The sequence below is a fragment of the Microtus pennsylvanicus genome, chromosome 13 (genome assembly GCF_037038515.1).
Source record: "Microtus pennsylvanicus isolate mMicPen1 chromosome 13, mMicPen1.hap1, whole genome shotgun sequence".
NCBI classification, from domain to species: Eukaryota; Metazoa; Chordata; class Mammalia; order Rodentia; family Cricetidae; genus Microtus; species Microtus pennsylvanicus.
Window position 1 is genome coordinate 26,991,141 of NC_134591.1, and position 144,179 is coordinate 27,135,319.

Consider the following 144,179-nt stretch of genomic DNA (forward strand, 5'->3'; position numbering starts at 1 on the left):
GTTGTGGATTCCTGGGGATTTCCTCGGCACCAGGTTTCTCCCTGATCCCAAAATGCCCCCACCTTCATTACTCCCTCCTCTGTCCCACCCCCAGCTGGCTTCCTGTGGCCAGACTACCCAACTCTGATCCCTCATGTTCCCATCTCCTCATCCCACCCCTGTCCCCAGTTTTCCCAGGAATTTCTTCTATTTCCCCTTTCCAGGTAAATCCATGCGTATCTCTTTGGGCCTTCCTTGTTAACTAGCTTCTCTGGGGCTGTGGGTTGTAGGCTGGTTATCCTATATTTTACTCCCAATATCCACTTATAAGTGAGTACATGTGTGTCTTTCTGGGTCTGAGTTACCTCACTCAGAATAATTTTTCTAGTTCCATCCATTTGCCTGCAAATTTCATGAGGTCATTTTTTTTCCAGCTGAGTAATACTCTCCATTGTATAAATGTACCACTAGGTTGTTTCCAGGTTCTGATTATTGCTTATAAGGCTGCTATGAACACAGTCGAGCAGGTGTCCTTGTGGTATGATCAAGCATCTTTTGGGTATTGATTTAACAATTGTAAATTCTTCATTTTATATGCAACTTTGATTCCTGCCAATGGAAGAGGTGCTCAGTTCTCTCCCCCTCTCTTTAAAACCCCTTTCTAGCTCTACTTTTCGCTTCTTTTCTCTCATGAAGACTAACAACAGGTGAGAGCAGACCTGATAGCAGGCAGGCAGCCCATTTAATCTCATAAGTTGGCTCCAAATGAACTTTTCTATGTTTCAATTTAAAGTATACTGTACACATGCTAATTAAATGGAAATTTTCAGTATGAAGGTAGTGCTTGTGAAAATGGGCAGTGAGAAAAGGTCTCAAACAACCAATAGGATGGAGAGCCAATAATAAAAATCTTCACACGTTGTATATTTGTATATAATAAGAAAATTAGTAGCTAAAATAAATAATTCAAATATTAACAGAAGAAAAATTGTAAAAGCTTAATTTAGGCCAATATAATTCTGGAAGTATGGTGAGATGGTATTTCAGTTGCAACAGAAACAGGGTTAGTCTAACTGGTTTTGTGCTGGCTACTTTGTTTACTGCTATAAGTGTGCAGATATTCCAGTCTTTCAAAATTATCATTATTCTATAATTCATTTGTTAATGATTATTTAGGAGATTTCTTAGTTTACTTGTAGTTGATTCTTCATATGGGACTCACACATTTGCTTCATGGATAGTGTTTCTTCTGACTTCATCATAGATACTCATATCTACCTGAAGCCAATTTCCACGGCCTAATGGCTTAGAGATCCAATCAGGTGGTTAAATTGAAAATTCAGAAGAAGGCAACACCGTGTCCTGATTCTGCGAGGTCAAAATGATCCAAGTGTGAGGGACTTGACAGCAGGCAGCCCTTCAGCAATCTAAAAATCCAGTGCAGCAGTTCGGCGCTCTCTCTTTCTGCTGTTTTTGTTCAATCATTTGTGTATGTATTTGGCTTCCTCACTTGTCTGTAAGGGGAGGGGGACCATGCCTTATCCGTCTTTGTGCCGTTCATGACTTCTAGTACAAGGCCTGGTCCTGAGTGATTGCTCAATGTGTATTAGAGAAATATTTATAGATGCACTAGAAGTCTTAATTAGAGTCCTGAACCCGAGCAGTCAGCTTACTGGGTGGGATCAAGAAGAACTACAGGGTTTAAATGCACTCTGGAAGGTGGAATAGCTGGTAATAGCTGCCATGCCAGTTCAGCGCTTACTCTGCCAGTCCTTTCCCATGCTCGGTGACTCTTAGCCTGGCATGTTTGGGCAGGACTCTTTACCTGCTTTGTATCATCTGCATTGGTTTCCAGTTCCAACAAGAGCTGTCTGCACACAGTGTAGTTGTCGGACCATAGTATGTCACCGTTCTTTTTACATGTGGCCTCCTCTTTTAGAAACAGGATAGGCATCTTCAATTCACGTCGTTCCTGTTCCGTGTGCTTTGTAGATTAATTTTAGCCTGCTCCCTCTTTAGCTCTCACGACATTCAAGATATTTTCCAGCTCTACTTCCTGTATCAGAAAATACAGACTGATTTACCACAAAGGGAAGCAGAGATTGGGGGATAGTATTTAAATCAGGCAGAGAATCATATCCTGGTTTGGAAGGAAATAAAAACAAAGTGTTGAATGAGTTTTTTTTTATATCTCACACATTATTATTCTATATTCCACTTGCAGGATAGCACATTAAGGTCTTGTTCAGCTTTACTCTTTGATTTCGGAGTGAGTCTGGGAAAAAGACAACAATATATATTTGGGGCTTGATTTAAAATAAGAGGCTTAGTAAAACTCGGTTCTACAGTTAGGAAGAAATGCACAGGCAGGTAACCGGGATCAACTCTGAGCACTGTTCTGCTAGGAGCAGGGCATAACAGCTGAAAGCACTAAAAACGTTCTTGCCTAAGTGCTGTGCGAAATCTCGTCACAGTTCTGCCCCTCATGGTGCTTACATAGTCATAGTTCTTAGCTGATAGGTAAGCTTAAAGGTGTAAAAAATAAGATAGCTTTTGGGGAGCACTTTTGTTGGTGCTTAGTCTAGTTTCCTTGTCACTTCTGGAGGGCACAGGAAATGCAGTCCTGCGTAGGAGGTCTGAGTTTGCCACCTAGAGGAGAGTTGGGAAATTTAAGTTTTCTCTAAGTTACTAAAATTCATTAAATTCACTAATGTTTCTTCATTTACTTACTTACTTATATAATTATTCAAAGCATGGAATATCTATGAGACTTAATTATAATGTTTTTCCAGGATAAACTTGATAAACCTATTCAGGATAGAGCTCAAATTATCTGCGATGGGTGTTTTACATTGTCTTTAAAATCTTATTTGGAAGAACATGTAGCCTAATCTTTAGATGTGTCTAAATATCTCTGTTGGGGATGAATATTACATTTAGTTTGGGGGGCTATAGCAAAACTATGTATTTTTTGATAATATTGTTTCTTTACTTTTTCCTTTTATGTCTCTGACAAGTTTGAGACAGACAGGCAAATGTCATGTCTTCTTGTTTGATGTGGATAAGACATAATTTCTTCTTTAAAGAAATCAGAGGAACACAGGACATGGTATCACACCCCTTTAATCCCAGCACTGGGAGACAGAGTCAGATGGATCTCTATAAGTTCCAGGCCAGCCTGGTCTACAGAGAGAGTTCCAGGACAGCCAGGGCTATGCACAGACATCCTGTCTCAAAACAAAAACAAAATAAAACCTAAATCAAAACAAAACAAAAAGAAATCACAAGAGAATAGTTTAGTGAGAAAGGCCAGTAATTCTGATATACTTCATTTTTTATTTCTTTACCAGTCTATATTCATTTTACATAGTATTAAGGTTCACAAGGACACTTTTTAAATATTTATTTATTTATTTATTTATTTATTATATATACAATATTCTGTCTACTTGTATGCCTGAAGGCCAGAAGAGGGCAACAGATCTTATTACAGATGGTTGTGAGTCACCATGTGGTTGCTGGGAATTGAACTCAGGACCTTTGGAAGAGCAGGCAGTGCTCTTAACCGTTGAGCCATCTCTCCAGCCCAAGGACAATTTTTCTTTTACATTTGTATTTTCCCACATTCATGTTTTCTTAGTCTTCCTTTCGCTTCCTCTTTCTGCTTCCTGTGAGTCCCTGGCGTTCTCCTAGTCTCCCTTCCATTCTCGTGTTACAGTAGTTCCTGAATGGTTTTATTCTGGTATATTTTATTTATATATTTGTTATTTGTTAGGGTTTAATCCTATGGTCTTGTGCATGCCAAGTCAGCATTCTACAGCTAGCCTGCATCTGAAGTTCTGTTCTAATATGTTTGAAGTGACAGGGTGTTTAGAATAAAGTCATCATTTTGCAAAGTTAGCATACATGTATGCTTACGCCACTTATGGTATTTTTATTACTTTTAGAGCTAACAAAAGATTTTTTTTCTTCTTTAGCACACCAGTACTGCCCAACATAGTGAATGCATGTTAAGTACTCGAGAAATAGTGATCCCATTGCTAGCTTCATTATTTTGGACTAGAGCTTGATCTGAAAGCAATCTAGACATTGATTTATCTGAGAAAATTCATAGCAAGAATATCTTCCTTGTCAACATTTCTTGTCAGTATAATTTATAATTCCTTTGCTAAATAGAAACAACATACGAAAATACTTTAACAAAAACTTAAAACTGCATCTAATTTGTAGAGGCCCAGATCCATTGAAAGTAGATTAAAAGACTAGACCTTGTTACTGAATAGAGAGGGTAATCACTAATGACTGGCCTAGAGCTGAGCATTTTGTCTTTAACAGCTTACCTGAACACACCATCTCATCTGTCTGTCCGTCTGTCTGTCTGCCTGTCTGTCTCTCTCTACAAGGACCTGCTCAGTCAGTCCCCTTCAGTACAACTCTCATATATCTCCCATTGAGATTTTTCTCTCTGTCTTTGCCCTTCTCGCCTTTATGTGGGAATAAGATTCAGCCCTCCACACACAAGCAGCAACCTGTCACTGTGTTGGCAGTTGTTTCAAGTGTACAAGACCTTTCTGGTCTGAACCTTAATGTTGGTACGTGTAGCAGTATTGTTCTGAGTTGTCAATCATAAGGTTCCGAGAGATGGGAGGCCCAATATTTTCTGGAATTTTTTAGTAAGGAAATGCAGGTGACTGAACTAAGAACGGAATGGTCGGTTACAATGGATATCCGGAGAACTCATATACTTCCTCTACAGTCAGCTTAGAGATGTGGCTGAGCCGTTTAGACATGGTCCACTGTCTGGTTTCTTTGAGGCCTCGGCTCTTTTATGAATTTCATCAAATCTTTAGACTCTCAGAGTTTTCTCACTCTAATTGTTGAGATGAACTGTGATTCTGATTTCCCCATTCGGCGTTTTGAAACCCCCTGATCCTAAGTTTTTAATCAGTACAGATGTAATTACTTAAGATGAGGTCATACTGCAGTAGCGTAAGCCCTAATTCAGTATGACCAGTGTCCTATGAGAGGAATTTTAGCCATAGAGACCAAGCAGGCCAAGTAGAAAATACTATCTGAAGATTAAAATTTTGCCACAAGCCAAGACATTACCACAAACTAGGAGGGTGGTCTGGAGGAGAGCCTTCCTTCCCAAAAACCTAGAGAGGGAATTTGGGCTGCTGGCTCCCTGACGCTGGTGTTTAGCTTTCAGAGCTGTGATACAATGAATCTCTCTTTCCTAAGCCACCCAGTTCGTTGCCCTTTGTTACTGGAGCACTAGAAAAATTCTGTTATTTTAACAGGGATGATAGCGGTGGAATTGTATAACCATGCAATCATGTTTTTTAACTCTTGTGATAATCTTTCAGTGTAGATAATAATGTCTTATCTGTACAAATTAGTAAACTGGCTCTCAGAATAATCAAATGACAAGCTTAGATATCGCGGCTGTTTTATTATTGTGCCAAGTGACTCCAGTCTTGCCATCATCCTATTCCAAACTGCAGATGGAGGTGTGGGTGGTATCCATGTGCTGAGGAGCAAAATCAGACCATCGAAGGAGTAGGGCGAGCTAGGCCTCTGAAGCCAAGCAGTCACACAGCGTGCACTAAATGTAGTGGCGTTGCGCATGGACATGGATTCTCTGTACCCTTGGTTCCGAAATTTGCTTAGTAGTCCAGTTAGCCTCATTATGTAAGAGGAAGCAGGCCACGAGAGACAGTGGCATGTCTGTTGGGCCTCCTTGTACCTACCTGGGTATTTAATATCCGCAAATCCACATGCGCCTGAATGTCGAAATGTAAACTAAATTATGGTGACACAAAGCTCTCCTGGAATCTGGCTTGATTTTGAGGAAGTTTTTGTCAGACTGGCAGGAATAATATTGCCACTTTACAGCTGAAATGGTCAAGAGGTTCTCTGCCCTCCCCACCCACAGATCAGTCCTGGGTGCAGTAGGGATCCCCCAGGGTTTCCCATTTCAATCCAGTGGCAGCAGCTTGACTTCCTGTGCCCTCTCTTTGTCCATGCTGTGTGTTTCCAGAGCTCCCCCACCCTTTCCCAGGACATGACTGTCTAGCAAGGAAGACCCCCAATGTGAGAACAGAAAACAAAATGGACCAGAGAGGAGGATGGCAGACAGGAGGGAACACGGATGTCCTGTAATTTATTCACAGGGAAGTCTTTGTCACACTGTATCCAGAAAGTTCTTGTCAATGTCTCACAGGCATCTTAGTCCCAGGACACTTTTTCTCTACCAGGAAGAGTTGCTTAGGAAAGAACAAAAATTTTTGTTTGGTTCCACTCCAGGGCCTAGGATAATGCACAGGGAAAATCATTCTAATTCTGCTGTTGAAGGCCGACAGATAATGCGTTCTCTGAGCTTTGAACATCTTCGGTAGAAATATGGCTGAAAAGAAAATACCAGATGCCAATCTTATTTATGTTCTGTGTTTTCTGCCCCTAACGTTATTATTATTATTTTTTTTTGGTGATTAACAGATGGAACTTTATTCAGATACTAGATTCCATTAGTCAATGCCCTTGTCTTTTTCTTTGTAGGAAAAAGGGTTACCTATGTAGCATTACCTAGGTAGAATTATAATGTAGAACACCAAAAAGTCACATGGGGCCACCAGAGACGTTTTGCTTCTTTCCTAGTAGGAGAAGGAAGCTATATGGGATGGTTTTTCCTTTCTTCCCATCCCTCTCCACTCTTCTAAACCCCACACTGAGAGCAGGTTATACTCCTAGGCCCATGCCATGCTAACAGAACACCGTGGCACTCTCCTCCAGCCTTAGACACAAAGTCTCCTGCATGGCACACTGACTGAGCACAGCAGCCTGCTGTTCTTAGGAGGAGCACGGGCCTCCAGTGCTGTACTCAGTTGTGTGGTCTTTTTCTGCTGCTCTTTGAACCACACGGAAGCATGTGTTCAGAGAGCAAGCTGCTACACAATCCGCTCTTTACTGAGAAGAATGAAAAACATTAAAAAAAAAAGTGCCATGATGAAATCCATGACTTTGTTTGCTAAGCTAAAAATAAAACAAAGGCCAAACGTCTAAAGACTCGTTAAAAACAAAACAAAACAAAAAAACTAGCCACAGCTTCCTCCTAAAAGAGATTATCCCCTCCTTAAATCCCCAATGTGTGGGCTTTATACATGTGAAAGTGCACACAGAAACTGCAACGGTTTGTTCATGTGTGCGATGAACACGCCACCTTGTCTTTGTGCTCCCCTGTCACCACCCAATGGTTTAGCTGAAAAACTGGACCTTTGTTCTCGGCCGGTGGATCTGTGTCACAGGGGGAGTCAGGTCTTCAGCAGTGGCGACCTCTAACATCTCTCTGTGTAAAACTATAGCACATGTTTGAATTTACTGTTTGGTTTCAACTGTGCCTTCCTTAATAGCAGCTGGGACAGGAAGAAGCTGGGAGAAGCCCCAAGTCATTTAATCTTGGCAGTTAGTGATTTTCATTTATAATAAAGCAAAATAATTTGTAGATGCTACAACCCAAGTAACTGTCTCAAATCCAACATTACCCTTCAGCTTAAAAATACTTCGTTATAATCTAGGAAGCTGAAGAAGTCCTCTTTTTTTCTTGGGGAGTTAGCAGGACAACCACACCCCTGGGGTTTCTTTCTGCGTTTGGGCTGGGAAGGTGCGGAGGGAAAGCTGTCCTCAGAATCATAGAGCTAACATGCAGAAAGACACCTACCTTTTCATAGGGAGAGGGAGGGGCTGGATAAAGAGGGCACTGTCTCTAGAAAAGTCTCCCAAGTTTTGAACCAGGATTTTGTTGAGAGATGAATATAAAAACACCCTGATCTGGAAGTTCTCCGTGCATCTTACAATACATGCTCACTCCAAGAAGATCAAAACCTTCCAAATAATGATGTTTCATGACTGCTTGCCATAAAAAGCTGAATCCATTTGACTTATGTTTGTTTTTTTTTTTCTACTGAAGACAATTTGCAGATCCAAAAGCAGCTTTTTCATTTCGAGAGGGGGAAAAAACTATGTCACCCAGAAGCAGTAGGGAGTAGCCCTGCTCCTGAGCTTTAATTTATGTGTGGCTAAAGTTCAACTTTCTCAATATGCCATGATCTCAGTACAACTGGCCAGACTCCACAGTGGGCGATCAACTCTATCTTAGCAGGGCAGATTTTGCTCTGGGAATCTGTGAGCCTGGTTTGCTGTGTTGTACAGAGAAGTTGCCAGACCTGCCTGGCTTGCAAGAGGACTTGTCAAGCAGGTTCTGCGGTGAGATCACCGCCAGCTCAGTTTTATTGGGCTTGGCTGGGAGAAGTCAAGAAATAAATGGCCTGACTTTGAGTATCTGAAGTTATTTTTCCTATTTTCTCTTTCAAATTCCGTTTACCGTCTCTCTGGGGGATGAAACCTTCATTCACAAGTTTATTGACCACTTCACGAAATATTTGCTGAATACTGGCAAACCTTCAGGAACTGACCTGACACTAGATACCTTGATGGGCATATAACAAATATTTATGAGTATTCATGAAAATGTTATAATTCACTGATATCAGCAATTCACACCATTACTTCCTGTCTTTAAAAAGCAGAAACTGCATAACTGCTCTTGGAAGGGGCTGGCAGAGAATGGCCTTTGAGCTGCCAGCATATCACTCCCCACTGCACCCAAGCTCCACATGGCCCACTCGGGCCACCAGTGCAGGACTACCAGGGCATGAGTCCAGCAGGCCAGTCTTTGTTCAAGTGCTCAGACTCAGCAAGGTGACCGTGATGTAAACTGTGGCCTTGTTCCACTGGAGAAGGTTCAGCAGAGGTCTTTGAATCTTTTCCACCAAAGCTCTGATGTTTCTGCAAGAGTGACTTGAATTCTGACTTTTTCTTTTACGTAAGCATACAAGAATGATGTTTAAACTCTTCCAGTTCTGTCCATAAAATGCATGATTTGGTAACATAGTGCCACAGCTATGTGCACATGACTTGGGAATCTGTTTACAATGGTGTTTTATGGTACTCCTTGGAATATGCTGTTATTCTGATGCGATTGCAATGCTTTTTAAATAAGAATTGTAATGCTGTTTTTTTTAATTAAGGGCTTTAATTTTTCATTAGAATTGTAAAGGACTATAAAGTTTATATTTAGGTTTTTAAACTTTAAATTACTTTTTAAAAGTTATTATAGCTTTGTCTATGCTGTGCAAGGCAATTTGTTAAACTTTGTTTTTATTTTTTAAAGCAATTGAGAGTTTGTGTTCTCCATGAATTTTAAGCACCAGGACAGTCTGTCTCCTATTCTGTCCCCCCACCCCAAACAGTAAGAAAGCATTGATATTGATAGAGTATGAATTACTTTAAAGCTTTTCCACGTTTACTGTCTTTATGTGTTTTTCTTTAGCAAGAACTGTCTGAATAAGGGAACTGTTCTGTTTGGAGAATTATGTTTACCGCCTGTGTGGTTCTTGATTGTCTACAGATCTGTTGGTGTTCAGATGTTGGGCATATACTAGTGTACTGATCCAGGTGTTTTTGCCTTCAGAAATGTATAGTCTGGTGAGCGAGAGATGTGCCCATTTGAAGATGTGGTCCTGTTTCCCCTCTCCCTGGATGGTAGAAACTGCTGTTTATGCTTCCTTTCCCTGTCTCAGACATCAGTGATGCATGTCTTATCCTCAGGCCCTTTGTGCTGTTTGCAGCTGCCTGTATCGCTGTGATTCTGGAAAGGTGCTATTGTTTTGAACTTAGTTGAGCTTGTTTGATAACAGTAATAATATTGAATCTCTGGATTGCTGTGCTGGTTAACAGTATTTCCAAATCAAAGACTTTACTCTAAGTATTTGACTGCTAAGTAAGTACCGCTGTCCATATCCACGTCCAGTCCGGCGCTCAGTCTTTCCCACAGCGGAGGGGACCTCTGCCTGTAACATCAGTCCCGGGGATGAGTCTGGCAGACGGAAAACATACAGCAGTGGGAGCCACAGCAGTGGGGACAAGAGCAGTTTATGGAGGACGTCACACTGGCCATTTCACTTCTCATTTCTACAACTTCTTTCACGCATGGACATTTCAGAGGCACGGGGCAGAGGGCAGGGAAAGGGGGGCGGGGGCGGGGCTGGGTAGCTGTAAGCCACACATGATGTGATACTTTCCTGCTACTTCTCTTCCTTAGTGAGTCAATATTTCATACCCGATTAGCACATGCAAATTATACCTGGTGGTGGAAGGGAGAGTACCGGCTCTCAGCCTTTGCCGTCTGTGAAGCAAAGGAACAATCCCAGAATGAAGACATTGGTGCCAGTTGCACTGGACGAACTGACGGCAGAAAACATTGTTTTCTTTCCCGCTTCCAGCTGTTTTTATTTTTTTAGCCTCCCTGGATGCTAGTCAGCAAGAATATTTTTTCTTTTTTTCTCATTTTTTTAAATTTTATTTTAGAAATGAAAACTATCTTTTTCATTTTACATACCAATCCCCGTTCCCACTCCCTCCCTTCCTCCCATTCCCTCCACCTTTCCCGCCACCTCACCCCATCATCTGCAAGAATATTTTTTCATGATGAACCCTGAAGGCATTGCTCAGAAGTCTTTGTATTCAGAGTCAGTAATGCCAACTTATTCTTGTTATTTTTGCTGTTCTTTAATGGCCTCACTCGTGGCCCAGGCTTACCTAGAATTCACCATGGAGGGCAGGCTGACTTTGAATGTCGGGCGATCTTCCCCCGTCTTAGCTTCCTAAGGATTGCAGGTGTGTGTCATCACGTCCAGCACCTACCTGCCTGGTTAGACTCTGGAGGAGTCATCTTAGAGGCTATAAAAATAAACACTTTAATAAACATTGTCAGAAGACAATGGAAGTATTAGCATCGAACTTCCGCATATTACCAAGGAAAAATCTGAACCTCAAGGAAATATGGCGGCACCCTCCCTCGGGTTCTGTAGTTAGTGTCACCAACATAGGAGCGGCACCACAAATCGCTTCTTGGCCATTTGGCTAAAATCATCTAGAGAGTTGTGGGGGGGGGGTTGTTTTTAGAGATATATCCGTTTTTCTTCCAGTGTTTGGTGAGTTTTAGGTGTTTTTCACTCTGCACTCTTTCTTAGCAGTGTGTCTTACACGTGGCTGATGGGGCCTGATTGCTTTATAACTTAATAAATGCTACAACGGACTCCATAAACTTGTGTAATTTTTTTTTTTTAAAGACAAAGTCACACGAGCCCAAGCTGTCAGTGAGTTCACTTTGTAATTGAAGCTGGTTTTAAGCTCCAGATCCCCTAATTCATCTTCTAAGTGCTGGGATTACCAGTGTGCACTACCATATCCATATCTGGACTCCAAACCCAGTTTTTCATTGTTCTTTGTCATGGACTTTCCAGACCTGTGCCTTAGTTTATTTTCCTGTTGCTGCGATGGGGTGCTCCGGCAAGAGGAACTTAAGGGAGGCTGGCTGTATTTGGCTCTCGATTGCAGGTGGTCAGTCCATCATATCAGGGAAAGCCGAGATGGCAGGGACTTGAACTGGGCAATTGCGTTACGTCCGCAGCAGAGCAGAGAGCAGTGATTGCTGCATATACGCCTGTGCTCAACCACCTTTAGTTCTGGCTCCAGAGGATCTGACATCTCTGGTCCCTGCAAGCATCGGCAGGCGCATATACAGACCCCCTCCACAACTAAAAATAATAAAACAATTCTTTGAAAAGAGGAAGATGAAAAATCTAGAGTTGTATTGACTAGGTTGATTAAATACTATAATTTGCATAAATGGTAGGAGTCACAGGACATAGTGAGTTATCATTAGCAATTGTGAAACATTAGCTGCTGTGGTAGTTTGAATGTAGTTGGCCCCCATAAGCTCATAGGGAGTGACTCTATTAGGGGCGTGGCTTTGTTGGTGTGAGTATGGTCTTGTTAGAGGAAGTGTGCCACTGTGGGGCGGGCTTTGAAGTTTCCTATGCTCAGGATACTGCCAAGTGTCGCAGTTGACTTCCTGTTGCCTGAAGATATAGGACTCTCAGCTACTTCGACAGCACCATGGGTTTGCACCAGAGCAAACAGAAGTGGACACACACACCCACCCCTAACTCGGAAGCAATCTCTAATTAATAACCACTTGCAAGTGTAAATTTAGTTTCCTCCAAGGGAGCTTCACTGGGAAACAAACCACTCTTAAGGTTAGGGTGCATGCCCATCAGTAGATGATGAACAGACAATGAACTCAAAGGTGTCTTTGGAGGTTCCTTCTCTCACAATGTCATTTCAGAGCTCTTCCTATTTTTTTTTAAAATTATCTTTTAGTCTTACTATATACATATATGTGCACACCATACCTATATATTTACCTCTTTATACCTTCTAGGTCCCTTGCATGTAAATTTAATGTTTTATGTGATTCCTGAGTGTGTGAAATGAAATGAAAGTGTTTCTGTGTTTATCATATCTATTTCCTATGCCTTTTCTAGGGCTCTTTTCTTTCTGCTTGTTTATTTTGTCCTATTCCAAAGTATTATCTTTTGTTTTATCTTATTTTATTATTATCCCACAGTAGCCTGCTTGTTTTGTAATAAGAGACAGAAAGGGTGGTTCTGGATGGTAAGGGAGGTGGAAAGGGGCTGTGAGAAGAGGGGGCTGAAACTGTGATCAGAATACATTCTGTGAGGAAAAAAAATATTTTCAACAAAAGGAAAACACCAACAAAATTATTATCCTGTATCTAACTGAAGTATTAGTAATTCTATAGGCGTGTCATTAGATTTGGTACTGCTTTAAGAGTGTATTTTGGAGGCTGAATTCACTGGTGAAGGTCAGTGTGCATCCTCCACTTTTGTCCTCTTTTTAAAAAACAACTTAATGAAAAAAACAAAACAGCCTGCTTCTCTCACCACACCCCCTTCCTGTGTCTCCTATCATTTTTTCCTTGCTTCTTTCTGTTCTTCTTGGCATCTGGGCTTCTTCTTCTGCCAAGTGAGTCATCAGAGAGGAAACATTTAACCCACATTTCTACCCTGGCTGGGAGAAAAGGCTTGAAGGCAAACGTTGCCCGCATAAGCTTCTTTAGGACCCTGATGTGACTTTCCTGGTTCTTCTCAGGACATCACTGGGAATTCAAATTAAAAAGTACTAAATTGCCCAATTTCACATATACATCTTCAAAGATCAAGTCCCATTTTAAACTTTTTTTCTAAAATTGTGAGGAAGTTTCCCTGCATCAACATATATTTTCTTACTATTTAGTCTCCTGCAAAGGATTTGTTTTAAAAGCACAAGTAATAATAATGAAGAGAAATTATTTAAATTTAAAAATTTATTTTTATTTTGTGTTTATGGATATTTTGCCTCCATGTATGTCCGTGCAATGTGTGTGCATGGTGCCCACAGAGGTCAAAACAGGACGTCAGATCCTGCAGAACTAGAGTTACATATGGTTGCAAGTCACCTTGTGGGTGCTGGGAATCCAACCCATGTCCTCTGGAAGAGCAACACATGCTTTTAACCACTGAGCTGTCTTTCTAGTCCTAAACAGTTGTTTTGGAAATGAGAAGAATAATAAGTAGAACCATAAAGCAAACATGGTGTGCATTCTGGCACAGAATAACTACTGTCTGTTGAATGCTGCACCCCAGACATAACACCCCACACCCCCTCAAAACTTCAAAACTTCTCTTCTTCGCAAGAAAAACTGCTTTGAGTCACTTAGGCTTTGTGGAAGTTAGTTAATGTAATTCCGTGTTGATAGTTTTTGGTGCAAGTGGAATTTGCATTCTCTGGTAGTCTCCAAACCATACATAACCCCTGCCCTGAAGCTTGTTTTACAGCATAGAACTTTCCTGGTATTGTCATCAGATACACACATCCCATTGTCTAAGGAGTCAGCACCAGTATGTGATGCAGGCTGATGCTCATGTGGTGTGCTCTACTGGAGCAGACTTCAGGGCAGGGGGGCGGGGGGGAGAGAGAGAGAGAGAGAAAACACAGAGAGAAAACAGAGAGAGAGAGGGAAGAGGGAGGAGAGAGGGGGAAGAGGGAGGAGAGAAGGAGAGAGGGAGAGAGGGGACAGAGAGGACAGAGAGAGGGGGAAGAGGGAGGAGAGAAGGAGAGGGGGGACAGGGGGAGAGGGAGGAGAGAGGGAGAGAGGGGGGTGGTAGAGAGAGAGAGGACGGGGGCAGAGAGAGATAGGGGACAGAGAGAGAGAAAGAGAGAGAGAGAGAGAGAAAGAGAGAGAGAGAGAGAGAGAACAGAGGGGGGACAGAGGAAGGGACAGAGAGAGGACAGAGGGGGCAGAGAGAGAGGGGACAAAGAGAAAGGGAGAGAGAGAGAGGACAGAAGGGGACAGAAATAGAGGAGAGAGAGAAAGAGAGAGAAAGAGGACGGGGACAGAGAGAGGACACAGAGAGAGGACAGAGGGGGACAGAAATAGAGGAGAGAGAGAGAGAGAAAGAGGACGGGGACAGAGAGAGGACACAGAGAGAGGACAGAGGGGGACAGAAATAGAGGAGAGAGAGAGAGAGAAAGAGAGAGAAAGAGAAAGGACGGGGACAGAGAGAGGACACAGAGAGAGGACAGAGGGGGGCAGAGAGAAAGGGAGAGAGAGAAGAGAGGGGACATAGAGAGGAGAGGGGAGAGAGGAGAGAGAGATAGAAAGGAGGGAGGAGGAGAGAGGGGACACAGAGAGGGAGAGAGGGAGGAGAGAGAGGACAGAGAGAGAAAGGGAGAGATAGAGAGACACAAACACAGAGACAAAGGTATTCACACCCACTGAAGCTCCTGCTCCCGTTAGCTACCTCTCCTGACCCCGCATTTCTCCAAAAATTTCCCCTCCTCCTGCCCAGTGCAATAATCTCTTCTGAGTTACAGTGTGTGCTCTTGAGTTACAGTTACAGCTCCTCATGGCATGTCTGAGTTTGCATCCAGTGTCATCATCTGAATATGTGCTTTTCTTAGAGTTGGGTCATTTTAAAGCTCTTTGAGTTAAATCGCATTCTTAGATATTTTTGTTTGTTTTTCGAGTCAGCGTTTCTCTGTAGCTTTGGGGCCTGTCCTGGAACTAACTCTTGTAGAACTGCTGGCTTCAATCTCACAGAGATCCGCCTGCCTCTGCCTCCCGAGTGCTGGGATTAAAGGCGTGCTCCACCACCACCTGGCTCGAGATCTTCCTTTTTTCCCCTCAGTGATTTCTTCAGTCACCAACAATGTTAGGCAGCAACAGGAGAAATGAATGGAGTTTGTAAACGCCCTAAGTGGTGGGCTGAGACACGAGAGAGGAGGTGGGGGAGGCATGGGCGTATAAGAATGTTCCATTACTCTAACCTCGAGTGTTGCCTCTGTTGCCATTTTGCTGGCTGTTTTGCCAGTGAATACTTGTTCCTAAAGATGCTATAGGATCCCAGGGGAGTCATTCTGGCAAGAGGCATAGTAGTATCCTGGCTATTCTGCCACGACTCAACAAATGTCTATCCATTGACTGTTATTAAAGTCTTAGTTCTCCCAATCTGTGATTCAGATCCCTCCTGATAGCATCTCTAAATGTTTTCTAATGTCTGGGCTAATGAGTTATGTGCTTCTTTCCAGGGTCAAGCGGTGTGATTAAATAGATCCGAGGGCTTTCCCGAGTCACAATTGGGGTACCTGTCTGACTGCTTGGAAACCACATGTGGTAGCTGGGGGAGGCAGAAAACTACAACCTTAACTGCAGGAAGTTCTCACACAGCTTATTGCCACATAGGAAATGTTCTTGCATCCTCAGTGGAAAGGCTGGAGCCTTAGGGAAAGTTCCTTTCTCTTCTGTACAAATACAAACCTGCCTGTGGCACTAACCGAAGAAACCCAGCCCTTCCTACTCAGTGTATGGCCCAAAGGTGCTTTCCCCATCACCATCCTCCCTTTGTCCTCTGCACTTGGACTCTTCCCCGTGCGTCCCTCTGGAGGCCACCATCCAGTCACCATCTGCTCTTACCCAAGACGCCACACAGAGACTGGCTCTCACAACAGCCAGAGCTGTGGGCCAACTGTTACTGATAAGGCAAAAGCGCTCCAGCCTGGAGCAGGGGCAGAAGAGAAACAGGGACTCCTAACCTGTAAAATAACACATGTCCATACGATTGTGAGGAAAGGGAACCAAAATAATGCCTGGAGCGCGTTAAAGATTGCATGGATGGCACAGTGTGTGACGAGTGCTAATAACCATGTAACTCGTTATTAATTTTTCCTCAGAATACTTTCTTTAGCCTTGCAGGAATTTAAAAGCCAGTCTTCAGTAGATTCCACAACTAGGACTTGGAGAGGAAAAATATGAACAACTCAGACCCCACCTACCCACCCCAACCCCCCTCTTTTTTTTTTTGCTTGAAATCCTCACATTGGTTCTGGAGGGATGACTCAGAGGTTAAGGTTGCTTGCCGCTCTTGCAGAGAACCTGAGTTTGCTTCCCAACACCCACATGCCAAACACTCAGGAGGCTCACAGCTACCTGTAAGTCCAGTTTCAGGGCTTCAGTGCCCCTCTTCTGGCTTCTGTGGGAACCCACACACCTGTAATACACACACACACACACACACACACACACACACACACACACACACACGAGAGAGAGAGAGAGAGAGACAGAGACAGAGACAGAGAGAGACATACCACCACACACAGAAAAACATTTAAAAAAATAAAATATTCAGATTATACAAAGTACTTAGCAAGATGATTACCAAGTCTGGGTCTTTTATGCCATTCAAAAATGTATTTAAAGTTGCACATAAACCACAGTTACAATGTGCACACATACACATTTAAGCATGTGTGTATATGTAAGCCTTCTATAGCATTTTGCCCATCTCCTGTGATTCTTTCTACAGCCTTGTCATAGTTTAGAGCATCCCATTTTATGGGTCAGAGGGTAAACCGAAAAGCATCCTGATTGGCTAATGGCCTTGCCGTTCATTAGAGACAGAGTTGGAGCAATTAAACCCCTTTCCGGTTTTCCTCCTTTGTATAATTCTCTGGTAGGAGAGGGACATGCACTAGAACTTGGCTACCAAAGTCGTCCTGATTGGTAGGTAACCAAAGAAGAGATGTTTGTGGATGCAGTGTGACTTAAGTGCAGTTAAAAGTGAAAACCCTGTAGGGAAATTTCTCTTAGCTGACAATAGGTGTTGCCAGCAGTGCCCTGTATAGCCGCTTAGCAAACAGCAGGCTATCAGCGAGAGCCTCCTGGACTTTTCCTTAGGGAGCAGCGATTGCTTTGGCTGAATTCTGCTGCAGCGGTTTTCCTGGCAGCACAGCGTCTGTAGTCCGACAATTGGAGGAGGTAACCATTTTCTAATAACCACTCCAGGCTGTTGGCACCTAACTACCTGGCACTGTCTGTTCCGTGCAACTTGTAAAGTCAATCTGCTTGTCTGACTTTGCTGGGAAACCTGGTACTGCCAATGAAGCACTTTGCAACAGCTGGATCCAGCGTCTGCCCTGCAGGTGTTCAAGGCGGGAGGTGAGATCCGCTCAGACAACTGAAGAGCAGAGAGAGGATTGAGAGTGTTTCGCCTTTTGCAGCTTTTCTCTCTGTGTTTCCACAGTGCTTGAAATCCGGATGTGGTCCTGAGTGAAGGACTCCAGGAAACACTTGGATGTTCATTCTGTCTCATTCGTCTTCTTGAACCTCTCATAGATTGACTTCATCCTGTTTCGGAGTCTATAGCACCGTGTTCCACCCCACCCCCCCTTCCTGTGCACTCCTTCCTCTGGTTTGTGGGCTCTGCAATTGCTTCATCTTCCCCCTTTGAGGGACTCGCTGAGCTGAGGGTGACTGAGACTTTCTGTGCTTCAGCCCAGGCTTTCCTCTCCCAAAGGAACTCTTCCCAGTTTGTCTATAGCTCTCTCTTTTTACTCCTCTAGATAAGTGAGAGTCAGCTCCCTTTTCAAACTTGAGTTCCTAATGTTTCCATCCCCAAAGAGTTGTGCTTATAAAACGAACACAGAAATGTGTTAAACTTGGGATTGACTTGGTGACTTTTGCAAACCCCAGATAACTTCACCGTGTCGCTGTTGTGAAAGAACTTGCTTAACAATCTGTTAATTTGTCTGAACTTTCTCTAAGAACAATTATGTACAAAGCCTCTTAAAATTAATGCTCTGAATTTGAAGTTGGCAGCTGCCTACTAGGGCTCTGGAAGGCTCCTATATCCTGGAGATTATGTCTTCTTATGGCAAGCCTAGGTGTATATTATTTAAGGAGCCCATAATTCATGAGAGCCTGTGTTTGATCCCCAGCATAGACAAACAACACCCCACACCACATACATTTCCAGGAAGTTTTAGGGCGGCAGTTCTCTCCCTGTGGGTCACAACCTTGGAAAACACATATTTCCAATGGTCTTAGCAACTGAGACACCTCTAAGTAGCAAAATTGTGGTTTGAAGTAGTAACAAAGATAGGTTTATGGTTGGGGGTTCCTAAGACCATCAGAAAAATGTATTTTGATCACAGGTCGAGATCTTGCTGTTTGAGGAAGTTTTAAAGGAGAGCCTTAAAAATACTCTATTACTGTTAGTGGCCAGCAAGCCCTTCCCCCACTGAGGACAGTTTATAATAGTACCCACATTGAAACCTCCCAGGGATTTTATGTTTAGCTCATACATGACATCTGTCATCACCAGCCTTATGTAAGAGAGAGCATCGACCACTGTCGGAACCTTGTCTTGAATTAATTAAGATACTATGATTAGCCATTGACATTTCACTAGCCGTGTTTTGAAATAAGATCTGCTTTAGTCTGGGCTTAAGTGATGACTGTGGTTCTCCAAGCAAGGCAGGTTTTGGTAGCCGGAGACACAGAATCGCCTTACTCTTATTTCTGAATTTCTAATAAATTTGTACTTGTGACTTTAATAGGCTTACTGTTTCTTTCACTAAAACTTGAAGATTTTAATAGTTTCTCCTCCACACACAAAAAAACCCACAAACTTCAGAGTTACCTTATCAAGCACTCTTGAAATTATGAAGGCACAGACCATGTCTGACTCCCTGAGTCACTTCCTGTTTTGTTTTCAGAGCCCTCCATGTTCTCTAGAGCAGAATACCCATTTAGTGAGTGAAACAAAGGCATGGCATTAGAGACAGCCGCGTTTTCATGGCACTATAGGATGAACAAACACTAGTGATGCATCTGGGAGACTGAGGTAGGAGGATCATGGGAGATTAAGAGCAGCCTGGGCTACACAATGAATTCCTGAGCAGCCTCAACTATGTGTAAGGAAAAAAATCCATTAAAAACATATTTAACACTTCCTGAGAAGAGATTTGGTCTAGATTTTCAATTACTGAAGTATTGAGACCCCCCACCCCCACCCCGTGGGTGGATAGAGCTGAATCTTACAGGCAAGTTGAAGGCCCAGGCAGCCCGTCTAGACATCAGTCATGGTGCATGCTCTATGAAGAAGGCTGTCCTTTCATCCGAACACCTAGAATCTGGCCAATTTCCTGCTTTGTCTTTGGACATTAGTCAGCCTGCAAATCTCTCATTTGTTTATTTAGTCCAGTGCAGTGCCATGGAAACAATAACCATTGCGTTGGCCTGTGTTGGTGCTCGTGACAAGCAGTTATCTGCATTGGTTCCCCTCGCTGTGATTTTGTGAGTTAGGATTGCCACCCTTTCTTTCTTTCTTTCTTTCTTTCTTTCTTTCTTTCTTTCTTTCTTTCTTTCTTTCTTTCTTTCTCTCTCTCTCTCTCTCTCTCTCTCTCCCTCCCTCCCTCCCTCCCTCCCTCCCTCCTTCCTTCCTTCCTTCTTTCCTTCCTTTCTTTCTCACAGATGAGGAAACCGGGCTTAAGGAAATAAGTTCTCCAAGCTCACGCAGCTGCTACACGATGATCTTCCCCACGTAGATAACTGATGCCTCTCTGTGAATTTAGAGCACATGGCATCCAAGAGAGGCTTACTATGCACTAAAACAGATGTAGACGATCAACAGGCAGTGCCAAGCAGGTCACAGTCTCTCAGAGCTTGTCACAGTGTTAATGGTCTCTTCTGATTATAAACCTACTTGATGCTGGAAATTTCTTTTTATGATAACTCTGAGTTATTTTAAAAGAGGTATTCTTGCCTTTGTTTTATATGAAAAAAACCCCAAATTCAGAGAGGCTGAGATCCTGGTTTGGGATGATGTAAACAGCACGCAATGCAGCTGACGATGAAATCAAGGTTGGACCTTACTGAAAGCTTAACTCTTTACGCTCCCTGACTTCTTGCTGTGATTAAACTCAGATTTGTTATTTATCATATGCCGGCCACTTTTTCTTAAAAATATTTACTTGTTTTTATTGAGGCATAGTTGACAAAAATTCTAAATGTTTATTGATCCCAGTATGATGCTCTGGTATATGTATAACACTGTAAAATGGTTATATCAGGCTAATTTTTAGTCCATCACCTTACATATATATCAGTATTTTTTCGGGGGGGGCGGTCATGAGAACATTCCCATTCCACTCTTTTCAGTCTTCTCTAGTTCTGCTAACTGACTCCTGGGATCCAAGGTTCAGACTGGTGCAGTCTTTGTATTATAGGTTTATCGTTTAAAGTTCATTGATTACTGTTGCTGCTCCACCCACAAGACTCTTGCAACTTGCTTTCCTCATACCCAAGATCTTGGGAAAAGATTAGTTCAACGAGTCTTTAAATGGTTATTAGTTCATCTTCAGCTAAGGTATGTGGCAGTAAAGTTGCTCATGTCTCCCTGCTTTTGCTTCTTTTTTTTTTTTATTCCTCCTCCTATAGTTGTAAAGTGAGAGGGGCTCGAGAAAACACTATTTCCTGAGAATTCTCACCCTCTTACATTTCTAGAGGGCTAGGGAAATAGATGAGTAGTTTCTGAGAATTTGATGTGGCCTATCCCATGCTGATCATTAGAACTCTGAAATGATGAAAGATGTTGCCCTTTGAAGAAATCTTTGGATATTTGAGAATTATATGTTTTAGTTTGAGCCATTTAAAATCTGTACTGAACACTTACTGCATCCCATATACTTGAGCTCAGCACTGTAAAACAGTGTGACTGGGACACAAAGAATGAAGAGTATGTATACGTATATATGTACATATATCTCTATCCCAGATGACCTGATACATATGTATCATTATGGAATAAAACAATATAGTTTGGCACGCAGTGTTCTGTAGGATGTTATGAAGTGTGAGATCATTTTTCTTCGTGGAGTTGGGAGCTGCAATGTAGAATGGTAGACTTCTTGCTCTGTCTTGAAGGATGGATAGTATGGATGGGGAGATGAAGCTCCCAGGCAAAAGCATAGCAGGAGCAAACTGAGCAGTGAGATAATGGGGGACAGGCCTGGTGTCTCCAATCAAAGTCCAGGTAAAGAAATGGAGGGCTGAGGTTCTATGGTGAACAAGGAGACACATTAGTTCAGTTGACTAAACTTCCTGTCACCACCCCCTTCTGGCCCTCTGTCCTCGGTCTCTTTCTTGGCTTGTTTTTATTACCCTGATCTCCCTACCTGTGGGCTGATGCCAGCAACTCTGTTTTCCCAAGATGCTAGTCTTTCAAGACCTTTGAATAAATGCCCTCTGCACTCTAGTGACTGCCAAACCTTGAAGTAAATTTCTCCATGGTTTAATACGCGGAGAATGCACAACAAAGTCTCTGCTCAGTATCTTCCCTTTGAAGTTTAATTATCTGTGCCCAAATTGCCACTCCAGATGCTTCATTTCTCCATCTGTTGATGCCTGTTCTCCAACAACGCTCACCATCAAAGGTAGTCCTGTGGCTTATTTTCCCCAAACTAGGAGTTATTCTAAATTTTTGTATTTGTTCACATCCGTCTCAAATGATAAATTATTTTAATTCTACAACTACCTAACCCCAAATAGGTGGGTGCCTTTTTTATTATGAGGTTGTAATGGTTTCATGGATTATTTTGATAAAGATGGGAGTTCAACCAAAAGTATCTACTCAATTGAGAAATACTTTCAACTCTTCTCTAGAAGTTAACTTATACGTTGTCTAGAAGAGTCATGTATTCTTCTGGTTTCAGGTACGTGAGAGTTTGTTTTCTGCTACATTCCCAAATAGCCATTGCAGTCTCTTGCCTGTAGACAGCCAGGTACAGTATGTTAATTTTACAAGTACATATATATATATATTATTCAGTGGAAATTGCATTTTAAAAGTGCACACTTTTATCAAGATAATTTAAAGTCTTGAAACATGAGATAAAGATTGATACAAACTCTAGTACAAATGGCACTTTGGCTAGGCACACAAGACAAGACAAGAAGATATAGTTCTGGAAAGATGATGTCTTAGAGTTTCTATCGCTGTGCGGAAACACCATGACCAAAAGCAACTCGCGGAGGAAAGGGTTTATTTGGCTTATGCTTCCACACTGCTGGGCACCATCAACAACAGCACAGGGCAGGAACTCACACAGTGGTAACCTGGAGTCAGGGCTGACACAGTGACGTAGTGGAGGGCGCTGCGTACTGGTTTGCTCTCCGTGGCTTGCTCAGTCTGCTTTCTCATAGCAGCCAGGACCACCAACTCAAGGGCAGCACCACCCACAACCAGCTGAGCTTTTCTACACCCATCACTAGATAAGATGATGCCCTACAGACTTGCTTACAGCTGGATTTAGATTATGGAGGCAATTTCTCAAACGAGGTTCCTTCCTCCCAGAGAATTTAAACTTGTGCCAACTTGATGTAAAACTAGCCAGTGTAGGTGATTTAGTATATAAAATAGTTTAAATTTGTTTCGCCTCTCTGTAGGCCTCAAAATTTATACTAGGACTGGAGTTAGTGGGCTGAGCACTCAGTAGCAGCATGCTATTCCAGAGGACCTGGGTTTGGTTCCCAGCACCCACATCATGGCTCACCATCTCTAACTGCAGTTACAGAGGACTGGGGTCCTCTTCTGGCCTACGGGGGCACCATAGGGTACCATATGTGGTAGGTACACAGACACACATGCAGGTAAAACATCCATAAACATAAAACCATTTTAAAATAGTTATTTCTTATGTAATTCTCATGCAAGTTTCAAGGTATCTTTATTTTGATTGATGATGATAGAATTGTCACCCCTTGCGTTCACTTGTCCTTAGTACTCCCAGTGAACATCACCAATACAGAAGTGTCATCATTAAATTGATGTGAGTTCTAGGCCAGGCTGGGATACTTAGCAAAGCTGAGCGTGAGGAGAAGTGGGTAGGGAGTGCCCAGAGGGAGGCGGAGGAGAAGGAAGAGCGGGGAGAAAGATGCTTCAGAGAGAAATGTGAACTTAACAAGAAGACAGACGGAACCATTTCTGAAAATGACGCTCAGAAGGACTGTGTGTCTGTATTTCCTGATGGACTTTTCAGTGAGGCTGCTACATAAGCTAAGCTATAAACAGAGTGGTTGAGTTAGTCGGGATAAATCATGGTATGCTGTGGTTACAAACAGCCTCAGAAACCTAGTGCATAAAAACCAGAATCGCTCTTACTCAGGCACGTGTTCACACAGCATCCACACGGGCTCTGCTTGTTGAACTTCCTCCAGAACACAAGCTAATGAAACAGCTGTCTTTTGGTCACTCTAGCAACTTCGAAAACCAAAAGCTTTGAAGAGACTTGTATTATAATTTATATCTGATATGGAAGTTGTGGTAGTTTGAATGTAATTGGCCCCATAAGTTCGTAGGGAGTGGCACTATTAGGGGGTGTGGCCTTATTGGAGGAAGTGTGTCCCTGTGGGGATGGACTTTGAGGTCTCATATATGCTCAAGCCATGCCCAGTGTCTCAGACCACTTCCTGTTGCCTGCAGGTCAATATGTAGGATTGCCAGGTCCTTCTCCAGCACCATGTCTGCCTGGTTTCTCCTTATAGCAACAGAAATCCTAACTAAGACAGAGTGAAACACATTTCCTTATTTGTCTGATTTTATTCTTATTTTATGTATATGGATGTTTTATCTGCATGTATGTTTATCTGTGCACCACATGTGTGCAGTGCCTATAGAGGCCAGAGCCTTGAATTCTCACCCCTACAGTGTGGGTGCTGAGAACTGAACCCAGGTCCCATAGAAGTTCAGTAACTGCTTTTCACTGCAGAGCAATCTCTCTAGATCCTGAAACATGTTTTCATGTTACTGGTTAGTCAGAACTAGACTCAGCCCCAAACAAGGGTGGGTAAGATGAAAAGCCTTGGCAGTCAGCATGAATAAAGGCCAGCGAGAGATTGTGACTTCGAGTTCGCGGTTCCCTTCCAAGCTTCCCATTTCTAGAGCTCTGGAAAAACAACCCACTTGTCAATAAAGAACTGAATGAATTGGATTCAGTTTTCTTTAATTTTATGCTGTTTACAAGGAAGTGAGGGCTCATCACCATGAGTGCAAAAGTAAAGATCTTAGGGCTCTAATTCCAGGGATCTGACACTGTCTTCTGACTCAGGCACTAGGCACACACATGGTGTACATGCAAACACGCAGGCAAAACACTTCTTATACACATATAATACGTATGGGCGGGGGAGAGCTGGCCCTGAGATCATAAGGGCAGGAGAGCGGACCCTGTCCCCCACCAGCTGCAATACTCAGGAGAGCAGGTCCTGCCATCTCAAATGGGCAGCACAACAGAGCCAACCCCATTGGCATGGGTGAACCAGCCCTGGAGTTGTGAACATGGGAGAGCTGTCTGTATTGCCCATCTGTCATGTGGTGGCGTGTGTGGGGAGAGGTGCCTTCCCCTCTTGCCCATCAATGCCTGAGGCAGGTGGGAGAGCTGGCTCTGAGGTTGTAAGAGCAGGAGAGTTGTAGCACTCAGGAGAGTGCCACTTGTACCATGCCTGGGCAGCACAGGAGAGCTGATGCTGAAGGTGCAGGCATGAGAGATCCGAAGCTGAGGACATGAAAGCAGGACAACTGGCCTTGTCCCTTGCTCCTTGTTGCAAAGGGTTAACTTTTCAGGAAAATGCCGGGGAGCTCTGAGTTGGCCCACCCCAACACCTACCCCATCCGTGATCTGCCTGAGCATGTGAAGGGACCAGCCGTGGAGACCAAAATTGCTGGATCTCCACAACACAGGGCAACAGCAGGATAACCAAGAGGAGTTCTAGTGAGGGCCCTGCATCAACAGTGTAGCAAAACCCAGAGGCCTCGAGCCAGACCAATGACTCTCTGCAATGAACACTTGCAAATAAAGATGTATGGTTAATACAGGGTTTTCTGCATGACTCTGTGTGTGTTACCCTACAGCTTCGATGATGAGATTGAGTTGTTCCTTCTGTCTGTCTGTCTCTCTCTTTTACTTTTTTCTCTTAAATTTTATTTTATTTTAGGCAGGAGGTTGCAAGAGCAGAGGGTGTATACAAAGGGGGTGGGAAATGAATTGGATGGAGATGCATGACGTGAAAGACAAAGAATAAACAAAAAGAAAAAAATTGAGACTTGGTCTCACGTTGTCTAAGCTGAAAAAAATACATTGATAAAATGAAGATCTTTCAAAAGTTTATAGACTTTCTGGCCACTAACATGGATTATTTTTTCAAACTCATCTGGAATTACATTTATAGTGTTTAATCAAGTCTGTCAGTTCCAAAGATTTGTCTGTTAATACCATTCTGTCACTGGGTAAAGAGCAGTCCTGTGTTAAAAGGGTACTTGGAATAAAAATTTGTACAATGATATTTTTTGACGTTTTTTTCAAGGTTAGGTATGCCTATCTATTTAAATATGCACAAAATGTGTGACCGTGGTCATATCCCTCTAATGTCTTAGTTTTCTCTGTAAAAATGGGAAATAGTAACACCCACTTTTACTGTTGTGAAGACTGAGTTTGCTCAAGTATGTAAGACATTTAGTCCTCTGTAGACCTTTAGCAACTGCTCAAAAATGTTAGCTATTCTTAGGGCATCATTCGCATTATTTTGATCCTAGTATACTCAGCCTTCAAAGCGAAGCTCTTTGTTATGATCTGAATGTGAGACACCCCCCACGGACTCATGAATTTGGGCTCGGCCAACAGTGCTATTTTGGGAAATGGCAGCACTTTGGCAATCATTACTTCTGCTCCCTAGCACACTAAATTGTGAGAAGTGACCAACTCACATCCCCATTGGCACTGGCTAAGTTGTTAACTGTGCCTTTCCTGCCAGAATGGGTTGTATTCTGCAATAAACTGCTCCTCTCTTGAATTGTTTCTGTTAGGTATTTTTTTTTGTCACAGTGCTAACTAAAAAATAATTAATATACCGTACAAAAAGACTTTTGAAATAAGTGAAGATCAGCTCTTTACTAGGCAATGAATTTCAGAAGGATTCTTTGGGTCTTTGTATAAATTTTTAATCATATTGATTTGCTTTGTGTGTGTGCATGGTACATGAATGTGGGTACATCCATGTGAAGGCCAGAGGACAATTTTCAGGAGTCCATTTTCTCCCACCACCATGAGGTTGCTGGGCTCAAACTCAGATAGACGGGTTTGGGAGCACACACTTTTACCTACTAAGCAATCTCACCAGCTCTCTCTGCAGTCTTCAGCCTACATAAGTATTGAGTTAAACAGGCCTATGAAGGATTGTCTCTGGAAGGCCTGGTGTTTTTGTGTCCACTCTCTTCAGTTCTAAAGCCAGTCAAGTCACTGTCTCTATCATTCTCATACAATAAAATGCCTGGATCCTTATTCTCATAGAGGGTGAGTCTCTTTGTTTCTGGTGATTGAAAAGGAGGATCCTTAGGATGCCACTGAAGACATCATGTTCTTAAACATATCTTTGCTACCTGCAAGGGCCAGATTCTAACACCTCATTTCTGGTCACAGTTCATGTGGAAAGGAGTCAGTGATCTGTTTGAGTTAAATTTAGGCTGTTGTCATGTCTGGGTCTGCATGTGATGTCATCCTTTTTTTTTTTTTTTAAACACCTGGGCTGTGGGGCTGTAGCACATGGGACTGGGCACTAGATGAGAATGACATGTCCTTACATGGCTGTAGGGAGCCTTCCTGCCCACCTTTCCATGGCCATATTCTCATTTGTGTTTCTTAGTGGTGTCCTTGACCTAAAAAAACCTCCTGCAAATGAGGCAAAATTCTTTTTTTTTAAAATATAGGTTTGGAAGCAGATGGGACTCTAAATTGGCTTGGCCACTTACTAGTTGTACATTATGCAATCTCTTGACCTCTTTCAGCCTAGCTTCCTTATTTGAGCAGGTTGTTGTTCATTATTTGAACAGGGAAAAGGGATTGGACTTTAGAGAAGATTAGGAGATAATGTGGGTAGATATTGTTGGTGAATTGGGTGGGGCAAAGGGAGGGAGCAAGGATGACTACCAAGTTCCAGGTTTCTATCTCAAGGACTTGAACTTGGGTGGTGTTTTAGTGCAGGGGAGATAAGAGAAGGGGTGTGTGTGTGTGTGTGTGTGTGTGTGTGTGTGTGTGTGTGTGTGATACAGAGAGACAGAGGTGGAAAGGGGAAGACTAATTGTGGTTTGAGTTTTAAAAAGTTGCACGTATATACATGTGTGTTTTCATTTGTGTATGGGTACAAGTGAGTCATGGCATGTGTGTAACCAGAGGACAACCCTGAATACTGGTCCTTGCCTTCCTCCATGTTTGAGACAGAGCCTCTGCTGTTCACTGCTGTATAGACCGGCTTCCTGGCTGGTGATCTTTCAGAGATTTTTCTGTCTTTACCTTCTGACTCACTGTAGGAACATTGAAATTACAGATACCTTTCACCACGCCAGAGTTCTCATGCCTTCTGGGGATTTGAACTCAGGTCCTCATGGTTGTGTCCCAAGCACTCTCATTTCCCGAGCCTGATATGTGATTTTTGAGGTACTTTTTAGACAATGTGGAAATGTTGACTTGAAATTTTTATGATGCTTAGAGGTTTTCAGACCTTTCAAAGTCCTTTTATAAACAGAGTAATATAAGTGAGGCAAACCTCTGCAAATAAGGGAGCATTGGATGAGCCTTGAGAACATCTTTATTTACTGGTTTCAGGGGAATGGGGAAATTTGGAAAAAACATTTTTTTTTTTCGAGACAGGGTTTCTCTGTAGCTTTGGTGCCGGTCCCGGAACTAGCTCTTGTAGACCAGGCTGGCCTCGAACTCCTAGAGATCCGCCTACCTCTGCCTCCCGAGTGCTGGGGTTAAAGGCGTGCGCCACCACCGCCCGGCTGGAAAAAACATTTTTGTGTTATCATGAGCCTCTGACTTTCCTCTTCTTGAAACATCAGCTTTTGAAATGAAGAAGAAATTATGTTGTCTATGTAAAATAAGGTGACAAACCTTAGTAAGGTTCCTCGGTAGAGACAGCAGTGCATTTTTAGCCTACGGAAACCAACACTTACCCAGGGGAATAGAGAATAGAGTTAGCTAAGTAAAAAGATCGAGGGGAGTTCTTGAGGTCCCACAGTCAGACAGTGAATGTTTGTTCTGACAATTATCTGAATGGTTAATGTTGACTCCGGGTTCATCCATCTAGATTCCAAAATAGCATTGATCTTGCGGTGAGAGTTTGCTGTGTAAATGCCATATTGAGAAACATGAGTGGACTCGAGGGTGCTGGGGAGTGACTAGCTCAGATGTCCAGTGACTTGTAGTCTTGTTTAGGAGGTTGATAGACTCCAGAAATGAAACAGGACTCCATGAGTTTGGAGAGTGGGTGTGGTCATTCACAGTCAAGAGCACCGAAGAGAAGGGCTAGAGGATGGATAATTTGTACTTGTGATTTTGGGTGGAGAGTTATTCTTTATCATATTTGTCAATAATATTTTTTGAGATTATGAATATAATTACATCATTCCTCTCTTTCCCCTTTCTCCTGCCCAACCTTCCCACATATCCTGCCTTGCTTTCTTTGAAATTGATGGCCTCTGTTTTTAAAATTGTTGTTAGACAACCATGTTGAGACTTCATGGCTGTAGCTTTTGACTTTCCAGAAGACAAACTCTTACAGCAAATTTCCTATTCTTCTGGTTCTTAGAATATTTCTACTCTGTCTTTTGAAATTATCACCTGAGCCTTAGGCGTAGGAGTTGTAGATCTATCAGTTGGGACGGGTGACGCTACTTTCGGTAAGGAAAAACTCTGTGCTCTCTCCCTGACTGTGTGAGGGCACATAAATACCAAAGACTCAAGCTGCTACACCCAGGTGCAGCTATTTCAAGAGAGCAATCAAAGTGGAAGGATAGAGTTGAGGACAGGGGAAGTAACTTGGCTTTCTTCTGGTGAATGAACATTCCAGAAATGTGAGATTTAATTGGGTTAGATGACCACAAATATCGCTAAGATGGAATGAGTCATTTGGTGATACAAACACCCGAGGATTGGAGGCGGCAGCCTTCCAAACAAACCTGTATGGGCTCCTTGTGATGCAGACCTCCGTGCAGAGCAGAGGGGCCAGCTCAGCTGTTCCTGGAGTGGAAAGGTATTTTCATTTATCATCTCATAATAAGCCTGGAAGGTGGGCACAGCAGTAATAATAGGATATCTACTATGCTTCTACCCTTGGAGCTATAGAGACTCAATACAGTCATTTGTGCAAAAGTTCTTTTAACAAGCTTAAGTGGCTACACATGCAGGCTCTATTGTTACTCATGCCTTTGAAGCACTTCTCTTTGAGTTTTTCAGGGTATCGAAATATGTTCTCCAAAGCAATTAGGGCTTCCCTTTAACAAAGCCAAGGCTGGCACCTGGGTAGATGATCTATGTGGATTTTGAAGTTTGATGTGGACTGGCATTTTTCCCTGGAGTTGAACACCTCGTTCTGAAGCTTCTCGGGGTCAAAACTTCATGTCTTTGCCTGTCTGCTACAAAGTCCACACTGGCATCCAGGACACCCACCAGGTTCCCCTTTCCAGCCCCAAGGACACCTGTAGTTGTTGTTTGCTTTATAGAGTGAGCTGAACGGCAGCCCCAAGCAGTTTGCCAGCGTGGCCGCGTTTTCCGGGTTTCCCTGGTGCGTCAAGAGGAAAGTATCCACTGGACTCTGGGAATGGAATTCTACATCGTCGAAAGTGTTTTCAGATTTTCCTAAAGCGAGGCAAATTTGACCCTATCGAAGGAATGTCCCTTTACCAGTGCCCCCGACCATGCTTAAGCCTTAGATGTTAAATGTTCTTGGGAAGGGAATAGAAGCTTCAGTGGTGGGGTGAATGGTGACTTCCCCTTCCCCCTTCTCCAGCAATTTCACTAGCTCCATCAATTTTTCTGTTGTCGCCTGTTGCTCGTGTTTTCCTTTCAAGGCTTGGGACATATGTAGAGAACATATTCGTTGGATTCATTGGGCATACACCATATGAATTGTTTAGTACAGCACACCTCATCAGCTGTTACTACGAGAACATTTTTATTTAATGGAGAGATTAAAACCTATGTGGTATGCTCACTTATTTCACTAGATTTATAACATTTCATGGTGCATATACCTTCTCCTCAGTGTTTTTACTCCCCGTGTCTTTATTCTGGACATAAGGAACACTTTTTGGCTCCAGGTAGAAACTCTGCCCCAGGAGGATGCCACGGGCACAGAAGTTCTTTGACCTCTCAGCGACTTTGTTTGAGGCTCTTCTCGTGGTGCCCTCCACCCCTCTGGCTCCTACAAAGCTAGCTTTGTATCAAGGAGTTATGAACCGCAACATTTTGAGTGATAAGAGCGCTGAATAAAAAAAATAAAAAGACTGTGATTTGGAAAGCGAGCACAGGGAGGTACCTGGAAGGGTTGGAGAGAGAAAAAGGAAGGGGTTCATGATGTAATAAGATTTAATCTCAAAAAAAAAAAATTCTTAAAAGTGCCCAAAGTAAACATATTTCAACAATCATTCTTAGCTCAACTGTGGGTGTTGCTTGCAGTTACTCTCGCAGTCAGAGACTAGCATTTTTTTTTTTTAGTCAAACAAAACAAATCTAGATTGTTTCATTTCTTATCCAGGGGCCTGGGCTTAATCATTTTCATCTTGGGACTCAGTGCTGTGGCCAAGGTGATGTGGTTAGAAGGAGGGTGTCATAGCAAACAGTGAAGCTTCAGAACGTGCGAGCAAAAGTGAGTCATAGAAACAGCCATCTCAGTTTCCCCCTCCTAATCAAGCTCCAAAGTGTGTTGCTGATCTAAAAGGAAAACAAAAGAGATGAGCGCTGACAAGCAATGGAGAGAGCTTGAGATGTGAAGGTAACGGAGACGATCTCTCCTAATGGATGCAGCTCACAGCCAACTCAGTAGGTCTATCGGGACCTATTGACTGCATCCCTCTTGGAAGGGACAGAAAGAGTCCCAATTATCTCAGTATTTCCAAAACATACATATTTCTTTAGAATTGGTAACGGACCTGAGAAAGGAAACACTGAACAAAGGACTCCTGCAGGAATAAGAAAGACGCCATAATGGGAGGCGATGTAACTACTATCAGGAGCTGTATCTGTAGGGGAGCTGTGATCGGAAAGAGAAACAACATTTGACTAGGTCTCCAGCTGGGGTACCAACAAGGCGGTGGGAGACTTTGCTTGGCAGACAAGACAACGCAGACTGTGATGGTGAGTCTTGACTGCCGATTTGAGTGGACCGAGGAAGGCCTGCCTAGGAGGTTATAAAAGCACACTTCCGGGTGTGCCAGGAAAGGCATTTCCAGAGACAGCTAAGGTAGAAGGGAAGCCGGAAGAGAACAAAAGGAAGAGAAAGAGGAAGCCAGCAAGCATTTGGAGGCTTGATTTTTCCGGAGCACTCTTTTGGTACTGCCTCCACCCCCCACGGACAGCCGATATTAGTTTCCTCAGCTTTTCAATGAAGATCCACGATGATGACTTCCCAGGATTTCCAGGTCTCCGGTTTTGATCAGACAGTGGCTTCATCCCTGATCCCTCCTTCCAAGGCTTCCATCTTGGAGTGAACTACTATGGGTCCTTGGTATGCTAGTGGTCATTGTGCGAGTATTTAGCAATGGGACTATTAAAGCCAAGCTAATCAATCCTATTTCACACGCATATGTATATTCTTTCTAGAGAACTCTGAGTAATACATGTACAAAGCTTTGGTTTGAGAGCACACAGCCACTAAAGCATTCTAAGAGTGTACTTCTTCCATAGCTGCAAAGTAAGCGCATTATTCTTTAGAGACCCGTGCTGAGCTTTCCTCTAGAGGCATAACCACTAGTTTCTTTGTGGTTTTGCAATGGTAATAACAGAGTTACAGTACTGGATGGGATCTTATAGTAAGTGAGGACACATTATTTCTGAATTTGTTTCCTCAAATCATAAATAATCAATCAAATAAAATACCATCAGACTTGGAATTTTTATTACTTTAATTTAACAAAATACCTGTGGGTGGGCAACATAATAATGAAAAGAGATTTACTTTGACTCCTAGCTCTGAAGGTCCAAGATCAGGAGGCTTCCTCTGAAATGGCCTTCCTGCTGCAAGAGTTCTAAGGTGGGCCAAGGCATTGTTTGACAAGAGTCAGGGAATGTGTGTGTGTGTGTGTGTGTGTGTGTGTGTGTGTGTGTGTGTGTGTGAGAGAGAGAGAGAGATTGTGTGTGTGACTGTGTGGCTGTGTGTGTGAGAGTGTGTATTTGAGTGTGTGTGAGTCTGTGTGTGTGTGTGTGTGTGTGTGAGAGAGAGAGAGAGAGAGAGAGAGAGAGAGAGAGAGAGAGAGAGAGAGAGAGATTGTATGTGTGACTGTGTGGCTGTGTGTGTGAGAGTGTGTATTTGAGTTTGTGTGTGAGTGTGAGTCTGTGTGTGTATGTGTGTGTGTGAAAGTGTGAGTGAGTATATGTGTGTGTGAGAGTGTGTGTGTGTGTGATTGTGTATGTGAGTGTGTGTGATTATTTTCTCTAGTCTCTCTCCCTTCTATAAAGCCATCAGGTTTTACTCATGAAGGCTTTACCCAAAGACCTTATTTAGTCCTGTCCTGTTCCAAAGTTTCTACCCTCTAAGTATGCCACAATAGGGATTAAGTTTTAATACATGCACCTTTGGGGGCACATTCAAACCACCTCCGAACCACAGTAGGAAGTGTCTTCTACTGAGGCTGATGGTCCTAGTCAAGATTGGCAGTGACATGGTGGACAGGTCACTAAATGGCCTGTAAGGTGGACTCTAGTATGGAGTGGCCACAGCCAGGTCAGAAGCACAGCTGGTTAGGATACAGTGACTTCATTCCAGGAGCCCGTGTTTTAGGAGATCCTGTGGGTAAGTTGATGTCATCAGACGCCCACCACTGAAACCAAAGCAAGGGCAGTGAAGTGTTCTTTCTCCTCGTTACTCATTACCTTTCTTTTCCATTTTGGGCCATTTAGACTCTACAATGAAGTAAGAGACACGTGGGGTGTGTGAAGTGGTAACCCCCACCTTGGCCCCTGTCCTGCAGCGCCGTTTCTCCCCCTGCTCTCCCTGGCAGAATAGCCTCTGAGAAATCTCTGGGGAGTGGAGGAATAAGAAGGAATATTATGATTACATATATATTTCTTGAAGCACACAGCATTTTCTTTTCAGCCAAATTGCCCCTTCTGGGTAGGGAATACCTTTTAGTGGGACAAATTACACGCTCAACAAAACCCCATTGACTGTATAAAATCCACCCTGGTTTTCTCATCAGAGACCTCCTAGGACAGTGATTGTCTGAGATACATATTGTCATATGTAATATGTGGATAATCGGAAACACTGCTGTGGTGTTCTCGTGCCTCAGGTTCAATGCTGATGGATTCTTAATTACTTTATGAAAACCAAATAAACAGTCTTTATTTTTTTGAGAATTCCATATATGAATACTACATTGGCCTCATTTCCCTTTCCCTTCTCACTCTTTCTTAACTTCATGGCCTCATGTTATTTATTAATTTTACACACATACATGTATATTTATAAATATAACTAGCTGAATACATTTAATGTTGCTCACTAGCCTATGTGTTTAGTTAGGGCTCTCCACCTTGGGATTGGATAATCTACCCAGGGGCCTTGTCCCTTGGGGAGACTACTTCTCCCTCTTTAAGCATTCACAATTAATTGCCTGTAGCTCTTGATCTAGGAATGGCACCTTGTGAGATTTCCCATGTCACTGTTGGTATTTCAGTGTTGCTGCTTCTGGGTAGGGGGTACCTTTTAGTGGGACAAATTACGCGCTCAACAAAACCCCATTCACTGTATAAAATCCACCCTAGTTTTCTCATCAGAGAGAATATCACTTGTCATTTTCAAGTCCTCTTTGGACAGGAGTACTGTTGAGATTTCACAGGTGCAGCTTTTCGGTCTTACGTATCCCACAGCAGATGTCCTGATATTCTGGCCCTTCCAGTCCTTCCACCCCCTCTGCCACAATGTTGTAGATGTACCAGCTGGGAACGGGAACCACTCAGTCAGTTGTTCTCTGTGTTTTGACCAGTTGTTGCTCTACGTCTACTGCTAAAAGAGGCGTCTTTGGTGATGTGTGAGAAATGCACTCTTATCTGCAGGTATAAGAATGAGTACTTCAAACACAGAAATGGTGCTGGCTGAGGAAGGTGGCAGTCATAGGTTTTTCTGTGGCTCCAAGGCCTCACCAGCCATCCACAGTTGTGTCGGTTACAGTGCCAGGCATGAGGTCCTTCTATGGAGATGGCCATTTGTCGTCCCCAGTGTTTAAGTGCTACCATTGCACTTTTTGGGATAGCTTGTCATTGTGGCCATTGTTTTGGTTTGTAACTGTTACAGCTGGATAGGAGTATTGATTGCTTTTTTTTTTTTAAACCAGAAAGTACAGTGAAAGCTAGTGGTCAGTGGGGCAGCTTCCAGGTCATGTCTCGCTCTGTTTCTTCAAGCCCTGTGCCTGAAACATGAGGTGCCTTCAGCAGTAGGCTTTACTTCCATTGTGTGGAATGCAACCTAGGGAAGTGACAGTAGCCTATATGACTTTGGGAGTTCCTTACATGCCCTGACCAACAACTGTAAAGGAGGATTCCCATGCCTGGTGCTGGGACTTTTGTTAGGAAGTCTATGCTTGTTTTTGTGGGGCGTGTCATCCCAACTGGTATAACTTCAATTAAATTTTATATGTACATGTATGCACATACTCATATATATTGTAGGTTATTTCCATTACACATAAAGTAATATAACTCCATGTGGCTGTAAAAAAACATCCTTAGGGTTACCTATCCCTGTTCCTTACCCCACCCTTCTCCAGAGTTCCTGTACTTCCTCCAATATGATCCTTTTTACTTTCTTTGTATTCGTGGTTATTGTAGGTTATATACTCACATATAGCCAGAGCTAGGATGGAATTGTCCTGACAATGGTTTAGAAAGCTTGGTCATTTCTTTATAGAAATATAAGAAAGTAAATATATTCTTGTCAGGCACTTAGAGTTGGATATAAGAAGGAGATACATTATTTTTAGTTGTGTTTTAGGCTAAAGATTAGGAGAATAATGTTGTTAGGAGGAATTGGAATTCATGGGTTGGCTGATTGTTCGAGTCATTGGAATTTATGGAATGGTTTTCATTCCAGATGCTGTATTCGGCCATGGAGACAAAAAGATGCAAGGTTCTTGCTCTGCAAATGCCGCCAGTCTTTAGGAGAAGGCATGGAAGCATATTAATGCTGCATTATGATAAGACATCCAGTCAAGACAGGTGGGAAGGTCTAAATCATTTGGTTAGAGAGGAAAACTGTAATCAAGAAAATTTCCAAGGGGGAACAATACTTGGGTCAATAGGCCAGCATTTTCTACAGCAGCAAGGAAGGATATAGAGCTCCCACGCAAAGGCAAGAGTCATGTGACACACAACATGTGAATGGAACTCTAATCTGACAGAGGTGAAGCAATGAGTTGGTGTCAGACTTTCAGTATGGGAGTCGTAGAGCAACAAAACTCGCCCCTGGAGAATAGAGAGGTGTTAGACTTCCTGAGAACACCTCATGGATTCTCACTGGGAGACAGCATCTTGTTAAGGAGTCCCAGGCTTGGCTGAAACACTTTATAGGAGTCAGGCTGGCCCTCGGCTTACAAATTTCCTGCTCTTGTGTCCCCTGTTTTATGTTCTGGAGTTTTAAGTGTTCCCTACCACACCTAACAGCTCAGTCACTGTATAAACTAAGATAGACATAGCAGGGGAGTTCAGAATGGGCTGTGGAACATGTAACTGTCCTAAGAGGCATTTTATCCCTCGTAGTTACTGATTTTGTCTTATAAAAGAGATTGTAAGCATTTAATTAATTTTCATGAACAAGGTAATCCTCTGCTTGTGTGGAGAGCAGCTCTGGTCTACTACTTATTCTGTTGATCTACAAGTTGTTTTGTTGCTTGAAAGTTGAGATTTTGTTGCAATCTTTGAAAAGTCCTAGGAAAGTTTAGTTTAGATGTGAACTCAGCAGTTAGAGAGCCAAGGCTCCACTTCCTTTCTGATCATTGTTACCTAGGTGATTTTTTTTTATTTATTTTTCGAGACAGGGTTTCTCCGTAGCTTTTGGTTCCTGTCCTGGAACTAGCTCTTGTAGACCAGGCTGGCCTCGAACTCACAGAGATCCGCCTGCCTCTGCCTCCCGATTGCTGGGATTAAAGGCGTGCGCCACCACCGCCCGGCTACCTAGGTGATTTTTCACAGACAACTTCAGTTCTCCACACCTTAATATTTTTCTATTAGTAACACGAGAACAGTGGTATCTCCATCCAAGGACTGCCCCATACAGGGATTGCTTCTAGCACAACCTAAGTCAATACTATTAGACAACAGATTCTCAGTAAGTTTCCCTTTGTACTGTGGTCAAATGATATGTTAGGTACCAAAGAACCAAAGCAGCAAGACCGTAGGACATTCTAACTTGCAAAGTTGATAGCCAGCAGAAAGAGGTACCATGGATTTACAATCTTGCTTGTACAGAAGGTAATGTGACAGGGTTTGTCACACATTTGTGGAATTGGAGACATCATTTAACTCTCCAGACTTGTTATTTCCTTATGGCAAAGTTAGGGATAACACCATTATCTTAGTTCATTGAGAGTGATAGGATGTATCAAGCGTGAAAATCTTCAAGAGTTAAGAACTTAGGTATAGAAGCCAATGCCCATAGGGTACAATTGGCACTGAAAGGTAGTGTCACAGGTCATTCTTTTTTACACAGTATAAATTACTTTGTATATCTCTCTTAAAGTCTTATTTTTTTCTTCTTAATAGTTTCTGTGAAACTAAGCCTGTTTTTAAACTCTGTACAGGAGACAAGGACACAGTATCTGTCTGATAGTCAGATAATGAAATAAGAAAAAAAATAACTTTACTATTAAAAACAGAGAGTCGGCCTCAGTTTTTTTGTTTTTGTTTTTTTTTTTAACCAAGGAAATGATCCTTTCCCTATAAAGCATTGTTAATTTTTAGAACCGTGTTTTTACAATTCAAAAAATTATATGCGACTTTGTGGGTATAACTCTTGACATTCACAGGAGACACAATCTCACAGCAACTCCCTATCTTTCTGGCTCTTAATAATCTTTCCAAAATGTTCCTTGAGCCTTAGGTGCAGGAGTTGTACTATATCTTTATCCACTGAGACTCTACAACCCTGCATTTTGATTGGTTGTAGTTTTTTTGTAATGGTCTATAACATGAGGGCCGACTTGCTTGGGGTTTCTGTCCCACCCGGTACCCCACAGCCAGCAAACCCCAAAGAAAATCACACAGAGATCTCCATAAGTTATAAAACTGATTGGCCTATTAGCTCAGGCTACTTATTAGCTCTTGTAGCTTATATGAACCCATTAATCTTATCTATGTTAGGCACATGGCTCAGTGCCTTTCAGCCAGGCAGGTTACATCTTGCTTCTCGGTGATCTAGGCTGGAATGGGAGCGGGAGCTTCCTGCTTCCCAGAATACTCCTGTTCTCTTTTTTCCACCTCTACTTCCTGTCTGGTTTTCTCGCCTATACTTCCTGCCTGGCCAATCAGCATTTTATTAAAATACATGATTGACAGAATACAGATAATTCTCCCACACCAATGGTCTATTGCAAAGAGAACTTTTCTTCATGAGGGGTGAGGAGCACACTTACCTGTGAGTATAAGGACATGTATTAGGTTGTAGTTAGGAATTACACTGGTTTAATAAAACGGTGATTGTAGCTTCTTCTCCAAGATCCATGACTTCACTAGCCTCAGGTGGTTGACTAGGTTTCTAGTACCAGGAATGGTTTTCTTCTTGTTGGGCATGTCTGAAATCTTGCTAGAGAACTGTTGGTTGCTGCCAACATATGTGTGCCACTTCACCCTTAGGGTTATTGCTCCATGCTGGTCATTGATGTGGTTCGTAAGCATCATAGCTGGGGAAGACAGTTGGTTGCTTCCCTTCTTTAGAAGCTTGCATAGTGACTTCTGGTTCATGAAAGTTAATCTTCAAGGTGGAGATCAGCCCTGGAAACATACAGGCAAGTAACACTATAATTAATATGATACAAACTGAGCAGATTACACTTGTGTATTTAGTTTTGTATATGTGTATATGTGTATATATGTATATGTGTGTAATAGAAATTAACGAAAAAGGAGACCATGAATTTGAAAAAGGGTAAGGAGGACAAATGGGACAGCTTGGGAAGGAAAAGGAAGGAGGAAATTATATAATCTTGTTCTAATCTCAAGCAATAAATAATTTATACAAAAATTATCTGGGCATTGTAAATCGGTTACATACCTCTTCAAAATATTTCCAAGAGAATTTGTGTGCCTTTTCTGAGAAATTATGTATAGTAGTAAAAATCCCCCACGTTTTCACACCAAATCATGTGTATTTGATATTCACCACCTCAAAGAGCAATACCCCCTCCCAGCCCCGTGCAGCAAGGAAAGAACATAGGGATTTCTAAGAAGACACTGGTGTAATTTCTGTTAACTGGAAGTGAGTGGCAGTTCTTGGAAAGCCTCCAGAATGACCTGTTTGTAACATCATTAGTTTTTTTTTTATGTGAAAAAAAACTTGTTATCCCATTTAGCTACCAGAAACTTTTTATTTACCTCATAAATCCATAAACATCAAGGGGTGTATTAAACAAAAATCTATGTCTACTTTAAATTGTTTTGAAAACCTATATTCATGTGGCTGAAATGAGACCATGCAAGTGAAAATGCATCGTAGGATAGGTGTACATTCACTGAGTGCAGCAGGGGAATTTTAATATTGGATTCTTAGAATTTGAATACCATACTTCAAATTGAAGAGAGATGTTTTGCTTCACTTTGCATGCATGGTCAATGAACACCTATATATATATCATACTGGTAAATGCAGTCTCAAATAAAACAAATTTAGAAGAAAAAAGACAAGCTGGACTGGTATTATGTGAAAAAGCTGACTTAAAAGGAATCTAAGAACTATTCCTAGCCTAAGCCCTGAGGAGGGGTGGGTACAGGGGAGCCTTTCGGAGGCACGTGGTCCCCCGCGATGGTAGCACACTATCCGCAGGTTTCCAATTTTACTTTGTTTCCTTCTGCTCCAAGTTCTCCATGTCCTTTCTTTCCGTCTTCCTCTCCTTTTCTTTTTCCTCTCCACTTGCCCTCTTTTCTCCCTCTCCTTTTCCTCCTCCTCTCTTCCACCCCTCTGCTTTCAAGGTCCCCTCTTGTAGCCCAGGCTAGCCTCCAACCTGAGATCTCTCTGTCTCAGCTTCTCAGAACTGAGATGACTGGTGTGCACCCCCTGCTGAAGATGTAGGTGTACTTTTATTACAGATGCCATTGTGGTGAGGTGGGAGTTGGCAGAACACTGGTGATGACATTTACTGGATAGGACAATGGTAGAGAAGATGATTCTGAGCGTCAGCTGTTGGTCTTGAGGAAGGTTTCCTGTAAGGAGGAATTCTTAGCAGCATTTGGGAGAATGAGCAGGAACTGCTCCAAGCTTGTTTCTTAAAACCAGAAACCCAGGCTGTGAGCTTCGGGTCTTCATTTGGTAGGGAGAGGGTGAGAACCAGCCATAATGTTGTTACTGGAACAGGCTTGCCAGTGCATGTAGCTTCTGGAGGACAGGCATGGAGGAACAGGCTGAGGGGGTTCTTCTATGACCAGCCCTTTCCACAGACAGCAGCAGCAGCAAAGGAGGAAGGCCAGCTGAGGATGCACTACTCACCTGAGACAGAGGAGCAGAAGGAGATGGGACTTCCTCTTTGTAGAATACATTCCTGAAATGCTTCCACTGTAGAGCTGGGAAGTGATGGAGAACAGGGTATTTATGTGTCTGCATGAACAAGGCTCCGCTCCATCTTGTACAGTACCCGGGGAATGGGCAAGGTAGGGAGAAGTGGCAGTCTTGCTATTTTTGGAGAGTTTGTGTCTTTATTAAGCTAGGTTTGCTTGATAGAAAAGCCAAATACTAATACTCTCAAAATGAACAATCTTCTTTTCCTTTGTTGAACATAAATAAACAAATAAAATAATAGATTCTTTCAGAATAGCACAGAGTAGGGCTATCTGCAGGAAATATAAGCCACCTGTATAAGTATAGACATGCTGCAAAGTTAAGAAGAATAGATAAGCTCATTTAATTAAAAATGTTGTGAATTTTCCTAGTTGCCTGGTTTCCTGATAACCCCATAATGGCCCCCTCTTTCCTTGCTCTCCCTCTCTGTCCTTCACCCAACTAATCTTCCTGATCCCTCATGTTCTCCTCCCCTCCTTCCTCCTCCCCCAACCCACACTGCCAATTTACTAAGGAGATCTTTTCTATTTCCTCTTTCCAGGGGGATGCATGTATATTCCTCTCAGGGTTCTCCTTGTTTCCTGTCTTCTCTGTGGACTATATTCAGGTTATCTTTTGCTTTATGTCTAATATCCACTTATAAGTAAGTACACACTCTGTTTGTCTTTCTGTGTATGGGTTACCTCCCTCAGGATAGTTTTTTCTAGTTCCATCCATTTGACTGCAAATTTCAAGATGTCATTGTTTTTTATTTTAACCACTAAATAGTACTCCATTGTCTAAATGTACCACATTTTCTTTATCCATTCTTCTATTGAGGGGCATCTAGGTTGTTTCCAGGTTCTGGTTATTATGAATAGTGCAACTATGAACATAGTTGAGAAAATGTTCTTGTAGTATGAGAATCTCCAGAAATCCACAAGAATGATCTCAGCTAAGAATCTAGGCAATAGTGGAGAGGGTACCTTAACTGTCCTTTCCCTGTAATCAGATTGATGACTACCTTAATTGTCATCATAGAACCTTCATCCAACAACTGATGGAAGCAGATGCAGAGATCCACAGCTAAGCACTGGGCTGACCTCCTGGAGTCCAGTCATAGAGAAGGAGGAGCTATGTTATGAACAAAAGGACCAAGACCATGACGGGGAAACCCACAGAAACAACTGACCTGAACAAGTGGGTACTCACTGACTCTGGACTGACAGTTGGGGAACCTGCATAAGACTGAACTAGGCCCACTGAATGTGGGTGACAGTTGTGTGGCTTGGGTAGTTTGTGGGGCCCTAGCGCATGAACTGGCTCTTTGGAGCCCATTCCCTGTGGAAGGATACCTTGCTCAACCTAAATACAGTGGGAAAGGCCTTGGTCCTGCCTCAAGTGATGTGTGACAGACTTTGTTGACTCTCCATGGGAGGCTTCACCCTCTCTGAGGAGTGAATGGGGGTTGGATGGGGAGAAAGTGAGGGTAGCAGAAGGACCAGAGGGAGAGGGAAATGGGATTAGTATGTAAATTAAGATTGTTAAAAAATGTTATTGTGATTGAGTGGAGCATATCTTTAATCCCAGCACTCAAGAGGCAGAGGCAGAGGCAGGTGGATCTCTGTCAGTTTGAGGCCAGCCTGGTCTACAACCAGGACAGCCAGAGCTACACAAAGAGACCCTGTCTTGAAAAAAAAACAAAGAACAACGAAAAATATTATTGTGAGCATAAAGGGGTGGCTTAGTTGGTACATACTTGCCTTGCAAGTGGTGGGGTCTGAGTTTGGTCCTGGTACCCACATTACATAGCTGTTAGTATTCAGGCATCTGTACTGGCCTGCCCTTGGGTTTTTGACAGGATATGTTCTCAGCTGCAGCCACTAAGAGCACCTCCTGTGCACATTCACTATGTTCCCTTTTAAAATGGCCCTGCCCACCTCCCATCTCTCTCTGTCTGTTCCTTTCTCTCTCTGCCTGTCTCTCTGTCTCCCGCATCTTTCTCTGCCTCTCTCTTCTCTTCTACTGCTCCTGTTCCCAGAGGCCAGTCTCCCCCTCCCCCCTTTTATGTTCCCTTTTCCCTTAATAAAAACTCCTCCATGTGAGTTCTGTCTCACAGTGTCTTTCTCTCTCGAGCTGCTTTTTAAGTTACAGCAATAGCCGTGCGTGGTGGTACACACTTGTATGTAGCCCCAGCGCTGGGTAGGCAGAGACAGGGGGTCCTGGGGTTCACTGGCCGGGCAGTCTAGCCAATGCGAGACCCTGTCAAGAAGGCTGATGACATTCCTGAAGATGACCCCTAAGGCTGCCCCTTGGCTTCCTTACACACAGAAACACTCATGTCCATATAAAGCTGTTGTGCATATTGAAGATATACACCACGAGAGTACGAGATTACCACGAGAGTACGAGATTCAAGGATGCAGTAAAATAGTTAGCAGAGTGAAACAAACTAACATTTCACATAGCTGCCCCCCTTTTCTCCCCGTGGTGAGAACAATAATTAGCTCATTTAACAGAAATCCTGACTACGGTGCATTGCCGGTGGCAGTGGTCCTCACACTGTATGTCAGACTTTAGCGCTGTTGCTTTTAGATAGACTGATTTGTTTCTTCTTGACCCCTGTTTCTCCATTTCTGTCTCTCACCTTGCCTGCAACCATTTTTCTATCTATAAAAATATTTCTCCTTTTGCAGAGAGAAATCAAAATAAAATTTTTAGATTCCCCATATGAATGAAATTAGGCAATACTCCTTTTAGTTAGACTGATTTAATTTTAGCATACTTTTAATATATTTCACTTATATCAATATCTTTAAATTATCTATTTAACATATAGCAAATATAAAAATATTGAAATGTTTTGCATTCTTCTCACATGCATATTTAATATCTGGGCTATTATTGTCCACTTACAGTTTGTGTCAGAACATTGGATTGCTACTAGAAATAGCTTCACACCTGGAAAACGGAATTCATGCATTCTGATTGTTTTCAACATACCTAAAGGTTTTACAATAACTGAACGTCAGTTTAATATAAGTAATTAGGTAAAATGAAAACGAAATTTTAATCTCTCACTTCTCTTAGTCATGATTCCAGAGAAAGGCCTTCGTTGAAACTGTATTTGACTACAAAAATGGAAGAAAAATAGTCAAAATCATATTTTGTTCATTCTTAGCGCTTTTTTTCTGAGGTGTTTATGAGGCAGGGATTTCATAGGTAGTTGTGTTGTGAAGTTCTGGGCATAGCTACGGAGTGCTTTAGCCTATCACATGCTCCACTGCTAAGTAGCTATCTGTTATTTTGTTTCTAAGAAGAATGAGACATGTTTCTCTGGCCTGTTGGGTCTTGCAGAGGATGCTTTGGGGAAACCAATGGACCCTCTAAATAATGTATTTCTAGAACTTGAATGGGTCTGGTCCTTCTTTATGTTCTTATTTCTACCTGTTTTTCTTAATTGTTGTATCTTAGACAGGTTGTTATTAGACACAGCACTTAACTGTCTTGATGCTTCTCTTGATGTCGTTGCTAACTTGGGATATTTTCTTACTTTTAGGTTTTGCATTTTTCTTCCTGCCAGGTTTGGTAGCTGTTAGTCATTTCACTTATATCAAACCTATCAGTAATTGAAATACCCATTTCTCCTTTTCCTGTACAAGTGTGAGTAGTTTCATAATGCTCTCTGAAACACCTCAGTTTAAAAAAAGCAATCAAAAGCTCTTTACCCACTGTCCTCCACCCCCCAGATACTTTTTGAAGCAGTTAGGCCTGTCTTTACCTGATATGGCAGTTAAAGCTCTGTCACAGTCATTTGGGGCAGGAGAGATAAAGGGACTTAAAGAATCTGGGGGTGTGTCTCAAAATCCAGTAAACGGCAGATCTTATTAAAACTCGGCCAGATCAGAAGAAAGTTCAGGGCTTTTCATTTCTATTAAATTCTTGTAGGCTATATATGTATTTAAAATTATTTTATTATTGTATTTTTTTGTGTGTAGTATGAGTGTTTTGCCTATGTGTCTGTGTGTATATCACATCTGTGCCTGGTAGCAGGAAAGGACACTGGACCTTCTAAAACTCAAGTTACAGACAACCGTGTGTTCGTTGCAAAGAGTCTTTTGTCTGGCTCAAAGTCCCTGATCTCCACTACATGCTGGATGCTGGGTCCCCACTAGGACTCTTCCTGGATATCCCACTGGCTCCCTGTGTTGTAAAGATCCCGCAGCTTTGGGTGTGTGGGTCAGATCCCTCCCTTCACGTGCTCCAGCAGATCATAGATGGGGGTGGATGTTTGGACAGGCCAACTCATAACTCTGGATCTGGGCCTGGGAAGCTGTAGGGTTGGTCTGCCAGATGGGAGATGGGGATAGTTCTCCCATCCTTACAATTTCATGGCTGGCTCACCTACACCTTTGCTAACAGGGTTGGCTCTATTGTGTTGCCCTGGTGAGGTGCAGGGCCTGCTCTCCCAAGGGTTGCTGCTGGTGGGAATCAGGGATGGGTCTGCCACTCTTATGACCACAAGACCAGCTCTCCCACCTGCCTCTATTGTTGATGAGAGGATGAGGGGGTCACTTCTTCCCTGCCCCTGTTGCTACAAGACAGATGGTAATGGGGCCAGCTCTCTTATGGTCACAGTTTTGGGGATGACTCTCCCATACCTGTGCCAAGAGTGTTGGCTCAATTGTGCTGCTCTATATATTAAGTAATCAATTCAGTGTATTACACATGCTTTATTTCTTGTAATAAAATCCTTTTTGTACATTTTCTTCCTGTGAGGTGGGTGTGCATTTTTCTTTTCTGTAACCTTGTCCTGAGAGCCTTTAAAATCTTAGCCAAAGCTTTTGTATGCAGTGTTTTAGAGCTCCCATTTCCTTCAGGGAAGTGTATAATCTTGGGGTTTCCCCATGACCTGATGAAATGAAAAGCATTAATGATTGGTGTAAATTTTTTCTAACATTGTTTGGATCCTGTGAGAGACCTGGGGAAAACCACAGCGTAGAAGCCTTCTTGGGGAGGCAGCAACACAAATATCAAGCCTTGGACAGTCACCAGAAAATCTTCCTAGTTTGCTGTCAGATTTTCTTTTTGCAACTTTCTTTCATTCATTTTGTCAAAATTCAAGAGATAAACGAATAGCACCAAAATTAGAGATCATTTCAGGAAAGTTGGAAGAGGGTGAGATTGTCCCCGTTTTTGGCAAGGAAAGGATTTGTGGAGCTTTTGTAAGGCTTGGTCTGATCCAGACAATTTAGATCCTCAGACACTGACCCCAAGCAAGGTCAAAGTGCTTTTGTTTTCATAGAGTACAAATTTGCTCCAGATTCACTTACTCTTTGCTTCTTTCCAATGCCCATGTTAACATTCCTCTTAGGTACCCGTCTTCATTGTCACAGCATCTATCTATCTATCTATCTATCTATCTATCTATCTATCTATCTATCTATCTATCTATCTATCATCTATCTTGCTTCTTAATCATGGGTTCATCAAGCCCCATATTGCATTCGTTAGACTTCCTAGAAAACTAACTGCCAGAGTGTCTTTTTAGTAATCTAGACACCTTTGATGAAGTTTCAGTACAGTCATCTAGGGCTGCATTCTTTCCAGAAATGAATCTGCCTGAATCTGCCTATTCACTAAAGGAAAGTAGACAGCAGGTGGAGGAGCCAGGTGCCCACACTGCAGCTCTGAAAAGATCCCTTTGGGGTACTCCCAGTGTCTCGGAGGTGGTGCTGGGTGGCTAGGCAGAATGCATGAGATGTCGGGGATGTCTGGCTGTATGAGGTCAGAGGCAGAGCCCTGTTTGTGTGTGTAAGACCGCGTTTTTTCCCCCTCGCCTGGTGGTAATGTTGCAAGAACAGACTTTCCCCTCCTTGGCTCCCTGGGGTAAAATGGCTGCCAAGGTATTTTGGAACAGAAACTGAAGAATGTTCTGGCCACTGCAAGACAGTAACAAGGGTCCTTTGATATTGTCTGTGTTCTCTGTGATCAAGCTGGCATCTGTTTTCTTCTTAGGTTCTGAGATGTCATAGGCTATTACTGGCTTGTGACCTGACTGTTTCTTTGAAGGGTATACTGTGGGAGTTGACTCCTATTTGGATTGGAAGGCATGAAGGAGCAGCTTTTTACAGAGGAGTTCTCGGGGAGTCCACCAGGGAGGAGGAAGAAACCAAACACAGTGGGAAACATTTAACAATTAAAACCAGCCCTTGCCTGTGTGGTCCTGTGATTTACAATATCACTTTGTGAAAATGGACGGTTGGGAAGAGCCTGACAGCCGATAGAGCCAAAGACCTGTTATAGCCTGGTCTACAAGGCAGTTAAGAAAGTGACAAAATCTTCAGGAAGGATGTCAAGGATGAAATTAAACAGCTACGATGACCGCAGGTCACCAGACTTCTGGACCATAGCATTGCAGTTACATGACTGAGAAAATAGGACGCTTGGCTAAGCCCAGCCCAGAAACAGTTCCAAAATGTGTTATTATTTTCCAGGGAGCAAGCACTTTTTATTCATTTTAAGTCAAGTTTTTATTATCTTTCAATATGAAAATATTTTTAATATCTGTAACTATGAAAATGCTTTGAATAAAACCCACGTTTCATAATTCAATATATAATTATAAAATGAAAAAATATCATTTTATATTTGCATAATCTTCTTTAAAATATAAAATATGGGGGGTTGAGAGATGGTTCAGTGGTTAAGAATGTGTACTATTCTTACAGAAAACCTGAATTTTATTCCCAGAACCCATGTTGGATGGTTCACAACTGCTGTAATACCAGCTCCAGGGTTCCAAAAGCACCTATAAATACACAAATGAAAACAAACAAAAATAATAATTATTTGTTATTTTTATACCCTAAAAATACCTTACATATCTTAATAATATATAATAGGATATATTCTATATACAGTTACATACAATTATAATATATTAATATATAAATATATGTTATAATATACAACACAATACATATTAATATATAACACACATATTTTTACATATAAATATATCCTAATAAGTCTTCACAAAACAATACCAAATGTATAAAATGTCAATAAACAGAAAAATTACCTCTGTTCCCACCACTCAGAGTCAACCACTGTTCATAGTGTGGCATAATTTTTCCTTTTAGTTTTCCTCTTATATGTATGTATGTATGCATGCATGTATGTATTTATGTATCCCTGCCTCTTGACAAAGTCTCACTGTGCATCCCTTGAATGGCTTGAAACAAACTATGCAGACCAGGCTGGCCTTGAATTCATAGAGATTCACCTACCTCTACGTCTAATGCTGGGATCAAAGGCATATGCCATCATTCCTGGAATGTTCTGTTTCAACCAAAACCATAATTTTTTCTAGATTTACACTTTGTCATGTTTGTAACCAACCTTCCTCCCTCCCTCCCTCCCTCCCTCCCTCCCTCCCTCCCTCCCTCCCTCCCTCCCTCCCTCTCTCCCTCCCTCCCTCCCTCCCTCCCTCCCTCCCTCCCTTCCTTCCTTTCCTTCTGTCTTTCCTTCTTTCCTTTTCTCTTCTCCTCTTCTTTCTCTTCCTCCTCTTTTCCTTCCTGCTCTTCTTTTTATTGGGCACTTCTGCCTCTAGTGTGAGGCAGTGTGACAGGTATTTGTCACCTACCTGACCTTGTGGAGCTATCATGGTAGTTGTAATGTCTACTTTTGTGAGCTGTGACTGCATTTACTTATTCCTGTTTCATTATGTATTGCTCCATATCTTGTTGAGTTTTTCTTTTGTATCTTATGAAGAATGAGGCATTATATCTTGAGGATTTTGGAATTTTGGATTAATTATCTAGACTTGATTCTCTGGAAAGTTCTTCAAAACCTAGTGGCTTTGTGGAAGAATTCCTGTGTGAGTTGAAAGGATGGAGTTAAGTATCTGAAATGGTGTATCCAGCCTTTAGTTGACACTTGAGGCATTAAGTTCTTTTGAGCTTAGGGTGCACATGTAATCTACAAGATCAGTCCTGGTTAGGATTGAGGAAAAAGAATCTTAGGGTGTAAAGATATAAGTAGGGCTAGGAAATAGCTCAAGCCTAGCTAAGCTTATATGGCCCAGAATTTGCTTTATAGTACTGTAAATAGGGAAAGAAATATGTAATAGTTTCACTATGAGCTAGGTGTACTATTCAAACTAACTCAGAAAATTCAAAGAAAGGCCCATGCTCATTGAACTGCAACTCCCACCCCCTCAGAGGTCCTGTCTGGAGGTACACTTCCCAGCTGCACAGTCTCAGACATACCTGTTCTTCTGTCCCCCGACTACTCTAAAGCTCAATTTTCTCATGTGGAATCCAAGTGAACTCTTACAGTGTTGTGACTTTTATAGGAGAAAATATAAAAGAACAAACAGAATGGGTGGATTCATAACGGATGCCCAGTGGAAGTCACAGCCATTCTCCTCCTTGCTGCTGTGGCTGCATCTATCTTGATAATCTGTCTACTATGGCTTTTGCGCTGCCGTTCCCTGCCCTCTAAACACTCTCAGCCATTGGTTGTGTCTTGCTTCAAACACAATGTATTTTTATAGAATCAAATATTTTACCTTCTGACTTCTTAATGCTGTGGTCCAGCAGACTTAACAGTTCACCAAAGATGACATCTCTTTAGGCTAGCTTCCAGTTCATTTCTCTTTCTGGACAATTTGATATGATATGATATGATATGATATGATATGTTCCTTATAGGCCAGCCTTACTGCAGATTAGTCCATTTCTTCGGTTCTAGTCCTATTGGTTTGCTTGTGTCTTTCTCTCCTTACTGACCTGCTTGTTACAGCATGTCTGGAAAGCAGTGATCTGTCTCGACACAATATCATTGTTCTTTTTCTAACAATAGCAAAGATGACTGCTGGCTGAATACCTCTTTAGTGCTGGGCACACAAGTCTACCAGCGTCCTCAGCCTCAAGGGAGAATGTTATTTTCTTCTTCTATGGAGCATCATGGTGTGGCTCATAGACATCAAGTAACATGCACAGGCTCACTTACGTGGAAAGTGGCAGAACGAAAGTTGAAGCTTCATCGCCAAACACTGCACTATAGTGTATAATGTAGGAATGGCTGGCAAACTGTTTAATCTTTTATATCTGTCTGATCTTATACTAGATACTGGCTTAGTCAAGACTCAGAACTTTACTTTAGGAAGCAGCATATTATATATTAAAACAACCGGTTCATTCCATGGTTCACGCCTAAGATCTGCCAGATTATATGCCTTAGCCAAATGGGAATATTTATTTTAACTTGGCTTATCCTCTACCCCACTGGGATTTACTCCAATGCCAATTAAGTAGAGTCAAGTGCCCCATGTCTCACAGAAATCAATATCATCTCTATGTTTCATTCAGAACCCAATATTAAATCGGTGCTAAAATTTTTCTCTTCATACTCAGCCTAGTACTGTACTCTCAGCAGAAGGGCGTCTTTTTGTAATAGAGGCTAATTAATACAAAGATCCACAACCAGCCAAGGGGCAGAGAGTAAGAGACTATTCAGTGGTCAACTCGATTGAGAGAGGTCTGTATCATAGCCTTTCCACCCCAAGGCTCAGGCATCATAGCAGGAGGGATGGGAGCAGGAAAATTGTAAGAGTCAGAGCTAGTGAATGTCTGTAGTGAAACAGTATTTGCTGGGCACGGCAAGGCTGTTGTACACAGGAACTCACAGTGGCTGGGACTGTAGGCATATGACTCACACAAGAGCAAGCCAGCAAAATCTCAGTATGGATTGGGGAGAAGCCTCATGAAATTCCCTTCTAGGTGAGATGCTAATGTCAAGTAATGGCTGTCGGAGGAAGGAGACTGTTGTCCATGGATGTAGTCGAGAGGTCACCCATGCTCCAATAGATGCTCCTACACTTATGTACATACAGGCAGAGCTAAATGGGTCTTAAAAGATAGAACACATGAAGTTTCGAGGGAAAAGTGGTGGGGGTGTAGGAGAGGATTTGGAAGGGAAGAAATGGGAAAGGCATTTGATCTCAGCATGTTTATACGCATATGTGAAATCCACAAACAATAAAATGAGTCACATACCATTATCAATATTTATTTGGATCAGTTCATAGATTTATACAAGCAACCTTCTAAGGTAAAATTTATTACCTTTATGCCTTAGAATCTGAAGTTTAAATAAAGAGACTTAGGGAGGTTATATAAGTTGTCCAAGATAATGCAGAACCAAAGCATTAAGCCATGTTTTGTTTTTTTCTTTTTGACCGAATTGCACATGGTAGGAAAAAATCCTACCCCTAAACTACATTATCAGTCTTTGAGCCCAAACAATTGGATCCCAGTGTCTTTGGGACTCAGAGATTTTGGGCCTTCATGGTGTCTCTTGTGTCACACAGTGAATTTCTGTATACTATCCTAAAGGAATCAGTATGACTTATGACTAATACATTTTCTGCAGGGTAATTCCAGATTCTGTCCAAACATAGAAAAATTCATGTTGAAAATGAGGTCAAGGCCTTTTTGATAAGTGGGCTACTTTAAAAAATCATACTTAAGTGACTTCCCAAGGATTGGTATGATTGGACGGATCAAAGCACCTCCCCAACTTTATCAGCACCATATGGGTCATCTACATTTTTTTGTACTCTCAAAACGGGTTGGAGAGAGATGTGACACTGGGTTCTGTTTCTGTGTTGTTTTCCTTCCAAACACTGCCCCCACCTCTCTCTCTGTGTATGGTGTGTATGTGTATGACACGTTTATATGTGTGTACATAGGTGTGTGCAGGTGTGCATGCGTGTGTGTGTGTGTGCGCGCGTATGAAGTACAGAGGTCTAAGCTGGTTATCTCCCTCAACCGCTCTTGAATAAGCTAGGAAATAGCAATGGAAGTAGGGCCCCCGGCTCAACCAGAGCTCACTGACTTAGTTAAGCGGGCCAGCCAGGGAGGTCTAGGGATCTGTTCTTGCTTCCTCAGCTCTGGGATTACAGATGTGGGCTTCCAGACCAGCTTTTGAATGGGTACTGGGGAGTCCAGATTCAAGTGCTCTTGGTCGTGTAGCAAGGCTCTACACAGAACCCTCTCCCAGTCCCTTCCTATAAGCTGTGGAGGCATATTTACTTTGGCACTGATTATAACATGAGCAATTGGTAGTCTAGGTAGAAAAGATGTTTCAATACCAATGCTAATTTCTTTTAGTTTTAGATAAGTACAGACATCTGCTATCTTTTCTTGGTAACACTGGCAAGCATGGGATGCACTAGTAAGAAACACACCGGTCATTACGAAGCCTGGCTGGTTAAGTTGATGTGCTAAAGGAAATCGCATTCTTTTTCATATGATGAATCATGCAGGTGAAACTGAGTGGCGCCATCTGGGCCAACAGCTATAGCAATCGTACTTAATCTCCATCAGTGACAGATGGCTAAGATAACGCTGACCCAGATGACGGCTCAGGCCGCACTGCCTCGGAATTCTGGTTTGAGGCAACAGACATGCAGATTCAACGATGGCTTTTCCAAACGTAACAGGGTAAGACTATCATCACTTTAATAATCCTCAATAAACAGTTACTTGCTAACCTTCAGGAGAACAGCAGCTTCTACCAGTGTTTAAAATATTTGGGCTATCCTATATTCAGGCAGAAGGACGTCTATCAGTAAGAGTTGGGTGCCTGACTTGCCTCAAGCATATACAAGTGAGAGTAAGGGAAACTTACCCAACTGGGAAAAGGCAGTCTTAATGTAAAGGTGTGTCTCTCCAGTCCAGCCCAGCCCTGGCCAGGGAGGTCCTTGTTCTTTGGGTGTGCCTGTTTATCCCTACCACACCTACTCCTGTTCTGGCTCCACACCAAAGAACACAAGTACTCCCATTTTCTTTAGATGTCTGGGTGTCTTGGGATTGCTGGCAGTCCCTCACCTCCTTCCCTTCCCCTGTGTGTCCAGATAGGTGCACAGTCTCTTGTTTATTCAATTCCTGGCACATAGTAGGTGCTTAATGCCTACTTTTTTTTCTGGATTTGAATTTGACTTTTCTTTTTATCCATGTGTCTTAGCTCCACTCTTTTAATTCATAATCTTCATATTTTTGTTCTTCAGAAGTGTCTGTACAAAAACCCAACAAGCAGAACCATCCAGTGGAGAGAGCCTAGATCTTGGGGTCAGAAAGGCCTGAAGTCAAATTGCCACTTGACCACTAGCTGCCATTATAAACTCTAGTACGTTACTCTTTAGACTTTGATTCATGCACGCGTATTTTGTTATTTAAAATGTTTAAGTTGCTGTACTAAATAACAGGGTTCATTATGATACCTTTACACATGCAGACCATTGTGCTTTGATTACATTTTACATCTTTAAAATCGGTATTAAAACGTCCTTATTAAAACATTGTTGCTAGGACAAAGAGAAAAATCAGGATACAGAGGATATTACAGTGATAGCTGCCTAATCACATTGTTGGACGGTCACTCCTGTCACTCCGCATTTCAGAATAGATTCTTCCTAACCATTTCTTTAATCATGTTCATTGTGGAATGGAGCATATGGCACCAAATTTACCCTTTGAAAACATTTAAAACACAGATATGTGGGGTGAGGGGCAAAAGGTAGATTCATATAGCCCATTTCAAGTATGTTTTTTTTTTTTTGGAACTGAATTTACTCATCAAATCCACATTGAGCATGCACAAGTCCTATGCTCCAGGTAAGATACAGTTCTCCAGGTGTCTCTTTTGCAAGTTATACAAAGATGTATACTAAATTTTATGTTGTTTCTTAACTTCTCGTATAGTAGCTACTCTGAGACTTTTAAAAAAGAGCAGATGCTTAAAATGATGGCAACAGCCCGTTCCCTTCTCCTCTATTGTGTCTGTTTGGTCCACAAGATCTGAAAGTTTAAAATGCAGAACAACCATCAATCAGTGTTTGTAAACCCTGAGCCCACTCGTTACTTATTTTGAAATTTTACCCTATCCGGACGCTTTAAAAAGAAAACCTGTAAGTTAAAATACTGTCCTCTGTGTGCATGTTCCCTATATAGTTTCAGTATTCTACTGTTGGCCATGACAAACTAATATTTATCTCCTACATCATCTCAGCATCTTGGAGCAGCCTGGAATTGTTCAAACCCTCTGCTAGTCTGAATGGATAGCAGCAATGTGGGGTGCCCGCCAGTTCCTTCACATCCTTGCCAAGTGATAACTCTTCATTTACCAAGCCCTGTGGTCTTCATTAGTCCTTTCTAGCCCCAAGTAAATCAGGATGTCACTAAGGCAATTTTGGCTATTACTTTCCTTTTCTGGGGTGGGGGTTAGGCAATCAACACTTGATTTAGTATGAATGTGGAATGCAGCCTTGCTTAAGAAATGGAAGGAAAAAAATGGGAAACTTTCGGTTAGTTTCTCTTGGTCTTGGAACAAAGCAAAACACAATGATTCATAATTTCTTGAATCTGGTCAGTTTTGGTCATCATTGCGTTAGAAAAGATGTCTTGGAAGATATCATAAGACCCTGTAGGGATAAGCCTGACAGACCCGCTGACAGGGTATGGTATGTATGGCAAAAGAGAGGGTAAGAACCTAGGTCCTTTGTTAAGGTCGCTGCCCCGCTGCCCCAACTGCCCCGCTGGCCATGGAGATGGTTCTTACTGTCTGAGCTATTCTTAACTGCTTTCTGTTACGAGCATCTGAAAGCACACCAACATCAAGAACAGCTTGTACTGTTTATGCTTTCCTGGTCCTTTCTCTTCAGAGATGCTGCATAGAGATGCCTGCTGCTAGCTATAAATATTTGTCCTCAATAAACTGAATTTCCCCCCAAATGTCAACTCTCCTCATGAGCAAATTGTCCTTGCTTTCACCAAGTTTCTTTAATTTATCAGCTACTTTGTGATTTTTATCCTGTCCTTGTATCATCTGTACTAAAAGTATTATCCTTTTTTTATTTTACTAATATTAATGTTATCAAAATTTTGAAATGAATACTATCCCACAATGAACAAATCTCACAAACATAAATTTACATTTTTATTTGATAGTTACATATCTTGTTACTATGTAATAGTAAAAATCACTTATATTTGCACCAGATTTTAGCAATGTAATTGTAGTTTCAAAAATTTAGTTGTGTGTTTCTACGTGTGAATTTTAGCTCATACATAGTTTCAAATTTAAGATATGAAAATGCAATGCGACATTTAGTATTTTTTCGTTTTGAATCTATTTCAGTAACATAATAACTTCTAGACTCATCTATTGTCCTTCAAAGTCACCTTATTTTTATAAATTAAAAGTTTATTGTCTTTGAGAACTGCATACATTGTATTTTGATCATATTTACCCCCTTCTCCTCCCAGATCTACTCCCCCACTCCAATACCTACCCAACTTCATAACTTCATTTTTAAAGAAACTCATGCAGTCTCAATAGCGCTATCCATTTACTGTTAGGTGTGTGAGCATCCTCTGCAGCGTGCTAGACCTCCCAGGGCCACAGGCTTAAAGATAGGTAACTCTGCCTCTATTGGCAGCTGTTAGCTCCTGTGCATTCAGTATCATTTCTATAGTTTGTTATCCCCTTTCATTTGTAAATGAGATACACTTATTTAATTAGGAACTTCCTGTTTTACTATAGATGGAAAGCCAGTATCATTTGTCTTTCAAGGAAGATCATCATCAAAAGAAATTCCATGGGCTGTTCTTACTATCGAAAAGAGTGTGCTCACCAAGGCCAGCTGGCCTGGGTCTGAAAAAGCATGTGATAAATCCGGACTAGCTGAACATAGCGGACAATGAGGAATATTGAGAACTCAAGAACAATCGCAGTGGGTTTTTGATCCTACTGCACTTACTGCCTTTGGGGGAGCCTAGGCAGTTTGGATGCTCACCTTACTAGACCTGGATAGAGGTGGGCGGTCCTTGGGCTTCCCACAGGTCAGGGAACCCTGATTGCTCTTCGAGTAGATGAGGGAGGGGGACTTGATCGGGGGAGGGGGAGGGAAATGGGAGGCGGTTGTGGGAAGGAGGCAGAAATCCTTAATAAATAAATTAATTAAAAAAAAAGAGTGTGACAGACGTGGTAAAATTATTTCACTACCAATTAGGCCTATTTGTTTTCCATAATCAGAAGAACTAAAAGAAACTGTCCAAGTGGAGTCCCTTACTGTTTAAATGTGTCTAACAGCATGTCAAAGTCATCTAAAGCCACCCGGTAGCCCACCAGTGATCCCCTGCTGGGACACTAACTGCCTTCCGCAGACTCCTCTGCAGAGCCCCTTGTCCCAAGCCGTACCTGCTAGAGTGAAGTTCAAAGGGACCCCCCACCCCAGGAGAAGAGACAGCTAGCAAGCAACCCTTCATTGCTCAGATTTTGGAAGGTCATAGAAGCAGTTTATACATATATGTACTTTACACATAGCCACATTATACATATACACCATGTATGCAAGGAAAAAAAATAGCCACTTGTGATTCTCTTCATTTCTGTAGTGGTGAAGTTTGTGGACTCATATGACCCAGTGAGAATTTCTGATCAACTATAGCTATTTTTTGCTCAGGCAAAAGCATGACTGCATTCATATACCTATGATCACACATACACTGCTATAGAGATATGATCATACATGTGCACACATGGAGCTTTCACAGCTCAGAAGTTTAGAACTCTAGATAGCAGTCTGTATTTTCACATGTACAGTTTGATTCAGTTCACCGAAAACTGTGGTTGGATGTAAAACATGGGTTTTGAATGCATCTGCCAATGACTAAGAGTGGTGTGTTAATTTAAATGTGCTAAATTGGAGCACTCCTTTCCCCTCCATGGCTGCTTTGAATCGACATGAGTTTCCCTGGTACTGCCTTCCGAGAGGCTCCAAGAATGAGGTCAAACTCTATAAAAGGAAAATCGACCAACCCTTAAAGTCATCCTGGTGAACTTTAAACACCACTGCATGTACCTAGTAAAATTGTCTCCGGGCACGCCGACTCCCAGGCTTGGGTGGAGTTCACATGGGTTGTTTTGCTAAAACAAACAAAAATGACTGCGAACATTGGATTGCTTTTGTCTGAACTCGAGTGTCTGGATGGATCAGCACAGTAGTGTGCCGCATACCTGTTTGTCAAACCAAAGAGAAACCCAAATAGACACTTACTCCTTACAGGTGAACACATAAATTCCACATGGTTGTAATTTGTGGTGGTCCATTTGCTCTTCAAAACCACCCCACACATTATCCAGTCCAACAATTCTTCCTTTAAAAGGCATGGGATGAACAACAATGTTAACTAGACCATTTTAATCTCTAATTTAAAAAGATATCTTAAAATTCAACTGTAGATTTAATAAGACACACTCTCATTTCCATACATATACAAATTTCATTTAGTGTATGAAACTAAAAATCATAAACTGAATATATTTCTCAAGTTTTTAATTTAAATTTATCATTATATCGAGATAGTAGTTAATTTCAAGCAATTATAGATGGCTAATTCAAATTTGAAAAAAAATTTGAGTTAAAAGTAGTGAAACATACTATATGCATGTATGAAATTCTCAAACAAGAAAAACGTAGTTGAAAAATATCAAAAACTGATCATTTTAACAGGACGTATTTTTTTTGCACAGCAGATTTTAGAAAAATAGCATAAAAATTGTACAGCAGGTCACAGGCTCATTACTTCAGTGAAACCCCTTGTTTTACATTAAGATCCACCCAACAGTTTTCTTCAGTTTCATGTTTGCTCATTCATGACTTGGCCAAAGACATATCAAAATTACCAAATGTCTCAAAATGTTTTCTAGTCAGGCAGTGATAGCACACGCCTTGAATCCTAGCCCTCGGGAGGCAGAGACAGGTGGATCTCTGTGAATTTGAGGCCAGCCTGGTTTACAAGAGCTAGTTCCAGGACAGTCTCCAAAGCTACAGAGAAACCCAGTCTCAAAAGAAAAAGAAATGTTTTCTAATGCCAGTAAGAATGAAGTTAATGTGCTTTACAGAGTTTTGAGCTTCATTTTGTCTCTGGAAGGGTCTTAGATTCAATATCTTAATAATACCATGAATTCATAGTAGCCACAAATGAAATATGAAAATTTCATTACTTTTATCTTTGAAAATTGTTTTTTCAAGAACACACAAAAATTAGCTAAATTTAGTCAGGATGGGAATGTTACACTGATTTGGGCACATAATTTAATTTGTTGTCAATTAAATTATAATATTGCCTTTGTGGCCTGTAAAAATGTAAACTCAGTTGCTTAACTTAAGGAGTGGGTTATCTGTGCCAACATTTTCTCTGCTGATGTTGGAGATAGAAGGTGAACTTTGTGAAATGCTTCAAGACATTTTTAATGAATATGTGGGAATGTGATTTTAGCAAGGCAAGATGAGCCCCTTTGGGTTATAGAAAATACAAAATCATTTTCTCTCATTTAATGATCAAAATGTTTGATGTGACCATGCACACACAGTGTTTGTTGCACAGGTTGGAGGTTAAGAATAAGCGACATGAGGTAATAAGAATAGGCTGAGAGCTCTTTTTAGGAATCTAAAAAGGTGGTGGTGGCGCACGCCTTTAATCCCAGCCCTCAGGAGGCAGAGGCAGGTGGATCTCTGGGAGTTCGAGGCCAGCCTGGCCTACAAGAACTAGTTCCGGGACAGCCTCCAAAGCTACAGAGACACCGTCTCGAAAAACAAAAACAAACAAACAAAAAGAAAACTCCAAATCACTGAGGTCATTATTCTTAAGAGCATATAATATATACATGTCTATGTATATGTGTACATGCATAATTATAAGCAATACCTTTTAGTATTGATTGTATTCTCAGTGATTAAGCTGTGTACCATTTACACGAGTGCTTCAAATTGGTGATCAACCACAAATGTTCCCTCACAAATAATCTCTTTAAAGCAAGAGTCAACCTTAAATTTCACTAATGATTCCATCTAGATTTTTCAGAAATCATTTTGGTTCAGTTCAGTAATCATAGAGTGAGTGTCTTAGTGTGTGGTCCTGGGCTACTAACTTAAACTTACCTGACAGCCAGTTTGAGGTCTAGACTTCTGAGCCTCTGAGCTACATCCGTTTCCCTGTTAGCTGAAGTTTCGGTAGGTCCAGCGTGGCTCACACATTAGGAGACTGGAACCATCTCCCTAGAGGTACAGTCTGGAGACTTCATTTCTCTCACTCGAGGGAGTAGTGAATAGCTTTCCCGGCTCCATGGTCCTGGAAAACTGCTGTTTCCCTTTTCTTTTTGTGTTTTAATGGGGAAGGGAGAATTGAGCTGAAACGTTGTAATTCCTCCAGGACTCCGTCATCTTCCTTTTCATCAACTTTGTCATAGTTGCTGTCTCTTACTGAGCATTTACCGTATGTCAGGTTCCGCGCTAATCGCCTTGCAAATGTGATCTCATTTAATCCCAACAGTGGGTTTTATGATTGATAGAAAACAGGAGCTCCAGTTCATACAGCTCCCTCAGGACCCAGCGGGATGCCAACTTTATGACTCTCAGGGATGGCTCTTCCATGGCTGTGATCACCTGAACATAGAGGACTAGAGGGGTGGAGAGAGGACATTGGTTGTGTGCTCTCAGCCAGCCAAGTACTTCACATTCATGGCTGTTATTTATTTCATGCAAGAAGCCATGTTTCTGCCTTCCTATTACAGTGCTTAAAGCTGGGCTTCAGGAGCTTGAACGTTCACCCAGAGTCACCTCGCTGCTGATGGAAAAAGCTCTTATTAGGGTAGGGACCCAGCTCTCGCTAGGGTAAATTCGAGGGATATTGCTTTTCTCCCTTCTCCATTAAACCCAAGTTTTTGGCTAAGCTTTCAGTCATAAAACTGTATGATTTATGGCAAATTAGTAAACTGTGCTGTGGCTTTGCCGATTAATTTGTAAGATAAGAACAATGTAGTGGGGATGTCAAAGGGACTCTTTTTTTGAGAATTATACGATTATGAATAGTAAAATTCACTTAAAAAGTGCTCTGCTAATATCATTAAATCCCGAGGGCAGAAATTAGGTGCAAAACATTCGGGTGTGAATTTTAGGGAGGATGAGAGATGAGCTTCTTAGCGAGAGCAGTGAGCTGTGCCCTCTCTGAGAAGATGGGAGGTTGTATCCAGGGTTGGAAGAAACACTTGTAGATAAGAGGGAGTGCTCAAAATCACACCAGAGGTGGGGGGGGGGGGAGGAAAATCCTGGAGAAGAAGAGGTAATTGCACTACCATTGAGCTCTTGTTTACCAAAGGAAGAAGGCCAAGACGCCACTGCAGAGATATGACTTAAAACAATTACTTTTAATTAAAATAAATCATGATCATCACTAGAAGATATATGTTACCTTTTATTTGCTTAATAATAGGAAGTGTATGTGTGTGGTTTTGACCTGTGCAAGATTCCTACAAGACAGTTTGAATAAAGATATGAGGGCAATTAAAGAGAAAGACTTAGAAGGCACATTTTTAGACTCAGGACGGTTCAGCCATCTACAGGAAAGCTAAAGGGACAGAAGAGAAACCACAGAGGCAATTGGTTCTATAAACACAGAATCACCCACCAGCTTTTGAGGTGCATGAAATGACTTGAAATGACTAAAAAACAGAAGAAAAATGGGTTAGAGGAAATCACAGAATGAATTAACTCCAGAGGTGATAAAGTGTAAGCACTTTCAAGAAATAGACTTCACAAGAATATTTGAGTGCCCCTTTTTATTTAGGCCTGAGCTGGATGTTAAAGGAAGCAAAATGGGATGGTCTCTACTCTTAGGCTCAAAGTCCAGAATGGCACCCTGGTCCTCCTCCTGACATGCGTGCATGGCAAACTGAGTTGAGGGTGACAGTGATTTTCTGGGTATGAGACTGTGTATCTGGGACCTCTGCTTGGCCAGCCCATTGGATGGTCCTCAGACTCTGGTTCCTGGCTCATGTGGAGATCTTTAATAAAAGCGATGACGGAGGTCTGTGAGTGGAGTGTGGTAATTACCTAAGTGATACACACAGAGGTTCAATGGCTTAGGGTAACGGAATCGGGACCATCTGAGGAAAAACAGTCAAAGGCAAGGCGAGAGGATGAAGGCAACGCGGGCCACAGTCACGCTTGCCCGCAAATATAGGTCTGTTACTCCAGTATCCACATGTTGCCAAACTTTTAATAACCTGCCGCTTGTAACTTTATAATAAAACAAACTAAAAGAAAAATAACTATTTACTAGGCCCCAAATGACCTCATTATAACACCGATTCTAGATTTCTATGTAGACATCGACCACAAGTGAATGACTGAGTGCATTAATGAAATGCCGCTCTTAAATAGAACTTGATTACAAGGCTAAGCGTGATTCTTTTATAGCTGAGAGTCCCCCAAGAGCCTGCTCCTCCTAAGATGAAAACCAGGTAGGAAGTAGTATTGCTGAGGGCTCCCTGTTCATGCCTTGATGCTCTGTGTAGCATTCTGACCTCAGGCAAGGCAACGGACCTTTTCCTATGCTTGCTGGTTGTTTGACTGTGACTTGTTAGTAACATTCAGACTGTCTTTCACCATTTTAGTCACGTTGTGGGTCCCCTTAGAAAGAGCTGAAGCTGTGAGTCAAGGAGTCACCTCTCACTTACAGTTCAAAGCTGAGATGTGAAACAGAGACTAAAATCCCCTTTCCCACGCACTTGTATCCTGATTACGATCCTGAAGAGACTTAGAAGGCTCCAGTCCATTTAAATATTATGATGAAACGATAACAAAAACATTCCCTACCATATAGACATGGCAGTGTGTATTTTATGTTAAACAAGGGTACAAGATAAAGTCTTTATGATGGTTAGTATTTAAAACTGAACCGTCGAAAGGAGGGGAAGAATTTTATTGAATGTGGTTACCCACAGAAGTTGGGGAGGGCTAAGGCTGTGAGTAAGAATTAGGTGCATAAATCTTTTGTTACCTGATTTTTGAAGCAAAGTGTATCATATGTTTTCAAAAATAAGGCAAAAAATGGAAGAACAAACTCCACTTGATATTTCAATATGGCCAGTAGTGTGTTTGCTTTTGGGACCATTCAATCCCTTCTTCAGCAGATGTTCCAGATGCTGATAAAGCTGCCACGCTTACAACGCCAACCCTGCCAATTACTTGAGATGCTCTCTCCACTTCAGTCCCCCCAGCAGCCCTTCCATATGGGCAACACTGATCATGTTCTCACAGGGGAAAACCAAGCACTGGGAACTGATCTAAGATCAGAGAGGCAGTCGTTTCAGAGCCCGTGACTGGCATCTTTCTCCCTTCTGAGCCAGTGCCCTTTCTCCTATACTGAGCCGACCACACCTTTCATACCAGGATGTGTTGATCACACCCAGAGACCAAAGGACACATTGGTTTGATTCACAGAGTCGAACGCTTACCGTTCGAGAAAGACAGCAGTGGTGGAGACAGGCGAGAAGGCAAAGAGACCAACTACCAGCAAGAACCACGTTGGATAGAGTTAAACACAGGCAGCCCTGGCATTCAGAAAGGGCATGTCATCAAACTGCGGAAGTCTGTGGCAGCTTTCCCAGCGATGGGCCTTGCTATTTAGCCAGCAGAGAGGGGGCTTAATTGCATTCCTAGCAGCGGGAACAGCCTGTCCGAAAGCACAAAGTTCTAAGAGAACCCTCCATTTCTGAGGACTAGCCAGTAGTTTGGCATGCTGGGAGCACAGAGTAGTGGAGAGGAATGAGGCAAGAAACGGGAAAGGGGCTCGTGAAATTTAAAGTTAGACTTTACCCCGAAGCAATGGAAGACTGGGAAGGAGTTTAAGTAGTTGAGTGAAAGGGAATGAAAATCTAGAACTCTGGGAAATTGGCAGGATAGATGGCTATGGATAAAAGGATCCGTGTTTGATGATTAAAGATTGTTTGGAAGAGAGTTATATCACACTTTTTATTTGTCTGTTTTTGGTTTTTTTGAGATACAGGCTCTATGACATAGTGCTAGGTATCCTGGAACTTGCTATGTAGACCAGCCTGGCCTCGAACTCACGTTACAATTCATAACAGTAGCGAAATTACAGTTATGAAGTAGCAGCGAAAATATTTTTATGGTTGGGGGTCACCACATTAGGGACTGTACTAGCGAGTCACAGCATTAGGGAGGTGGAGAACCCCTGCTCTAAGGGCACAGTGCTGAATAGGGTAACCAGCCTCACAGTCATTTGGGAGCAGTTCATCCCCCTAATGCTCCTCACGCCTGTTTCCACCCCCAGCGAACCACTAACGTGTGTTTTGTAAATGGCATTATAGTTTGTGTTTTATGTAGAAGGCATTTTATATAGAATCATTCCTTTAGGATGTTTTCAGGCCTATAAATGGTATCAGCTTCAGCCTCTCTGCAGATAATAAGTAGTGTGTGGGAAAGCCATACGCCATATTTTGTTTTTCCATTAAGTGGTTGAAGGACATTTTAGCTTCCCCTACCACTCCCCTATGATGAGTAAGTCTGTCAAGCATTCCTGCTTATGTCTTTGTGTGAATATTCTTTCCCTCTTACGTGGACCTCAGAGAGTAGGCTGTTACATGGGTGACCACTATTTGACTATTTATGGAATTGTCAAACTGATTTTCTGAGTGCCTATGTCATTTATACTCAAACAATATACTAAATAACGTGTGAGGGTCCCCACTTCTCATTCTTGCCAACAAGCGTCTGTCCTTTTCTTTTGGCAGACTTAAGTTTACGGTTTCATTAGCATTTTCCTGATGAATATTGATGCCCGGCAATGTTTTGTTAGACATTCATCATCTGGTGAAACATCTATTTAAATCTTTTGCACATTTAAAAAATTGGGCCGCCTGTCATTTTTCTATTGAATTAGAGTTTTTGGTAGTCTAAATTCTCATCTGAGAATAATACTACATTATTTAAAAAACACATTTATCTCTATATTCCTAAAATTATTTTAAATTCCTCTAACTTTCAGAGGGAGCCTTCAAGAGAATCACATTTTACATACTAGTCCATGACAAAACAGCTATTATGAAAATTGGTGTTTTCCTTCGTCATTGTGGTCTTCCCTGACAGCTGCTATATGAATCTTGGCTTTGTTGACTTTTCGTCATCCTGCGTCTTCTTCTTAGCAGCCCTTCATAAACAGACAGAAAAAGTCCACCTAACTGAGCTACATGCTGCTTTGAATTCACCACGAGAATCCCAAACTGAAATTGGGAGTTGGAGGAGGCAGTGCCAGTTTTAAAGTTTGTTTTTTTTTCTCAGTTTATAGCTTATATATTTATATTCAACCTGAAATAACTGTCCTTTCCAGCAAATATGTGTCAATGCTTATGATGAAAGGTCACCCTAGTGGAAAATTGTTCTGTTTTTAAATATGAATATATGTATATTTATATATATATTGAATGTATACTTTTTCTTTATTATTTTTATTATGAATTTTTTAGTCCTTTTTTCTCATTTTACATATATCCACATTCCCACTCCCTTCCCTCCTCCCGCCCCACCCTTTCCCCAGTGCAACTCCCACTTTCACTCCTCAGAAAGGATAATGCTTTCCTTGGGGAGTCAACAAAATCTGACACTTCACTTTGAGACAAGACCAAGGCCTTCCTCTGTAAATCTAGCCTGAGCAAGTTATCCCTCCAGGGAAATGAGTTCCAAGATGCCAGTTCAAGTCCTAGGGATAAATCCTGGTCCCACTGCCAGTGGCCCCACAGACTGTCCAAGCCTCACAACTGTCCCCTGTAGTAATAGGAGTGGCGGGGCTGCGTCCCCAGCACCCTGGCTGCCTGGCTAGCTTATGCCCGAAATAACAACACACAAACTGTATTCATTTAATCACTGCTTGGCCCATTAGCTCTAGCCCTTACTTGCTAATTCTGATATCCCGATCAACCCATCTCTAATAAACTGTGTAGCTCCGGTCTTACCAGGAAAGATTCAGCATGTCTGACCTGGCAGCTTGCTTCATTGTGCGCGTCTGCCCTGGAGAGCGGAGCATGGCATCTCCCTGAGGCGTCTGCTCCCAAGAGGAGAGCTGTGGAGTCTGAGCTCACTTTCTCTTCCTCCCAGCACTCCGTTCTGTTTACTCCACCTACCTATGTTCTAACCAATAAAATGGGCCAAGGCAGTTCCTTTATTAGCCAATGACCTTCCTCCATCAGTCCCCCACATTCAATGGTCCTAGTTTGGTCCTATGCAGGTTTCCCCATTATCAGCCCAGAGTCACTGAGTTCTCACTAGCTCAGGTCAACTGTTTCTGTGGGTGTCACCATCATGGTCTTGACCCTTTTGCTCATATTATTGCTCCTCCCTCTCTTGGACTGGTCTCTGGAAGTTTGTCCCAGTGCTTTGCTGTGGATCTCTGTATCTGCTTCCATCAGTTGGTGGATGAAGGTTCTATGATGACAATTGAGGCAGTCATCATTCTGATTACAGGGCAAGGCCAGTTTAGGTACCCTCCACTATTGCTTAGAGTCTTATCTGGGGTCATCCCTGTGGAATCATGGGAATTTCCCTAGTGCCGTGTTTCTCACTAACTCTTTGATAGCTCCCTCAATCAAGGTATCTCTTTCCTTGTTCTCCCTCTCTGTCCTTCCCCCTTCTTGAGCATCCTGTTCCCGCATGTTCTCTTCTTCACTCCCTTTCTCCACTTCCCTTTCCCACACTCCCAATCTTTTCAGGAGATCTTGTCTGTTTCCCCTTCCCAGGGGGATCCATGTATGTGTATGTTTCTCTTAGGGTTCTCCTTGTTACCTAGTTTCTCTAGGATCATGGCTGTTTATTCTTTGCTTTACATCTAATATCCACGTATGTGTGAGTACATACCATATTGGTCTATCTGAGTCTGGGTTACCTCACTCAGGAGGGTTTTTTCTAGTTCCATTCATTTGCATGAAAATTTCAAGATGCCATTGTTTTTTTTCTGCTGAGTAGTACTCCACTGTGTAAATGCACCACATTTTCTTTATCCATTCCTTGGTTGAGGGGCACCTATGTTTCCAGGTTCTGGCTTATTATGAATAAAGCTGCTATGAACATAGTTGAGCAAATGTACTTGTGGTATGGGTGAGCATCCTTTGGGTGTATGCCCAAGAGTGGTATTGCTGAGTATTGAGGTAGATTGATTTCCAATTTTCTGAGAACCACTACACTTATTTCCAAAGTGGCTGTACAAGTTTGCACTCCCACCAGCAATGCAGGAGTGTTCCCCTTACTCCATATCCTCTCCAGCATAAGTTGTCCTTGATGCTTTTGATCTTAGTCGTTCTGACTGGTGTAAGATGGAATCTCAGAGTTGTTTTGATTTGCATTTCCCTGATGGCTAAGGATGTTGAATATTTTCTTAAGTGTTGTTCAGCCATTTGAGATTCTTCTGTTGAGAATTCTCTGTTTAGACCTGTACCCCATTTTTGATTGGATTATTTGGTAATTTAATGTCTAGTTTCATGAGTTCTTTATATATTTTAGAGATCAGTCTTCTGTCTGATGTTAGTGAATATCTTTTCCCATTCTGTAGGCTGCTGTTTTGTCTTAGTGACTGTTTTCTTTGTCTTACAAAAGCTTCTTGGTTTCAGGAGGTCCCATTTATTAATTGTTGCCCTCAGTGTCCATGCTACTAGTGTTATATTTAGGAAGTAGTCTCCTGTGCCCATGAATTCAAGTTACTTCCTACTTTTTCTTCAGTGAGGTTCAGTGTGGCTGGATTTATGTTGAGGTCTTTGATCCATTTGGACTTAAGTTTTGTGCTTGGGAACAGATATGGACCTATTTCCATTCTTCTACAGGTTGACTTCCAGTTATACCACCACCATTTGTTGAAGTTGCTTTCTTTTTTCCATTGTATAATTTTTGCTTCTTTGACAAAAATCAGGTGTTCATAGGTGTGTGGATTAATATCCAGATCTTTGATTCAATTCCATTGGTCTACCTGTCTGTTTTTATGTCAATACGAAGCAGCTTTCATTACTGTAGCTCTGTAATAGAGCTTGATGTCAGGGATCGTGATGCCTCCAGATGTTCCTTTATTGTACAGGATTGTTTTTGCTCTTCTGGCTTTTTTGTTTTTCCATATGAAGTTGAGTATTGTTTTTTCAAGGTCTGTGAAGGATTGTGGTGGGATTTTGTTTTCTTCTAATGCAGAGAGACAGTCTCTGATGGAGGAGGGTCATCTTTCTATCTGTTGATTTCATTGGTTAAGCAATAAAGAAACTGCTTGGCCCTCATAGGTTAAGACATAGGTGAGTGGAGTAAACAGAACAGAATGCTGGGAGAAAGAAGCTGAGTCAAGGAGTCGCCATGATTCTCCCACTCCAGGCAGGTTAAGATCATTCCCTGGTAAGCCAGCTCGTGGGCTACACAGATTATAAGAAATGGGCTAGTCCAGGTGCGAGAGTTAGCCGAGAAAACGCTAGATATAATGGGCCAAGTGGTGTTTAAAAGAATACAGTTTCCGTGTAATTATTTCGGGGCATAAGCTAGCCATGCGGGCGGCCGGGTGCTGGGGACGCAGCCCCGCCGCTCCTATTTCAACAAGTCTCTTTCTGTCTCTGTCTCCTTCTGTCTCCCTCCCCCCTCTCACATCCCACCTGTGTATTTTTAAATGGACAGAGTGCAAATTATACCATCACAGAAAAAGAAAGAGGAGATACCATGAAAGATGGAGCACATCACTGTGTCAGGCATCAACAGAGCCTTCTCTCTGCACACAGGGTAAGTCATGGCGAGTGTAAGGAACCAGGGGGAGGGTGGAAGAGAAAGCAGGCCTTCATTCTCCACTGTCATGCACATCTTCAGAAGTTTTTAAAGGGTCAGTTGGTTCACGAACCACAGCTGGCCACTGTGGTTACATCTCAGAACTTAGCAATGTTTGGTCATGCCCACAAAGTGCCCTTTGCCTGTTTGGATTTTGAACCAACACTTAAAATGCAGGAAATTTAAAGTAACAGTTCAGTAAAACAGGCGAGATTTGTCCAGACCGAGCCGTGTCGTCGACAGTATCAGCGAGATGAACAGAAATGATGGGCACTGCCTTCTGGTAGGGCATCGCGTTTCTCTTTTGCTGAAGTGCTACTGTTTTCTGCTATGTGCTTGCCATTCAAGCTGCCAGAATACTAATTATTTAATTAGTTTCTTTTTGATAGAGATAAGTGTTAGGTATATTTCTTTACATGAGCCTCTTTGCCGATGCAAATAATTCCAATTAGAGCAAATTAGACTGAATGAAAGATGCCCATGTTTAATTAACGTAATGCTCCCCGGTGGACCCGGAAAGCGTGGTGAGGGGAAGAGAGAGAAGGGAAGACCACACAAAACCCACATGTTCCTATGTAGCCTGTGGGAGTGGTCCTGACCCTCCCTGGGGAGGGGTCACTGCTTGGCGGACTTTCCTGGAGGTGGAGTCGAGACTAAGGCAACTCCCAGGAGAGGGAGGCTTCCAAAGAGGATTGCTGGGGGCTAGCATGATGCTTACAGTCAAACAATAAGGACTTGCTTTATAGCTCAGGATGGCCAGAACTTGCTAGTTAATTCAGACTGGCTTTGTAATTAATGGCTATCGTGCCTGAGTCTCCTGAATGTTGGAATTGGAGGCATGAAGAACCATGCCTAGCTGACTCATGAACATTAATAAAGGACATTAACACTAGAATTTCCCACCCACCTGCATTGTCTGCATTATTCCTCACATGACATGTTTGTAACTGATTACTTCTCTGTCGGTCATCCAGTGACTACAAGCTCCGTGGCTTGCAGGCAACAGAAATCAATATACAGTTGTATGGGTGGGAAATTCGGTCAGGACATCAGCCGGGCCTTGCCCCTCCCAGAAGCTATGTGGGAGAATCTGCAAATCCCTAGGTCTTCAGAAAGTTGTTTTTCCTGGTAGTTACTTCTGCAACATCAGCCATCTCTTCTTGTCCCATAGCCTCTCCTCTGTACTTCTGCACGGACATTTATTCCTGGATTTCTTGCCTTCCTGGACCACCAAATGAAGTTAATTCATATCGAGCTAATCCTTAAGGTCCATTTTTTCCCCCACAAAAATCACATTATCAAGCTTGAAGAGTTAGGAGGAATATTGAGGGGGGTGGGAATTTACCCACTGCATTAGCTAAACTGTATAATCTTGGAGGGCACGGAGACAGAATGAGGAGTTGAAGTTGTAGCCTTTCATCAGGGTAAAGAAATGAAGACAGGATCAGTGAGGGCAAGTTTATCTTCATCCTGGTTTGCGAAGTGAATCAAACAACCTTAGCCTTTGGACCTTCGCACATTTTAGAGAGTGCTCAGTTCCTCCAAATCACCGGTTTACCTTGGCTTACTGTACCGTATGATTGATTGCTCGACCTTAGCCATGGATCTACCTGGATCTGTGATCTCTTAATAGGTTTACTGCTTTCAATAGCCTAAAACCACAAAAACCGTCAGAAAGACTCTGTGAACATGGCGCTTGAATGCACGCAAGACACATGACTGTTTGCTGTTAAATGAAGGATGATGCTGAAGTCAAAGGCTAGGAAACTAGGCAGGGTTCAAAAGCATACACTCAGCGAGCCAGGCTGCAAGCTGTCTGGTAGCTCTGTCATGCCATAGCAGCACCAGGAAACCACTGCCCCTAAAAATATCTCCCAGTTATTTCAGATCATGGGATTGTAAAACACCTCTGAGACAGTCCTAAGTTCAATTGAAGGCTTCAGTTGGAATAGTCAGAGCTCTGGGGAATTTGAAGCGAATCAACTAAGCAGGAGTATAGTAGCATATAATGCCTCCATAACATAGAACTTCTGCTCATGCCTGCTGACAGATTACATCCTGCATTCTAGTGTTTCCTATTGGAAAAAAGAGTGTGTGTGTGTGTGTGTGTGTGTGTGTGTGTGTGTGTGTGTGTGAGGCAGAGGGCTACACAAACAGCCATACTTAGTCTCACATATATCTCCATCACAACCAGGGTTTAGGATTGTCAACGAAGATCTGGATTTTTTTGTTCATCCCTTTGCTTTCGTTTCTGGTTTGCTGGAGCATGATAATCAGGGCAGTGAAAAGCCCAGGCTAGAGGTTGGCCAGAGTGTAAACCTAGGCTGCCTTGCTGAGCTTTGGGTTGAGCAAGGAGTTGAGGGGGGCAGGAGGGTGGTTGCCAGAGAGAGCAGCCTGACATTCTTGCATGCTGACATCAAGCTCCCAAGTTGTTGCCCTCTGGTGAGTCAACAGCAAAAGGCCTACATGGCCTGAGAGCGGCTGCCCAATCAGAAGCTGTGGTGGCATACCTCAGAAATGATTCCAAACCTCAGCCTTCTGCACAGGCATCAAACGGCTCCTTCTGAGAAAGAATGTAGACATGATTAAAGCTATAATAAACACAACCTGTAATCACAGCAACAATGAGATAAATTCCGCATTTCCCCCTAATGCCAACATGCTGTATTTTCATCAGCCAAAGCAAGAGAGCGCATTGGTTAGCGCACTGGGATTTTCTGCTTATTGAGCTGAAGATGTGGTCGAGCGGCACTGCCGTCCGGCAAAAGTGGGCTCCGCTCATGATTATCGCTACTCATCAGGCATATCCCGAGATTGCCAGCTATGAGTGTGAGAATCCATGCACAAATATGCACACAATACATTCTACACTGAAGTCAAAATTAACTGTAGACCTTGTTTTCTCATCTCATGAATAGAGGTGGCATTTCTGTCCAGCAGTTTCTTTGGCTGTGTTATCCACGGAGCAGAAATCGCTGGGGAAATACAATGGATGATGCAATGCAAGAGGCAAATTATTTCCTTAGTGCAACACAAACCTGCTCATCAGGTAGAGCGGAGCCCTTCCGATAGTACTTTCACCATATGGCACTGCCATATCACACAGCCCATAAAGGGGAATGGCACTGTAAAGATTAACGAGATTTTGCTTGGCAAGGTCAGGCATCTAGATGACATGCTGTAAAAGGGCTAGAAGGAGAAAAGGGATCTATATAAGACTTTTGACAGTGGCTTTCCTGACAGCCCTGCCATCTGGTTTGGACTCTCATTTGCCCAAGTGAAGATGCCCCAAAAAGCTGTGTGGCTCTGCGGATGAAATAGCCTCAAACCTATGCCTATGGTGTGGTAGCATCACTAAGAGACAGGAATTGGCTAGGATATGGGCAATAGAATACAGTCAGCACTAAACTCCTCATGAGCCTGACAGCTCTCCATCTGCTGTCTCCTGCAAGTATGAATTGTTTATTCAGCACTCTTTACCTATTTGGTCATTCATTCAAATCGGTATTTCTTCACATTCGAAACACTAGGTGTTGGGGGCATGCTGCTGTTTTTCTTCAGAAAGACTAGTAGTTTACATGAGGAAGCAGAAATATTTGTTAAACAATATAGCAGTCTTCCACTATATACCGCAACACAGCCAAAACTCCTGTGAAATGCTGTTAGAATTTGCATCTGAAATGTGCCCACAGGCTCATGTGTTGAACACTTAGTCTCGGTAGGCTTTGAGAGAGTCCCCCTGGTGGTCTTCTGTTGCCCTCTCTGACGGCTGCGACTTGAACTGAGTGGCTCTGCCATGCCTCCTTTGTCATGATGGACCAAATTGTCTGAAACCATGAGCTGAAACAAATCCTTCTTCTTCATGGTACCGCTATGACTATTTCATCACGTTAATGTGAGAGCAATTATTACAACGCCTAAGAGCTGTCATGGGATTTGTATGTAAATTTCTGCATTGTGGTTGAAATAGAAGTTTCACTCTAACTCCTGTTTGGAGGAAACAGAGGTCTAGTAAGACAAACTAGCAGAACTTAGTAGGAAACAAAGAATAAACCTAGACAATTTGACTTCATATCTGATCCCTTTAGTTACAGATTTAAGGGAAGATGATTGACCCTGTGACATCTCCAGTGATTTGGGTCAGGTCATAGCTCTTTACGTGAAGGTTGTGATGCTGATGTCTTGTATGTAGATAGAGGTGGCCATACGTATGGAGACCATGGCAGATCTGTCATCAGGGGGAAATGCAAGTGATTAATTTATATTAGAGGTTTCTACAGCCTTTCTGAATTTAATTATTGAGAAACAAAACAGTCTAACATTTCCTGACTTAAATAACAAGGATCATATGCATACCTCATGAGTTTTGCAGTATGGGTGGGTTTGTTGAGATAGCGCCTCTCTGTTCCATGAAGTGCCTCTTGGGTTGCATAAAGGATGTCTGAGTAGCTGGGCCTCTTCATGCCTCCCTATCTTGGAGTGATCTCTTTACTGGTCGGTCCCTTAAGCATGGCACTTTCAGATAGCATTACTTATTATATAGCAATGTAGGCTGCCTAGAGTCAGTTTCAAAAGAGTGAGCCAGACAGAGCTGTATTACCATTTATAACCTAGATCTGGAAGTTATATAGCCTTGCTTGTGCTAGAATTAGTTAGCCGAGGGAGTTGTAAAGTCATTTCAGGAGTGGCATAGACTCTGAACGTAGAGGTTCCAAGGTCCAGGAAAAGATGTGTAACTAAACATGTTTTAATGAAAATATTTAGAAAGTTGGCTGCCATAACAATGGTAACATAATGTTGTGAGAGTAGATTTGGAATATTGAGCACTGACTTCAGCTCTGTGCTCTGCCACTTACAAGCTCAGCTCCTTTTACCAGGTTGTTTTACTTTTTTGAGGCTCAGTTTTTCTATCTAGAAAATGAGGACACCAGGACTGATATTTTAGAGTTTTTAAGGATTAAGTAAAGTATATGAATCTCTTGGTGTATGGGCCTGGCACAAATCTCAACTCATATGTAAGAACTGAGGTTACTGATGGGCCAGAAACAAGATAAACAGCTGGAGAGGGTGAAGGGTGGATTGTGGTACACTTTTGAAGCTAATGACAGTAAGATGGTCAAACAATAATACCCCGAACTTACTGTGACCTATCTATAGTTCTCAATTATTTAGAGTCTGTCACTGAATCTTAACAATAAGCTAATAAAGAATTATTGTTATTTTTTCTGTTAGATGAGGAACTTAAAGATCAAGAGGTTAGGAAAATTTCCCACATTGATAGCTAGCCAAGACAGGACACTTTAAAAATGCATATAAAAAACCCACTATGTTCCACATACAAGAGAAAATGTGGTATTTGTGTTTCTGTGTCTGGATAATTTCTGTAATATGATGACTTTCAGTTCTATCTTTTCTCCTGAAAATGACATAACTTGTTCTTCAAAGGCAGGATCTGAATCAAGATAATGTTTTTAAAAAGTCAGAACCCATACAAGAATAAGCCTGTATTCAAATTGAACATTTATCAGAAGCAACTAAAAAATTTCAGCAGGGTAAGCCATGGTCACTTGTTCTCTAGAAAGTAATACTGGATATAGTTCAGAGCCTGCCAGCAGCTAAGTAGCAATTGTTCTAATCTAAATGATAAACATCTAAATATCAAGAAGCCAGTAGAGTAGGGGTTGAGGATGACATTTAGGGAAAGCGGTGACAATCACTTAGATGGCTGATTAGACATAGAGAGTATGAGAAGCAAGGTCTTAGCAACAGGTAAACTCTTGAGTGTAAGCATTGCCATACACACATAACCCAGGGCTCTGCGTGGAAGAAAACAATACCTATGGGATGTCTTCTGGCCTCAAGAATATTTCCTAGGCATTTGTACTCTCAGTCTAGACTGAAAACAAACAAAACGGATTTCTCTGAAATGCTGGAAACCCTCCCCACTTGAAGCTCTCAGATCTCTTACCTTGTAAATCTAGCTTTCAAATTCATGCTGGACTTCCTTTCCCACACCCCAGGTCCTTGTAGTGGGGATTACAATGATAGTGTGTGTGTGTGTGTGTGTGTGTGTGTGTGTGTGTGTGTGTGTGTGTGTGATTGTTCCGTCCACATCAAGGGCTTTGGGAGGATGACATAACACTGCTTTCTCCTGCTCTGACATCCTCCACCCAGCCCTCCAGCTGCACCTGCAGTTTGTTTGTAGCAAATGACCTACTGGGTATTCCAGTCTCCAAATACTGCCAGAGATTGTACCATGACATGGTCTTTGGGCATCTAAGGCAAACTCCACATGGCATCTTTGTTGAATATGTCGTTTTGTCATTTAGTTTCATTGTGAACTTCTTTTGGACCATGATAGGTAGTTTGTAGTAGCAGGAATGTGTGCTGCTCAGTAAGGCGTTCCATATCTCAGATGGAGGAATTTATTTATTGGTAGGTCAATGTCTAAGAAATAAATCAGTCATCAATGAGAAAGTGTAAAGCAAGCTAAGAACTCAACCTCCGGGAGTATCAGGTTTTCTGACAATGATATGTATATAGTTTCCAATTACTTGAACTAAGGTAATTTCAAATGTTAAAAATGCTGCTGTAAGTATGTAAGAGACATGATTCCTGTCATATGTTTCTGGCCTTTCTTCTTTGCCTGTTTTCTTTAATTTGTGATTAATCTGAAAAATAACTTTGCTTTGCTCTAATACTACATTTTGAATAAATCACCGCCTGCCCCATTCTGCTATGGAGATGAGTGTTTTGTTTATTACATATTTCCTCTAGGTATAGTGGGTGCTGTGCTTAACCTAGTATTTCTGATAAAAAATTTGAGCAGAGAGTTTTATTCTAATTGTTTCATTATTTGTTTATGCATTTACCTGGTAATTTATAGCTATCAAGTCAGACTTTGGCAGTGACCATCTCTGCAATTATGATCTAGGTCAAGCTACAACAAAGCATACCATCAAGCTTGGTCACAGGCCGGTGGGACTCAAACCTTTAGAAAACTGAACTTGGCTTTGCCAATCAAGTTATTCTTTTAGAGAAATAATATACTATGCCCCAATCACAGCTCAACTCTTTCATGTACAAAGGAGAAAAGAAACCTGAACAGATTTAAGATTCAGAAATCCAGAAGCGGATTATATTTAATTGGACATTTCTGATAAAACCAATTTAATAAGTGAATGGTGACAAATGGCTGACTTATGAGGCTACACCTTGTTGCCATGGCTACCACCAAGACTGTGGAGAAGCAACAGATTAGCGTATAAATGCTGGAGGAAAGTCTAGGTTTTATTCAGAACAACTCCTGCTTCCTCTTCTTGTCCGTCCTCCCACTTCTTTCCTTCTCCTCCCTCCTCCTCTTCTTTTTTCCTTTTCTTCCACTTCTCTTTCTCCTCCTCCTCTCCCACCTTCTTCAACAGGGTCTCACTAGGTAGCCCTGACTGGTCATGGAGATCTGCCTGCCTCTGCCTCCCAAGTGCTGGGGATTAAAGGTGTTCACCAGCACGTGGCCCACAGAAGATCTGATTGTTAAGAGGACTCTAAACTCTCTGAAAGTTAAGCCAAGGTGTGTGTGTGTGGAGGGGGGGGGGCAGGAAAAACATAGCTTGATAGTCTAAATTTCTCCACCTTTAATTAAACCTTGGACCTAAGAGTTCAACTTTTTTTTTTCTGAGAAGGAAATCTCTTGTTTGTGACAGTCTCAACAATATAACTAGTCTCCAAGTATACAGAGCAAATACAAGGCAATCATTTGTCAGTCATAAAGATAAGCCAAGGAATGGAAACACCTTTTCAGGTCACATCACCTGACAGAAACTTCGTAGGGGTTCTTTCCTGGTTCAAGAGTTCACCCCCGAGACCCACTTTCTCTATCAGCTGGCTCAAGCTGATAAGAGCCTCAAGTAAAGTTTCTTTCCAAGATTTCATTTAATTGTCCTTGTGACATAAGGGTTGTGGGGATTCGTCTGGACAGAGAGACGTTTCTGGTTGCTCCATTTTTCTTTTGAACAAATAATTGTCTCTCTTGTTTCAACAGGGTAAATAGAATTTATTTACATAATTTCCATAGATTTCACAACCTCTTTATGCCTAGTGAGTTTTCTCTGAGTATGTACAGAGAGATATTGTATACTCAGCCTCAGATTGTCTAGGGTTAATGTGATTCAAGAACAGAATAACTAAGTAAGAGCAAGAAATACCTGCTCATGAAATATATCAGATTAAGGTGAGAGTGTGTTTATTATTATTTTCCAATATTAACCAGGCCTCTATTCTTCCCAGGAGCTTGGCCCAAAAGATGTTCATTGAATGTCTTGCCCGGAAGTGGTCTGCTAGGCCTTTGCAGCTGGAGCTGTGGCTGTCCTGGAAGGGAGTTCCCGTGCTTGTCTCCCCCACCTCCCCTTCCACTCCCATCCACTATCCCCTCTGCTCTGTCTTCTTGATGGCAATTGCTGGATAGTTTCTATAGCTTCTGCACTTAATCCATTAATTTACCGCTGACTTCCAACCCCCTCCTTTCATATGCTAAGCCAACTGGCTTCTGCAAACCTTGCTTCTTTCGCTCTAAGTACAGCATCAAGAGAAGAGAAGGTGCTCTCTAAATTCTATATTCTTGTGTTTTCACGGTATATTTAAGTAGGTATGGATCTGGCCTGTTATTTACCTACTGAGTCATACCTACAAACTGGTCACTCTTTTCTTCAGAGGGCAGTCTTAACCCTCTGGTATCACACAATGGAAGGAACACATTCTATTCTTTGGTGTAGATCTCCACGGGTGCCCAATGTTTGACCAAGTACAATCTTAACTGTGACTGAGGATCCAAGTATCCTTTTTTGTACTATCTCTTGAAAGAGTAAAGCTTGACACACATCAAGATGGATCCTGTAACAAGATTTTAAGTGTAATCTCCCAGAAGTCACAGAACACAGCAGTGTAAGCAGACAGAGATGTGTTTTGTATTTCCTTCTTCTAATGTCGCAGGTCATAATGTTATCATTATGCCTCTCATCTTTAATCAAGAACTTAGATTATGTTAGACCCTACTGTCAGTCTTACTTTTTTAAAAATATGACATTTAGTTATTATACATATTAATTCTGTTATGAAATCACCTTATATAGGAACTTAAAAAATATATTTTATGGGGAAAGGAGAAAATAAATACCCTACTCATAGCTTTAATTTAAAGTAAACATTTTTATCAGTTCTCCAGTGCCTCTATGCGCCCTCCTCGTGGCCTTGCTTCCCTTCCTAGCTATGGAAGCAACTTCTGTCTTGAGTTTTGTTCAGACTGTGACCTTGTTAGCCTAGCTTTCCATCTGTGTATGAGTGTCAGGACAAACTCTTCACTGTGCTTGTTTTTGACGTTGATGTCAATGAAATCCTGAAGTATAAATTCTTCTTGAACTTAATTTATTAAAAGTTGATTTTGAGATTCCCCAGTTCTCATGTGTACTACCGCAATTTATTCATTGTGGCCACCGAATAATATGCAGTTGGGTGATTTTTACAGCCACTTATTGTGCTAATTGGTTTGTTCTTCAATGCATTATGTATTTTGCTGTTAGGGGGCCTGTAGCCTGAGCATCTCTGAGCATGGTGGTATGTTAGTCAGGTTTCTCATTGCCATGACAAATACCCAAGAAAGAAGGTTTAAAAAAGGGAAGGTTTAGTCTTTGGTTTACAATCTTGGAGGTTCAGCTGATGATTGGTCTGGTGCCTCTGATTCTGAGGCAGCTGTGAGGCAGAGTACCATAGCAGGGAAAAAACAGTCCAGCAGAGAAAATTAACTTCTGGAAAGAGAGAGGAGATTGGAAGAGAAATGAGAGGAGGAAGGGGAGGGAGAGGGGGGGAAACTGAAGGAGAAGGAGAAAAGACTCCGGGCAAGGTCCTCAGTGGCCTCTTTGCTTCTTGCAGGCACCATCTCTGCAAGTTTCTGCGCCTTGACATGTTATCAAATTATGAGCCAACCAGGATTGTTACTGATTTTTCTACAGTCCTCATTTTGATGATTGGATCCACCATCTCAGGACCATGGCTTTAACACCTGAGATTTTGGGAACATACTTTCTATCTAAAGCATGACTCATGGCCTAGGTCCATTTATATCTGTATATACACCTATATCTGTCTGTCTGCCTATCTTAGGATGCACCAGAAAAGTAAGGGTCAATTCGCTTAACCTCAAAATGATCTGGTGGCATTTTTAACCACAGTACTCAGAGTATCCCCATTTTGTTTTTGAGATAGCGTTTTTCTGTACCTTTGGAGCCTGTCCTGGAACTAGCTCTTGTATACCAGGCTGGCCTCAAACTCACAGAGATCCACCTGCCTCTGCCTCCTGAGTGCTGGAATTGAAGGTGTGTGCCATGACCGCCCAGCTTGCATCTCCACTTTATTTATTTATTTTTTTAGATTTATGTTTATTTATTTTTCTTCTTTAAATTATTTATTTATTAAAGATTTCTGCCTCCTCCCTGCAACCACCTCCCATTTCCCTTCCCCTTCCCCTTCCCCAATTAACTCCCCCTCCCTCAGCAGCCGGAAGAGCAGTCAGGGTTCCCTGCCTTGTGGGGAGTCCAAGGACCTCCCACCTACCACAGCCAGGCCTTGGTTCCTGCTCCCACCTACCACTGCCAGGCCTTGGTTCCTGTTTTAAGCTCCCAGGCCGGCAACATTCTTTGTTAGACAGAACTGGCCTTCAAACCCTTCTGACTCACTTTGGTACCTTATATCTCTCTGACTTCTTTCTTTTACTTTTTCTTTCAACAAAAGAGTTTTTAAGAGGTTATGTGATTAGGATGCATCCATGGGTATAGTTTTGCTTAATGGTCTGCTATGCTATGTAACATCTACCATTATTGCTTCGTTGTTAAAATTTAAATGTAACAGTATGCTAATATTCATTTACATAAACATTACTATATCTCTTTGGGGCTACAAAATTTCACAAACTTGAGGGTGCTAAAGCAATAGTTAAATCTAAATTATTGCTCTTTATAATAAATGTATTTCTATTGGTTGAAAAATTAACATTAGATACAAAATTTTGTTTCTTTTTTTTCCTTTTTCTTTCCTTCTTTTTTTTTTTTTGAGACAGGGTTTTTTTGTTTAACAGTCATAGATGTCCTGGAACTTGCTCTTGTAGACCAGACTGGCCTCAAACTCACAGAGATCTGCCTGACTCTGCCTCCCAAGTGCTGGGATTAAAGGTATGCACCACCACCGCCTGGCAAATGTTTCTTTTTCACTTGATCTGTTGAGTCCAAATGAAAATAGAGCCCCCTTAAAAAGATTCTGAACGCCCATGAGGGAGGCGATCCATGCATGGCCACGTGGCCAGCACCTGAGCACATGGCCTTCTGTACTTCCACTTCGATGCCCTCGCTCCACATCACACAGCCTTTCCTGGAAGACTGGTCAGAACGGGATGCAATTTGCTGAAATTCTTCCACTAGAGAAGGAGGTTGCATAATTAGCTAAATACCTTCATCATCTGAACCTAAGCAAATACAGAGCAGGGACCACAGGATCAAAGTGAGGTGGTGATTGGTGGGGGACCAAGTTGATTCCATCTGCACAATGAATGGGAGTTTCTGAATAACTTACGACCTTCAAAAAGTGTTTATTGTTGCTTGAGATGGGATGAAGGGCACCTTAACTTTTTTTATGCTTCTGGGTAAATAAACACTGGAAAGAAATAATATAAAAATCTGCTGAGCATATATATATATATAACTTAATACATATGAATTGAGTTATCACTGCTGTGCTACCCTGAAGGAATTCATTTGTTCTCTAAACAACCTTTGGAGTAAATGTAGCATTTGATATGAAATAAGTAACTTTGGACATTGATTACTGACACCTCCATCTGCACAATCACAGCCATTTCTGAAATGATCTAGTCATTATAAATTTCCCTCAGACTTAGGTCAAAATTCTCTTAGGATCACTCATGATTTTCCTTCCTAGATCAAATATCTTAGGCATATTAAATACTCTAATTTTTCTTGTCCCTTAAAAATAATACTGCGGGACAGAGGACTGTGAAGGACATGGGAGAAAAGAAAAAAAAAGAGAGATCCTAACATTTAAATTCTAAGAAAGTTTGGCAATGATGACTGAAGTCCTCGTGACAAAGTGAACTGCCAGAGGGTCCCACATCCAGGAGTGGGCCTGCCTTTGTCTCCCTGTGGTGTTTACATTGGACGGATGCATCCATGGAAAGCGTAGCCTTAGAACACTGTTAGAGTCAGAGGCCAGGATCGGGGACATCAGTCCACAGTATTCTTTGAAGTGGTGACCATATTTGCTATCACAGACATTCATGAAATAATAATAATGATAATAATAATAATAATCTTCAAGTTCCCAGTTACTCAAAGGGATAATCATGCAAATTTCCCGCTTCCCTAAAGGGATGATTCTCACACGTCATACTTTATTTAAAATACTTTTACTAATTTATCTGATGATATTTAGTTAAACAAATTCACCCTTATCATCCCGATTGCCTCTTCTGTCTTCTTCCTGCAAACACCATTGTGAAATATATTTATATTGCATATAATACACACGTACAGACTCATACACACTTATGTAGCAATGGTGCTTTCAGGGAGAGAACAGAAGAGGAAATCAGAATGGCGATCAGAATCAATATATACATGAACACACACAGATAAATATATATCTGGGTATGGAGCCCCTAATTCTCAGTGCCCAACAAGCGGTGATTACCAGCTCCAGCCTGTAGAAATAGAGAGAACAAATGACCCCATTAGCATACTTCTGAGTTTGTGATTTCCTAATAGATTAATTGGACACTAATGATTCTGAGTCACACAGATTCTTTTTCCCTGGCAGCTAGGAGCTAAGCTAAAAGATTTATATTAATTGCTTGTGATTTGTTTGGGTTGGTCCCGCTAGTCCATTGAAGGGGAGGGGTGTGGAGAACACATTCCGTACAATGACTAGAGACTGTTCCCATGAGAAGAGTACCCTGAAACATTTATGCTGCAGTACAGCAAATCTAGAATGACCCTGGAAGTCTTGGGTCATATGGCCACTGTCTGGTCTACCTTGCCAGTGAGAGAGATTTACCCTTTTTCTTTTAACATCAAGCACATTGACAGAAAAAAAAAAAGTAATAATTTAAAAGAGAAGAGGGGTGTGAAGAGAGAACACTGCAGAAAGACAGAACTTTTAGGTTTCTCCTCAAAAGCTCACACCCATGTCTCCTCCTGAGTTGACTTGCGTGGCCACATTGCAGGGCTTATTCTGTGGTGAGGGTGAAGGCACAGAAGCACACCCAGGGGTAGGAGGGGCTGCGTTCCCTAAGGCCCCTCCAGAGTCCTTTCTAGATGGAGTCATCGTGCCGCATGCTCTTGGAATTCTTGGTGCCTTTCCAAGGTACACAGGGCACATCTTCTTGGAGGGTTCATTTATTTCTCCAACAGCCTGAAAGGGAAGCTCTTGTAAACGAAATCAAATCAAGATGCTTCGACCATTGGAATGTAAAGTTCATCTGAATTTTAAAAATAAAACACAAGCCTTCAAAGATGCTTCCCCACTGACTACTGTCATTCAGTTTTCAGTTATGCCTTGTGACAAAAGGTTTGAGAAGGATATCTGGGGTATTAAAGGGTGTAAGGCATTCTCTTACCCTTTCTGTCTAGAGCTGGACTGGACAATATTGGAGATTGTCAACTTCTGGATGTTTGACAACTACCTGAGCATATCATGAAACCGGATAATTCGATGAGAATACTCAATACAAAGTAAGACTCAAGGCAACCCGAATTATTCAAGTAGGTGTGGAGATGAGCCAGCACTGTTTCTCGAACACTGTTTATTGAGTTCTTGCTATGTAGTAGATGTTGTTCTAGAAACTACGATAGCAAAGAACAGAAAATTCCCTTCCAGGTCATCAGGAGATAGAAGGAGAAAAGAGGGTAAGAGAGGATGAATATGAGCCCAATGTATTCTTTTATTTTTTCTCTTTTAAGACAGGGTCTTACTGTGTAGCTCTGACTAGCCTGGAACTCACTATGTAGGCCAGGATGGCCTCAAACTCACAGAGATCCACCTGTCTTTGACTTGAGTTCTAGGCTTAAAGGCTTGCACTAGCATGCCCAGCAATTTTTAAAAATGTGTATGAAGCTGAAAAAAATTAAAAAAAGAATTCCTATTGCCAGCCACAAACTTACCTACAAAAGAAATTCTCTTCCTTTTCTAGAGCATCATAAAGAACCCAAGGAAGAGTGAAAATGGACAAAAGCTCATAAATAAGAAAACAAGCAAAAACTTCAAAATAGTATGACATTCAGGCAGCTAGGATAGATGTGGAACATGGAAAGATCACAGCCTGCTTGGCAGACAAGGAGCAGTGGCCTCTCTAAGATGACATGTCATCTACGAGAAGGAAGTGATCCTGAAAATAAAAGAATCAGCAGCAAGTCCAAAGAACGTGAAAGAACTGAGGCTTATAGAGGGGCAGAAAGGCAATGTGGGCCCATGATGGACGAGGGGCGCCTCGTGGGTGAGACAGGCAGAGAAGAGGCTGTAGACGGCCCAGTGGTCCTGGAAAGAAGTATTCTAGCAACACTGCAAGTTCCTGGAGAGCTTTAATCTAGAGAGTATCGTAACCACACTGGAGAGCAAGACTGAATCTTCCTGAATAACTGGGTTAAAAACTATTTAATGGCTATGGTTGTGTATAAACATAAAACGGAACACTGACAAAGGAGCTCTACTAAAATTAATCTTATTTAAATAAGGGGAAGACAGAAGAGGGGCTGGGTTTTTTGAAGGATATGAGAAAAGGTCTTTTAATAATAAACAAGGATCCTATTCCCTTTGGCTGTATACCTTGCTCAGTCTAGATGTAGTAAAGCAAAGTGCCTTACCCTCTCTGAGGATTAGAGGGGGTTGGGTGGGAGGGTGTGTGGAGGGAATGGGAGGAGGGGAGGGAGTGAGAATTTGGAAAAAAATAAGTAATAAAAAATTTATTAAAAATAATAAACAAGAGACTGTATTTTATTAGCAGGAGAATGTTAAACATATATAGGAGTTTCAGTCAAAAGAATTGAAAAGGGGTTTTGAGTGTATTATAATGGGAAGCCCTTTTAGACACAAACACACATATCTATACACATATATATCAAATATATAAATTTGATTTTTTTTATATGTTGGTGGTTGAACCTCATGCGTGCTAAGCACACGTAGAGCTCGAGCTTTTTTGGTGTGATAAACAATGACAATCTGTTACTGAGACTTTAATCTACTTTAGCCTAAAACATAGGGAAGTATTCACAGAGTTTGAACAGCCCCTTAAAACGGCATTTAAGTAGACCCAAACTCAAGTGTACTGCCACAGTGTTCCCTTGATGAGGGAATTAAAAGTGGGGTGGGAGACTTAACCTTGAAAATGAAGAGTAACTTTTTGGTGAAAGCAGAAAATGCCGACTCATTTGCAAGTTCCAGGTAGAGGTAGGTTACAGTTCAACCCACCTCGGGCTGATTGGTCTCCGCGAGGGAACTACACAAATAGGAAAAAGCCAGGGACTGACTCAGCTCTAGCCAGGGCTGCTTCCCCTGCTGAGGTCTGTTTCTGGCATGACCTCTGCTGTTGTCCTCGGACCTTGCTTCCCTTCTCCTTTGTCGCCGGGGAGAAACAGGAAGGAATGTTTATTAACAAGGCTGGCTGGGGTCACACCCAAGGCAATATCAGATTTTTACCTCTCCTGGGCCTGGGAAGAGGTCCAAAGATCAAGGGCAGCTCCCAGTTAGTAAGAGGAAAAGAACAAACCTCAGAGAACACACTGCCTGCTTTAGCACAGCCCCAGGGTGCCATGACAGGCGGTCTCCTGAATGAGATCTCATTCATTCCTCCTGGCCAACCTGGGGCTCTAACCCTGTAACGGGCCACTAGGACCCTAACCCCCAAGGCCTTTGAGATGATGGCAGAGCAGTGTTTGGCTCCCAGCTTGACTCTCAGGGATGCGCCTCCTTGGCAGATGTATGTAACAGCTGGGTTGACTGCCCAGCTGGCCTCCTCAGCTCCCGACTCTTCCTTCCCACTTTCTCTTCCAGTCCAATTATGTCCTTATAAGTAACCAGCTCCAGGGATGGGTCTCCTTATGTGCTGGAGAGGTGAGGGAAGGAGAGAATGGGAAGTAAAGGAGGAGGAAAATGGGACAGGAGCAGGGGATTTTTTTTAAAAAAATATTTCTGGCATGTTCCCTGCCTCACCCCACTCAACAGGGAGGAGAGATACAAAAAGAATTCTTGCTGTGAAGGGTATAAACCAGCCCCACGCATGCCACCCTGTATGAGGGCCTCAGAGATGCCAATAAGCCACTTGAGACAGTAAGGCACCTGCCTTTCTGTTTCCATTCCTTATCGGCCCTTGGCTTGCGAGGAGACATGCTCAGGGAGAAGAAAGGACTCCATGGCATCAGGAGGAGGGCAGACTGGTGAGCTTCAGCCCCTGAAATAAATTGGTAGGAGTGGTTGCTTAGGCTGATCATTTCCCCACCTTTCCTTTCTCATAGCTACACACCTCACAGTCAGACACTTGTATCCTAGCAAAGAAACTCAGTCCCCTCAATATGTGCATCTTGTTAGGTCAGTGCAGGTCCACCTGGGTGCCCTGTGATCCAATAGCATGCAGCTGTCCTGGAAATCACTCCTCTGCTGCCCGGTCCTCTGATCTACTCTCATCCCAGCAGCTGATTCATTTAGGACTGCTTACATGGGACAGGGAAATCCATGAAAATTATTTGTTTGAATAATTCTTATTTACTGGCACAACTGTGTCTATGGCTGTCTGCCAGAGGCAATCAGAAACTTACTTTGAGAAAGTGCCAGGGTTGGTTGGAGTCTAGCCACTGGGATAGTGAGAATTCTTATTCCACCACGTTTTCCCCTCCCCTGTGACATTGGGAAAGGTACCCAATACTCCTGTGCTACAACTCAGTCACTGAATATTATGGGTGTAAAACTGTGTCTGCCTCATAAGGTCATGGTGAAATCTTTAGGAATATTACATTGCACGCTTGACCTGGTAGATAGAAAGTGCCTATTATGATTACAGTGAAGACAATGGACACATAACTTTAACATTTAACTATGATATTGCTTAATCAAGGTTAAGTATCCTAATTTATAATGGGGTTGTCCAAACACAGTAAAGGTTCCTGGATTTCAAGACTGTAACTTTATTGCTCCCTCCTTTTTATGCTACTTCCTTTGAAGAGGCAAGCTAGTGCCAGCGGAGGGGCTGAAAACTTCACGGCATTGTACATGCTGGCTTTACTCTTGCGTGCCCTTGGTCTGTGATCCATCAGTCAGAGGAGCACAGAAGTGTATGGGTGGAAAAGGGGAGGAAAAAGGAGGCAGGAAAAAAGTAAGCAAACAAAACAGTCCCATTATTCACTTCCCTAAGGTCTTCTATGAAGCCTGACCACTTTTCAGATACCCTTGTCTTCTGCTCTTCTCGAGGTATGGAAGGATTGTCACTGCTCCATGGCTGTCCTGGTCATTTCCCACGTAGACCTGCAGAGTATGGTCGCAGCAGGGGGCCTTTGAAACACAAAGCTTTTGAATGAAAGCTTTGAAGATGCTTGCCAGAGTGAGTCAGTCATGACTGAAGGAGATCGCCCTCTATGGGCTACTTGTTCATAATAAAATCAATTCCCTTACCACACATGGCCTTAGTAATGCTACTCAGGCAGAGCTCTGCAGGCTTGAAGCTGACTGACATCCAGTTCAGTAGATCTCAGATCCAGTAGATCTCAGATCTCACCTAGACATCATGGAACGTGCTACCAGGCTTAGCTAGCCTTTCTCACATTCTGCTTTGAAGTTAGTTAGTTAGTACCTTCTGGTCTTGGGCACTAACTTTGAACTTCTCCTAGGAATTCATCTTTGAAATCTAGGCAATACAACTTTGCACATAGGTTGTTGTGAGGCCTTAATGAGGTTTATATTATAATAATCTCTATTATAGATGTTCCGCAAACATGAATGCCCTTGTTTTATCCTTTTCCTGTTTCTTTTCTTTGTTTCTCAGGGTTGCATAGGAGTCCGACTTTCTCAGGGCTAAGTCATTTTCTAGAAAGCAGTCAGACCCTGCCATAGGCAAAACTACCCTCATGTGCTTAGATGACTTGAGACTTGAAGGGCCAGAGTTGGCATTTAGAGTTTGTTTTATGCTGGTCATCTGCATCAGAAATTTGGGCCAGCAGAGAACATGGGAAATAATAAGTGTTTCCCAATGAGTTGCTGCATATCGATGCTTTGTAACATGTCGAAGACTCTAGGATTATGTAGTCGCTCTTAAGCCTTTCCCTTCTCATTTTACAGACTAGTGAAATGAAACACAGGGAGGTGTTACTCAAACATATAAATCAAGGGTCGAGCAGAGGCAGACTGGAATCTGCCCAATGAGATAAATTTCTTGCTTAAAAAAGAAGCAACATTATTTTTAGAATATTAAATTCACATTCTAATAATGATTCATATGTAGATAAGCAAGATGAAGGAAATAAAACTTAACTCCACAATGATATGTTGTCATATACCTTTCTGGTGTTTTCTTCCATATTCTTGTCATCATTGTTTCTTATTATCATCTGTATCACAGCAGCAAAGCATAGGCTGCCTCCATGGGGCCAGATGCTGACGTAGACATAGTGCACGCATTACTAGCAATCCTAATAGCAGCCCTAGGTTGTGGTAACTATTAGCCTCCACCCACCAACGAAGAAACTGAAGCACCGAGATGGAGTGCTACTCTAAAGTGGTCGGGATTTAACCTAAAGACTGATTCTTAAAAAAAATAAAACAGTCAACAACTCTAACACAGAGACATATGAAAAAATAAAGCTATCAGGGTTATAGTACCAGGCATGATTTCTCTCTTCTTCAGGGGCCTTATAGCTGTTGGTTGCTGCTGAGATACAAGTATGACTACTGATCATTTAGGGGTATCGTGCTACGCTAGTTCTTATTGCAGCTTGCAGAGGTCACCACTGGGTATGACTATTAACCGCTTTTTATCTTCGGCAGCTTGAATAGCATCTTCTACTACTTGAAGGTTAGTCCTCAGGGAAGTTAAATTTCAGGTCAGTTCCAGTTTTCTTCCTCTCAGTTCTGTGGTGTCCTCAGCAACAGAGACTTACTTTCAACTTTGGGAGGCAACCAAGGGCAGTAGCAATAGCCCTTGGGGGAGTATTTTGTACACCCCTGACCAACAACATGAAAGGTTTCTCATGTTTGCTACTAGAGTTTTTGCTAGGAAGTATATAGCTTTTGTGGGGAGTATTATCATCAAAGTGATATAACTTTAAATAGTATTTTTGTGCATACACATATGCTTATTTGTATTATACGTATTTTTAGGTAAATATACAATAATATGATTCCCTAGTGATTTTGTAAGCATTTTTAGTGTTATTTATCCCTAGCCCCTCTCTCTTTGTTGGTCTCCATCTCACTTCTCTCTTTTATTGTTCCACTCCTTCCTCCCCACTTAAGTCCCAATGTCACAGAGGGAAAAAGTAAGTGGTGGAATAAGAATTCTCACTATCCCAGTGGCTAGACTCCAACCCTGGCACTTCCACAACTCAAGGAGTGTTGCACATTAAAGGTGCTGATTGCACAAGAGAAAATAATTCTGAAGTTATCAATTTTGCATCCTGCTACTTTGTTGAAAATGTTTATCAGTTCTTAGAGGTTTCTGACGGAATTGTTAGGATCACATGTACAGAATCATGACATCTTCAAATAGCGATAGTTTGACTTTCTCCTTTACTAATTACATCACTTGTATTTTCTTCCCTTTCCTTACTGCATAAGCTCAGAGTTCAGACACTGTATTGAGTAGAAGTGGAGACGACGGACATACTTGTCTTGCTCTTAGCAGGAATGCTTTGAGTATATATCTCCATATAGTGTGATGTTGGCTATAGGCTTGTTGGATATAGTCTTTGTTATGTTGAGACATGCTCCTCCATCCCTAGCCTTTCCATGACTTTAGTCATGAAGGGATGTTGAATTTTGTCAAAGGTTTTTTTTTAATGCATCTATTGAAATGGTCATGTGACTTCTTTCTTTGAGTCTATGTGACAGATAGCATGAATGGATTTATGCATGTTGAACTATTCTTGCACCTCTGACATGAAGCCAGCTTGGTCATGATGATGATGATCTCTCTGGTGATCTTGAATACAGCCTGTCAGTATTTTATTGACAAGTTTTTCATCCATGTTTATCATGGAGATTGGCCTGCAAGTTTCTTTGTGTGTGTGTGTGTGTGTGTGTGTGTGTGTGTGTGTGTCTGTCTGTCTGTCTGTCTGTCTGTCTGTCTTTATCTGAATTTGATAACAAAAGTGATGTGGAGATGGGTGTGGGAAAGTCTCCATACCTCTGTACTCTCTCTGAGTTTTATGACATCAGGACCAGGAAGTGAGCAGTGTAAGTTTCCACCCAAACACCCAAGACGTGTCTTCTCTAGCCAACCTGATGAAAGGTACGTTTTTGCTGAAGGGTAAGGGAGCAGATGACGGATTTTCAGGGCAGAGGAGTAAGTTGTCCGGTGCTACTGCTGTGATGGTCCAGGTCCAGGCATGATGACACTGAGAAAACAAGTTTATAAAGACAGAAAAATCACGGGCAGCACAGCTCTGAGGAAAAAGAGCCAAAGAGAGAGGAGGAGGGCTATCATCAGTATCTTAAAGCCTGTTGTGTGGGCAGGGGAAGGGATTGATCTGTGTCGTGATGCAGGGCAGAATGAGCACGAATGGATGCAAATAGAGAAAGACTTAGAACCAAACGGAGAGCATCTCACAATCAGCTGTACGACGACAGTAAGTTGACTGCAGTTACCCGTTTCTCGGTCCCTAATGATAGAAGGCTTAAGAAGGTGGGAAATGATTGACTTGAAATGATATAAAGGGAAAGAATACAAACTGTAGAGCAATAAATATTAAATTAATCTCCTTCCTAAGATCAAAGAATGTTTTGTGTGCATACCCAAACAAACCAGCTGATAGTTACTTGTCTTGTGTAATCATTTTCCCAGTTTTATAGGTATATATTCTAAATAATTTAAACAGCTCCCTCCCTTTCTAATTCGTAAAAGCTTAATTTTATTTCATGAGGTCGTTACTAAGAATCATGATTTGAATACCCATGTGTGACTTAAAACCTCAACTTTGTTCAGAAAACTTTTAGCTCACATATTAAGGAATTTTGATGGAAATAGGAAAACAAAGTGTGGTGATAATAGGAGTAGAAAATGCAGAACGGTTAAGAACCTTAAATGAGCAAGCAGCCTATTGCAAAGCCACACTAGGAAGTGACAGAGGGGACACTTAAGTCAGTTGGAACTGAATTGTCACAAAAACAGAAAAAGAGCAGCCAGGGGTGTGGTCACTGTGCAAACTCCAGATGGAGAATCAAGATAGATTAGTCTTTCTCTTTCTTCTCCTGACCTGATTTTAAGGTTCTTTATAACAAGCAAAATGTTCCTAAAATCTATTCCCTTCCATATTTTAAAGGATTTTTATATTTTGGTCATTTGTCATCATTTAATGACTTTTATTTTTCTGGAACTAAATCTCCTCTTTCTACTTTCAAGTTCTGTCGGAAGTCATATCTACCCTGTGAGATGAGAAATGACCATGGCTATGACCACGTCACAGCTCAATGCAGTTCCAGCCCAGCTGGAAGTTGATAGCAGTATTTACATAGTCAGTGTGGTCTGCCTCCAGGAGAGAGCTAGGTGTTTTATGACCACCAGCTTTATGAGTTGTAGCTATAAAATCATCAATCTTTTAAAGCAAACATGCCACAATGTCTGCATCCAAGTGGGAATTGTCCTTCAGAGGCATGACCTTGGGAAAATTTCATACACATGGGCATGAAATATATTTAAATCCTTCACAGAAACATCCGTGAAACCCAGTTTCTCACGGTGTCTCTATCTGCCTGCCTCTTTCTCCATCTTTACCACATGTACACACAGACAGAAATTCTTAACGAAAAATTTCATATTGCTTGATAATCAATTTTATTTTATTTGGTGTTTTTTGTATGTGCATGTATGTACATATGCATGTTCACATATGTATTGGTTTGTATATGTGCATGTGGGGGACAGAGGTCAACATGGAGTGTGTTCCTCAGATGCTTTTCACTCTTCTCGCTCATCACATGAAGGTGTCTTGTTGAACCTAGTGCTTGCAGATTTGATTAAGATCCCTAGCCAGTCTGTCCCGGGAATCCTATCTCCACCTCCTGATCACTGGGATTGCCCACTTGGCTTTTATGCAATTGCTGAAGACCCAAACTCCAGTTTTCATGTTTACATGTCAAGCATTTTATGTACTGGGCCATATCCCAAGCTCAATTTTATTTTTAGGTTAATTGGCTATGAATATCTCAGATTATTTGAAAATCAAATCCATTCTTTTTTTTTACATTTTCCTGAGACAGGGTTTCTCTAATGATGTGGGATGTCCTTCTGATTATGTGTTGCGTTTATTGGTTAATGGCTAAAACTTCTTTGGGCTATGGCAGGGCAGAATATAGCCAGGCTGGAAAGATTTTTAAAAAGAGTAGGTGGAGTCAAAGAGATGCCATGTAGCTGCTGAAGGAGACGGTTGCAGGAACTTTATTCAGTAAGCCACAGCCTTGCAGCGATACACAGAATAATAGAAATGGGTTATTTTAAGATATAAGAGCTAGCCAATAATAAGACTGAGCCAATAGGCCAAACAGTGTTGAATTAATATCATTCCTTTCTGATTATTTGGGTCTGGGTGGCCAGGAACAAACGAGCAGTCTCCATTTACACTCCAAGTCCTGGATGTCCTGGAACTCTGTAGATGAGCCTGGTCTTGAACTCAAAGATTTGCCTGCCTTTGCCTCCCAAGTGCTGTGATTAAAGGCATGTACCACTACCACCCTGCAAATCCATTCTTCTAAATGAAAAATGTTACAGTGAAGACATTACAAAGAAAGAAATGCAGGAAGGCAGCTGACTCTCATGACTACATTCAAAGAGGCGATATAAAAATATTTGGAACCTTAGCAGTCTCTTTAGCATAAAAGATGGCCATCCAACATGCTATATTGAAGGATGTCTTTAGATGTCTAAATATGATAATGTTTATAAGGTGAAAACTAAATATACTTCATATATCACCTTGTATATGTGTTGCTTCTTATAGTAACTCTGTTCTGAATTAATGACTGCCACCGAATTTTCTTTCTATTGCTGGGATAAAATACCATGAAAAAAAACTTGGGGGAAAAAAGAGTTTATGTGACTTGGGTCACAGTACATTGAGAGAAGCCAAGGCAGGGACTATAGCAGAGGCAGTGAGAAATGCTACTCACTTTCTTGCTTGCTCATGTCTTGCTGTGTCTGCTCTCTTATATACTCTTGGATCACCTTCCCAGGGAACACTATTTACAGTGAGCTGGGACCTGGATCATGAATCAAAAAAAGTTCCACAGACTTGACATTCCTTCTTCTCATACATGTTTAGGTTTGTGTCAAGCTGACAAGAACCAATCAGCACAATTGACTACTTGTCAACTTGAAGCACAAAATCACAACTTGTTCCCCAAATCTCATGTTAGCATTATTATCAAAATATAAAACACAAATAACTTTAAAATTGCCATAGTCTTTAAAGAAGTCCCATCACTTCAACGTTCAATGTCACTTTAAAATATCCAACATCTTTTTAAAGTCCAAAGTCTTTCTAAAAACCCAAAGTCTCTTAACTGTGGACTCCTGTACAATCAAAAATAAGTCATATCTTATTTCAAGAGGCATGAACCAGAGCACAATCACAATCGAAAGAAAGCAAAAATAAACTCTAGAAATCTAAATTATATCTTGTACCTCAGTGTACTGCATCAGGGATTTACTCATGATTGGGTTCCAAAGGGCTTGTGTAGCTCCTCCTCTTTGGCTCTGCCATGTACAACTCTCGTCGCCTGTTTCATAGGCTTAGGTTTGCTCCACTCCACAGCTGTTGCTGTTGTAGGTGGTCATCTCACTGACATCTCCACTATGTGGGAGTATCTGTAGTTCATATCTTCACCAGTGGCCTCTCCTGGCCTCTCAGAGTGCCAAGTCGCCCCTATTCTCCATGATCCCTTCACTTCTTCAAGTCTACTTCAGTCTGGTTGACTCTTTACACATTACCAAGTTTGGCCCCCAGCTCTGTATTCTGACCCTGAGGAAATACTTCCTAGAAGATTTACCTCAATGTTGGTGGTCTCCTCTTACCCACAGCAGATTTATAGCTACTAGCCCAATCAACTAGCATCTATTGTTCCAGAAAAGCAAAAGTTTCTTGGTGGTTCTACTCTCTTGGTACAGCTGATTCTTCAATCTCACCTGATTAAAATCTACATATTTGCAATTCAAAATAGCACACGAACAGCTGTGAGAGAGTCTTTGCCTCTTTCTGAAACTTCACAAACCAAGCTTCCATGATCTGCATTGTTTGCAGCAGGCTCTTCTAAGTTCCCACAATAGCTTACCAAGCTTTGAGCACTCAATAGCTTCTCAAGCCCAAAGTTCTAAGTCTTTCCACAGTCCTCCGCAAAGCAACATGGTCTGTCACAGCCACACCCTACTCCTGGTACCAATTTCACTTATGTTCATTAGTTTTTGTTGACTTGATAGAAACCTAGACAAATCTGTGGAATTGCCTGCATCAGATTGGCCTGTAGGCAGGACTGTAGGGTCATTTTCCTGATTAGTGATTGATTTTGGAGAGCCTAATCCACTTGGTCAGTGCCACTCCTGGGAAGGAAGTTCTGGGTTGTATAAGAAAGCAGACTGAATAAGTTATGGGGAGTAGACCAGAATGCAGTACTTCCTTCTTGGTATCTTATTGCCTCTAGGTTCCTGCCTAGAGTTTCTGCTCTGAGTTCACTTTATGATGTAATGCAATTGTAAACCTAAATAAATCTTTTCTTTCCCAAGTTGCTTTTGGTCATGGTGTTTTATCACACCCACAGTGAACACACTAAAACATTTACCAAATGGGGACGTAAGCCTTTTATTTTATAGATAAGCTCACAAATGTACATGGACAAGACAGGCATGCTAGTACATACTGGTAGTCCCATCACTCAGGTAGTAGAAGCACGGAAATGTATAGCTTGAGCCAGCCTGTATGACATAGTGACCAACTCCTTTCTCTCTACATGTGTATGTTATGCCTGAAATCTGGAACCTGAATCACCACCACAAGACCAACTCTGATGAAAGACAAAGAGTCTTTATTCACAGGTTAACTCAGGTCCCTCTATCCGTTTGAAGGTGGCAGCAGCCATGATGACAGTAGCAGCAACAAGAACAGCCCAGGAGAGGTCCTGAGCAGGGAACAGAGGGGGTTTATATAGGGGAAGAGGCTTGAAGAATTCTGGGCTTGTGATTGGCTGACCCCTAGTGAGATGAGGGGAATTCCAGACTTCCAGGCTTGGGATTGGCTGCCCACTATGATGTAGGTGGGGACTTTCCAGGCCTGAGGGGATTCCCAACTGCCAGTAATTGCCTGAGGGGAATTCCAAGCCTCTAGGGGCTCAGTGATTGGTCAGTTTTCCTTGTTCTGGGATTGGCTGGTTTTGTGTCAGGGGCAGAGGTGGCTCCAATTCTGCGGCCAAACTGTGTTGCTTTCTTAAGTTCTTTTTACCTTTGTTACCCTAATTTTGGGACCATTGTGAATATCTTTGGCATGCTCTGAGTCTAGAGGCTTAGTGCATTCTTTTGATCCTGGTTTCAGGATCTGAGGACTTTTCTCTGGCTCTAGGTTTTGGAACAAAGTACTTCTTCCCCAGCTCTGGTCTCATTTTCAGGGTGTTTTTTTTTTCTGGGTCAGAGCTTGGAGGCAAACCATTCAGGGTCTGTGTAGGGGCTACGGATCAGGGAATAGTTTGGGTCTGGAGCTATCTATCTATCTATCCGTCCATCTATCTATCTCTCTATCTATCTATCTATCTATCTATCTATCTATCTATCTATCTATCTATCTATCTATCTATCTGCCTACCTATCTAGTCATAAGACATAAGACTATAATATATAATATATATATTATATATTATATTCATAAGAGGCAGAGTTCTGTCCAGTACATTTCCATTCAAGTAATATACTGCTTCTTGGCCTGCCTTACCATGACTGCCACAGGCTTGGTTTCCTCTCTAGGGAAGCTATAGCAATAACATTCATCTTCTCCTCACGGTTGGCTCCTGCTTGTGGGGCAAATATGATCATACAAAAGGAGTCTGGACATGCCCGGGCATGAATATGTGAGCATGCACAATATTAATCTCCCCATGAGCCAGCCTAGATCTGCCCAGAGGTCCCAACAGCTGCAGCTGAGTGATAAGAGAAGATGGCCTAGGCCAATCAGAGACTGTCACGATGATGACCTGACTACAGAGTGGCTGCTCCCCCTCCCTTGGTGGCTGCAAGATATATAAGGTTTTCCCCTTTCCTAAAATAAATGAAGCTTGTTGTTTTTCAACCCAATCCCCAGTGTCTGCGTTGTTGATGCCACGTCTACTTGACCCCTCCCCCGGGATCCTAATGGAGCATAATAACACCTACTCTCTGGCTAAGGTTCTCCAACATGGCTTGCCTCTGCTGGCTCCTAAGCCTCCAGTAAGTATTCTGGTTGTAAAGGAAAAGGGTCATGGGAGCTTCTTGGTGCATTCAACCCAATAAAGAAAAGCCTAGGATCAGATGGCTTCATAGTTGAATTGTGTCAACTATACAAAGAAGAGCTGTTATTACATTATAAACTTTAAAAAAAGTGATTTAACACAGATTGAATAGCCTAAACCCACCACAAAGAGATTCTTCTATTGCATCTCCAGTACCATCTGTCTGTCTGCTGTCTGTCTCTTACACACACATATAAATATACATGATTCATAATAAAATAGAAACAAAAAGAAACAGAAATATATATGTGTGTGTGTTTGTATATATACAATGATAAAAATTTTATTTTTTTTTTTGATTTTTCGAGACAGGGTTTCTCTATGGCTTTGGAGCCTGTCCTGGAACTAGCTCTGTAGACCAGGCTGGTCTCGAACTCACAGAGATCCGCCTGCCTCTGCCTCCCGAGTGCTGGGATTAAAGGCGTGCGCCACCACCGCCCGGCTAAAAATTTTATTTTTGTAGGAAAATAATAGAGTAAATTGCATATCCATTAACAGTAGAACTGCTGAATAAATTATCATTTTTCTGAAGAATCAAATCTATAAAAATTGAAAAAATTAAATAGAATTTATGTACATATGTTCAGAGTTCTGTAAAACAGCATTAAGTGAAAGAACCAGCTTCAAAAATTGTATATTTCTCCTTTATACCATAACACTCCCTGCAAATTTAGGTAAAATTGTATTTCAGTGTATATGTGCATTCTTGTTAAATGTCTAGAAAGATGTGGAAGGATGAGTTCTGTTGGAGGTTGTGATATAAGACATCCTTTTATTTGTATACTTTCTTGCAGGATAATTTTTGAAATTGTGCATATTTCCCAAACCATAAAAACAATTTGAAAATATAAATTATACAGAAGGGTAATGAACTAAGGTGTGGTTGAAAACAAGCTTTATCCTTATTTATTTATTTGGAGATTATAATTTAATTATAACATTTCTCCCTTCCCTTTTCTTCTTCTATACCCTTCCATATACCTTTCTCTACCTCTCCTTCAAATTCATAGCCTCTTTTCCACTAATTGTTATTACATGTATACATATATATGCATATACACACATATATGTATATACACATATTTGTAACCTGCTCAGTGTGTATAATGTTACTTATATGTATACATTCAGGGATGACCAGTTAGTACTGGACAACCAACTAGTATGTTCTTCCTAGAGGAAGACCACCTCTCTTGTTCCTACCTTTCCTCAAGCTTTTTCTGTAGGGTTGAGGCATACTGAGCCCCCCCCACCACCATCCAGTTTGGTATGCCCACTGGGGCCATCCTTGTTTGGCTCATGTTTGGGTGATCACATTGGTGAGACTTTATGGGTGTAGCTTCTGAAATTACTTGGAGACCACACCTCATAGCATACTCCCTGATCCTCTGCCTTGTAAGCTCTTTGTCTCCTCTTCCACAATGTTCCCTGATCCTCAGGTGTGGAAGTGTGTTGTACATTTATCTACTGAAACTGAACTCTACAACTTTGAATTCTGATTTATTGTAGTTTTCTGTAATGGTCTCCATCTATTGTAAAGACAAATTTCCTTGGTGAAAGGTGAAGACTACTACATTTATCTGACTTATAAGGACAAATGTTTATAGATTGTTATAATGGATTATACTGCTTTAGTAGATTAGTAGTTGTAGATTCTCCTCTGATACCCATGATTTCACCAGCACTGAGAGTCAACTGGGTTTCTAATACCAGGCATGGTTTCTCTCTTGTTGCATGGATCTTAAACCCAATAAGAGAGCTGTTGATTACTGACAACGTCTCTGTGCCACTACTGAACCTGTACGGATATTGTGCTATGTTGATTGATGTGATATTGTGGTTCATAGGCATCATTACCATGTAAGACTGTTGATTTTTTCCCCCTTCTTTGGAGGCATGATGGATCCTTCGGGTATCACGAAAATTAGTCCAAAGGAAAGGGCATTCAAGTCTAGCTCAGACTTTCCTGAGGTCTGTTTCTGGAGTTCATGGTGTCCTCAGGAGTAGGGACTCAGCCTCCACCTATGAAGGGTAACCAAGGGCAACAACAACAGGCTGTATGTTTTGAGTCTCTTAGATATTCCTGGCTTTGGCCTTTTTTTTCAAAGAGAAGAGCTGAGTATTAATTCTTGGTGACTAGGTATAGTGGGATGGGGATAACGTGGGTGAGTGCGGTATTAAAAACAGTCAAGTCAAGCATGAGCGGGCACTTGCCAGCTGCTTATTTGTATAGAAAAAGGAAGCAATGACCCGGTTCAAGGTGACACAGAAGGACATTAACATGGCCGATAGGTAGCAGAGCATGAAACCGGGAGATCCTCGGTGAACTCTAGTGGCCATTTCCTGGACAGGTTGCATCATCAGAAGAAGGTGGAGAGAGGCAGCCATATGTCAACTGGACTTGGTTTTGAAACACAATGAAGGGAGGAAGGAGACCAAGAGATTTCTGGAAGTTCTTAGAACAACTTCAGTTAGGGGGAAATTGTCTAGAGCGAGGGAAGAGGGACCACTTGAGTATGTCTGTGTCTGTCATAATGCCTTTTCTTTGTTTATCACAATACTTTTCATTGTTATTTCATGCCACAAGTTGAACATTTCTTCCTGGTTTGTCAGGCTTTCTTTTCTAATTCCAAGACTAAACACTAAGATTTTACTTGTAAATGTAGTTCATAGAGAAGATTTAAGATTTCCTGGTCGTGCTTTCTTTTCTTAGCTTTGAATTCTCCAGATGTGTGACCTGCTGGAGGGTGAGCCCACTGACCTCTGAGGGTCTTCTGCAAACTGTCGTGGCCAGTGGGTTAAGGCTTCCAGACAGATGGTCCCTGCCCTCACTACTTTGTTTCATCTGAAAGTACCAATCATCTTGGAGGCTCCAGGGAGCTGTTGTGCTCAGGGGACATGAAGCAAAGGGCTTCGCTGTGTAGTCTCTGGCTCCTAAAAGCGACTGTCTCACTTTCATGCACATCATATTTGGAGCTGAGCTGACAGACGACTTTTCTCTGTCTACCCCCGATGAGTCGCGGTGCTAAGAGCACTATGTGCTCTCTGACACCAGATTCCACCGATGGGTGTGGCTTGAAGTTGAGAGTTTATGAACTGTGCAGCTTCTGCTATTGTCTGCAGCATTTCCTCTCTTGTCTCCGAGTCTCATACTTTCTCAGGCAAGGTCAGTTTTATGTCCAGATAAATGTCTGGCTTGTCTTACTGCTAGGATGAGAAGAGTAGGGGAAGTGGACTGGGGGTTGGTAGTTGTGGTATTCTCTTTCTGGCAGGGATTCTATTGTGTGTGTGTGTGGAAAGATATGTCCCCTATAAAATAATACAGTAAAACAGAATAAAAACCGGAACAATGACTAATCTCATTAGGAAAGTGATTCTTGTTCATTCGGAGTGAGGGAAATAGGAATAACGTTTGGGGAAAGAAACTATAATCATTAAAAATAGGAAAATAAGGAACTAGTTGCAGGTGAAGTCCATGAGAACATGGAAGTTCAGGCGGATCAGTTTTCGGTTTGTCACGGGGTCAGAAAGAAAAGCAGTCTCCTCCCACTAAATCAATAAAGCCTATTATTTTGTTTTGCTCTGGGAATCACCAAGATTATTGAGCCCTGGTATATAGAAAGCCAATTTTCAAAGCATTTAAACCCTCACCTTCTGGGAAGCATCCTGAAAACCAGCAGAACAAAAATGAGAACCCACAATGTGTGCGTAGGAGGGAGTGCCCTCAATAGGATTAGGGCTTCTTCTGGCCACCCGCTTCTCTGTAAATGTCTGGTGTCAGATCGATTTATCTGACTTTTTAAAAATAGATCTGTGTGTCATTTTTGAGATATACTCAGTCTAAGCAATAGGGAAAATACATGCGCATATTTAATCTACATATAACAAGACACATAGCATGGAGTGAATGGATACAAAGAGCATGGTGTGCTCTATCTAGGACATAGTATTACGGTAAACATCATTTGAGAGTTTCTTAATCTGTATTGTTCTGCTTTTGCGTGTTCCTTCCTGTCTTTGGTCTGAGTGACCTGCTGATCTGTGCCTGTGTCAGAGTGACAGGTGCCGTCCTGCACTGTGTGGAGTTATCTGGTCACTTTCTTGAGGCAGAGTCGACTGTCACTCACATGACGAGCTGTCCCCTGCACCAGCTCAAAGTCTACGTAGACTCCACACTGTGTTCATGCGCTGTGCTGGCGGATTCTTTCCACAGCTTTCAGTGCTTTAGGACACGTGATGTGGCGTGATTCCCCTGCAATTCAAGGGTGATTTCCACATGGCCATGCTGGTGTCTCTGTGGAAGTGACTAAGGCGCAGGGGGAAGGGCTTTAGAGACATCTGTCACTTCTGATGAATTAATCAGTTCCCCTTGGGGAGTCGCACCTGAGTGCTGTGTTGTTGCCTCCGCTGCTGAGCTATACTGAAAACTGTTTAGTGGAATTGACTGATATTTTAAAAGTCATGTAAATGAGCGACCAAGGACATGCACATAAACAAACATAACATGTGACTTGCAAGCAGAAAAAGCCACAATTTGAATTTTAGTTGGAGGATAAACAGGAAGAAAATTGATCAGAAGCACCTGCTAAATGTCAGGAACATTTTACCAGCATTTATCATTTAATTTTTAAAAACAAACCTTCAAGGCAGAAGCACTGTATACTAGAGAATAGGCAAGGGAGACTCTGAAATATGTGAAATAGCATGCCCAGGTTATGGTGCGGTGAGATTGTGACTCCTATAAATGTCAGAGCTACACCCATGAATTGTCATCAACATGGCTGCCTACACAAGCCCTAAACAGCAATGGCACCAATGGACTTGATAACATGGAAGGGAAAGGCTCCCAGGTCCTCAGCCTTAGTTAGACAAAGGACTACGGGTAACTCAAAAATGCTGAGATTGGGAGAAATGGTCTTTTCCAGGAAATAGAACCATTGGTTGGCTATCCAGTACCAAGTAGTCAGCTCTAAGATCATATACATACAGGCAAAATATGGACTGAGTAGGCTGTATTTATGTATTTAAGAGTATATATTTATATATTATCATATAAAGATACAAATAAGACATAAATATGCATATATATCTTAATATATATGTAAAAATTAAAAAGATGCCATGAATTTGAGAGACAGAGAGAAAGAGAGGAGAGAGAGAAAAAGTGAGCAAGAGGTATACATGGGAGGTGTTGAAGGAATAATGGGGAAAATGATGCAATTATATATAATTTCAAAAAATAAAAATCTAAATAATTCCTCACCAAGGACAAGAATTTGATTAGTCTTTTTCAGGGCCAAGCTTCATAATGAAAGAGTGAGATGAGAATTTGTTTTTGACAAGGAGTCCCTTGTCCTTTCTGGTACACTATTACACCCAGCACCTGCTCTGTCCAAAGCACGGGTTTCTTGTCTATTAATAGCCTTTCTATTAACAATACACAGTGACTTTCAATATGCCAAGCTTGCTGGTGTTTTCAAGAATTGAACATTTGCAGAAAGACATCTAGAAAGTCTTTGGAGGCTTGTAAACATGTTATATGATTATATGCTGTATGATTAGCACAGAGGGTATGGCAGAAAGGGAGGGCATATACCCGCACCGAGAACCTATTTATCACTCTCATAGGCACTTAACACACACGTTTTGTTAAGCTTGACAAGGGTCAAAAGTCAGAGAAAGTATTTCCAGTACGGTTGTAGAGCCAGTAGGATTTACAACTTCTCTGTATAGGCCTTAACTTTTCAATTCCTGTGATCTAGTTTGAAGAAGCAAGTATGTAGTGTTTCATACCTCAGATGCCTCCATGAGAAAATTAAGTACTCTCTCCAAATTACTTTGTAAGGCCAAGGGGTTAACAGCACCTCCTGCTCTTCCAGAGGACCAGAATTTGGTTCCCAGTACCCATGTCAGGCAACTCCTAAGCACCTGTAACTACAGCTCCAAGGGATTCCTCAGGTAACACACCACAGCGTATTGACTTAGGGTTGCTTAGGATACTATCTGTAATAAATGAAACCAAAGGCTATCAGGGTCCCCCTTCATTACGGAGATTGTTTTTTGATGAAATACAAATTTCATCACATTTTCATAATAAAATGTTTAACCATATTCTAGGCACATTAATTGGTATAAAGAAAAACTGGATACCTAAACTGATTTGAAAAAATTATCATCTAATTCTATGCTCTGTAAGATAACGGCCTTAATTATGACTTGTCTCTAACTGGCAATGAGTAGCAGACACTTTACACATGTATGTTTGTATCTTAAGCTCAGTTTTTACTCCAGTACAAGGTGGATGTTTTATCTTCTAATGCAAAGTTTTAACAGGTTATCTACAGTCACATTTTAAAAAGCACAAGAGTTGAGATCATGGCAAATTAGCTATCAAAACAAGATAAAGCAGAGATAGGAAAAGTTCACCTTGGAAGTAAAGCAAAGCTAGTAGACGAATGTGAAAATGTGAAGGTCAAGAGATGAAATCAAAAGACCATTGGGAGCCCTGCGGTTTCCAGGAGGGCACATGACTGGTTCCAGTTAAGACTGGCAAGGGCAATGAAAGGGCACAGTCACCACAGCAAGACCTCTGGCTTGTCTGAGAGACACAGCTGTCCTTTGAGACTTGGAGTGTCTGCCCTGGCTAGCATAGCTCATGTTCTGAAAGACATGGGCACCAGAGGAGAAGGTCTGCTCTGTCTGTATCTTTTCTGTTATTCATAGAAATGCAAGGGAGACAGGCCTTATAAAAGATGAAAAAGAAATTCACCAAATATCTGCATGAAAATTTGCAAGACATCGTTTCACTTCAGTGTGTCTAGGATGTGGGTCTACTTTAGATGTTCCCAGTAAGGAGGTTTTCTGTTTTGAACAGGCCCTGATGGGGCCCTCCCTCGCTCCTCCCAAATCTGTCTCTCTTCCTTAACAGTTTAAAAATGTGATTTTGGTATAAACACACATGGACTGGGCTTGTAGCTCTGTTGTCAGCAGCAGAGTGCTTGCCTAGCATGTGCAGATCCCTGAGTTCAACCCCACACCATCAAAAATCATATGTACATATTTTAAAAACACTGACAAGCTCGCAAACAAGCAGGTGTGATTGTAAGAATTAAATTGGAATTTTCTAAGGTAGTTTTGTTAGCAATCTGAAGAAACTTGGTCAAATATGTCTTCTGAAGAAGTCATCTGAGACTTTCAGACAGGACAGTACTGCTTGCCTGTTTTCTTTGTGAACAGAAAGAGCTTCCATGGCAGACACTCACCTTTAGTCCAGTCGTCACTTGGGAGCAAGTCTGTTTTCCCACACTCAGTTTGCTGACCCCTTTTGTCTCAGAACTGAGCATATTTCCCTGGTTCATAGTCTCTAGAACAAGTCGTGGGAGGAGAAGGTAAGGTTTTCATTAGAGAACTGACCTAGGACTCTGTACAGGAGTTTCTGCCTTTATGTATCTCATGCAAGAAGAAAAGACAAAACTTTAAACAGTCTCTTGAATTCACTCTTGTCCTAAACAGATCATTCCTTTATTTAACTTGTGTAGATCTTGTATGTGCTCTATTTATTTCCATCTAAGTGCTTCTATTCTCTTACAAGTGCATGTGAATTGCTAGATGACTTGTCCTGATTTTAGATCAAGCATGAGACTCACAATAGTTATGGGGTGACAAAAAAAAATCACAGAAACATCTTTGCTCGGAGCAGAACATCTGTGTTGGAGAGATGATAGATACCAATGCAAATAAAAACTAACACTGTGTATTCATTCTCTACCATCATTGTACCGAGCTCTTCCTTTGGACCATCTCATTTGATCTTTGTAGCCTCTCTTCTGGGAAAGTTCTATCTTAAGTCTCAATCTACAGACGGGGCACAGAGGCTTAGTGGGGTTGGTTAACCTGCGTCAGAGTCGTAAGAACTGAGCTCAGATTCCAGCCCAGGATGAGCACAGAACCAAGGCTCTGAAACACACACAGAGCTGCTGCTGTGCACAGCTCCAATGCCAGACAGGAGCACCGTGAGATAAAGCTGTAGTGCTGAGATGGGATGGGTAGGGGTGAGGTTGGGATTAGCATGGGGTCATTAGCAAGATCAGGGAGAAGATGAAGGAGGTAGGGAAGAGTGTTCCTCAAAGGGAAGGGAAGAAGGGTGGTCATTGAGCTAGACAGAAAAAGGTAGTGGGAGAAATTGAAGTATATACCTACGAAGTTGTAGGAGAGTGTGAGGAACAGCTACTCTAAGCCTTAGGACAAATGGCAATTCATTGAGGTGGCCTGTGATAGCAACAGGTTTGCTGGAGCACCTATTGGGATTAGTATAAGTTAAAGATTTTTGAGAGTCTCATCTTCCAGATACATTGAAATCGGGTTTCCTTTCTCAGCATGAAGCATGACATGACACTTCTTTTTTTTTTTAATTAAAAATTTTCCACTTCCTCCCCTCCTCCCATTTCCTTTCCCCTACCCACCTCCCCCTCGCTCTCCAGTCCAAAGAGCAGTCAGGGTTCCCTGCCCTGTGGGAAGTCCAAGGTCCTTCCCCCTCCATCCAGGTCTAGGAAGGTGAATATCCAAACAGACTAGGCTCCCACAAAGCCAGGACATGCAGTAGAATCAAAACCCAGTGCCATTGTCCTTGGCTTCTCAGTCAGCCCTCATTGTCAGCCACGTTCAGAGAGTCCCGTTTGATCACATGCTCCATCAGTCCCAGTCCAGCTGGTTTTGGTGAGCTCCCATTGGATCAGCCCCACCATCTCAGTGGATGGGCGCACCCCTTGTTGTCTTGACTTCCTTGCTCATGTTCTTTCTCCTACTGACATTTTTTTCTCACATCATTTTTCTCTCCAGTCACCCGAGTGATTGGTTGAGGGAAGTGACCGGTTGGGGAAGAAACACTAATTTCTACATCTGAGTAATCGTAAACCCTCTTTTCCTGAAATCTTACATGGAAGCACCAAGTGTGCTTGATTTAACATTGAAAGCATGAATGTACTATCTGTATTTAATCCTGTGATGTTTTATAAGTTATCATATACATGACATATTTGATAAATGTTTTATCTGCTATGACTTTATTGGATTATATAACATCATTTTTTAAAGGTACACTTTGTTTTGATGTTTATTTTTATCTTGGTACTAAGATAAAATAGGATACTTAAAACATCCAAGTAGAGCTAATATATGCCCAGAACAATGGTTATATATACTTGTATTTAGAGTTGATTCATATTTTGAAATATATTCTAAAATATAGAAATACCACATTAAAAAGTCAAGTCACCAAACTCCTTAATAATACATGTTTACTTTGAAATTTTTAGTCTTTTCTACGAGGTCAGAGATTTCCGTTTTTGATGCTCAAGTCTTCTGACCCTACGGATTGTTTTCATGTTTCACTGCAGTCGTGTAAGACATTTTTACTTCAAAGGAAAAATGTTATGAATTTATAGTGCTATTAGGACTCAAGAATCTGTTTTGTTTTATTTATTGAGACAGAGGCAGCGAGTAGAAGGCACGCTACACTGAAAAGAAGCAGAGGGATCCTGATGTTTCTCTTCTAGATAGCACAGAAACTGAGAATGCCACAGGAATTTCTCAGCATTGTTCACCTCTTGACAATCTGTGGGTTGTACAAAGGACAAATGACTTTCTGAGGCACGGAGAAGGCCAATTTTAGAGGACTGTCCAATCACCATAGACAAATATTTGTATTCCTGGGGATTATTTGATTTTTATCAAAGCAAATTGAATTAGAAACATAATGTGTATTAAGTCATTGGTATTCACCGTCTAACTCTTTTTCCCATAGACATTGCCGTGCTACATCTGAGCTCAAGTCATCAGTTAGACACTCCATGTAATGATCCTTATCGTAGCTAGACAAAATAAAAGCCTCTTAGAAGCTGCTTCACAAGATAGCCGCATAACTTTCCTCGCTGGAACTTGTTGAGCAAATAATGATTATTAAAAAGATTGGGCCAGTCTTTTACACCACTTTAAGAAGAACAATCTCAAGATGTCTAGCCTGTTCCACATTTGGAGAGACTGTGGTATCCAGAGCATGGAACAAAACCTCAGGCAATCTTCAGTAGCTTTTCTTCAATGCTCTGTGAACACTGATGCTGGCTTAGCATGATGTGTCTTCCAGGCACACCCTCTGTTAATTGTATAAATGATTTTGTTTGTGCCTAAAACTGCTCAAAAGTTCACAAAAAAACTTTGCAGATATTGTTCATGTCCACACTGAAGTTCGCAAAGGCACAGATCTCAGTGGCTGATGTGTAACGTCTCTGCTCTTCATGAGACAGTTATCCTCTGAGTTCCCAATAGGACATATATACAGGTTAATATGGTTAACAAATGTAGCATAGATTACAGATGTTAACACAGGTTCATGCTAAATACCCTTTCATGCTTACAGTCTTGCCGAGCAAGAAAGAGCTAAAATCAAAAGAAAGATCTAGAGGGGGAGGCATGGTTAAGACACACAGAGAACAGAATCGAGCCCCGCAGGCAGGACTGAGAGCCGGCTGTGGTCCTTTCTGCAGTTGTTATGTAAGGTACAGAGGAACAGAAGCTGCTGTGTTAGTCTGCACACAGCATGCCATTTTCGGGAAGATCCAGGGAGAACAGTTGATATTCCATGCCCTTGTTTTATATACGAACTGAAGAAACCAGAAATTGAAGCTAAGCCAAGAGCTCAGTATAAGAGACTGTAAGATGCAGTGTCAGCAATTCAGGACAATTATCGGGCTACCAGAATTTATGACACCATGGCAAAGAAGTGCCCAAAGCAACTGTTTTGCATTCCTGATTTGTGTCCAAACATGTGGAGGATTTTGGAAGGCAGAACTATTTTTGTTTTATTTTATTCACATTATTTAGACATCTACTATGTACCAGACATTGTAATAGGTGGGAGAAGAACTTTTAGTGAACTAGATCACACAATGCACACACACACACACACACACACACACACACACACACACTTACACACACACACACTGTTGTTCTTAATTGCTGGCTGGCTGCAGGTTAGGGGGTGAAGACGTTATGCGAGGAAAAGACACAGACACGCAGCGGTCCCACGTGGGTGCACTTTAATGGGGGAGGGGTAACAGGCAGGTAAGGGTGTGCCAACACAGTAGGAAAGGCAGGGGAAGAGAAGAGAAGAGAGAGGGGTCGTAGGACCCTCGCTTTTTAACAAGGAATACAAAGGCTTCTAGGAAACGTGTCCCGCGCTTGGTGCGCTGGAGTCCAGCGGAACGCTGGGAACTGTAGTCTTGCAAAAGAACAACACACACAAAACGGAGTTGGTTTATGAGTCGAATTTATTGGAAAAGGAAAACACAAAAGAGCCAAGAGGAGTCAGATTGAAAGGGTACAAACAGACAAACTGATTACATGTATTTTTCCATAAAGAGGGCATATACTAGAACACAAAGAATGGAATAACTCTAAAAAGACATATATATAGAAGTCAGATCAGGAAGAAGTGATGTTGCTGTGTGTGTGTGTGTGTGTGTGTGTGTGTGTGTGTGCGTGTTTGTGTGTGCCTCAACAAGGAAGTAGATATGTGTGTGGGAGTGTGGGGGAGCCTCTACAAGGAAGTAGATATGTGTGTGGAGGGGCAGGAATCTACAAGGAAGTGATGTTTGAAGATGTAAATAGGTCCAAGAATAAGCAGATATTCCAGTACGTGTGAGAATACTCTCAAGCCTCTGTCAAGGATCAGTTGCAAGGGACTACAGGTTAGAAAGGTCAAGATCCAGGGGCGATAGAGGCTAGTCAGCAAAGGAGGGTGTTTTGAGATGAAGGACGGGGAAGCTCGCAAGAGCCAAATTGTACAGTGGGAGGAACAAAAAGCTACTTGACGAGAGTAAGAGATTGGCCAGCTGACCAGTTCTAAAACTAGATTAGAGATAATGTCTGGAAAACAAATTTGGGAAAGTGAAGCAGACCACTGGTGCCAGTTTGTGTTGTTCAAATAAACGTTGGGAGAGGTAGGGATTCAAAAGTGTCCCCAGGGCAAGGCGTGCACCCTGGGGATTTGTGGTAGCAACTGGGAGGATTTTCCCCTCTGGGCAACGCTGGTGCTGCAGTGAACAGCAGGAGCATGGAAGTGAGTCACCCAGCGTGGGCTTGTTGGAGATGAGTGTGGTGTGGGTGGGCCTGGGAGGGTATTTGAATGGCAAGATGGAAGAAGCAGAAAGGTCATCCATCTACAAAGTGAGTGAAGCCTTGGGCTCTCCAAGGAGCGCTTTCGGAGGTTAACAGTGCACGAGGCTTTCCCTATGAATTTTAAGCAAATGTGAACATTTGATAATACCAAGCAAACAACAATAAAAATCTCTTGGCTCTTCTTAATGGCTTGAATTGTAGTTTCTGAAATGATCCATTGAAGTTCTAATGCCTGCCTGGTACCTCCAAAAATGTGCCTTTAGTTGGAAAAAGGGTTGTTGTAGGTGTTATTAGTCAAATTAAGATGAATTTATTCCAGGGTAGCCCTGTAAGTTACATATCATTGCACACAGAAGACACTTGGACACAGAGACACTGTGGGGAGATGGCCACATGAACACAGAAGGACTCACAAAGCCTGTGACGAAGGAGGCAGCCTTGGCATGATATACCTGCCAGCCAGGGAATGTTACCCATTGATGGCCATCATGGGAACTATGAGAGAGGCTGAATAAAGATCCCCTCAGAAAGTAGCCATGCTGAAAACACTTCAATGTCTCTATTCCCAACTCTGTGACAGTTTCTCAGATTTTAGCGATCCGACTTCAACAGTCCTAGGAATCTCACCTTTTTTACTATCTTCTAGTCTTTTCTCTCAGAAAGAAACCAGATTTGTTTTTTTTTCTGTCCAATATTCCCTACCCCTTCATTTTAAAATTATCCAAAAATCATGAAAATATTTTGATAGTGAAATATTTCAAAACATATAACAGACTTCATTCTTTCAAACATCTAGATTCATCAGATGACAATCTTTTTTGTATTCACTTCTACTTTTTACTGTCAGAAAGAGATATTGCTGAAGTTCTTCCTTCTCCCAGCTTTCTGCCATTTCTGTTCTCATCCCTGATTCTTGTATATTTTAAGGCTGTATCTAGAGCAACACTTTATTTATAAAGACTTTCCACTGTCACTCAGGATCACTCAGCTCATTGCCTCCTATGGTGCTTTATATACAGCTCATGGCAATGGTCATATTATGTTTTAATTGTCATCTCTATCTTTGAGAAAAAAAAGTCTTGCTCTTAAGCCATTATCTGATGTCTATGCAAACCTAACCCTTGGTCAAAGTGAATTTTAATTCACAATGTGCTTATAAAATCATTCTCCTGGACTGGTGAAACATCTCAGTGGGGACAGTGGGACCTACATGGTAGGAGAGCACCAAATCCCATATGTTATCTTCTGACCTCTTTCATTTATATACTGTGGCATGTGTAGTCCTCCAACCATATACATAAATGTAATAAAAAGTGTAAGGCCTTAATCCTGGATGACCTATCTTTCTTGCTTTAGAAGTTGTAACTTTATAAATTTTACTTATTTAGCATAGTGGAGTTATGATTCCCCCAACTCTTCCTTTCCTCCTCTTGGTATATTGTTGGTACTCTGTTTCCCTTCTCTCTTGCTCTTGGACTTGATCATGTTTTCTTAGACCAGTGGAAAGCAGCAGAAGTGACTTCATGCCAGTTCCCAGCCGAAGCTTTAGTCTCACCAGCCTTCTCTCTCCTCCCCATGTTCCACCATTAGTCCCAAGTCACTGCAGGACCCAGAATGAACCCAACCTGAAAGTCTGACTGCTGCAAAGCCTTACAGACCCTCAGTAAACCCACAGATGGTGGTTATTGAGAATTGGCGATTGTCACACACCCTTAAAGCAGGAGGAATTTCTCTAGTGCAGTAGAGTCAGAACTACAGCATACATAGTCACACTGGTCATCCACTTTTTCAGCTCAATTATTATTTATTTCTAGTAAATATTCCACAAAGTGTTTTACACACATACACACACACACACACACACACACACACACACACACACACACCTCCCTCAGCAAAAGCTGTAGAGGCCCAAAAATGTGAGCTTATCTCAACCTTGTCTGAAGGTCAAGAGTTTTAGCTTGTTCAAAGTTATTAACAACAAGTGTGGCTACAGAAACCACACCCTGTGGTTACTTGGTCTTTTTCACATTAAGATGGCCCATATAGGTAGATCCACTCCACCCTGACCAATGGTCAGGATATTCAAGTATACTTTTGCTGTTGCTTCTTCTTCTTCTTCTTCTTCTTCTTCTTCTTCTTCTTCTTCTTCTTCTTCTTCTTCTTCTTCTTCTTCTTCTTCTTCTTCTTCCTCCTCCTCCTCCTCCTCCTCCTCCTCCTCCTCCTCCTCCTCCTCCTCCTCCTCCTCCTCCTCCTCCTTCTTTCTTCTTCTTCTTGTTTGACCTTGGGAGTGGCTGCTTTCAGGATACTTGGTCTAGGGTGGGTTCACTGCCTAAAAACAACAGAATGCTAATGACTTGATGCCTCAAAGTATTGAAGCAAGTAACTGTTGTAGTTACCCTTTGTATCATGTTAAAGGAGTCTTTTGTCTTCTTCCCCATGTTGTATAAAAGTGTATGGAAAATTAAATTGCAGGCGAATTTCAGCATTCACTGGACCTCCCTCCCAATACCTTTCTGTGTTTTCTGTTTTTTTCTTTTCGCTTGTGTCTTCGTACCCTTTTCTAATCCCCATGCCCCTGTCCCGGTAAGTGGTATTTTCATCGAAGCTGGTCTCCGACAAAAAGCATATTTCTTTTACAGACAAAAATAAGTTAAGCTGTGGGAATCGACATCCTCTTATAAGAGCATGGTGTCCTTCTGAGGGAGATAGTGAGGGCTGAAGACAAGGAGGTGGCCGCCTTCACGGTGCGAAGGAAGGCTTAGTGACAGCAGCAGCAGACGCTTCAGGGAAAGGAGTTTCTCTACTTGGAAGAGTCTCAGACAACTGAGACTCATTTTCCCCGTACTTGCTCAGGATCAGCCCAACAGTTGCCTTGCCTTTCATTTGCGTCCTGTTTTTTAAGTTCCTAGAGAAAGACTGAAACAGGCTTTGCTTTCCCTCCCCCCCAGGGGGTAATTACATACTCGGCAAAACAGCAAACTTGGACCCGAGGCTGTCAGTGAAATCTGGTTTCTCTCAGGTGAGAGGTATTTTGGATCTGGAAAGTTAAGAGGGGAATATGGCTTTACCAGTACTAGAGGGAGCTGTGGTCAGCACGGAGCCGATAAAGGCCTTTGTTTTCCGTGTTTTGATTGGCCCTGTGAGATGCCCCAGCGGCTCACGAGTCCCTCTGTATTCCTATTAGAGGGACCTAAAAGTGCTGACACAGGCTTGCAGCTCGGCCTCAGCGGCTTGCCAGGGTAAACTTGTGTAATGTACTGCACATCCCTCCTAACAACAGAGGCTCTTTTGTCACTCGAACAGAGGCTATTAAGAACATGAGTCATTAAAAAGAGCTTTAGAGAAGGCAGCAGCATTTTCCAGTACTGTGGCTTTGGGGCGCTTCACGGAGCCTCAGGGCTCCGGACAAACGGAAGCATTTCTCCAATCGCTAACAATCAGAATTGATTTAAAAAAATATCCCCAAATGCCGCTTCTGGATGTTAAAATATGTCCATTTTTTAAAAATGAGAAAGGAGTTAACAAGCCTTTTCCTGAATTTACATAAATACGACAAAAAGAATATTTTCAAACCTTAAGTAGGCCTGGGAATCTCTGGCTTCCTCACAATAGCCCAGATATTTCTTTCTCTTTCCCCTTCTACTCCTTGTGCGTTCCTCCCTCCCTGCTTCCTGTTGTTCCGGCTGATCTTGAACTCCGGGTCTCTGCCTCTCAGGTAGCTGTGACTGCCTCCTAATTTTTTAATATATTCAAAAGTGTAAGTGTGGGAAAATGAGGGCTAAGAAAGTCTTCGTTCTACTTGAATGAAAAGACACTGCTGTTTAATTCTGTTTCCACTAGAATTTTTCTACAGCACTTCTGTGTAGTTAAGATTACACAGTCTGTGTAATTAATTTTGTTTTCTTCATTTTCTTTGGCTTGTGTTGCTCTATTCAGAGACTGAGCATACGGCTCAGTGGCCATGCTTGGCCTCTTGCCTGTCTTTTTGGAATCCAGCAACACTAACATATTTGCAAATTCAGCTGAATGAGTGGCTTCAACGGAGCCTATACAGCTTCACAAAACTAAAATGTTTACTTTCTGGCCTTTTACACAAATAGCTTATAAATCCTTAGGATAGATGTTAGAGTCACATGTTAATAGCATTTTAAAGGCTCTCATGTGCATACGTTAGCCATACATGTTTGTTGTTCACTAACATTGCCTTTGGAAACTATTTACTCTATTGTGCAGAGCCAGATGTATATAAAATTCTATACATATAGTACTGGTATATTATTTCTAAATTTAAATTTAAATCGTTCATCTGTTTTTTTTGTTTGTTTGTTTGTTTTGGTTTGGTTTTTCGAGACAGGGTTCTCTGTAGCTTTGGAGCCTGTCCTGGAACTCGCTCTGTAGACCAGTCTGGCCTTGAACTCACAGAGATCTGCCCACCTCTGCCTCCTGAGTGCTGGGATTAAAGGTATTTACCACTACTGCCTCTCTAGTTCACTTTTTATTAATTTGTATCTAAAACTTTTTGCTTTTTGACAATTTCATATAAATGTATAAATGTACACGCACACAGTAACGCACGCATGTAATGAATGTTGGTTAAGCTCAGTCCTCATTACCCTCTCTCATTCTTTTCTTCCTCTGAAACCCTCCTTCTTCTCACCAAGTCCCCTCCTGCTTTCATTCGTGTGTGTGTGTGTGTGTGTGTGTGTCCCACTGAGTTCAGCTGTGGTTGCTGGCATAAACATGTATGGAAGTTATTTACTAGAGCATGAAGAGCGGCCTGCCTCCCCCATAACCTTTAACCATAACCATCAGTAGTCCCTCAGGGAGGGGTGGGCCTTGTGAATCGTTCCCTCTTTCATGATGAAATGTTGGCAGGCCCAATCTTGTGCAGGTCCAGTGCTGGGGACCACATTGTAGTGAATGTATGAATCTTTTTACAATATGCTTCCCCAGCCTGTGGCCTTCCCCTTCTTTCTACCTCTTCTTACTTGATGCCCTCTTAGGGTTGGAGAGGGTTGGAGAGGCTGATATAGATGATTCGGTTAGTACTGAGTATTCCACTGTCCTTTGCTCTAACTTTGATTGGTTATGAATATTTGGGTTAACCATTATACACTACAATAAAAAGCTTCTGACAAAAGCCAGGAGAAGCACTAATCTTTGGATATAAACATGAGTATTTAGAAGGCAGTTTGACCACATGTCCTTTTAGCAAAACGACAGGAGTGGGTGTCCAACAAACGTCTGTGATCTGTGCAGCCATCATCTCTTGACGAGGCTTACAGTAACAGACATTAAAGCCGGAGGGCTCACCAGTGTTGGACAGCTGACGGCAGTGATTCCCAGTTCCCAGAATCCAGTGGCCACTATTTCAGTGTGGAGAGATAGGGTCTTTGAACTCTTCCCCCTTCCGGGGTTGGCTGTTGACAGGCCCACTCTTGTTCAGGTTTATTGTAGGCCAGGAGAGTTCATTGAGTCCATGATTGGAACCATAGCATCATGCAAAGAAGATGGCATTTTGTAGCCCTTCCTCATCTTTCTCTCTTCTAGCTCTTACACCTATTTTCCTTCTCTTCTACAAAAAGCATAAACTCATAATTGTTGCTTTACTTTGAGTTTATCCCCGCTGCCTTTTCTACTTTGTTTGAGATTCAAAACAAAAAGAAACAAAAACATGAACAACTTGATGTTATTTAATTCACATAAAACTTGCTTGATTTATAGTCAGGTGGTGGTGGCACACTCACTTGGGAGGCAGAGGCAAGAGGATCTCTATGAATTCAAGGACTCCTGGTCTACGTAGTGAATTCGAGCCAGAAAAAGTTATATAGTGAGACCCTCCCTCAACAAACAAACAAACCCCAAGCAAAGTAAATAATCAAAGTGACAGCAACAAAAACTCCAATTCCTTATTTTTTTCAAAGTTTAAATTTTTTTTCCTAATAAAACACTTAGAAAAAAAATCCTATTGTTAAATTTTAAAATGTATAGAAATTTTTATTTCCTCAAATATCTCTCTTAAGTATCTCCTAGTTTTTCTATAAAAAAATATTCTAAAGAACAGTTTGGATAAAAAAATGTTAAAAGATAGTATACAGGATTCTAATAAATCCATACTTAGTTATCATTATTATTAACATATGTTATTATTTGAATGTAATGTATTCAACAGGGTCACAGTGTTTGGACAGTTGGTCCTCGGATGGTAGCATCATTTTGATAGGCTGTAGAAAATTTGGGAGGTGGGGCTAAGATAGAAAAAGTAGATCCATGCTATAGAGATGGGCTTTGAAGCTTATAGCTCAATCCCATTTCTCATCCCATCTGTGCTTCCAGATCCATAAAGATGTGGATAAGCAGTTATGCGCTCCTGATGCTTCAGCTTCTACGTTGTCTCTGCAGTGAGGGATTATATCCTCATGGACAAAAGGAAATCCTTCCTTCCTTAAATCGGTTCTTGTTATCTAGTAGTCATAGGAAAAAGAAAGGCAGCTAATAGAGGAAATCTGTATGAGGAGTAGGGTTTTATATCAGAGAAGTCCTAGAAGGTAATCAGTAAATCTGATGGTATGTTGGATGACATAATATGGATAGAAATGCAATAATGAAAATGAACTGGGACAGAGGCCATTAACTCTATATTCTCTCAAAGACTCTGGCTGTATACCACCCAGTTCCTGAAAATCCACACGAGGCTTTAATAAAAAGTGGTAGACTAATTTGTTTGATGGAGGGAATTTCAAGGCATCATAGCATGTAAGATGTAATATTGTTATTGATTAATGCATTTATGAAGTTTGTAGAAAGATTCAGAACAGGAAAGGAGTAGAAAGATATGAAAATGTTCAGTTTGTTGAGGAAAGGAGTTTGAATACAGTAACAATTATGGACAGAGTGCTAAAACAGGTATGGACAAAGTCTCTGTAACTTCTGAGATTGGCACCATTCAAGAGAAACTAGGACTTTGCAATAACACAATAGGAAAAATTGCTTGTAGATAAGATCCCATCCATTAACCGTATTCCATGTGTAACAACGCAAATTCATTTAAGACTAAATGCCTGAGAAAACAAAGTTTCCAGAAAATCATACCAAAGCACGGCTACTTAAAGTGCTCTCATGCACAAAAAGTACACACACTCACACACACACCCCACACTGAAGCTGTGGGTTAAGTGTGGCAGGCTTCAACTCAAGATGCCTACAGACCTTGTTGACATCATCATATTTTGCCAATTTTGCAAGTATTGAAGATGCAAAGCTGAAGGATTATAAAGTTGTCAGCGATGTTCCAGAAACCTTCAGAGGCCAGATAACACACAGCAGGGACACATACCTGGCTTGAAACCCATGGCTGGGCTCTCTGTGAAATTCTGAAGGGGAAGTCCAAGTCAGAATGGGGTGCCCACGCTATAGGGATTGTTACAGTATGCTAAGTCCACCAAAGCAAGCTTCAGGTGCCAAGTGGAGTAGAGCTAGCCCAAGAAAGAGGCTACCTTTGCTGCAGGCTATTGAGTTCGAAAGGTGTGGCTACCTAAGTTCATAAATGCCAGACGCATTTCAGCAGTATTTGATGTTTGTTCTGCTGAGGGTTTGTCTTGATTCAGTTCTATTTTTCTTGTTATGCTTTATTGTTCGTTTTTTTTTGTAAAGGGAATGCTTCCTCTTCACCATCAAATACTGGAAATTTATAATTTATATTTTGGTTTTATAGTAGTTCACAGTTAAGACTTATATGAAACACTTTGGACTTTGAACTTTAGCACACTATTGGAACTATTAAGGACTGGGGGGACACAGAGAGATGGAATGAATTCACATTGCATTGTGAGAGGGACATAAACTTTTGTGAGGCCAGGGGTAAACAGTGAGAGATAAAATGATGCATTTGGTGTCAGGTTTGGAGCTGTGATGGTTAGTTTGATTGTCAACTCAACTGGATTAAGAAACACGTAGGTATTAGTGGGTCGCACCTAGGATTTGTCTATTGTGATGTTTCTGGAGGTTAACTGAGAGATGACCGGCTCTCAATGTAACCAGCATCCCATTGGCTTGAGTCTCAGACTAAATAAAAATTGGGAAAGAACAACATGTGACGGAGTGTAGCCCCTGAAATGCGAGCCTAGATGCGTTCTCTTTCTCAGGTATTTGTCACAGGGATGAAAAAAAGGAACAAATGTTACCCAATTTGGTCTGTACAGACACCTGATCTTGAATTATGAAAGCTGATTATTGTAAGCTTAATCGAGTAATGATTTTTATTGCAAGCGCTGTACCAGATGTGGTTCATTGACATTGTTTCTTGTTTCTCAGCAGATTAAATCTTCCTGGCACCTGGTATACAGCTATTGATCTAGCAGATACTTTCTTGCTCTATGTCTGTAAGTTTTGCAGGAAGCAATCTGTGTTCACCTAGCAAGGCCAGCAATATACTTTTATTGTTCCACCTCAAGGGTATTTTAACTCTCCAACCCTGTGTCATAAGTTAGTTCTGAAGGGGTATTAATCACATCTCTTTTATATTGCTTCACACTGGTCTGTTATGGTAATGATATTATGCTGTTGAAACAATGTCTCTGGATTTGTTGACGAAATGTTTATGTCTCAGAGAATAGTAAATAAGTCTAATAATAGTAAAGCAGTGGGCTTCTACATCAGTAAAATTCCTAGGTGCCCGGTGATGCAAGGTATCCTTTAAATTTTTTTAATTAAAAATTTAAATTTTATGTATATATGCATTTGTATTTCTCTCAGTATTCCTTCATGTAAACCTTTCCAAAAAGGTCAGGACCATCACAGCAAATGCACTTTCTGATACCAGTTTCTGTATTTGATTGCTTTTTTTTAAAAAGATTTATTTATTTATTATGTATACAGTATTCTGTCTGTATATGTGCCTACAGACCAGAAGAGGGCACCAGATCTCATTATAGATGGTTGTGAGCCACCATGTGGTTGCTGGGAATTGAACTCAGGATCTCTGGAAGAAGAGTCAGTGTTCTTAACCTCTGAGCCATCTCTCCAGCCCTTGATTGCTTTTCTATTGCTTTGAAAACACTGATCAAAAGCATCTCGGGGAAGAAATGGTTTATTTGGCTTACTATTCCACATCATAATCCATCACTGAGGGAAGTCAGAGCAGGAACTCAAGCAGAAACTGGAAGCAGGAAGTAAAGCAGAGACCATGGAGGAACTCTCCTCACTGGCTTGCTGTCCATAGCTTGCTCAGTTTGCTTTCATTCACAGCTCAGAACCACATGGCCAAGGGTGACTCATCTCACAATGGATAGGACCATCCCACAACAGTCTCTAATGGAAAAACCGCCCCCAAATGTGTTCATAGGCAGATCCAATGGAGACAATTCTTCAACTGAAGTTCCCTCTTCCCAAGTGACTATCGTGCATCAGTTGAGAAACACTGCCTAGTCCAGCTAGCAAGTCACCGTCTGAGATTTTCATCACGGTCTGGGTTTTATCTGATTCACCAAACCATGAGTTGGATATGTACATAAGCAATTCATCATCAAATGGAAGTGGTATATGTGACAAGGGCTTAGCAGGGCCTAAGGGCACAAGGAAGTTACATGAAGGAGTGATCCAAACACCTGGGGCTCCTACTTCTGTCACGGAGGTTTCTCTTGACCATCAAATACCATTGACCTCATGGAGTGTGCCTTGTGGTTGGTGAGCTGAGGAAGAGAACATAGGGATTATTTATATACGGTTCTACATACTTTGCACGTACCATTCTACCAACTGCAACATTGCAGCCCTTTGTGGGAACATCCTTGAAAGACAGTCATGGAGTGAAATCTACACATTAGGTAAAACTCCAGGCAATATACTTGATTGTGCATTGTTCTTGGAAGGAAAAAAAATGAAAAGATATGTGATTATATACTTACCCACAGGCTGTAGCCAATGGTTTGGCTGATGGTCAGCAACTTGGAAGGAGCATGATTGAAAAATTAGTGAGAAAGACATTAAAGAAGGATGTAGGTGTATGGACCTTTACAGATAGAAGAGGCTGTGGGAATATTTGTGTCCCAACTAAATGCTCATCAGAATCTGACCTCAGTAGGAGAGGACTTCAATAGTCAAGTAGTCACGCTGACCCATTATATGGATAGTAGCCAACCTCTTTCTTCAGTCATGTTTGCCCATGAACAAAATGACATGATGGCAAAGATGCAGATTATGTATGTGATTAGCAACATGGATTTTCAATTACTAATATTCATCAGAGTATGAATGTTGATGATAACTAGATATGTCACAGCAGAGACCGGCTCTGAGCTCTGATATGGCATCATTCCCTGGAGTGAATAGTCAGTGACTTGGTGGCGGACTGACCACACTGGACCACATCCATAATAGAATGGGCAGAGTTCTGCCTTCACTAGGATAGATATTTATTCCAAGTATTTTTTTCATGTTAAGAAACACCTTTATTTAGGACGTCATAGTGGGAAAGTTCCCAGCTAAATGCACAGACAAGCGAGGTATTATTGTGTTAACGCAGGAGCCAATGAGTAACATGGGTCTGAGTATGAAGGAGACAGCACCACGGTTGTGGGTCAGATCAGGACAGAGGCCCTATGCTGATGCCGCTTTCCCATAGCAGGGCATGCTTTCAATAGTTATATTGTTTCAGTAATGTCAGGGGACCAAATAAAAAAGTGGAACCAGATTCTATGACGTCTTGACTGAAGCCGCTTTGCACACACAAATTACAGGGCACAGGCAAAGAAAGCCTGCTTCTTCCTCACTGCTTTCTTATGTTCATTCATGCCTGAACTCTCCACTTTGAACCATGCCTTGATGAAAGTCTCAGACACACAACGAAAGTGTCTCAGGTAGCAACAGGCTTAAGAGCAACAGGCATCTCTGCTTAGCTCTCCACTTGGAAGTGGCCAACGCCTTACCTCAAGCACAATACAGAGAACCGGTTTAGGAAGTGGGGTATGAGTAAAAGCAGAAAACAGCATTCAAGATCTCTGGTCTGTGCAAACTGACGTGAGGCTGCGGAGCTGCTGCTCACACTGAGCTAGAGACCGCAGCCTCTAGTTCAGTCTGCAAACTGCTGGCTAAATGTCTTATCTCTAGGTCTGACTTTAGCTCGCCTCTGTAGCTCTCTGAAAGGAACCAAATCTGAAGGAGTAGCATTATCTACAGCACAGGCAGGATCAAGAAAATGGTGAAGGCTCACACAGAATTAACACTTTTTCCTTGAAGGGCACCTTGAGTTACATTTGGCACATTGTTTGAATTTGTCTATTAGGGACTGGCTTACAGACATTTTATTTGTATTTAACTTTTGGCAAAAATACTTTGGTCATTGTTCTACAAAAACTTTTTAAAGGGTTATTTTTGATTCAGATACTCTGAGAAGCGATTCACAACAAGAACCGAAAAGTGAACATCTTCACAGCTAACATGAGAGCATCTTAAATATAGCAGGAGTCAGTAGTGCTTACAGAAAGGAGGGTCCTCTTAAGGAAAAGGAGCCAGTATCACAATAAGGCACACCCTGTTATTGTCACCGATTTGTACTAGGCAGTCAGTAGCGTTCTCCTCAGAAGGCACAAGTTGGGAATCTAATCACCCAGAGGTTTGAAAGTGTGGTTTTGAAGACGATGTCAGATGTGGGGACAACTGACTTGAATAGAATCCCCTTCCTGGAATGCACAGCAAGTCATAAGTGACAACATCCACCTCAACTCCAGCACTCTGGAACAGCAGAAGTCCTCTTTCCTAGTCGGTGCATAACTCTATAAAGGCACTGTGCAAAATGTGGGCAGGGCAGCTCACATCCCCATTTGGAATGTATATTAAAACAAAGGCACATTTCCTAGGCACTGAACTGTATGCAAACTAACAAAAGTAATCATTTGGACAAAAAACAGTAGGTAAGCTCAATAACATAGCAGGTTCTAAGTAGAAAGTCTTGAAAACGCTCCTGAACAGTAGGCTTCGGTTTCACCAGGTTCTTCATTAAGAGACACATCACACAATAATAATGATGACAACAATCACCAGGACACTGATCCCTATCACCCACATCTTGCAGTTCTTCCACCAGTACTTTCTCTTCAGCTTGGCAGCACTTGATTTAAACTGAGAAGCCTGCAGTGCATCTGTGCCATCATCTATCTCCGAGAGCCTCTGATCTCTTTCTAACACCTTGTCCACGTTGACTCTCATGATATCAACCACTTCATCTACTTGATTCTGTGTCTGCTGGAGTCTGCAGTTACTGCCAGAGGCAGCACTTGAACTTCCTGAAGGCACACCTGTGGACATTTTGGCCACAGTGGTAGCGGAGGCAGCAACTGGCCAAGGGTCGGTGGACTTGTGTGACCAGCCACCAGTGGAGATGGGCGGGGCTGCCTATTCCAAGTATTGATCCGCCTTTCTTGCACGTAATACTTCTTTCAAAACTATTGCTAAGGTGGTGCCTTACCCACCATCATAGTACTATAGCAACATTGCTTCTGATCAAGGAATTCAGTTCACAGCTAAAGAAGTGTGGTAGTAACTTGTGCTCATGGAATTCACTGGTTTTTACCATATTCTCCACCATCTTAAAGCAGCTGGCTTGATAGAATAGTGAATGTCCTTTTGAAGAAACAGACATGGTATTGATTAGGTGGCAGTAGATTGGAAGACGTGGACAAGATTATCCAGGAGTATATATGTATGTGTGTAATTAGCATTTAATATATAGTATTTTTCCCTCGGTGTCCAGGATTCACAAGTCCAGGAATAGATGGGTGGAAGTGGTAACTCACCATTGTCCTCTGATCCTCTAGCAATAGTTTTGCTTCCAGATTATGTAAATTTGTCATACGTTATCTTGCTTTCCAAAGGGAGATATCTACCAGGAGGTGCAACAATCAGTCTATTGAACTAGAATATGATTTACTCCTGGTCCTTTGGGCTTCTCATATCTTTGAGTCAATAGGCTAAGATGTCAACAGGGGTGATTAATCCAGGGTACCAGTGGGAATTTGAACCACTATTCCACTGTGGAGATCAAAAAAGAACATGTATGCAGTGTAAGAGACACCTTAAGGCAGGTTTTAGTTGTTTTTTTTTTTAATACACCTTCTTCTTAAGCTAAGAACAGGGTAACTATAACTCAATCTGGGCAAGATAAGAAAAGGTCTAGAACCTTCAGCAATGTAGGTGTGGGTCACCTTTTCAGATTCAAGGCCTGCTGAGGTGCTTGGCGAGGGTGGAGGAAACACAGAAAGGGTATTAGAAGGGTAGTCATAATGACCACATGACAAGTTAAAGAAACAAAAATTGTAATTATGAGTGTTTCTTTCTTGTTTTGTTGAGAATATGTTTGTGCCTATATACATATACCAAGTACATATGTGCCAATCGCTATAACAACTCAGTTAATATCAGCATTTTACGTTGTGAAATCTGTACTATCAGACTTAAATTAGGAGCTATTAAAAGAGTAAACAGACTAGATGGAAACTTTGCCATCTAGTCTGTGAAAGAATTAGTCTGTTTTCAGGTATCTGTGGAATATTATCTCAAGTTCGGTAGACTTACAACCTGACTACTTTGTTTAGAAATTCGGCAGGACATAAAGGATGTGCTTTGGCTGTTAAGTTGACAAGGAATGGACTTATGGTCGGTGGTCTTGATCAACTTGACCGAATTAAGAGGTATAAAGGTCTCATAAAACATACCTGTGAGTCTGTGGGGGATATTTCCAGAGACTTTGTGCTGGGATAGTAACTGGGAGGGAAATCTCTACCTTCAAGGTTGGTTGTATCCTCCAATGGGTGGTGCAGGTAAAGTCCTAGGAAAAAGTACTGAGTATGTGTTGGCTTTAATTCTCTATGAGCAGGTGCATCTGCTGCTACTATTAAGGTCCTTCACTGACAACAAGCTTCAATTCTTTTAGTCTTAAAATAGGGACTCAATACTGGCGACTCTCCGGAGACCTCTCAGGCTTTCAGTGCTGAACTGGGACTGCTGAAATATCTAGATCTTTGGGCTGAACAGCACATAGTCCTCTGCTTCCTGAGTTTGAGCATTCATATGACAAATTGTTGAATTACCCTGAGTCTATCGTGTAAGGTAATCTAATGATCCCTTTTAATGATATAGTTACATACATTACAGTAGCTCTGCTTCTCTAGAGACCCCCACCTAATACAATAATTTCATTGGCGTTGTAAATTTTTAAGAAGTTAATTAACTAGTGCTGATAAATAATTATTAACTAAAGCCCATATTTTGTCGGAATTTACTTAGGTTATATATTATATCCCCTTTCTGTTCTAGATCTCATTTAGGGTACCGTAATGTATTTAGTTGCCTTATTTTAGTTTCTTCTTGGTAGTGACAGTTTCTCTGGCTTCTTTTGTTTTTGATAAGCTAAACAGCTCAGGTAGTATTGGCAGGCATTCTAAGGAATTCTTATCTGTTAGAGTTAGGCTGGTGTTTTTCTCATGGGGCTTTGAGCAACTTGGAGAACGACCACAGAGGTGAAGTGTCATTGCTGTGATCTCAAATCAAGGGCACATACTATCAAGATGATTTATCACTGCTGATGTTGACCTTGGCCATTTGTCTGGGCTAGTGTTTACCAGGTTTCTCCATGATAAATCTACTGGTTTTTCCCCTCCCTTCTCTATTGACTATTTGGCAGAAGGTTTCTGTGAGAGTTCATATTTGAGGAATGAAGATTTATGTACCTCCTTCTCAGAGGAGTATTTATATAAATTATCTGAAACTTTCCTGAGTGAGAGTTTTTTAAACTTTATTTATTTATTCATTAATTTACATCAATTTGTAATTATGTGTGTTTATTTAATCCTTTGGGTTATAATATAAATATTTTATTTTTTATTCAAGTTGTTTCAAATGTGGCTACTGGAAGCTTTTTAGTTGGCTCCCTGTGTTTCTTCGGCAAAGATCAGTCAATGCGAGTCTCTGTCTCCTTATTTTTATTGCATCTACACCCCTGTTTTTATCCTGTTCCAAGTAGTCAGCTTGTTGTAGTGACAAAGGTAATAGAAGGAATATGTGAGAGGTTTTTCAATTCCCAGAAATCACAAAATACAAGTAATATGTGTTTGTAAACTCTGTACTGATCATGCAAAAGAGTAGTAAAGGATATTTAAAATATCTACATAGAATGATTTCCACTTCCCCACTGTATATACAGGATAAAGCTGGATGGAAGTCATTAGGCATTGTGATAGATGAAATATTGCTCTTGCCTACTCTCAATAAAATATGTGAAACTTGTCTATCATTAACTTTCAGCAATGTCTATTACTTTTACATAGGAAAAAATACTTTTTCCGTAATATAAAATAACATGACATTTTATACTTAAAATATAGGCAATGGAGACAAGAGAGATTGCTCAGTGGTTAAGAGCTCTTTGCTGTTCTTGAAGAGAACCAGGATCTTTCTGAGTACCCACGGGGGATCTTACAACAGTCTGTAACTTATTTCTGGGGTTTCTGACATGCTCTTCTGATGTACACGGGCATCAGGCACATTTGTCACACACACATACACACACAGAGGTAATGCACATATTAAAAAGTATGTATCAGAACATCTCATTATAGGTCATTTCCTGTAATATTTCACAGCGTTTCAGGCAATGAACAGCTTATCTCTTCTGCCTTCTGCCTTCCCAAGGTCATTTGTATACCAAAATGCCAGGAGGGAAAGAGCTTATACACAGGTGGTTCTGGTAGTATCTCCCTCTCCCTCATTCCTTTTCTCTATTTAATTTCTAGTTTTCTTGGCTGAGTGTCTGTTTGCCTACTTAGAGATAAAATATAATCTTTATCAAGTTTACAAGGTAGCTGTTGAATTTAGCTACTGAAGTCTTTGCTATATCTGAACTTGAAAATATTTAAATGTCTGTGTTCAACTTTGCATGTAGTGAGCACACATGTGAATGTATGAGTACCATCTCCTAGGTTCTAGGAAATATTTTGATGCTTGACTTCCTAGATTTAATAAGCTGTTCAAAAGGGCCATTTTTAAAACAAATAAAAGGCCAGGGCTGATGAGGCAGATCTGTTATTCCAGCTTCTTGGGAGGCTGAGATAGGAGGATTACAAGTTCAAGGCCCGCCTGGAACATAAAGATGGTTCATGATTAGTCTTGGCAGCTTAACAAAATTGTCTTAAAAATAATGAGATATAGGTTGGAAGCAGAGAGCTAGTTGAGCATGCGCAAGACCCTCGGTTCAGTCCTCAATACCACACTAAATAAACAAGCTAACAAATAAATAAGCCAAAGAAGCTAACAAGTTACAAATCTCAGTTCAATCCCCTGTGTGGAGAATAGCATAATCATATTTTTGGAATATAATCTTGGCTGAACAAGCATCTGCTAAGCCTAGGACATGTAGGAAGTACTACAACTACATTAACAGACAGTATATAATAGTTGTTTATTCAAGATTACTGAAGAAAAAGAAAACCCCCAAGGCATGGTGTTATGCATTTGGAAGAGTAAAAGATTCTACAGAAGAAAGCACCTTTATATATGCATTTCGTGAGTGTTTCAACAGAAGGAGTTATGGCCTCCTTATGCTCCTAGGCTTGTCACCATGCCCACAGCTTGGCTTCCTGGTAGAACCACAGACGCCATGTCTAGTGTTAGATCTCATTCTGGGGCTTAGGATAAAGAGACACTAGAAACCAAATCTTTGGGCAAGTTGAGGTAGTCAAAACATTGGAAATCAGAAGAATTTAGAAATATCCTAAAACAAGAAATATAAATATTCAGTAAGTATCTGAAGTACTCACTGTCTTCAGTCCCCAGTGAAATAATAATCAAAATTACATAAATGTTGTGTGACCCCAGTTAGAATGAGTATTATCAGAATATAAAAGCTGGTAAGGATATGGATAAAAAATACTTCTTACATTTTATGGATGGAAATATCAGTCAATAGGCACATTTTGAAAAGAAGTAGATAGAGTCCTCATGAACTAGAAACAGACTTAACATGTGATCAAGTTGGCCCACTCCTGTGTGTTCAAAGGAAATGATGGCAGAACTCAACAGACAAGCACATAAGTCATTTTTGTGGTGCTGGTGTGATCCATATGGCTGCCTGTCAATAGTTAAACAGATAAAGGATAAATGGAGTATTTTGCAGCCATTAGAAGAATGAGAACTTGCCATCTGAAGCAAAATGGATGGAAATGGATAATGTCATGCTAAACAAAGCAAGAAAGGAAAAAAAACAAAACAAAAAAAAACACAACAAAACAAACCAGACCAAAACAAAAGCAAAAGTAGGGTGCCATTAGGATGGAGTAGGTGAAACACACACACACACACACACACACACACACACACACACCCTCCTGGGGCAGCTTGGCCTGGACAGGAAGAAGAAACCACAAACTGCTAGTTGGTCACCATTATGGTGAGCAAATACATTTGTGGGTTATGGGAGAGAGAGAAGCAGAATTGTTCATGTCTTGTGGACAGAGACAGATCTGAAGAGGCAAAAATGGTGAGCAACAACAGTCTGATACGGGTGGCCTGCTTGTCACATAGCCATGGTAACATCTGGGCTAGGGCTACTGCCAAGGACCATGTTGGGTCCACCATCCTACTATAGCCAGGGTTTGTGTTGATCTCCAAGGCCTGTGTTGCTACCAAAGGCCACAAGGATGCCTGAGTTCTGAGCCACCACCTCTGGCCATGATGGGGTCCAAGTGACGATCTATTACTGGAGTCATGAAGATCTCAGTGGCCTACTCTGCCACCCTGGGCCATCTGGATAACTGGGCCCAAGCTGCTGCTGTTGACCATATCTGGTTCTGTGGGCCTACTGCTTCTGGGGTCTGTGTTTATGTCCGTTGCCCATGTTACCACAGGGGCCCATACAAGCCATGTGTTAAATCACCTATTGAACCATGTGTTGAAGTTCAAAGGCAGTGCTGAGCTGACCTTGCCACTCACTGTCCCAAGGAAAGCCAGCTTCCTCACTAGAGAGATGACCCCATCCTTTGCAGGTCACTACCCCAGCACAGGAAAATAGGAGAAACTCCCCCTGACCCCTGTCACTTGGGAAATCTGGCCCCACCGTCTCCATGGGTATGGGATGCTGGCTCTGCCTCTCACCTGAGCCGGGTGATCCCAGCAGCCCAGACTGACCAACTCATCTACCACCCAGGCACATATCCAGGGCTTTGAATTGGCATACCCCAACATCTACCCCATCTATGACCTGCTAGAGCGCATAGATGGACTGGTCTTGCTGAACTGAAGCCTGCAGGATCTCCTTGACCCGGGGGAACAGCAGGATATCTGAGAGGAGTTTCAGTGAGGGTCCAGTATTGATCATGATACCTTGAACCTGATCAACAACACGTTGCACGACGACCACTCGCAGGTAAACCAGGCTAGGAAAGGGTAAACTGCACTCTACACCGCTGCTCCCAGTGCCACTGAGGCAAGGGAAGATGTGGCAGAGAAGCGGGAAATAAAGAAGAGCAGAGTGGGCTTTCTTTGTTTGCTTGTTTGCTTCTGTTTGGTCTGTTTTTAATTAATATTCTTATTTATATTTTTATGTTTATCATTTTAAGCTTTCCTTTGCAAGGGGACACTTCAAGGGTGGAGGGCATATAGGGAAGGACTGGGAAATGAGTGGGATTGAGGTACATGGTATGAAATTCCCAAAGAATCAATTAAAAAAAATCAAGTTTAAAACCAAACCAAACCAACAAACAAAAAATATCCCAAACAAACACAAACAAACCAAGAAGTATTGTATTTTCTTTCCAGTGTGGAAACATGAGATCAAAACCAGCAAGGACTAGCCGTGGAAGGAGAAGAGTTGTTGAGAGGAGAAAGGGTTGAGGCTAGAAGGGCAGGTGGGTGCAGGCATGTGATCCACAAATGCTGAATGCATGTAAAAAATATCAGTGGGTTCCACTAATTTGCACAAGTAATATTTATATCATTGACGGAAATAATCATGAGACTTTCTTGGTGTTCCCGTACCCAGAGAAAAAGACGAACAGTAATTGTAGCTAGTATGGCCCGACAAGAGCAAGCTCGCCATGGGTAACTTGACATAGGCAAGGTAGACTGCTCAGCCATGGAAGGTCTGAGTCACCTTGTTAGGCTAGAAAGAAGCGCCAAGTGATCGAGAGGGAAACCTAACTTTGGTGGTGGGAGGAGCAGATAAATATCAGGTGCAGTTCAGACCAGCTGCAGTAGGGAAGGCTGTCTCGTCCTATCAGGTCGCTTGCTGAGTCTGGCTGCTGGCTGCCTTGAAGCCTGCGAGGTAATTAACAGCAAGGCCTAGGAGTAGCAGAGGGGTACAAAGGCTGGCCTGTGCGGGCTGCCTCTGGCTTCCTGACTCATATCCTCTTGGCTTCATCTTTGATTACAGTGTAGCTTCAGTGGGTAGGTTGGCTTATGTCATGCTGCTGTTTTTTTTTCTCAAGCACCAGACGCTTTACACTTTTGCCCTCGGATGTTTCCAGTGCCATAATTGCCCTTGGGGAGACCTCTCTTCAGGTGATTATGCTCAGTTGGGAGGGAAACGGGGGTTTTCATCTGAAGGCAAGACTCAACAAATGTGGGGTACAAGCTGACAAACGAACACAGTGAAGCCTGTGGAAATTGATTTCCAAAGGTGTCCCACATGTACCCCAGAAGGTTCCAGACAGTCTGTCAGTTCACACAATGGAAGTGATAATAACACCCTCGTGTACTGAAATCATTTTCAGCATTCTCTCAATCTCTCATGCCCGCTCCCTTATATGCCTTCTTCCTGCCCAGGCCCTGCATTTGTGAAAACTTTACACTGGAAGAACAATCCTTAAACCCTGATGCCTCTGTTTTCCAGTTTCTGCTCCATTTTCTGATCATACCTGCTGCCTCCCTGATATGAGTCAAGAAGAAAGGAGAAAGGAGGGATATGCACATAGGACTACCAACAAGTGTTCAACAGAACTTCATGGAAGTGTTTACACGGCCAGATTTCAAGGGTTTCCTCACTAAACAGTTTAAAGAGAAATTAAAACAGTTTATCTTTTAGTTATTTTCCCTCTGAAGAGTCTGTTTATTCCTGAGGCATCTCTTTGTTAATCTCCTGTGTCAAATGTTTTCTACGCTTGCTTCTTGAAGCACCTGGTACACAATTTTAGAGAGTGTTCATAAAGGCAGTTTCCTTTTGAACTTTGAAAACCAAAAGTTTTGTCCCCTCCCACATGGTTGAATGATATGAACTTAATGTAAGAGATGACTCCCTAAAGTGTCCGTAGGTAGGCTCGTCTTCTTTCCAGCGTTGTTGCGGAAAGATCCCTGATGTAGCTCGGTAGAGTCCTCTTTTTTTTTTTCTTTTGTTTTTCAAGACAGGGTTTTTCTGTAGTTTTGGAGCCTGTCCTGGAACTAGCTCTTGTAGACCAAGCTGGCCTCGAACTCACAGAGATCTGCTTGCTTCTACTCCCGAGTAAAGACGTGCGACACTACCTGGCTATACTTTTTTCTCTTTGGAAAAATACAGTGTTCTTTAGCCTAAGTCTTCTGAAATTTCAAATTCTGAACCTTGATAAAGATCTGTTGTTTAGTTCCTGACTTCTATGTCAAAATTTCCACAGATGTCTATCAGTCCTTAGAAATTTTTCATTTTTTTTTTGGCTGTATTTTAACTAAGATGGAAACATTAGGAAGGCCTGCGCTCACTTGTGCATTTGCCATGTTTGTTATTTCTTGTTTTCTTCTCCAGGTCTGCATTTCTTTAACCTAAGTAACTTCTCTTAGTACAGCCTTGCTGGTAATACATTCCCTCAGTTTCCATTAATCTGGAAAATTCCATTTTCTTTCATTTCTAAAATATATTTTCATTGGATATAGCTCTCTGAGCAGATCATTTCTTTTCATATTGATATGGGTTTTTTCTTCACCATTCACACATCTCCTAATGTCTGCTGTCCCCATTATGTCAACAAGAAACAAAGTATTTGTGCTATTATTATCTTAAATAATCATCCAACATTAATACCATTATTATTCAGAGGAGAGGATATTATTTCAGGGAGTTAATGTCTTTATTCTTTTTGAAAATTTCACACATACAATGTAATTTGATCATATTCATCCACCACTACCTCCCTCCAACTTTCCCAGGTAACCCTCGTCAACAACTTTGTAATCATTAGCTGTGCTGCACATGTGTGTAGGGCTATCCATCATAACACGGGCAGCCTACCAGTGGCCAAATCCCCCAAGGAGAGTGACTCTTCCTCCTCCAGCAACCATCAACTACCAATAGCTTCTCTGCCACAGAACCTTGGGGTTCCCTTTCTAATCGATGGTGAGATTTTTGACTGACTTGATCTTGTGTAGGCAGCCATGTTCATGTGTGAACAGCCGTGTCATGTTCCATGAGCCAAGCCAGCGTTTCAAGGCTCTGCTTCCCATCCCACAGCTCTTTTTTTTAAAAAAAAAATATTTATTTATTTATTATGTACACAATAGTCTATCTGTATGTATGTCTGCAGGCCAGAAGAGGGCACGAGACCTCATTACAGATGGTTGTGAGCCACCATGTGGTTGCTGGGAATTGAACTCAGAGCCTTTGGAAGAGCAGGCAATGCTCGTAACCACTGAGCCATCTCTCCAGCCCCATCATCCTACAGCTCTTACGTTCTTTCTGTCCCCTCTTGATGTCCCTCTCCTGATACTCCCTTAGTAGAGGATCAGGGAGGTTGGGATGGATGATTTGCCTGCATCTGAGCACTCACAGTTACTCACACCTGACTTATAAAGAAATGTATGCAGAAAAATGCCTTTCTGGCCAAAGTAGAGGGTGAAACAAGTCTATTGGTACAAAGATAAATATATAGAAGGCATTCTGACAGTGTGATCATTTAGCAAAGTAGCAACAGTACGTTTTCACCTATGGCCATAGGCTTTTGCCCAGGTTTATAGTATGAAGTGTGAAGTCTCTTCTCTGGAGAGACTTCTCATAAAGTGATTGGTTACACACACACACATACACACCCCATTACTATCATGCCACTATTGCCTTGGTGGGCATATGTTACCGTGCAAGTCAGTATTGTAGCATGCAGGGTCTAGCACTGGATGAGACCATTGATTTCTTTTCTCCTCCAAAAGTCTACATAATGTGTTGTATCTGAATTTCCTTAAATGAGATTCTGGCCTTCACAGCTCTTGCCCGACCTACTGGGTAAGTTTGAAAAATGTTAGTGTCTTTTCATTGTCTATGAAAAACATTTCTTACATACCCCAAAGACTAATTTTCTCAAGACCTTTACATGTGTGAACCTTCTTTTCAGAATTCTGCTGTTCTCATCTTTTTTACTTTTATTTTACTCTTGAGACAGAGTCTCATGGAGCCAATGCTGACATCAAGGTTGCACAGGCTGACATGACCCTGAACTCCGGATGCTCCCAAGTTCTGGGAAATAAGTGTGTGCCATCACTTTTAGCTCTGTCCTTGTCTTTATAGATGGCTTGCTCTTATATTCAGGTCCTGAATGAGAATAGTATCAGAAATAGTGTTTTCTCTGTGGTGCTGGGGTTGACTCCAGGGATTGTGTATTCTGGGAAAGTTTTTGCTTACGGAGCAGCATTCACAGCCAGAGGGACATGTCTGTCTGTCTGTCTGTCTGTCTGTCTCTTTCTCTCTCTCTGATGTTCTATATTGTCACAGTCTTAGAGAAACAATGACACATGTCCGTGAGTTGGCACCTCTGAAACCATGGGCTAAAATCACTTTCCCCATTATTGTCTTGGGTATTTTGTAACTGAGAAATAAGTTTTGATTAAAAAATTTTTAATGTTTATACTATTTTTTGTTTTACTCTAGTAATAAACCTTATGTCTTTCTAATTTTTAGTAATTCTGGACACAAATCAGCCATTTTCTGTTTTGGCTATGAGGCCTAGTCCACAGGAGGGATTTCATACTTGGTCCTGAATACTGGTCAAAATCCCATGACTGGGGAAATTATAGGCCCCGAGAGGGAGCCTCTCTTGGTCTTTTGCTAACTGGTCATGCATTCAAACTGCCCCCCCCCCGATTATTCATGTTTATATCCACAGCTTTGTGTTGTGCTCAGGCGTCTGCAGTGAGTTCACTTTTCACCAATATCCTTCCACAGAGACCCCCTTAAGCTCCGGTTTGTACTGACCTTTGTCCTCAGTTGCTCTGGCTTCTGGGTGGGCAGTAGGTACTTCTGACCCTTCTGATGACTGGACAACGTCTGCATTGACAGTTTTTGAGGTCCACCTTTCTCTGCCTACCTTATGCAGTTTGACAACATTGGAAAATTCCATGATCATCTGTATTTTAAAATGATTTATATATATATTTTCTTAAAAGTTAATCATGATCTATTTTTGCATGTATCAAATCCCTAGCATCTAGCTGAGTCTTTTAGTTGTCCTTAATAATTTAGTTCTGTTGCGCAAAAGATGAAAGCCTTCAAACCATGAACTGGAAATTTATATATCAACAATATAACGATAAAGTAGAACATTCTAAGTGTGTTGTGCGTTATGAAGCTTGAAGGAATCTTAAAACTCATGATAAGTTCAGTAAAATGGTGGACAGCTTGTGCCTCCAATGACGCATGTTTGCATATAGGGGAGACAGGTGACAGAGAAAATAGCAAATGGGTAGTTTTAATGCCATACAAGTAATGAATAATTTTCTTTTCTTTTGCTCTATTAGGAACATTGTTTTTAAAGTATATTTGAAATGAACACAAAGCGGAAGAAGAGAATTTGGAAGGAACCCACAAGAGAGGTAGCAGCGAAGATGGAAGGCCAGAGAACAAAGAGAGATGGGCACTCCGAGGGCTGCGGCGTGCAGAGTTTCCCGAGAGCCTGGTGCAGGAAGGGCGATGTGTGAAGAACAGTGCTGAGCTCCCTTAGGGACCAGACAGGAGGCCAGAGGCTTAAGTGGCTGCATGAGGGATTTAGATAACAGAAAAGGAAAAATTTTCAGACAGTGAGGTTTGATAGACACTGGGGTGTGTAACCGGGGAAGCTTGTGGAATTTCCTTCTCTCAAGCTCTTTTAAAAATAGACAGCATCTCATCTGCTGAAAAGGATGGACTCTGTTTGACCCCTCAAGTGTCTCCTGAACCCAGAGGGGGACCCTCAGCCTCCCCAAGGGAAAAGAGAGCCTGAGTGATCCGGGGCGGGGGGGGGGCTGGAATAGTGAAAATATTGTGACCATTTCTCATGTTTAATTTGATTCCATATGGCACATACATAAATTAGAACTGCCATAGTGCATCTTTTGGTCTAATGTTTTTGTTTTTAAGGTCTGGAGATAGAAGTTTAAGTAAAAGGCTTCTAGGGAGAGAAGGCTGACCCATTTTCTCCTCCTTCTTGAGCTTATTCGTATAGGAACATAAGCAAGGAGAAAAGGATGCCCTGGACCTCTTTGACTTCGATTTCACTTCCCATTCTAAATTAAAAAGTACTATCCTTTTTGCTGGCTTTGGTATTTCAAAAAGGCAAATTGAAGGATTAATTTAGGGCAACTATTTCTCACAGTATTTTTGGCAAGACCAGAATCCCAAGCTGGGCCAGGTTCTCTGTAGTTAATTTCCTCTCAGGAAGTTTACCTCCAAAAGTCCAAATATAAGGTCAAACTTTGGGTTGCCGGAAATGTGACTGTCCTTTACTGTCTGAGCACCCAGGCGGCCCTCAGTGAGATATTTTACTCTGTGGATATTGGTAAGGATTCAAGTGCTTTAAAATGATTTAGCTGCTTCCTCTTTTTTTTTTTGCTGTTGTTGCTTTTTAAATGAGCTATGATTTCTGTACTCAGTCATCTAAAACTCCGAAATTAAAATTTTCCACAAGTAAGAGGTGTCCTGTTTTCTCTGGATTCAGTTAGGAGTGTAGATATCTAATTACTGGTGATGTGGACCTGCCTTCCTTCCTAAGGACCACAGTGCACTGTGGGCCAGAAGGGATGTGAATGTCACGACTTGTTTATTGGAAGCAAACAGTTCTAGAGTGCCCTAAACAGGATCTCTCTCAGATTCTAAGTTCCCCGACAACATTTAAAGATGAAAGCACATTGTCACACAACGGTTCACAGCTGCCTAAGTGCTTATGTGTCCAATAAAAATCCTGTAGATGTTATGAACTCGTAGATGAGGAAATGGAGGTCAGGCAAGAGGTTGTGATTTGCTCGAGGTCTCGAGACTAGAAACTGTAAAATACCTGGGAAGAGTGTGCCCTTCCCACCTATCTATGTTTTATTCCTTTTTGATATGACTTTGCTTAAAACTTAGTCGCAGTTGGCTTCAGAAGTGCCATATGTTAGAGGGCCTCTTGGGATACTCTCGACTTCAGAGCCTGTGTCTTTCCCACTGGATGCTATGATGTTTGTAAGATCTGTAATGGTTTTCACCGTCAGTGAGATCTTTGCCTTACACGTCCACGTCTTACTAGACACAAAGGGACTGAAGTCACTATCACTAAACAGAAAGTTGTACCGACTGTGGCTCAGTCACATGAAGTAAAACACTGAAACTTCTCAACATCTTCTGGTATTTCACATGGTAAGCCATACACACATATTTCTCATAGAGTCCTCCCAGTGAGATGATGGGCCATTCTAATCCATGCTCGTCATTAACGGTTAAAGAAGGGCAAAACACATCTTAATATTGCATTAGTTTCTGACAGACTGTTGACTGCATCTTCTATAATTCCTGGCTCATGGTCGTGGGTGTCACTGGGGGGCACGGTGGCTTTATTTCCTTCCCCAACAGTTCGGAAGTTTGTTTAATACTGACTCAGAGGAAGCGTTCGAGCTGAGTCCTCACATGGCCTTGTTTACAGCTCCGGAGTGTACATAATAGATAAAGAACCGACTTCCACATACCCCTGCGCTTCCTGGGTGTGTGGGCGAGTGTGCTCGAGCCTGTGAAATGAGGTTGTGCAATCTCCTGCTCTGCGCATCAGGTTGCGGCCACCCCACATCTCTGAAATATTCCTCGGAGGGAGCTTAATGTTTCACCAACTGAACACGAAGAACATGTTTAGGAGAGGTGCTAGTAACTAATAATTAACATGAAAAATCCCATGGGTTTCTCGATGGTCAAAACGGAGGTGGAGACAAGACTGTAAAAATCAGTGGGAAACAGAGCTGTAAAGGATCCAGACAAACATGTTTCCTTCAGCAGGATCTCACTGCTTGGCCTGTAACCGTAGCTGACATTTATATTCAGCCAGCCTGGGGCAAGGATTTTTGTTAGACCGGCATCACTGTCCTTGTTGTAGCCTTTATGGGTAAATATAGCTATTGCACTTTTATAGACTGGAGGTCACAGAACCGAAACCAGTGTGTCCCGGGTTACACGGATAGTCTGATAGTCACTGATGGAGTAACGGGAAGAACCCAGGACTGTTTGACTTTTAAAGATAAACGAGGCCCTTCCTACCTATCTGTGTTTTATTCTGTTTTGGTCTGCCTTGGCTGAAAACGTAATCGCAGTTAGTTTCAAAAGGTATAGTGTAATGTGTTACAAGAACTCTCTGGGTTTAGGAGGGTTCAGGAGGAGGGTTGAAAGTCTTAGGGAAGAAATGCTACACAGACACCATTCTCAGGCCTGAAGAAATGAAATGAATGCCTGCTCATCTATGAAATACCTCCTGAGCACTGTGCTGGGATGATAGCATCGATCCTAAACAAATACCCAAAAGTAAACATCCAGAAACAAGTTCTCTTTTTAACAGCTCTCTGTATCAAAATCGGCTAAGACAGTGCTCCCTGAATTTAAGAACTGTTACAGCGCTTACTTGTCAAGGCAGTTCTAATCCTTCTGTGTCCTTGCCACAGATGCTGCTGCTGAACTATGATCTGCAGAGGACAGCTTTGTTTTTGCAAAGTGTAAGACGTGTGGGGCATAGATTGTGGTATATGGATTGCTGGCATCGAAAGAAACCTGAATAAATAAATGTTCAAGAGTGACCACAAGGCCCCAGACGTGGGTGTATTTATCCGTTTGCCTCATGACTGGGAGGTTTCAGTCTCGAGGCGTAGGGAGGGAGAGGGAGTGGAATAACAGTTTTGAATTTTAAAACGAATTTCCACTTGATATATTCTAAGATAATTACACTGTAGCCGTAATCTTTAAGAGAGGAAACTGAGAAAGATCGTGTTAGTGATCATTAACTATTAAAAAATTCAAAATAGAGGGGGATAGTGAGATGGGCCAGTGGGTAAAGTGTTTCCCAGACAATCTGTCAGTTTGAAGTTAATCCCCAGAATCCACACTATACCTGTTCTCTCAACTTCACATGTGTGATGTGGCACCTTCAGTATGTGTGCACCCACACAAATTCTCTTTGGCCTCTGCTTCAGTTTCTGCCTCCAGCTTCTGCCTTGGCTTCCATCAACAAGGAACTATGATGGGGCCATTAAACCAAATAAACCTTTTCTTTCCCAAGTTGCTCTTGGTCAGGGTCCTTTTCACAGCCACAGAAAGGCAACGAGGTCAAAGCCTTTCTCACTTTTTTTCTCCCCTGCGACTTCACTGGACTAGGGGAACGACCCCTAATTCTGCAATCAGATTGTGGTAAAATCCAAGATCTGCCACAGTTAGGTTTTGTGATGTTCACAAGCTTACTTCTTTGTGCCTCAGTTTGATGTTATGTATGGGAAGTGAATTCAAACATCTCAGCGAGCACATACTAAATCTCACATGTGCTTCTTTTTATCTTAGTTTATGTATCCTGCAGCAGCAGCACTGACCCAGCTGTCAGACGGTGGCAAGAACGGTTAGTTCTGTGTTTGGAATCAGTGATCCCACTGGGATTCTGAAAAACCCCAGCACCTCATGCGGAAGCGTGTTGTGTAAGGGTATTTTCTCCTTATGTGTTTCTGGTTGTTCTATTTTCGAGCTAAACTTTGCAAAGAATCTGGGAAAGAAGGTCACACTGCGCAATGATATTACAGGACCTCGCTTTAACCTTCACTTATGTTCATTGTAGCTGCTTGGCCTCTCTCAGCTCATGTTCCAGGTTTTTCTTTATGGTAACACTGACTTCCTGGAGCTATGTGGTTTAAATGATAAAACTGATAGCCAAATGCCCAGTCATGTTTAACATATGGTAAGTATTTAATAGGAATTTTAGAAATTAGGAGAAAACAAAATTTAGTAGCATGCTTAATTTTCACACTTGACTATAGGGGATAAAAGACTTATCTACTTAGTTGGGTTGGAGTCAGTTTGAGGCCCTGGTTTTACTTGCTGATTTTAGGGCACACCTGTAGGGTAAAATATCTAAGCCACTTCGGATTTGAAAATTTACCAAATCTCCACCAATCCCTGAGCACGAAAACCCACCAGTCCCTGGGCTTGGTTTAAAATCTCACTAATCCCCACCCTGGAAATCTCCATCCAGAGAACTTTCTCCCCCATGTCATCCTATATGAGCCTGTCTCCTGTTCAGTTTCCTGCTGCTTCCCACCCAAGTAGAGACAGCCTCCTCTTGTGTCTCTCCCAATAACTATCTTCTGTGCAGTTTGTTGTATTGTGTGACTTCGTGGTACTCTCTGACACCCAATTGGGGAACACCTTTCCCTTCAGAGCTGTAACACTTGCCTTGGTGAAACCTTCCTGCTCAGAGCTGCAATGCCTCCATTATGAAAGCCTCTCCCCTCTGAGCTTCAACACCTCCAGTACAGAAGCTTTCCCCTTAGAGCTTTGTGCTTCCATAGTAGGAGAAGGCTTTCCCTCGAAGCTCCACATTGACAGCTTAGGATGCTTAGTTCACACCTAAATAATAGACTTGAAACAATGGGAAAACACCATTCCTACAAGCTACAGAAGCCATAGTAGGTTGAGAGTTTATGTGTAGGTGTTATATTTTTTTTCAGGTGTTCTTTTTCATGAGTCACTCCTTTCACTGGAGAAAAACGTAAATGTGAACCTTAAAGTAAAGGACAGCTGAAAATCTCAACCTGAGTCTGGTGCCCTCCACTCTCCAGCAGCACCTTCTGTTACCCACTTAAAGTTCAGATCTGCCTATCAAGGAGATTTACAGAAGGTATGCCTCTAGGTTTGTCCATCCATCCATGTTAGCAGAAAGTGAGGTCACAAATGTTTGGGGAACCAACAAATGTCAGGGCTTGGGCAGGCAGGAGAGCAGAGAATCCAGTGATAGTGGCAAAATTCAAGACAGATGATATCCAGAACAAAATGCTGCACTGTGGCTTGTCAGAAATTGCTGAAATAGTAGATGCAAGGTGTTATGGTTTTTGTCTCTTTAAGAGGCAAGCCACGCCCACTCCCGACAGCCCCTCCCTCCTCTCACCACCTTGGATTGTCTGTCCCCTCTTGGCAAGCAAGCTCATGTGTGTCTCTCCGCTTCCCCCCTTCTCTCTCTCTCTCTCTTTCTCTCTGCCCGCCTACTCCCTTTCCCCTCCATAACCCTCTGCATAAATATTCAAGCTCACTCTACATGTTGTGTCTATCCATGTCTCTGTCTCCTGCCTGCGGCCACATGGCCTGCCAAAGATCTTGCAGGGACCCACAGCTGTCTCTGTCTGGGACTGGCTGCTCCCAGAGCCTGCTGCCTGCCTTCTGCCGCTGGGAACCCCCCAGCATTTTAAAAAAATCATAAAACAAGGGCCAGAGCTTCATCAGGGCTGCCTTCCCGGGTACTGGTGTGTTTACCCCTCTTTGCTCTTCTACTGTGTGCTCCTTTGAAGACATAGATCATACCTTCTGATACCATATGCCTGGGTCCTTAAGAGAAGAATGTGTTCAAATCTCCCCTGTAAGAGAGCCGTTAGGAATGACTGTGAGCACCACACCTGCCCCACTGCCTTAGACTCTGGTGAGGATTTTGTCTCTTTTGCTCACAAGGTCTCATCATACAGATGACTTAAAATTGGCCTCTAACCTCCACACTCATGCAATGGCCCGCGCTCCTCCTGTAAACAATACACAGATGGAAAAGGAAAAAGGTCAGAAACATATGGAGTTGATAGAGATTCCATCAGGTGGCTTTTCCGTAGGAAAAAGAAAAAGATTGTTTTACTGTTTACAAAATAATGAAGATGCTAGTTACCACCACAGGCCATGCCACAGAATGGATTTCAGGTGGTTTCAAAGTAAAAAGGTAGTTTTTGATGAGGCAGCAGCAGTATGCACATACAGCTCCTCTTAGGAGGGAGTAAACCTTGCTCTGTTTCCACTTTGGTTTTGCTCAGTAGTACAGGTTGGCCTTGAAGTCCCTGCAATTGTTTTGTCTCAGACTTGTGTCCTGGGGTTATGGGTCTGCCCCACTCTCTCCTGCTGAGCATCAGCTTCCTAAGCATAAGCAGAATGATGAAGGAATAATCACCACAAAATAGTCAGTATAAGAATTAAATAAAAGCCAGATAAATGGTAAGTATTTGGTATTAGATAAATAAGAGTTGCTAGTTTAGTATATTGTTGCTTGCTTTGAGATTGAAGCACTCCATCTTGCAGGAAGCTCCTTACACATGAGGGTAAACTACTCAGAATTACTTCAGGAAGTTCCTGAAACTGACCAGATTTACTAGGCCTCTCCCTGCCTGAGTAGGTGATAGTAACTGAGAGTTTCTCTCAGACAGAAAAACCAAGCTGAAATGAAGATTCTCAATCAATGCTGCAAAGAAGACTCTGAGACCAGACCAGCCACCTGGAAGACACAGAAACCAGCAGATCTGCATGGAAGAGGTTTAGACTCACTGAGGTATCTGGAAAGGACACTCTCCAACCTGTTTAGCTGCCTGCAGCCTGTGCAGTATGCTCCAGGTTCTCAATTTTGTAGGCTGTCACCTGAGCTGGGTTGGGTTTTGGTGAAGCAGCTGTCTTTGAGTCATTTCTGCTCCTGTAAGTAACCACTTGCCCACATTCTTGCAAGTAACCTCAATAAAACTGACTGATATTCCTGTAATTCAATGACCCAAACACTGTGAACTAGTAAGTGAATTAAGATTGTAACTAGATAGTTCAAGCATAAAAAGAATATAATTGCCAAACTATCATAGGAAAATTTCAAATCATTTAGTAAAGAAAATATTAATTAAATATGAAACAATGTACTGAAACAGAATCAGTGTTTCTAAGTACATTCAGTTTTGGTGATTATTATTTATAAACATATGGTGGGGGACCAGAGGCCAGTCCCACGAGGGGCGGCAGTAGACCACCCAAGGCCTCAGTGGGTCCTCTTGGCAGGTGGGAAACCATGGTGGGTGAGAGACAGACAGATATGTCATACAGAGAGAGTTTGGATAAAGAGTTTATCTATTGTGTTATGGAGGGGGAAGGGAAGGGAGTAGGAGGAAAGGGGAGAATGGGGATGAAGACAGAGAGAAGAAACAGAGAGAAAGGCAGTAGTTATCTCTTCAGAAGCAAGACTTGAAACAACCCCAAAACAGTTGATGCGAAGAAGGTGACCTAAAAAAATAACTGTAAGAAAATATTTGAGGCCCTTAAAGAGGAAATTAAAAGTTCCCTCAAAGAGTGGAGGAAAAGACAAACAAAAATTGGAAGAAATGAACAAGTCTCTTAAATAAAATCAAGAAAAAGCAACCAAAAAGATGAAAGAAACAATTCAAGACTTGAAAACCAAAGTAGAGAAAATAAAGAAAACACAAACCGAGGAAATTCTGGAAATGTAAATTATGGGTAAATAACCAGGAAGCCACAAATGCAAGCATAAACAGCAGAATATAAGAGATGCAAGAAAGAATCATAGGCATTGAAGATATGATAGAGGAAATAGGTTCATCGGCCAAAGAAAATGATAAATCTAACAAAAGCTTAACACAAATTATCCAGGAGATAAGGGACACCACGAAAAAACCAAAACTATAAAAGAATAGGGATAGAAGAAGTCCAACTCAATAGCACAGAAAATATATTCAACAAAATCATAGAAGAAAACTTCTCCAACCTAAAATATGATATGCTTATGAAGGTACAAGAAGCTTACAGAACACCAGACTAGACACAAAAAAAAGTCTCCTTGCCACGTAATAATCAAAACACTAAACATACAGAATAAAGATTATTAAGAGCAGCAAAGGAAAAAGGCCAAGTAACATATAAAGTCAGACCTATTAAATTACACCTGACTTCTCAATAAAATCAATGAAAGCCAGAAGGTTCTGGTCAAGCATTATGCAGACTTTAAGAGATCAGAGATGCCAACCCGGACTACTATACCAACAAAACTTTCAATAATAACAGACGGAAAAAACAAGGTATTCCATGAGACAACCAGATTTAAACAATACTTAGCAACAAAATTCAGCCCTATACAAAGTACTAAAAGGAAAACTTCAACCCAAGGAAATCAGCTATACCCACAAAACACAGACAATAGATATCTTGCAGCAGCAAACCCAAAAGAAAGAAAAAAAGATACACAATAACATCACCTACAACAAAAACTAAAATGGCAGGAACTAACAATCACTGATTATTAATATCCTTTAATATAAATGGACTCAACTTACCTATAAAAAGACACAGGCTAACAGATAGGATACAAAACCAGAATCCATCCTTCTGCTGCATACAAGAAACACACCTCAACCTCAAAGACAGACATCACCTCAAAGTAAAGGGTTGGGAAAAAATTTTCCAATCAAATGGACCTAAAAAACAAGCTAGTGTAGCTATCCTAATATCCAGAAAAGTAGACTTCAAACTAAGATCAATCAAAAGTGTCAAAGAAGGACATTTCAAATTAGTCACAGGAAAAATCCATCAAGAGGAAATCTCAATACTAAATATCTATGCACTAAATACAAGGGCACCCTCATATGTAGAAGAAACATTACTAAAGTTTAAATCACATATTAAGCCCCACCCACTAAAAGTGGGAGTCTTCAACACCACACTCTCATTACTGGTGCAAGACAGAAACTTAACAGTGAAATAAGGGAAATAACAGATATTTTTACTTAAATGGACTTCACCAACATCTGTAGAACATTTCATCCAAACATAAAAGAATATACCTTCTTCTTGTCACCCCATGGTACTATCTCAATAATTGACCACATTCTCAGCAACAAAGCAAATCTCAACAAATACAAAACAATTGTAATAATCATGTGTATCCCATTGGATCACCATGATTTAAAGTTAGAATTCAACACCAACACTAATTTCATAAAACCCACAAACACATGGAAATTGAATAATGTTCACCTGAATCATCACTGGGTCAAAGAAGAAATAAAGAAATTAAAAACTTTCTAAGATCCAATGAAAACATCCACACAACATACCCAAACTTATGGGACACAATGAAAGCAGTGTTAAGACGAAAGTTCACAGCACTAAATGCCTAAATAAAGAAGATAGAAACATCCCACACTAACAAGTTAACAGAACACCTAAAAGCTCTAGAAAAATAAATTAAATATACCAATAACCGCAAGGAAATAGAAACAATCATCAAAAGTCTCCCAACTTAAGAAAGCCCAGGACCAGAGAGCTTCAGTGTAGAATTCCATAAGATTTTCAAAGAAAAACTAATACCAATACTCTTCAAGTTGTTCCACAGAATATAAACAGAAGGAAAATTGCTAGACTCTTTTTACAAGGCTACAATTACCCTGCACCTAAACCACACAAAGACACTATTAAGAAAGAGAATTACAGACCAATTTCACGTCTGAACATTGACACAAAAATACTCAATAAAATACTGGCAAACCAAATCCAAGAACACAGTAGGAAAATCATCCACCATGACCAAGTAGGCTTCATCCCAGAGATGCAGGGATGGTTTAATAACCATAATCTTTCAGTGTAATCCATCATATAAACAAGCTGAAAGAAAAAGCCAACATAATCATCTCATTATAGATGCTGAAAAAGCCTTTGACAAAATTCAACACCCCTTCATGATAAAAGTCTTGGAGAGAGCAGGGATACAAGTATGTTTTTTTTTCTAGATCCATCCATTTGATTGCAAATTTCAAGATGTTATATTTTTCTGCTGTGTAGTGCTCCACTGTTTAAACCACATTTTCCTTTTCCAGTCTTCTATTGAGGGGCATCTAGGTTGTTTCCAGCATCTGGCTATGACAAACAATGATGCTATGAATATAGGTGAACACATGTACTTTTGATATGATCTTTTTGGTATATACCCCAAAGTGGTATTACTGGGTTTCAAGGTTTTGTCTTCTAATTTTCTGAGAAATCACCATACTTATTTCCAAAGCTGCGGTGCAATGGGGGAGCATTCCCTTTACCCCACATCCTCTCCAGCATAAGCTGTCATTAGTGTTTTTGATCTTGAGCATTCTGACAGGTATAAGATGGAATCTCAGAGTTGTTTTGATTTGCATTCTCTGGTGGCTAAGATGTTGAGTATTTCCTTAAATGACTTTCAGCCATTTTAAATTCATCTGTTGAGTTTTCTGTTTAGGTCTGTACCTTATTTTTTATTGAATTATTTGATCTTTTAATGTCAAGTTTTTTTTAAATTCTTTGTGTACTTTGGAGATCAGTCCTCTGTCCAGTGTGGGGTTGGTGAAGATCTTTTCCCATTCTGTAGGCTGTTGTTTTATCTTGTTCACCATGTCCTTTGTTTTACAGATGATTCTCAGTTTCAGGACGTCCATTTATCAATTGTTGCTCTCAGTGTCTGTGATACTGGGGTATATTTAGGAAGTGGTCTCATGTGTCAGTATGTTTAAGTGTACTTTCCACTTTCTCTTCTAAAATGTTCAGTGTGGTTGGTTTCATGTTGAGGTCTTTGATTCATTTGGACTTGAGTTTGGTACATGATGATAGAGGTGGATCTATTTGTATTCTTCTTCTATATGTTGATGTCCAGTTATGCCAGCATTATTATTGAATATGTTTTCTTTATTCCATTTCATATTTTTAGCTTCTTTGTCAAAACACAGGTGTTCGTAGGTGTGTGGATTGATATCCAGGTCTTTGATTCAATTCCACTGGTCCTCCTATCTGTTTTTATGCCAATACCAGGCTTTTTTCATTACTGTAGCTCTATAGTAGAGTATGAACACCCTCCTCCCTCTGAACATCAGCAGCAGTACTTTGGTGACACCTTTGTGTGCCTCTAATGTCCTCATTTACACTACAGGAAAACCTACCGATTGCTGTCTTGTTTATTGACTAAAATTTGCCACTTTTAAAAAATGAATGCTTCCATGTCTAGTGAGTGAACTGTCTTCTTAGGATATTTACCAAATTCCTATGGCTGGGTTTAAAACCTAAAAAAATAGTATCGTGGTGGAAGGTGGTTAATAATGAAGAAAGGGGTTTTTTTGTTTTGTTTTGTATTTTGCTTTTAAAAAGCTCTGTACATTTTTGTGGAACAGTGTCAAGCATCAAAAAAACATACATGCTATCCTAGGTCCTTTAATGCTATGTCAGAGTGATAAGCAGGGAATTCAGTTTTTTTTTTTTTTGAGAGAAAGGGCTCCTTGCTTAATATCAGGAACATTCAAGGCTTCCTTATGATTATTTGAAATAAAAAGAATCATAAAATTTCTTACAATTTTTCTTGTATTATCACTGAAACTACTTAAAATTCATTTAGATTGAGTTCATCAAAACATGTATCAGCATCTACATGTTTTTTGCGTGACTTCAAACTCATAAACGTCTAGTAGGTTTTGAAATTTAATGAAATCTGTTAAAAATATATGGATAAGTACATATATGTATATTAATATATCATATATAAATATATTTTTATATCCACACATATAAATAAATACATATATATTTTTTTGCTTGTAATCATTGTATGGGTTCTTTTTCTCTTTTCTTATTTGGTCAATTTAACTTCATATATGTTGATCTAATTTAAATACATTAATTTATTTTACCTAAATGGTACAGTGGATATTAAGTGCAAGTAAAATGAAATTTTATCCCATAGTATAAAATGATATTATAGCATTAAAAATCATATATTGGTATCCTGGATGGGCACCGCTATGATGAACAGGTATGTGGTAGAGAAATGGGAGAGAAGGAGAAGCAGAGTGGTTGGTGCTTTACTATGCAGAGAGGCGGTGAGGAACAGGCTGATATGGGAGGCCTACACTGCCACCTGGGGCCATGTGATATCGGGGCCTACACTGCCACCTAGGGCCATGTCTAGGTCCATGATCCTACCACAGATGAGACTGGCGGTGGTGTCCATGGCCACCAAAGACCATACCAGAGGACTGTGGTGTGAGCTACCACCTGAGGTCATGTTGATGTCTGGGGACCAAATACTGTTGGTGTGGTCATACTTGGGTGGCCTGTGCTGCCACCTGTGGTCATGGAGATGTTTGGGCCAGAGCTACAGTCATGGGTCTGATCTGGGTCTGTGACCCAACTATAGTCAGGGTCTGTGACGATGTCCATAGTTCGTGTTACCACTGAATGCCATGAGGATGCTTGAGGTCTGGAGTGGCACCTGTGGGCATGTTTGTGTTCTTGGGCCATGCTGCCATTGGGGCCGTACTGAGCTGAGTAGCCTGTGCTGCCACCCAGGGCCATTCAGCCGGAGTTGCAGCCGGGGTTGATGTTCAAGGATCATACCATGGAGGCCATAGTAAAACTGGTCCTGCCCATTGCCAGCCTCATCAGTGAGAGAGCTACCTCTCTCCCACAGGAGAACTGGCCCCAGCAGCATGAGCAATGGAGAGCTGGCTCTGAACTTTGCCTGATAGGGGCGGTCCTGGTGGAAGCCAAGACTGAACAACTCCGCTACCATCCAGGGCTTTGAGTTGTCCCACCTCAACATCTACCCATCTATGACCTACTGCAGCATGTACAGGGGCTGGTTCTGGGGTGCCAGGACTGCAGACTCTCCATGACTAAGAACAACAACAGGGTATCTGAGAGAACTTTTGATGAGAGTCAGGATTGATGGTGTAGCAGAAGCCAGAGGCCTAGAACCTGACCAGCAACTCACTGAAATGAACATTTGCTAGGAAAGTTATTTGAGCAAAAGGGTCTACTGTGTGACACACCACAGCTCCCATGGCCACTATGACAAATGAGGATGTAATGGAGAGGTGAGGAAGACGGGAGGAGTGAATTTTTTTCTGTGTTTTTTGTTTGTTTGTTTGGTGTTTTATTTTATTTGGGAGCTACAGGATGGAGGGAGGCCATGGAAGAACTGGAAAGTGAGTGGGATTGAGGTGCATGGCATGAAATTTCCAGGGAATTTATAAAAAACATTATGAAAAAAATCATGTATCGTTAGAGGCAGCTCATTTATTATAACTTTACAATATCTAATGCTAACAAACACAAATTACCAGAATAGTGATTTTTTTTTGGTTTATTTTACTTTTTTTTCTAGTTTTTATTTTTGAGATTGTGATATACAATAATTTAAATAATTTCTCCTTTCCCTTTCTTCCCTCTAAATCTTCCCATACACTCTTCCTTTGTTTTAAAAAAAATCTTGGCCTCTTTTTTCATTAGTTGCTGCTACATGCATATGTGTGTGTGTGCACGCACATGCGTGCATGTGTATACATACATATCTCTAAATATAGTCTGCTCAGTATGTTCCTCATATATATGTTTTCAAGATGAATCTGTAGGCAGAGTTTCCTCTCCCTCCATCTAGTTCCAAATCAAGACACAGAGAGTTACTAATTATGAAAGCTTGACCAATAGCTTCCTTAGGCTTGTTTCTAACTAGCTCTAATAATTTAAACTAACCCATTTCTATTAATTTACATCCTGCCTTGTGGCCTTATTGTCTGTACTCTTTCCTGCTCATGGTGCTTTCTCTGAGTTCTGGTGTCTTTTCATGACTCCTCCTTTCTTCTTCCCAGCTCTCTCTCTGCCCTGAAAATCTTGCTTAGCTACTGGGAGTTACCCAACAGATGCATCTTTATGGTGTAGGAAAAGATTGTTCCACACCGCTGATGGTTTGTCGCTGATGACCAGTTGATGGGCTCAGCCCTGGGAAAGACTAATTCTCCCACGTTCAGGGTTCTTCAGCTTCCTATCATTCTTTGTAACAAGGGCGACATGTTGGGGCTCTCCCTGTCTACTTTGGCCTGTCTATTGGTGTTGTCCTTGCTCAGAGCATGTCTAGACAGTCATGTTGGAGAGAATATGGGTTGTGGGAGGGAGATTACTCAAAAACCAACAGTGTTTTATGCTTTAATGAAAAAAAATTACAGAAAATAGCTCTACTATTTTTGAAGATATGATTTTGTCTGATTTCTCGAAGACACAACCTATCTGTAAAATAGAGCATAATTTTTGTTTATTTATTATTTGTTGGTATTTTACTTTATTTTTGTTAATTCTATGTGTCATTTACATCATGTCTCTTGATCCCATTAATTACCCTGTCCCTTTGCACCTGTCCTCTGTCCCTGCACCTCCCCCTCCAAATAAAACAAAAT

The 144,179-nt window shown here is 41.6% G+C and overlaps 1 long non-coding RNA gene across 3 annotated transcripts; it reads left to right on the plus strand.

Moving 5' to 3' along the window:
* Window positions 1-17,146: 17,146 nt before the first annotated feature.
* Window positions 17,147-81,678, plus strand: LOC142833855 (uncharacterized). Of its 3 annotated transcripts, none has more exons than XR_012907454.1 (3): window positions 17,147-17,260; window positions 80,471-80,606; window positions 81,031-81,678. It is a non-coding gene; the product is annotated as an uncharacterized LOC142833855 (long non-coding RNA). The 3 variants fall into 3 exon arrangements; XR_012907456.1 differs by having other exon boundaries at window positions 17,164-17,440; XR_012907455.1 differs by lacking the exon at window positions 17,147-17,260 and adding an exon at window positions 52,153-52,270.
* Window positions 81,679-144,179: the final 62,501 nt, after the last annotated feature.